Source organism: Patella vulgata, chromosome 7, assembly GCF_932274485.2.
Source record: "Patella vulgata chromosome 7, xgPatVulg1.2, whole genome shotgun sequence".
NCBI lineage: Eukaryota > Metazoa > Mollusca > Gastropoda > Patellidae > Patella > Patella vulgata.
In genome coordinates this window covers 20,476,112-20,590,092 of record NC_065885.2, presented here as the reverse complement: position 1 = coordinate 20,590,092, position 113,981 = coordinate 20,476,112, and the positions used below count along the sequence as shown (strand labels likewise).

Here is a 113,981-nt window from a genome sequence, read left to right as displayed (position 1 = left end):
AAACAAGATCCATTCTTTTATATTAAACGCTGTGTCTTGGTTAAAACCTCCATTATGCATCTAGATGAATTAATGATTGACATAGGTGACTTGGGTTGGTACCAAATCGTCATCGTGTCCTGTTTCCTGTCAACGAAGATTCCAGTAGCTTTTACCATGTTGGAGATGGCGTTTACTGGCTTTATTCCAGATTGGTGGTGTGATTCGATGCCAACATCGGATCTTGTAAGCAATGGCAACAACCATACCACCTACTTAGTTACCAATGGCAACATGAGTAGTCATAGTATTAGTTTAAACCAATGTTATGGCACTGGCAACGCAACAGTTTGTAAACGAGAATTTGATATGAGCAAACGGACCATCGTGAATGAGGTAAACGTACATTTGATTATTTTTTTCATCGCCATCACATTTCATGGAACGTTTAAATTTTCAGAGGCACTAGATTCAATAAATTTACGGAGAACCTCACGCGGTTAGGAAGGTAACCCTTGTCCATGTCAGACATAATCCTGGGCTTTAAATCAGACCACACCCACGTGCACACCCTCGCTCATTAAGCAGGGTTCTGAATACATTCTCAAATTAACCGGCCACTGGTAACTGATGGTCGTTTTTTTTCAACAACACGTACCTTTGTTTATGCCATATTTGTTGTCTCTGCCATTTCTACTGAACTTGTGAACACAAGACGTTTTCGTAGACAATTATTGTTTCTGTAAGTTGTATGACTACCTTGCATTCTGTTTGTATTACAGTGGGACCTTGTCTGTGAAAACAGGTGGATAAGCTTTACAATTACATCCGTTCAGATGTCAGGGGCGTTAGTTGGAGCTACTATTGTCAGTTACACCGGAGACAAATTTGGTAGACGCATAACACTTTATGTCGTACAGTTGCTCCATCTCATCTTCCTTGGTATTTGTGCTGCGTCACAGTCTTGGCATTTGTTCACAGCTATGAGATTTGGTATCGGGTTGTCAGCTGGTGCCACGATTGTGGTGTGTTTTCCGGCTTCCATTGAGTTTGTGGGAAAGAAATGGCGAGCGTTGCTTGGTGCATTTCCAGTCTGGTCTACAGCAGCACCATTTTTTCCATTAATCACATGGCTCTTCCCATATTGGCGCCATTTCGAAATCATCGTTTGCATCATCAATTTTCCTATTTGCTTAGGTTTTTTGTAAGTTAATTTCTTTATTTGGTTAATATTTAAGTCAAATCTTTAATAGAACTTTATCTACCCCAATGGGGATTTAGAGCTTAGACCTAATAGGCTACGTTCTGTAATGAATTTGATGTTCATTTCGTCTTATTGAAAGCTTTTTCGTGGATAGTGTCTAAAGATATAACACATTTGACATGACAAAGTTAAGTTTCAACATTCATGTTTATATCACTACGATCCTGGAATCGGTTGCATACACTTGGAAATCTTCTTGTTCTTGTTCTTGGGCTTCCCCAATCCATGGACGATCGACGTGAAACTTTGACAAATGAGCATCAATTGAAGGTCTTCACTTATTGATATAAAACCATAATTCCAAGATGGCTGCAATAGCAGCAGGCTTGGTTTGTGGTTCATACAGACTCTCCAACTTGTTATTTAAAGATTATTAAAATTATTAATAATTTATAACTTATTACAATTTTTGAATTAGTTCTCCGGGGTATCTAACACAACTTTTTTTATTTGGTTTACTGCGACTTTAAGGTGTTTTTTTTAATTTATTTTATAAAGTATTGTACCAGAAAGTATCAGATGGTTAACTGTAAAAGGGAAGTTAAAGGAAGCAGCGGCAGTAGCATGTAAAATTGCCAGCAAAAACAAAAAGCCAGAACCTAATACTGACATCCTGAAACTGGTAGCAGAAGACGAAAAAGGGATCAACAAAACGTTTTCAAGTTATACTCATTTGGATTTATTTCGTGACAAACGAATGACTCTGATAACTTTACGTGTCTGGTATTCCTGGTAAGTAGGACATTCCTCTTGCAAAGTTAACATAGTAAGTTTGAAAACAAACCTCAAAAACTCTGACCCGTAGAAAGTTTCTGCATCAGAGGCAATAAATCTGCTGTAAATAACCATTTCTCTTGGGACTATCTGAACAATAGTAAGTTTCAAAGCAAACTCTAACCCGTAGAGTGTTTAAAAGGTTTTGCTGACAGGGGTTAATAACTAAAACTCATACAAGATTCTGAATTTCGATGGGGTTTCTTTTTATGAATAGCTGAACATTCTCAGCAAGTTTAAAAAAAACGAACCTCAAAAACTCAGAGCATTTAAATGTGATCATATTAAAAGATTTTTCTATGCAGTCCCATATCAAGGTACCATTATTAGGTCTTAAGGGAATATATATTTAATTGACTGATTTATTATGAAATTGCAATGTTTCCTTTTAGCGTTAACATGGAATTCGAAAACTTCTGTAGCTTTTGTATATTGAAGACATCTTTGCTAGCGTAGACTCGGTTAACCAGTCACTCATTGATGAGCACACAATGGGTCCGAGTTTGACAACTTGTACCCAAATATATAAATAATTATTATAGCATGCACATAGCAGTGAGTACAACTTTTAGGCTCACTTCTAAGATTTAGAGAAACACCCTGTATGTATAATACAAGTTTACTTGAGAAAATGAAGCAAGAGATATCCCGAAAACTGCTTATTTTATACTTAAATTATTTTTTTTCATCATTAATGGCTTCTTAATTTGAAAATATTTGTCTTCATTTTGACAAACCATAACATCCTTATTTCTAATACTTTCTGACCTCCTATGTACTAAATCCGCTTAAATTTATGAGGCCCATCACGACTGGTGTAAAAGCATTTCTCATTGATGTTCCTTACAGCAGGTACTTCTGGTGCAGTAACCCGTTCCATTGGAGCTCCATACAATCAGTTCCCACGGATTCCCACAGATTTTCTTTGATATTGGTCCTTGTGGTGGTGGTGATCCCTACTGTGCAAAGGTGCCTTGTATGCCTTAATAGTGCTATATGGTGTTTTTTACTTGTGAAAGTCAGCAGGCATTTCCGGCTTGGTCCCCCCCTTGTCAGTTGTGTCCTAGAAAGGGACAACACAAAGTCGTTCGGACGGGTGGAAAAACTGAGGTCCCGTGTACACATTATCGTGCACATTAAAGCAGCCTTGACAGTTGTTGTCCGAGCAAATGTTCAAAATTACCCCCATAGCCCATTTCGCGGCCATCTTGGTGCAAAAAAAATAAAACATTTCCTTTCATTTCATATAATTGTATTCCATTTCCGTAAAGGAATTGCCCTATGATAAATCTAACCATTACTTAAACGTTTAAAATAAAATAAGTTTTATTAAATTTCTTCCAGATCCCAAACGCGTGTCTCTTTAATTCCAACCTATTTACAGTGAAATGTTTGATATATAAATTGTATCTTATATTTGAAATCAAAAGGTTTACCTCCGCTGTTTGTTATTGGTGCCTTATCCTTGGAGTACAAAATATGTCAGGGAATTTTTATCTCAACTTCTTTCTAGTATCTATCGTGGAGATTCCAGCATCCTTACTAATTCTACTCTTTGTTAACAGGTAAGACACTTTCCTTTTACTGACTCATTTGTAAAAGCTGGTTTTCATATAGTTCGCGAGTGTTTACCGCTACATGTGATAGTCTTGTGACTCAAATCAAATATTATAATCATGATAATGCAGTCACATGCAGTAACACTTGAGGAGACCAAATCTTCCAACTGTGTAATGCTTTGTGATAGTTACTGTTACAAATGTTGACCAGTTACAATCAGAAATATAGGCCTTTTTTGTTGAGAGGTCGGGGGAGGGGGTTTCTATTTTTTCAAAGGTTCCGTAGCAACCCTGCACATAATGAAAAAGCTCAAATATCTTACTATTTAATCCTACCATGCTTACATGCCTGGGATTTGTGTGCCAAAATCTTTATCTTAAAGCTTATAACTATATGGAAACTCGTATTTACAAGATTTATGTTGTTACCATGATCTGACCGATCAGATTGAGATCTGGCGTGGACCATTAGTTCCTTCCGATGAACATTTCTTTGCTAATCGTAGTTTTAAGTAACATGTGGACATAATAATCCCAGGGCAGCGCGTATCGGTTAGTACTACACTAGAACCACTGATAGTGACAGATTTGTTAACATTTGAATAGAAGCACAACATCAGTGGACCAGCACCCGGCTAGAACCAAAAGCCAAATTGGATCATCCAGACATGCTGACAGAACATTAGATAACATCATCCAGGCGGGCTGACAGTACGGTAGATGCCACCAACAAGACAGGCTGACAGAACAGCGGATAGCATCATCCAAAGTTCCTGACAGAACAGCAAATATCATCATCCAGACTGTCCGACGGAACAGCAGATAGCACCATCCAAATAGGCTGACACAACAGGGGGATATCATCAGCCAGACAGTGGACATCTGGTGTCATTCAGACGGTCTGACATTCAGCTAAAGCATCAGACAGCACCCACCCCCACCCTTAATACACTAACACTTGCTTAGAATTCAAAATGTCATCCCGCGAATGGCGCTCTTCTCAAACTCCAGATAGAATCCTAGAGATGTAGGAGGGGTATATTATTATTTACTATTATAAAACTGCCACAACATGAGTTTTTCCCGGTTCATGATATTGATTAGCGGTGTAGAGAGCAACCCTGGTCCAACAAATACCAGACAAGGCACCCTCAGTAAGACTAGAGAAGTTGTTTATCAAGAGAAGAAAAATATCGGACACGGCCTAATGGCTATGTTTCAGTTTCTCAAAAATGATATTACCGAACTTATAAACCAGGTAAATAATTAAATATAAAAAAGAACTTAGAGAAATTAAAAAAGATGTGAAAGAGTTTAAGACAGAGAATGAAAAATTGAACCAAAGAATATATAACTTTTGTCATCTTTGTTGCCAAAGAGTGAGGATTTATCTATTGTAGAACCACTGTCTACTAAAAATCTTTGTTACGAACAAAATGCTTATACCACCATAACCATGATGAGTTCGGATAATACTTGCCAGAAAATAAATATTGACTTTCCCATAGGATTTTTATCATGTTGGTTTCATTTCTACTGTATATACACTTTTACCCCGCTGACAATGTAGTGAAAGCGATCTTTAACAATGTAATTTTTTCGTTCTTTTCATGGAATTAATTTTAGATAGATAATACCTGGGGGTAATTTAATTGAACTTAGATTGACATGGGATCATTTAATAACATCCACCAGCAGATGGAATGGTGAGGGAATATCATCAACAATACGAATGTTTTCAAGACGAACTCATTTATTCGAGGCCCGCCCTTATTAAAAGAAATTGCCAGAATTAAATTTATTTATCTGTATTTTTTTATTTTCATTTAGAAAACGTTTTGGAAGAAGATGGTCAACAGCCATGTCAAATATTGGTGTAGCTTTAGGGGCCCTTGGGGCTATTATAGCGTCTTTGACGGGTAGGTAGATAAATCTACAATTTCTGCTGTACTTTTACATTTGATTCAGTCAGTGTCCTCTGCCAGCGTTATTTGCAGCCTTTGAAAATATCGGGGAAGACAGGAGGAAAGTTTCTTTTAATCACGTCCTTTAGATGATCAAACGTTGTGGCGAATCCCATTGTTGGGGGATTTAGTGCCCATACGCAATCGGTTGCTCCCCACCCCACCCACACCTCCCTACCTCTGGTGTCAATTGCTCTTTAATATGAATCTCAAGGAACATCTTTTTGAAAAGTGGGGGTTGGGTTTTCTCACTCTTTTTAGAACACCTGATTCCACTTCTCATTTAATTTATCTATTTGAGAGGTGCACAGAACTAACAATTAATGATGTACTTTTGTATGTAATATGGGTCACCATTCTCATTTAAGTTGAAAATATTCCAGGTAAAAAAAAATTGTTTAAATTATACAAAACAATTTATTATGACTATTTAAGATGTAATTTGTTCAACATTCTACATATTTTATTTAAAATTTGAAAAATCCTAGCTGACATATATTTGTAAATATAAAAGTTTTTAAACCTTGAATCATGAGGTCGAGTGTATCCAGTCTGAAACGCAATGAAAGAGCATACCCGTGTAGTATGCCTGTTGCACTTTTACAATGTGGTGGATTAATCTGTATTAATCTGTTAGATCTCTCTATATATATTCAATAATTTGCGCCATAGAGCCGCGCCTTAGCGCGTTAAAAAAAGCTTTTTCTTGGAGCTCTAACTCATACGTGTCCATCTCCGAACGAAGTTAGGGAAGGATATTAAAATAGCTCCGTCCGTCACTCTGTCTGTCCTGGTTTTGTTTCTGGAATATATCCCAGGAGCCACATCACTTTATTAAATTAGTTCTGCCTTTTGCATTAAACTTATTAATATGAAATTTCATCACATTTACATCATAATCTTCCGACTTAAAGTCCTTTGAAAACTGCTTCATATTGAAACACGTCCGCATTGGGTATTTGGTCGCAAAACCTTAAATTATTTGGTCAGTATCCACATCTCCCCGATGTGCCGCCTCTGGATAGCTAATGGGTACTTAAATATGGCTAGGCGACGTTTGCGTCCAGGCAGTGTTGCGCTGTTATTGCAATGGCTTCATTCTATATATTTAACTACTTCCTGTTTATTTCTAGCATCCATTAATTGTCAGCTGCTCTAGGTATCTCCTCTTCCGATTCCTACATTTGTATATACTTGGGAAGAACGCTAGTCCATTAGTGAGTAAGCAGCATAGGTTGGTAAGGAGGTCTATGATTCAGTTGTTTCAAGGGGGGCAACAAACCAGGTCCTGTTCACACATTGATGACTTGCACGCTCGTAAAAGAACCATTGGCAGTTGGAATGCGAGTAGACGGATAGGCCACTGTATGGGCAAAATTTCCCCCATAGCATACTGCATAGCGTACGCCCGACTTCCTCATCCTGTTAAATTCTGCTATAGCATGCTGTACTATATTTAGCTCAGATTAGCAAGATTTTTTTTCAAATAATATGACAATTTTTAGTATTATCCCATTTGTAAAATGTATTTCTAAATGTCTTTACACGTGGAAACCATTAATTTGACTGGATTTATTGTGTTTTAAGAGTAAATTCTCTAAACGTTTATAATTTCATCGCAGCTCGTCCATTTCACTGCCAGTCGGTCAAGATAAATATGACTGAAACGAGAGCCCAGGTATCATGGAATTAAATTTAATTATTTCATTACTTTTTTCAACTTCAGCTCCGCCAGAACATAAAGCATATTACGTCAGTATCTGTGCCATGATATCCCAGTTTTGCACGACATGCAGTTGGGCATGTATGTCCACATTTACTGCTGAATTATACCCCACAGTAATCAGGTTAGTAGACTCGATTATTTCCATAAACCGAAGAAACCTGGTTAATATACCGTATAATAACTGAAGGGTAAGTAGACTCGATTTTCAAGGTTGGTGTGAATTTATGTAAAATATTATGTTAAGACAGCTGTAACATGTCTCTTTTGACTTTAAAACTAATTTCGTTATTTAAAAGAATGTAATTTTCATACCCCTGTGTTGAATTTGTTTCACGGAATCATGGATATGGGATGCATTCTTAACTATAACATTGAGTCTTTCTATTATTAGATAATGACAAGTCACTGGGTTTGGGGATTTTTTAGGGGCTATATTGTCATTATCAGCGCGCTTAGTTTTATCAATATCATATAAGCTTATTGTTCACAGAAGCTGTTGCAGTCAAACAGAATGTGCAATCTAGCTACTCCTGGTTCTTGAAAGGGAGATAAATCAATTTTGTTCCTTATTTCTGTTTGGATGGACTTGGTGGCTTTCATGTTTTACAAGAATGATGATAACAAGTTTAAGTGGAATTTATTTTATTGACATACATGTTTTGTCATCTAGTGTACACCTGTTTTAAAGGGCATTAGATAAAGTACCAATAGTTCCAAGTGTCTGGACGAAACACAAACTCCATTACTTCACCATTAAATACTAAAGCCTTCTGGTAGATTAGATCAGTATACTGGAATATAATTTTTTTTAAATTTTGATTACTCTACCAAGTGACAACTTCTCCCCTCTAATATCTAAATTAGTTTATTTATGACAACATTGTTTTATTGTAGAAATCTTGGTTATGGATGTGCTGGAACTATTTCAAGGGTCGGGGGAGTTTTCGCGTCACAAGTCATATCATTGGTGAGTAGACGATGGGGAAGGGGTGGGGCTTTAATGTTGGCAACTCATTATTACCACCAAATATTGTGAAATTGTACACTAACCTCATCAATGAAAATACCTGATATGGTTGTTTTGTGGCTGTTAACTTCTGAATTGTTTCCATATTTCTCAAATTCATAGTTTAGATTGTTTAGCTTTGATGGGCTACTTTTTATGACCTTTAACAATTTGCGGATAAATGAACAATTAATCATCAGTACCATTTACTAAATATTATAAATTAGATATTGATCTTGTTTTATTATAACAATATAATATTAGTGTCCACTTTTTTGATTATGTGAGGGTTTGTTACAGATTTTGAAAAGCGTGTTTGGGATATGAGATTGAGAATCCGGACGAACCCAAATTTTGATTATTTTTTTTTTATAAATTAGCTTATGTTCAAAATGGGCATTTTCTGCTCAAATTAATTCAAAACTGTCATTTCCTGCTTAAATTAATCAGAATTATAAGTAATTTGATTGGCAAATGCTTTATAATGATAAATGTGCTAGTAATTAATAGTGTGTCATCTATTTATTTTCGGATTAAGGCCAGCGTCATCAACGGCACCCAGCCTTACTCTGACTGTCAACTAGCGTGTGTCAATTTTGACACGGGCATTACTGCTGGCTTTGAAATCCAATCAATAACTGATCTCGATGTAATATATGTGTTTGAAATTTATAGCTGTACTCTTCCCGGTGTTTACAGGAGTAGTGCACGCCCTTCCCCTCCTCCTTTAGAGCGTGACCTCACTAATCCATTGTCAGTAGGTCTCTATAATATAATCTGAATTACTTTGTCACATTTTGAGCAGACTATATGTATATATGTATTAATACATCATTTCTGTTTTATTACAGGCTGTTAAAGGTGGTTATGTGCCATATGTTATAATCTGTATATTAATGGCGGTAGACACATGTTCCGTTCTAACATTACCGGAAACTTGTGGCGAGGCGCTCGAAGATACCCTTAATACAGAGAAAAAAATTAATCTCCCGTTGTCAGAGTATAAAGAAGTACTACAACACGTGAAAGAGCCTGAAAAACAAAATGTCTAAAATTATATATTTTATATGCACATGAAATTATTTTAATCATTTTACTATGAATGTATTCTACATTATTTTTTTACTGTTATCTTTCTATTAGACTTTTTCTTACTATTTTAATATAAATATTTATACCATATTATATTTATATCACCATATCCCAGGGATATTAATATTATCTCTCAATCATCATTAAGCGAAATAAATTAGCTTATTGCAGTTCATTTATCTGACTTCAAATTTTATATAAATTATTATTTAGACATCTATTCACATCATAACCTATACTCAACTCTCTGGGTCATCGGGTAGCCTATATATAGGTTTGATAATGCCCGCCATATCTGCGCTAAACGCTAGTATTGCCGGCAAATGCATGACGTCAATCACGGAGACTACGGATAAAAGGCCTAACAATATACATGTAGTTCTATACCTTTCTATTCTTATTAAAAATCTTATTTGGATCAAAAGTAATAAAAAGTAATACAAATACAAATTGAATTGCATTCGCTATATGAAACCCGGCAAAATAGCCATTCATAACTTCACTGATAATAAAATAATTTGACTGACATTTTCAATGTATTCATTTCTAATTATCTATTTTTGAACTATTATAGCAAGAGCGGTCAGCTCTTTTTTCTAAATCTGACATAATGGATCTTTAACCATTGCATCACTTTCTATAGTGAAGTGGTGTTTCTGGTCAGTTATCTTCAGCTGGATTCGGTTTTGGAAGTAAAATACTACAGGATAATGTTATCAATTAATGTCTCGGCAATGACGTAATCCAACTGAAATATCTCCAATTTTACACAGGGTTACCAATTAAACGACTGTATTTTATAATGGATTTATAATGAGTGTTTTATAAGTGTGCTATAACCACTTTTTAACATCACAATCAAATAATCTATTGACTTCAGTCCCGAAATGACCTAGTTTCTGTCAAGTGGACGTTGAACGTCCCCTCTCTTTTAAGACGTGTAAAAATAACCGATGGGTCCCGAGCAATTCTGGTCAATTATTAAGATAAACGGCCCACACCGACATACATTAGCCGAAGTAAAACACATGACCATAGGCATGTTTTAAATGTATAAATAGTGTCAAGCCAGGTGTGTAACTGTTTGTTAAATTCATCAATGGATGATCCTAGAATTATTCAAACATACGAACACTCACAATGAAATAATTTTTAATGTCCTACGGTTCAACACCAACTGGGCTACTCTTATTCAACTGTCCATAGTTATTGCACCGTACACTGGACGTCGGTTTTTCGTATTATCCGCTTTCCAAGCCCCCGTCCTGCATTACTGAAACTGGTAAACCACCCTGAGATTTCTCGACCAACACAGACCAGTGCCTTATCCAATGAGCCACCGGGGCTCCAACTAACACTAAGTCAGAATTATTCCTCTGTTGATCACTGACTGATCCTACTATATATTTTGCTGTTGTCACGCGTTCGGTTATTCATTTTACTGGGCATACTTTTTTCAAATATCTTTTCAAATGATAATAAAATCTAATCCATTACTGTGTAATCATAACATACATTTGATCAGTAATCAGGTCCGTTGGAACGAAATTCACTCCACCGGTTCCGACGGCGCTGGAAACAGACACGGTTGTCTTAAAGATCGTTGTAGCCACGACCAGAAAATGGCCGCGTTTAAGGTTTCCAATTGAAGACATCACAGTTGCCCCCAACAGGCGCAAAATTATTTCGGGTGGCGGTATAATCGAAGAAAAGCAGAAAATTCACCAAGCATGAAATGCTACTTGACTGTGATCTTCAAAAGATGCCATCCCACTCTTATTATACACATAACAGTCTCGTAGATATCAGGCACCATTCCAGGTTCGGGATTTCTCATCAGAAAGAAATCGATGACGAAGAAAGATTCTCCATCCCCACCCCAGAAACACACATGATAAAATATGAAAGATAAAATTAATAAAACACATACAAAACCCGTACATCATTTTTTACTGGGGGTCACCGGTGTTGTTTTTATATAGAGCCTACTATATTTACAGTGTAACGAAAATAACATCTAAGTTATATAAATTCATGACGGGATAATGCCCATAACTGCTAATAAGACATGACATTTAATAAAGATGAAAAAATAGTTTCATAACATATTAAAGGTGCTGTACCGAAATGAAACATTACTTTTAAAAAAGAGAATGCATGTCAATGTAAAGACAAAAAAAACCCTTTAGTTTTGTTACATAATTATTAAAGGTGGTATACCGAAATGAAATATTATTTTAAAGGGCGCATGGCTCTATTCTTTGGAACTTTAAAATAGAATAACAACAAAACACATACTTATGGAAAACAGCTACTAGTGTATTTAAGGCGACGTTTCGTAGAGTATTCTCTCAACGTTATCAAGCTAATACAGTAAAATAGGTATGAGGCAAATATATATAGACAAAATACAACAACATAACCGAAACCATACATAGCAACAACATGATCAAAGGCCTAAAATAGAAGAAAATGGGTTTAAGAGCACATATTGATGTAATATGAATGTATGTAACGTGATTTATATTCATTTTTTAAAAATAAATATTATAATTTATAATCAATTATGTCCGGTGAAATACGTGAACAGTCCAAACTAAACGACAGTACTTTACTCCAGCTTTTAAAAGCCATTCTACACGTTATTATTTTGTCGTCAGTGAACAAGCCATTACAAATTACTCCCGCATTGTCTTGTGGGGTGTGCTTTCTTTGTTCATTACAAATGGTGCTCGAAACCACAGAAAATCATTAATTAGACATTGATTTACTTGCCAAGCCCATAATCAACCCTCTAGGCTATCGGATGGGTTTGATTTACGATTGCCAGTCAATAATTAAAAATGGATAATCGAGACTTTGTTTGTTATCGTAAGAACGATATCAATAACAATCGAAGCTATGATGTTCTTCAAATGAACATAATTCCGCTCGGGATTAAGTAATTTGACTGAAATTTTCAACATATTCCCTTTCCATTATCCATCTTTTAACTATTATAACGAGAACTGTCAGTTCTTTATCTAATTCTGGTATAGTGCATTTCGAATATTATGGAAAATATTGAGTTAGAGTTTTAGCCACTTTAAAAACGAGAATGCATTTAAATGCTAATCAGACACGACATCAAAAACAGATAGAAAAAAATAGTAACATATTAAAATATTTTTTTTTTTAAGAAAAGAGAATGTCTGTACACGCTGATAAGACAAGACTTGGAGAGTGGGGGGGGAATTTCGTAACATATTAAAGGTACTGTACCGAAATGAAACATTTTTCTTAAAAAAAAAGAAAAAGAAAATGCCTACAAATGCTTATCGCAAAAAATTAAATGAAGTGGGGTTTAACGTCCTATTGTTCTACTTCAACCGGGCTAATGAAGACGGACATACGCCGTACAGTGTGCTATGAGGAAAATTTTGCCCGGACAGCGGCGCTACGGCCAACGCATATATCGAATTCGAACTGCCATTGGGTCTTTTACGTGCACGCCAATGTGTACACAGGAATCGTTTTTTTCGTCCCATCCGAACGACTAGACAGTAGTTCTTGTCAGACCCTCCGTCCCGCACCACTGACAAGGGGATCCCACGCCGGAAACATTCTAGGCCATCACATTTTTAAAAGAGAATTTCCGAAATGAAAAGACATCAAGTACACACGCAAAAATAGTTTCGTAACATAATAAAGGTACTGTACCGAAATGAAATTACATTCTTATTGTAATAATAGAGGCAAATTATTAGAGGGGTTTGACATAGGCTATGCCTCTTCCTCAATCCCGTTCAGACAACCTGAATAAAATATTGTTTAAAAAAGATATTAGAGACTATCATATACTCTCCAGAGTCCGTATTCAAAGGTTTTCTAACTTATGAAATATCCCCACTGCCAAAAGTCACAGATCTAGCTGTCACTCATTTGTAGGTAACGACTTCGAAATAGTATGACTACAAATTATGATAGTTATTATTCTACCTGAAAAAATACTACCGATTAATACGCAATAAGTAACACAACAAATTAATTGCAAAACATTTGGTGACACGCTTCGGTCAGCAGCCACCATCATTAATTTTGTAAATTGATATACAATATTACTACCAATCCCCAGCTAACTTCAAATATGTATATGGGAATGAAGTTTTAGATATAAAACATACATGTACTTGCTTCTCATGGTAGTGTAAATGTTTGTCGAAATCTATAATGGATTGTCATCACAATGTCAAATTTTACAAATAGATTTAACGCATCAAACTTTATTATATGACATTTGTTAAAAACATGAATAAGCAATACGAACATGATAAAAAAAAATGATATAGGAAAATATATATATATTTTTGGCCATCTCGGTGGCAGTACCCCTATAAACTATTATGGCGCTACATCAAAGCTGATGATGAAAGAAAGGGTTTGAGGCCAGCTACGCTATCTGATATAGTCTTTGTTTTAATTTCAACGCCTATTCTTTTAAAACCGCCATTACGATCCCGCAACTACATTGTGTACTCCGTTTTTTAAAAAAAGTTATAATCTCACTTATCTTTTTAAAATAAGGTGAGATTATAAAGGTACCTGTCATAGGCCCGCACATTCCCCTGTTTTTATTCATTCTACACTTAATAAAAGAAAACAGTCAATGCTTTTTATAAATTGTCAGATGTCCTTTCACAGTCTCATATAACAACTTCTCCTCGTCAACCGAATTATCACTGGTTACATCAGTTAGTTATATGGAAAGCTAAATCGTGTTTTCCTTTTGCTTTCGTCACTCCCGTTTCTTCAAATCTTCGTTACGCATCGATCGCAGCAATGATCTGTGTTACAATTATATTTGGAACGTGTTTAACCAGTTCTATCACATATGTTTTAATGGCTGACACAAATATTATCCTTTAAACTGGCCTTTGAATACCACTTAAAGACCAAACACGTATAGTTAAGTTAACTTAATTTTAAGGGGAAGTTTGACGTTTAACATTGCCTTTGAATACCCCTTACCCTTAACTTACATTAGGTTATGCATATTTAAGTGTCTAACTTATACTTTATCTTTCCTTTAAATACGGATCCCCGGGTATCTAATATGTTTGGCACGCTGTTTTAAATAGTTTGCTCGGCTTGTATGGTTTATTTCACAGCCAGGTGATGTCGATAAGTTTCGCTTTGGCTAACTTAATGAATGATATAAATTAAGCGTATTGGTGCGAGAAATTAAGTAGTGTTTAAACAGCCAATCATTCTACGTATACAATTTCACACACTGTCTTGTTTATATTATAATTGGCATACTTTTTCAACAAGGACGTAACTTACATAATATACGGCGTTAAAGCTGAACTCCGATTACGCAGAAAAGTATTTGGTGTTTCTACCCTGTTGTGCAAAACATGTCACGAAATAAGAAAGAATTTATTGGTTAGTGCTGGTAGATTTGTTATTGCTTGGGGTAGGGCAGTTTATTTTAGAGCAAAAGTCATCGTGGTTGATTTATTTCGTCTAATTAGTAAAATAAAATGTACCTGATCAGACATAATAATTTGTGTAGCAATAATATTTTCTGTGAGCTGATAGTGAAAAAACTTCAATCAGTCAAGAGGTAATTGTTAGTTGACAGGTAACCGGATGTGGATACCTTGCTTGATACGGCGTGTGGCCTGTCTATGTGTTTGTTTGCCCAAAGCGATCGTCATTGTTGTTCTACAAATTGAAAACAAGTATGGCGGTCGTTTAGGGCGTTACCTTTTTTATATTTAATTATTTCTGTAGTTTTGTAATCGGAGTTCAGCTTTAAGGAGCATAAAAGGTCTGACTATTCATTTTATTCCTGTAAACCAGTGAGATGTTACAATAGTTACGTAGAAATAGAAGATGTTAATACAACCGTCTTAACGTTAGGTTCCCACTATCACGATTCGCGCCGTCATACTTCCAAAATTTTCTCCCTTTTTTGGGGGGTGGGGCTTTTCCTACACGGCAAGGGATCAAAAACGGGACTACCAGGTGGGCGGTGAAAAATTCCCTTCATTTGCATAACAAGCAGAACAAATATGGTTACCTGAAGGCGGTGTTCAGTCAGCGAGTGGAACACGGCCTATACAGTCCTACACTCAAGTCCCGTTATGCTAGCATCTCCCTGCCGTTTGCTACAGCAAAGCCGTATTCAGTCTTCGATGCACATGAATGGAGCTATATAGGTCATTATTGTAGTTACGTAAAACGATATCAAACTTATGTAACTTGTGAAAAGTGATATTTTTGAGGTAAGTTTCTATTTTACCTTCAGTATATTTGAAAGTGTTGTTTTATTTTCAGATGAAGATTTTAATTTTTTACAGTATTTGGTTTAAGTTTATGACTGACCCATCACGCATGTTTGGCTATATTAATATATGAATTTTAAACATTGCATCACAGTAGTTCATATACCCGTTTGAAGCAATTAGCTCAGTATGGGATTTCTGTAATGGCTCGAAATTTATATGCCTACATTGGAATATGGTTGTATTTATTGTCGTCACCCATGACATTCCGTCTGTCTGTTTGGCCGTGGGCTTGGAACCACGGTTGCTCGGATTCTCCAGCGTGGTTTCCCTTTGTGAACGGCCCAGGTTCAAGAGCCTTGCAAGGGACAGTCTCTATATTTAGGGACCAGGGAACTTGCTGTTCCAGAATTATGCCTACTTTACGAAAATTGTATTTTTTTTTCAAATTTGGTGTGAATCAATAGGGTTCGTGAGAGGATGAATCCAACAATAATCAGTGTTCTGTGATATTCCATTCAGGAGCCCCCCCCCCATACACACCCCCCCCCCCCCACACACACACACACACACGCCTGTCGAAATCCATGTGAACGCAATAAAGACTATAGTTTTAAACAAATCTATTTCAAATTTCGTGGGAAGTATAAGGGTCACGAGAGGATAAACCCTATCAGCATTCTGCGATCTGCCGTTCTAGAGGTACCCCCCCCCCCCCCCCGCTTTCGAAAACCTTGTGAACGCTAAAGGAGCTATAGTTTTTAACATATCTATTTCAAATTTGGGGATAAGCAATCGGGCCGTGGATGCGTTGACCTCACATCTTCTGTTCCGGAGTTACAGCCACCCCTTTTGCCGAAAAGCTCTCCAACGGGATAGTAATTAACTGATTTATTTCAAATTTGGTGCGAAGCATTGGGATCATGAAAGGGCAAACTCTATCGATATTCAGCAATCTAGCTACTGTTGTGGATTTTCAGTGGATGTGTTGACCCTACACCTTCTGTTCCGGAGTTACAGCCACCCCTTTTGCCGAAAACCTCTCCAACGGGATAGTAATTAACTGATTTATTTCAAATTTGGTGCGAAGCATTGGGATCATGAAAGGACAAACTCTATCGATATTCAGCAACCTAGTCACTGTTGTGGATTTATACTCTCTTTTCTGAATGTGAGCTGCTACTTTTTAACTGAATTCTTTTATTTGTTGTATTAAAGTTAAAAAACCCAATCAATCATATCTAAATGCTGTAAATCTGTTTAACACAGAGCACGTAGAGGGGACAGTTGATTGCATTTGGTATTGACGATATGTAGAAGAGTGTTTAAATCTGGCTGATTTACAGGGGCATGGAGTATGATCCAAACATTAGCTACCATTGAGTTCTGACGTGTGTCGATACTATTGTGCACCTGGTAATTTATGTCACATTATAAGCCCACATATGATCATCTATTGCGTCTTCCAGTTCCACATTCCGTTGTGAACACTCTGAAAACTACATTTTATCATCTAATCTGTATTGTTCAGATTGGTCAGACAATGAACACAATCTAATTTCAACAATTTCTGTTAACCGTATATATTCTAAAGAATAGCCTCATAAAGTCTGCTTTGTCAGCTGTGTTGTTAAGTGGTGAAATCACGTTCAAGCATTTAATAAATGAAATGAAATAAAATGGGGTTTAACGTCATACTGTTCTGCTCCGACTGGGCTAATGAAGACGGGCATACGCCATACAGTGTGCTATGACGGACATTTTGCCCGGGCAGCGGCACTATGGCCTACTCTTATATCGAATTCCAAGTGTCAAGGGATCTTTTACGTACATGCCAATGTATACACGGAACCTCGGTTTTCCCATCCGAACGACTAGACAGCTGTCCTTGTCAGGCACCGCTGACAAAACGAAACCGCGTCGGAAAATCCTGATGAACTTTCTCAGACAATGCAGGGATCGAACACACGACCTCCAGGCTAGCGAGACAGCGCCTTACCCACTTAGCCACCTCGCTACTAATAAACCCGGTACGAATATATAAATTACCTTATAATAGCCGTCTAGTCTTTTGTTAAAAAGATTTCAGATCTAACAAAGAGGTATTGAAATTTTTTTTATGTATTTTACCAAATATGACAATACTCAATAGCTGCTACTGAATCTACACGATGTTTAAATTTTTTTTAAAAAAAGGCTATTCATTTCATGTCAGTAGGCGTATCCTAGCAAAGACCTAAAATTGTTAGTCTCCAATAGGAAATATTTAATATATTCAATATTCAGAAAAAAACATTAACAGGTATGGCAAATATGTTACAATTTCTAGATATATGCATGTGATCGAATATGTAAATAGCATTCAAATTGTGACGAATATTTGAATAGTAAAATCAGCATTCAATATATTTTGGGATCAATAAGAATTGGAACAATTCATCTTAAGTTAATAAATAAATGAGTAAATGTGTCATGAATAAGGTATTAAGATTTCCGTGTTTGTTTTCTACAAAATACTCCTTCAGCTGTATACAATACAGATCAACCACGCTTCAGTTGTTCGTATATGGTCTACTGAACACAGTCATTGTTTATATGAATCTCTCTGATAAGCAATCTACTAAGAAAAAATAATAGCTATAGTACATATGTATATAAGATATTTAAGAAATAACCAAATATTGTCATGATTTGACCTTTCTTGGCCTTTCTTGAAACTATGACAAAAGAAAGTCAATGCTACAATTCAGAAATACTTTATGGAAGGATAATAATATCATTATAAATTTGCATAGAAATTACCTACACATATATTCCCTTTCTTTTGACATCACAGAAATGGTAAGTAAACAATAAAGATAAAATTTCAGACATTCTTGCCTCCTTAGTGGTAAAGGGTGTTGTGTGAGGACAAAGAATATATATTAAAATTAAGTTCTTTGAAATTATCACTGTTAACTTTATTGTTAAGGTATCACAAGCTGACGGAATGTGGATCTAATGTTGTGCCTGTAATAACCCAAAAGTTTAAAATCTCCGCAATATAAAATAACCCCATTTGCTAAAAGGAAATTAGCTAAGAAACATACATTCTCTGCATTTCCTTTTGGGAAATGATTTATGTTATATTTTATTGACATTCCCTTTATATTTCATCATTTCAGGCTTTGAATGTAGATCAGCTATTGGTTTTCAAGACCCGGTGATACATTTTTTATATTAAACGCTGTGCCTTGGTTAAAACCTCCATTATGCATTTAGATGAATTGATGATTGACATAGGTGACTTTGGTTGGTACCAAATCGTCATCGTGTCCTGTTTGCTGTCAACGATGATTCCGGTAGCTTTTACCATGTTGGAGATGGCGTTTACTGGCTTTATTCCAGATTGGTGGTGCGATTCCATGCCAACATCGGATCTTGTCAGCAATGACAACAACCATACCACCTACTTAGTTACCAATAGCAACATTAGTAGTCATAGTATTAGTTTAAACCAATGCTATGGCACCGGCAACGCAACAGTTTGTAAACGAGAATTTGATATGAGCAAACGGACCATCGTGAACGAGGTAAACGTACATTTGATTATTTTTTTCATCGCCATCACATTTCATGGAACATTTAAATTTTCAGTCAGAGGCACTAAATCAACAAATTTAGAGAGAAACTCAAGGGGTAAGGAAGGTAATCCCTGTCTATGTTAGACATAATCCTGGTATTTAGACAAATAGGTAACAGATCACACCCACATGCAACCTCTCGCACATAAAGCAGGGTTCTTAATACATTCTCAAATTAACCGGACACTGCTAACGGATAGTCGTTTTTTCAACGACATGCATGGGTTTTTTTTATGGCATACTCTATTCGCAACAATAATTGCATAAAGTTAGAGTGGCCAAACATAATCAGTTTCTACTGCCAACCTTGTACTGTGTTTGTATTACAGTGGGACCTAGTCTGTGAAAACAGATGGATAAGCTTTACAATTACAACCGTTCAGATGTCAGGGGCGTTAGTTGGAGCTACTATTGTCAGTTACACCGGAGATAGATTTGGTAGACGCAGAACACTCTATGTCATACAGTTGCTGCATCTCATCTTCCTTGGTATTTGTGCGGCGTCACAGTCTTGGCATTTGTTCACAGCTATGAGATTTGGTATCGGATTGTCAGCTGGTGCCACGATTGTTGTGTGTTTTCCTGCTTCCATTGAGTTCGTGGGAAAGAAATGGCGTGCGTTGCTTGGTGCATTTCCAGTCTGGGCTGGAGCAGCACCTTTTCTTCCATTAATCACATGGCTGTTCCCATATTGGCGCCATTTTGAAATCATCGTCTGCATCATCAGTTTTCCTATTTGTTTAGGTTTCTTGTAAGTTAATTTCTTTATTTGGTTAATATTTAATTCAAATCTTTAATAGAACTTTATCTAGACCTATGAAGGTATAGAACTTAGCTCTAATAGGCTATACGTTCTGTAACGAATTTGACGTTTATTTCGTCTTATTGAAAGCTTTTTCGTGGATACTGTTCAAAGAATGCTAAGATATAACACATTTGACATGACAAATAAAATATAATTAATGGTATTTGTGGAAAGCCGTATCACAATCATAGACGGTGTGTCTGACTTTAAGAAGTAATCCTCAGTAATGGCTGTATCTTAAATGGACACAATATAGATTTAAGATTTCTTGATTTATATGGTTTTATGTCCCTATAAAGGTTGCCAAACAACAAGCATGAAACGAGTTGATTTAAATTATCCTATTATTCAATTTAGGAGACACATAATCAAATTAAAACAAATACAACAACCAAGTGTGCCACATGATGTATCTGTTGTAACATTTGAATTCATGTTTACATCACTATGCCTCTATATATTTAACCAGGGATCGGTTGCATTTACTTGGTAATCTTTTTCTTGTTCTTGTTCTTGGGCGACGCTCTTCAAACAAAAAACCAAAGATTCCGCCAATCCATGAACGATCGACGTGAAACTTGGATAATTGAGCGTCAATTGAATGAAGGTCTTCACTGTTTGATATAAAGCCATAATTTCAAGATGATAGCAATGACGACCTGCTTGGTTTGTGGTTTACACAAGACTTGCGTACTTGTTGTTTAAAGATTATTTACATTAAAAGCAATTTATAACTTTTGAGGGAGGGAGGGAAATGGGGTTTAACGTCCACTTGACACACACAAGGTTTTTTCGGGACTAACATACTTTTCAATTTTATTTCAATCATTCGCTTGCACGTAGGGGTCTTTAGCAGTGGGAGGAAATTGGGGGACCTGAAAAAAACCCACGAGGTTGGACAGGCGACCCTACTCCTTGTCAAGTACAACCGGGGAATGGTACAGCGCGCACGTGCTAACCATTCGGCCATCCAACCCGCCTATAACTTTTGAAATATTTATCATAATTCTGTGAATTATTTGTCCAAGGTAGGTAACTAGCACGACAACTTCTTTATTTGGTTTACTGAGATTTTAAAGTGTTTTTTATTGTTTATTTTATAAAGTATTGTACCAGAAAGTATCAGATGGTTAACTGTAAAAGGGAAGTTAAAGGAAGCAGCGGCAGTAGCATGTAAAATTGCCAGCAAAAACAAAAAGCCAGAACCTAATACCGATATTTTAGAATTGGTAGCAGAAGACGAAAGACAGATCAACAAAACGTATTCAAGATATACTCATTTGGATTTATTTCGTGACAAACGAATGGCACTGATAACTTTACGTGTCTGGTATTCCTGGTAAGTAGGACATTCCTCTAGCAAAGTTAGCGTGGCTCTCCACTTCGATTGGTTCGAAAACAAAACTTGATTGTATGTTATGTATATAATTTTTAGGTCCATAGATAGACAATTTTAAGATATACTTGGTTTTAGTTTGTGTTCAACAAGCAACCGCTAAAATACCCCTCCTCGTTGACTTGGGTTACAAATATCTCTACAGCAGTTGTGAACGGAAAGACTGGGGTCCAACATAAAATGTGGTCATATATTAAAATATGTTTCCGTGCAGTCCCAGATAACATCATGACGCTACATTTACGTACACTTTACGTTTAGATTTTATATATTGAAGACATATCTACTAACGTAGACTCTGTCAATCAGTCTGTCTTTGATTAGCAAACAATGGATCTGATTTTAAAAATTTGTACTCAGATATATAAATAATTATTATAGCATGCACATAGCAGTGAGTACAACTTTTAGTGACAAGATCAATTTTGATGAAGTTTGTTCGTGCATGTCATCAAATGAGGAGAAGTCATTTTGTCTAGTTTGAATCCTGTTTATATATAGCTGATGCTCCTTTACATTGGTTCATGTGGTGTAAAAGCTGGTACTTTTGGTGCAATAACCCGTTATATTGGAGCTCACTACAATCAGTTCTCACAGATTCCCACAGATTTACTATAATATTGACCCTTATGGTGGTGATCCTTACTGTTTGCTCTTGAAATGCTGTATCTTTGCTCAGTAATAAGGCTTGTCGCAGTTGCTTCAGTTTATACTTTTTTGACGATCCTTATACCATCCGTTCTTGTGTTTTAGTAGCCTTGCCCATTGATGATCCTTACACCATCTGTTTTTGTAGTGTCGTATCATCTCCCGTCTATGTACTTACAATTAATAAATGAATTGATTTTTCACCAGGCATGACCAACCCTTTGTGTTTTAGGATTTATTAGTACAATAGTGTCAAGATCCCAACGGCGTATCTCTGATATGTAAATTGTATGTTTGATATCTAAATTGTATCTTATATTTGAAATCAAAAGGTTTACCTCTGCTGTTTGTTATTGGTGCCTTATCCTTGGAGTACAAAGTATGTCAGGGAATTTTTATCTCAACTTCTTTCTAGTATCTATCGTGGATATTCCAGCATCCTTACTGGTTCTACTCTTTGTTAACAGGTAAGACACTTTTCTTTTACTGACTCGTTTGTAAAAGCTGGTTTTCATATAGTTCGGGAGTATTTACTACAACATGTGATATTCTTGTGACTCAAATATTATAATCATGATAATGCAGTCACATGCAGTAACACTTGAGTAGACTAAATCTCCCAACTGTGTCATATTCTGCGATAGCTACTGTTACAGATGTTGACTAGTTACAGTCAAAAATGTAAACCTTTCGTTGTTGGGAGGGGAGAGGGCCTTCTATTCTTCCAAAGGTTCCGTAGCAACCCAGCACAAAATGACAGGTCAACACCATTTTGCTAATCGTGATTTTTTAAGTAACATGTGGACATAATAATACAAGAACAGCCCATATCAGATAATACTTCAAGGAACCACTGATAGTTGCAGATTGGGTTACATTTGATTGGAAGCACAAAATCATCATCCTGACAGTGAACCAAAATCCTAGATAGCATGTGCTAATACTTGGCTAGAACCAAAAATAACATCATCTGGACTGGAACTCCAGATAATATTCTCTAGACGAGCTAGCATTAGTCTAGAACCACAAATATTATTACCCGGACTATCAGCTAGAACCTGGATAAAATCCTAGATAGTTGCCTCAACATCATAATAAAGTCCAGATTACACTCAATGAATAACCTCAATAGCCCTAATACCTCTAAAATTGAGTTGGTACCCCCCCCCCCCCCCCAGATGCAATTATCCAAGCCGGCTAACCTGTGACCCAACTCTGGACCCCAATAGTATCTTCCGAACTAGGTATAACAGTAACTAGAACCAATTGCATCCTCCAGAGCACCCAAATTACATCATCCAGACAGGCTGACAGAGCATTAGACAGCATCATCCAGGCGGGCTGACAGTACGTTAAATGCCATAAACAAGATAGACTGACAGAACAGCAAATAACATCATCCAAACAGACTGACACAACAGTAGATATCATCAGCCAGACGGTGGATAGCAGGTGCCATCATTTAGACAGTCTGGCATTCAGCAGCAGACAGCACCCACTTAACACACTGACACTTACTTATAATCCAAAATATCATACCCCGAATGACACTCTTCTCGAACTCCAGATAGAATCCCAGAAATGTAGGAGGGGTATATTATTACTTTTTAAAAGTAATTAATTCATGTCAGACAGAAAGTTGACGTGATGTTTATTTTCAATTATCTTGTAATGTGAATACTACCCTCTTTTTACCAAGAGTAGACTGATGGCAAGATGTAACTATCAAGATATCTCATACCGATTTGTCCGTGAACTTTTACATTTTCAGCATTTTGTCTAAAATCGCTTTCCTCCAAAATTGGTAGGTATATTGCTTGTTGGAAGTTGCTCGTCAACCTGCGTGTATGCTGTGTGTGTGTGTGTGTGGGGGGGGGGGGGGTACCTTTAATGAGAAAATCTGGAGATTGCTCATTAACCATGTTTGGTAAGTATGTGTCATGACTAAGATCGTTGGTGAGGTAGGGCGCTTATAAGAGAGAAGAACGGCTGCCTGAAACGTAACACCAAATCTGTGAATAATTGGTATGCACCGTCATAAAACTGCCACAATACAAAGTTTGTCCGTGTTCAAAGCCTTACAATCTCAATGATTATGGTCCTGTCGCTTCTTGTGATATTGGGTGATGATGTAGGGAGCAACCCTAGACCAACAAATACCAGACAAGGCACCCTCAGTAAGACTGATGAAATTGTTTATCCAGAGAAAGAAAATGTCGGACACGGTCTAATGGCTATGTTTCAGTTTCTCAAAAATGATATTGCCGAACTTATAAACCTGGTCAATAATTAAATATAAAAGAAGAAGTTATAGAAATTTAAAAAGATGTGAACTAGTTGAAGAGAAAGAAGGAAAAATTGAACCAAAGTAGTGGGTGATTTATCTACTGTAGAACCACTGTCCAATTAGGATCCTTGATCTACTAAATATCTTTGTTTCTAACACAATGCTTATACCCCCATAACCATGATGAGTTAAGAAAAAGCTTTGCCAGAAAATAAATAGTGACTTCCCCATAGACTTTTTTGGTCAATAATTAAATATAAAAGAAGAAGTTATAGAAATTTAAAAAGATGTGAACTAGTTGAAGAGAAAGAAGGAAAAATTGAACCAAAGTAGTGGGTGATTTATCTACTGTAGAACCACTGTCCAATTAGGATCCTTGATCTACTAAATATCTTTGTTTCTAACACAATGCTTATACCCCCATAACCATGATGAGTTAAGAAAAAGCTTTGCCAGAAAATAAATATTGACTTCCCCATAGACTTTTTTTATCATGTTGGTTTCATCTCTGCTGTATAAATTTTACCACGCTGAAAATGTTATGGGCAACAAAAACATATCTTTCAGTTTGTATCTAAAGTGACAGCAAAGGTCAGATGCTTAAAGTGCAATCGAACTTGTTAGGCTACAAAATCATCTGTTTTAGTTTGTTTCTAAAATGACAGGAAAGGACTCTACTCCAAATCACATCTGCAGTGATGTAATTCTCAAAATATTCTAGGGGACCCCTGGTTCTTCATCTGCCCCTTGGTGATCTTCTACCTAATTTATTTGAGAACCACCCCTTTAAAAAAAGATTTCCGGTAAAATTATTAACAAGTTTATCTTTAATTTATTTATCTGTATTTTTTAATTTTTATTTAGAAAACGCTTTGGAAGAAGATGGTCAATAGCCATGGGTAATATGGGTGTAGCATTAGGAGCCCTTGGGGCTATAATAGCGTCTTTAACTGGTAGGTACATGAATCTACAATTTTGCCATACTTTTGTATTTTATTCCGCATGTGGCTTCTGCCAGCGTTATTTGCAGCCTTTGAAAATATCGGAGGAGCCATTTCGTTCGTTTCTAGAGTTTTACGTCCACTTCCACCCAAGGTGATATCGTAGACAAGGCGCCAGGAGGAAATTTTCTTTTAATCAAGCCCTTTAGATGCTCAAAAGGTGTGGCGAATCCCACTGTTAGAGGATTTAGTGCCTATACGCAATCGAATGCTCCCATCCCACCCAAACCCTCCCTACCTCTGGTATCGATTGCTTTTTAATTCAAAAGTGGGGGTTGGGGATCCAGTTATTAGCATTGGTGAAGACATACATGTCAACAACAAGATCAAAGTCCTATGACACAATTGGGTTATATTTAAGTTGAAAATCTGCCAAGTAAAAAAGAATATTGTTTAAATTATACAAACTAATATGTTATGACAATTTAAGATGTAACTTGTTTAACATTCTGCATATTTATTTACAATTAAAAGCCTAGCTGAAATATATTTCTAAATATTACACTATTTAAACCTTGAAACATGTGGTGGATTAATTTGTTTCTGAAACATGATTTGTTTTATATATATATTCAATAATTTGCGCCTTAAAGTGTTAAAAATTGTCTTGGAGTTCAAACTCATATTTGTCATCTCCGCGAACAATGTTATATGAGAAGGGTATTAAATTGGGCTCCGTCCGTCCATCCATGTGTCCTGGTTTTATTTCTGTAAAATATCACAGGAGCCACATCACTCTATTAGACTAGTTCTGCCTTTTGCATTAAACTCATTAATGTGATGAAATTTCATCACATTTGCATCATTATCTTCGGAGTTAAAGTGTTTTGAAAACTGCTTCATTTTGAACACGTCCGCCTTGGGTATTTGGCCGCAAGCCAATGAATTATTTGTTCAGTGTCCACAACCCAACACCCACTGTGTCGCCTCTGGGTGGCTAAGGAGTACACAAATAAAGCTGCATCCAGGGAAGATTGCGCTGTTATAGATTTAACTACTTCCTATTTATTTCCTTATATCCATAATCAACTGCTTTAGGTATCTCCACTTCTGATCCCTACATTTGTATGTACATTTGTATGAGGTCCATGACTCGGTTATCACCTAGTTGTTTGAACGGGACAAACTAACCAGGTTCTGTTCACACATTGATGACTGCCATGCTCGTAAAAGAACCGTTGGCAGTTGGAATTCGAGTAGACGAAAATGCCACTGTACGGCAAGATTTCGCCCATAACATACTGCATGGCGTACGTCCGACTTCATCAGCCTGGTTAGAACAGGCAGTAGAATGTATGTTGTTAAATTATGTACACTTGTGTAGAGAAATTAAACCTGCTATAGCTTGCTGTACTATATTTAGCTTAGATTAGCAAGATTGTTTCAAATAATATGACAATTTTTAGTATCATCCAAATTTTTCAAATATATTTCTTAATGATTTTACACATGGAAACCATTAATCTGACTGTATTTATTGTATTTTCAGGGTAAATTCTTTAAACTTATATAATGTCATGTTCCATTTCACTGTCAGTCTGTCAATTTGTCTGCCAGTCGGTCAAGGCCAATATGACTGAATGGTGATCCCAGGTATAACGGATTTAAATTTAATTATTTCATTACTTTTTCCTACTTCAGCCCCACCAGAACATAAAGCTTATTATGTCAGTATCTGTGCCATGATATCACAATTTTGCACGGCATGTGGTTGGTCAAGTATGTGCGTATTTACTGCCGAATTATATCCCACAGTAATAAGGTTAGTAGACTCGATTATTTCCATAAACTGAAGAAACCTGGTTAATATACCGTATAATAACTGAAGGGTAAGTAGACTCGATTATTAAGGTTGGTGTCAATTTATGTAAAACATTATATTAAAACAATTCTATCATGCCTCTATTGACATTAAAACTAATTTAGTTAAACATACATCATGCAAGAGCTAAATCTGTCTATTGCAGGTTTTTCTTTAGGCCTAAAATGTTATCTAAATTATTAAATAGACATTAATTAACCCATCCAGACCATAATCAACTCTAGCTGGCATCGCAAAACTGCGATCGTTAGTGGATTATGAGCCGATTTATTGCATAACTTTACTTCACGACTTAATGATTAAATGGATAATTGAGACTATGATGTTTATCGTACTGACTTTAGTAATGATGATCGAGGCTAGGCGGAAATTTCATTAGCTTAGTTCTCGGTTCATAGTGGATCAATTTGAATGAAATTTTAAGCAAATTTCCTTTACATTATTTAGTTATAGTGAGAACTGCCAACTCGTTATCGAATCTCCCATAATGTATCTTTAATTAAAAGAATGTAATTCCAGTGCGCTTAGTTTTATCATGTAAGCTTATTTTTGACACTGAAGCTGTTGCAGTCAAATAGAATGTGCAATCTAGCTACTCCTGGTTCTTGAAAGGGAGATAAATAAATTTTGTTCTTTATTTCTGCCATGGATGAACTTGATTGTTTTACGTTATACAAGAATGATGATAACAAGTATTAGGGGATTTTATTTTATTGACATATATGCTTTGGGATGTGTAAGCTAGTGTATCCATGGCACATTACTTTCAAGCAATGTCTTGTTTTAATAACTGATAAATTACTCCCGTTTTAAAGGGAATCAATTTTAAGTGGAATTTATTTTATTGATATATATATTTGGGATGTATAAGCTAGTGTATCCATGGCACATTACTTTCAAGCAATGCCTTGTTTTAATAACTGATAAATTACTTCTGTTTTAAAGGGGGTCAATTTCATTACGTTACTTTACCATTAACTACTAACCTTGTGGTATATTAGATCGGTAGACTGTAATAGAAGTTGGTTTATTTAATCTTAATTAATCTAGCAAGTGACTGCAAACAGACTCTGGTATTTTAGCTCTACAGTACCAACTTCTCCCCTCTAATATCTAAATTAGTTTATTTATGATAACATCGTTTTATTGTAGAAATCTTGGTTATGGTAGTGCCGGAACTAGTTCAAGGATTGGAGGAGTTTTCGCGTCACAAGTCATATCATTGGTGAGTAGACAATGATGAGGATGGGGAAGGGTTGGGACTTTGATGTTGGCAACTCATTATTACCGCCAAATTATGTGGAATTGTACACTACCATCATCAATGAAAATACCTGATATGGTTGTTTAGTGGGTGATCGGTAAAAATGTCTGACGGGCAAATTTTTGAAAAGGAAACCCTGGACTGCCATCGTCCTAAAAGAGACAAAGGGGTGGCAAGGTCGTTTAGTGGTTGATCGGTAAAAATGTCTGAGGGGCAATTTTTTGAAAAGGAAACCCTGGACTGCCATAATCCAAAAAGAGACAAAGGTGTGGTAAGGTCGTTTAGTGGTTGATCGGTAAAAATGTCTGACGGGCAAATTTTTGAAAAGGAAACCCTGGACTGCCATCGTCCAAAGAGAGACATGGGGGTGGTAAGGTCCACTCAGCAAAAGCTAAATAAATATTTTTGACTAGATATTGTTATCTTAATAGATCACTGGTACACAATCTTCAGTTAGATAACAATCTTCTATAGTACTTTGGATCTGAAGCCATGCAATCAAACGTCAGGGTTGACCATAACTCAGTACAACAATTTGCTACTAATGGTGGGTAACATTGTAGACAGACAGGTAGACTAAAAGGCAGAACATGAGCAATGGTGTATTTTTAGTATTCAGAATAGGATATAGACTAAGGCAGTTGAACTAAAAACAATAGAAGACACATATTAAATCCAATCCATTAATATGTATATTTTTCTAAATATGAAAAAAGCATTTCTTTCTAATAATGTTAATGTTAAGTTGTTTCCCTATTTTTCATGTTCATAGTTTAGATTGCTTAGCTTCGATGGACTACTTTCGTGGATAAAGTAACAATTAATCATCAGCACCATTTACTAAATGTTATAATTAAATATTGGTCTTGTTTTATTATAATATTTTTTTATTATTATTATAAACTCATCCTATGTTCAAAATGGGCATTTTGCCCTCAAATTAATTCAAAATGGGCATTTTCTGTTTAAATTGATCAGAATGTTCAGTAATTTGATTGGTCAATGCTTTATAATGATAAATGTGCAAGTAATTAATGGTGTGTCATCTATTTATTTTCTGATTAAGGCGAGCGACACCAGCCTTACTCTTGCTGTTAGAGTGTGTTAAATTTGACACGGGCATTACTCTTGGCTTGTTTTTAATTTGAAATCCAATCAATAACCGATCTCGATGTACTATAATTGTGTGTTGAAATTTAAAGCTATACTCTTCCAGGTGTCTACGGGGGCAGTCGACACCCTTCACCTCCTCCTTTAGAGCGAGACCTCACTAATCCATTGTTAGTAGGTCTCTATACTATAATCTGAATAACTTTCTTCGTCACATTTTGAGCAGACTATATATATATATCTATTAATGCATCATTTCTGTTTTATTACAGGCTGTTAAAGGTGGTTATGTGCCGTATGTTATAATCTGTATATTAATGGCGATAGACACATGTTCCATTCTAACATTACCGGAAACGCGTGGCGAGGCGCTCGAAGATACCCTGAATATAGAGAAAAAATTTAACCTCCGGTTGTCAGAGTGTAAAGAAGTATTACAACCCGTGAAGGAGTCTGAAAATCAAAATGTCTAAAATTATATATTTTATATATACTTTAATCATCTTACCATGAATATATTCAACATTATTTTTTTACTGTTATCTTTCTATTAGACTTGTTCTAACTATTTTAATATAAATATTTATATGATTTTATATTTATACTCTAGTAGTTATATCACCATATCCCTCAACCATCTCATTAAAGATGCATTGTGCGAGAGCTAAATTTGTCTATTGCAGGTCGTTTATCTGACTTCAAATGTTGTACAAATTATTACATGAAAAACCCATTTTCAACTCTGGGTCATCGGGTGGTTTATATATTGAGTGGGTTTGGTAATGCCCTCCATATCTGTGTTAAACTTTTATATGGCCGACCAAGGGGAAATTTTCCGAAAATGCATGACGTCACGGACGGAGACTTCCGAGAAAAGGCCTAAAAATATAGTTCTACACAGCTTTCTATTCTTATTAAAAAATCTTATTTGGATTAAAAGTAATACAAAGTAATACAAATTTAATACAAATTGAATTTCACTTGACAAAATAGCCATTTATAATAGAATGATTTAACTGGAATTTTCAATATATTCATTTTCATTATCTATTTTTGAACTATTTTAGCAAAAGTGGTCAGCTCTTTGTCTAAATTTTACATAATGTATCTTTAACCATTGCTGTAGTGCAACAGGATACTGTTATCATTAATGTAAGCATGTTTTTAATCTCGGACTTACTATTTAAAGCAAAGACTAAATGTTATACATGATTTACAATAAGTGCTTTTTTATAATTTTACTCATAAGGGGGGAACAATGGACCCATTCTCGTCACTTGATAAAATCCTCTAGTGCTTATCACATTTTATTATTCAGTAAATCACTGAATAGTATCCTCTGTTAACGGTATAGTCCCGACTTGACATAGTTTGTGTCGAGTGGACGTTAAACGCCATCTCTCTCTCTCTCCCCCTCCCTCTCTCTCTCTCCTCCCCTCTCCCCCTCTCTCTCTCTCTCTCTCTCTCTCTTCTGTTGACGACTATGTATGTTATTTATTTTATAACACAATCGTGGGTTCACATCTTGTTTTTGCACCGGTGCACTAATCAGTAAAATCAGTTAAATTTTATAGTTATGCGATCATAGCTCTGTTTGAAAGTGGGGTTGGAAAATAATGCTAGTTGTGTCAAGGCAGGTGTGTAAATTCATTTATGGTTGATATTTGAATTATTCAAACATACGAACACTTAAAATGAAATGAGGTTTAACGTCCTACGGTTCTGCACCAACCGGACTACTTTAATTTCCAAATTGCCCAGTGTTACTTTTTGTACACGTCAACGTTGACACGGGATATCGATTTTTTTTTTCGTCTTTTTTGCTTCCAGGCCCTCCATCCTGCACACCTGAAAAGGGGAAAGCTTCTTCTACGATCCCTACTATTCGGTACTTTTAGCGACCAACTCTGGTGAGCGGCTTACCCACAGAGCCACTGGGACTCACACTAACAGTAAATTCGAACCAATTCTGTATTGATCACTCCTTGATTTACTATTGTACTTTTCAAATGTACCGCAAATATAGCGCACACCTTTGGGAATTCGCAACAGGATTTCACTGATTGATATAGGGTAAAGGGAAACACTTAGTAACTTTTGTCCCCGCATTAGGAAGAAAGCAGGGGAGTATTAAACTGGACTCGCATGTCTGACCGGCACAATGTTTAGCACACAATAACTCTGCTTCTAATTGAACTTAGCGTGTAACACTATCCTGGCCACGGATCTCCAGGTAAAGGGACTTTCACGGTGTGTACTTTTTTATAGATAAATAAATTCTGGAACACTGTGTTTTTATAACTATGTTTGTATATGAAGTACGGGAAACTACAGCAACTATGATAGTAAGTTATGAGTTATTATAATATCTACAGTCTAGGTTTAACAAGCCTAGAACTCAGACTTAACAAGTAAAACACTACATGTTGTCTTTATCCCGGCCTTTAACTCCAAATGATGTCTGAATCCCGACCTCTAAGTCGAAGAAGCAAAACGTCCATCTAGGACCGCTCTATGATGTCTCTCTACGCTCTCTGAATGATGTCTTCCCTACGCTCTCTGAATGATGTCTTCTCTGCGCTCTCTGACTGGTGTCTAAAAAAAATTAAACCCAAATCTTTCTTATAAGGATAAGTGTTCGAGTCATAGACTGGCCCCCGGGAAATTGGCCAGGTACTTCCTTTATCTGATTAGTCAGCTGCTCAGAAGCTACCCTGGATTTAAACACAGTGTTCTAATATGGTCATATTCGGATTAACAGACTATAATGTCATTGCCCGTTTTTAATCTACAATGTATATCTAATAAGCCCCGTTCTCGTTGTCACTTGTACTAACTAACGACTTCAACACATTAACCATAGCATCATTTAGAGAACTTAAATAACCTCTACAGTATACATAGTATTACAGGTGAAGGTATTTTTAAGGAGAATGACTTGTTGTAGTTCGATGATTAGTACCTCCGGGTTAGCGAGCTAACGTCTTACTCACTGAGACACCGTGACTCCCTATTGGAAACCTTGTATACAAAGAAATATATGGAGAGAGGCGGGTATATATAACAAAAACACAAAATGTGTAAATACATTTACTGATTATAGCATTACATAAATAGTTTACAGAAACCAGGATCGTATTTAACCTATCACAATATATTGGGGGGGGGGTGCACAAAACATGACAGTTTTAATTGTCTATACTGGTTATCCAGGCAATTACATTGTGTGAAATTTGTAGACTTTTGTTGGTACATTTGCAAAAAAATCTGAGCTTCACATACTTTCACAGGACAATGATATAAGTGTTTGTAAGAGTCTCTCGTCCTGATTTTTTCCAGTTTTATTCCCTAAAAAAGGCTTTCAACTGCTCCTAAATTAACAATTAATTTGGATAAATGCTGAATAATGATGACAAATTGTCCCAACTTAAATAAACAGTGAACACGTAGATACTTAATCTGTAGACGATGCACACAGTATTAAAAACTATAACATAGTGATATTTGTCGCATTGCAGTTATTGTCAGTAGATTCAATGCATTAATGAATATTAGTGGCTTTTCCACGAGCAACGATGCCAGTGTTTTCTGGAAAATATGTAAAACATGCACATATTATAAGATCGGCTGACAGAGTATACTGATATTTCTAAACGAATTTGTGGCGCTCTGAATAGCATCTTCTCTACTGGTGTTAGGCTTAGAGTTTTAAACAATGTCGAAAATACTATTATTGATACAAAATTTTGTTTTTGGTAGTTTTTCAAATGCCAAAGCGCCACAAACATGTATAATATATTTTAGGCAATGACTTTAGAAGTAGCCGAAAATCGGATTAACCGACTTAGACAGGCGGCCAGGATGGAATCTATGACTTATAATGATAACAGTTCTTACGATCTAGAGCGCACGCTTTAGACCATTAGACAACAACTTCGTAGGTGTTTTTTCCAGACCTTACTGAAGCAATACTAAATTTTACCTGGGATAGATGCACGTTTCGTTAATCCGTCTCCGTCATCTGTTCCATTGTCGTAGTCGGAGAGTTCATCCCCGGAATGAGAAGAAGTACTCGTACTGGTGTTGTGTATCCTGCTGTCATGGTTTATCAACCAGTAAGTGTGTAAATATCCCTTTAATATCATCATTAACTCTCTATCTTGCTGAAAACACAAATAATACATCGAAGTTAAAGGGGCTTAAGGCCATGGCTCTATACGCTCTAAATAGAATAATCAAATATCAATTGTACTGGAAATTCAAACAATACTTCCGGGATTAAACATACTCATGTTGTGAAATTGAATTAAAATTTTAAAATATATAATGAATCGAGAGTGTTCATATGTGATTATTCATGAATCCAAAAGGGCGGCCAATATACAATAGCATCATCAAATATCATCTGTACCAATCTGTTTCACAGATGATTACGAAAGTCTTCTAATGTCTCTGTAAAAGATGACTACCTTTAACACGTGACGTCTCATCAAGCGGCGTCAATTATTGGCTCAGTGGCGCGTGCATTGCAGAATGGAGACTTTTACTCATTTTAATACCCATTTGCACTAAATAGGAAATAATTTTTACCTACAAATACGTCAAACGCCTTTATTTATTTTTCTAATACATAAAAAAAAATGTTTTAGAATTTAATTTGTCGCAGGAAAAAGGTTAATATTTCCGGCTCATTAAGTCGCATCGATGTCATCCTTATCAGTGATTGTAGCGTCCTAGCGAAAATTCACTGCTGATCAGTGTGCAGTTGTATTGGAAATTCAAACAATACTTCCGGTGTTAACCATACTCGGGTTGTGAAACTGAATTAAAATTTTAAAATATATAATGAATCGAGAGTGTGCATATGCGATTATTAATGAATCCAAATGGACGGCCAATATACAATCATTTGTCAGGTAGTATTTATATGTAACTGTTGTTCGTTCAGTGGGAACACGGCGGATTTCAACCTCACCATCGTTACACATCCAGAGATTTTATTGTCTGTGTCGTAATTTTCGGGATGTAAGCCCCTAAACACTCTGTACTCAGCTCATCCGTACTGTGTTATATTATCAATCAAAAAAACTAACCTGGATTATTAAATCCTTTCTTTCGTCAAATGTAAAACCTCCCAAATTTAAAAGTATATCATGGGTTGTCTCGCTAATATGTATCCGTCCAGCTAAAATTTTAAAAACAAAATTAAAAACTTGGACATTTTATTCTAGGTTTTATGCTAATATGTATCTGTCCAGCTAAAATTTTAAAAAATGTAAATACTTGGACATTTTATGCTAGGTTTCCACTATCACGATTTGCGCTGCGATTGAAATCGTGGTTTTAATCGCGGAGTAATCGTGGTGATCTTATCAAGTCTTATAACATATTGAGATCAGTCGTAGCAATCGTGTTGATCGTATAAAAACGTGTCCGAACGTATCTCAGATCGTGGGCTCAATAGGAACAATCCTTTCGTAACGCATCGTACGACATGAGAGCCTAGCATTAAAAATAACGGATAATATGGAGGCTGATAAAGATAGAAACGACACTCGTCCAGAATTTACCATAGCAAGAAAAACATAAATTTCATTACATTGTAGCAGATAAGGAAAGATAAAAATAAAATGAAATAGGGTTTAACGTCCTAATTATTACAAAACAAATGGAATATATTATATGCAAATGTTATTTAACACCTTCCATCCATGAAATTGATTAAACGTCCTTATCATGTTATGGCCCACAGATAGTTAGTTACTACCCCTGGCCTGATTATGTAATGTCCTTTGTCTTGTAAAGCAATCTGTACTGAACGTTTACTCTAGTATATGATGCAATATAGCCAACTGCGTAACCTCTTCGACAACCCTTTGTCTAGAAAGGGGTTATAAGCAGGAATCAGAAGGAGATTATTTAGTGTACAGGCTATGGGCGTCTTTGGTTTAATGTCTGAACAAGGCTCGTGTAAGTTGGTTGGAATGGAGACGGCGCCGGTCTCGAATCCACTCCAGAGAGACGAGCTGGAAACAAGGCTATTACAAGACAAGGAACCTGGTAACTAAGTATAATTTAAGAAGTCTCGTACATGATATGTTTAAAGTAAAATAAAAGTATTATATGAAGTTTAAACCAGTGTTGTCGTCCAGAACCAATTTAAAGAACTAAAAGTGTAACATATTGTTCTGCTCCTATTGGGCTAATGAAGACGGGCAAACGCCATACAGTGTGCTATTTCTTTTTGAACAGACAAGTGATCTTTTACGTACACGGGACCTCTGATTTTGTCCCATTTGAACATCAATACAATGTTGCTTGACAGGCTCTCTGTCGCGCACCACTGACAAGGGGGAACTACACCGGAAAATTCCGATGAACTTTCTCGGCCAACGTAGGGATCGAACATGGAACTTCCAGACTAGCGAGCCAACGTTTTACTCACTGAGCCACCGCTGCTCCTTTATGTCGTGTGACATGTATTCACACGAAAAGACCCATAATCAACTCTCTAGATCATCGGATACTCGTGAGTTTTAATGGATTGAAACACAATCGCCATAAAAACAGTATATAGTTAAGTAATTTTAATGAGCTCTAACTTACGTTTTCCGAGTGATTCCATTTTAGCAGCTATACTAACACTTTCACCGAATAGACAATATCTGGGCATCTTGGTGCCCACTATACCCGCTACTACAGATCCTGTTTTCAATAAATATACCAATAATATTTCTAAATTGTTATTTATGTAATTTGGTCAGATTGTTTTATGGTTTATAGTTGCGTTCTTTGTAACCTGATTTGTGCGCTAGACCATTTCAGGCTTGGGATCGAAACCACTTGACTTAATGACATAACTTATGAACTAATCTGCTCGGACCAAACTCCACGACTCACTGACATAGATTATGATGTCAAACGCAAGCGTTAAACCACTCGAATACTCCATCCCACCCCAAAATAAACAGACTTTGGTTGTTCCCACCACCAGAATGACCTGACACACTTTACTTGTGAGCCCGCCAAGTGTTTCGCCTGACTAATGAGGACAATAATTGGAAAATCAGTTTTCGCCGGGATCAGAACTTCAGAAATTTGGGTTAAAGAGAAGAGACCGGCGACTTACCACTGTGTATTCCAATTCTAAGTTTTAGTTTGGTGCCAGGTAGGTGGGGTATCTTTAATAAGCTGATGTGATCTAATAAATCAAGAGCCATAATACTTATTTCTGCTGCGTGTTGTATACCATTCTTCATCGGTAGACCTGTAAGTAAAACATGACACTTTTTATGGGTTGGGATAGAAAGAGCATTCCATTGTACGCACAATCTTATTCAATTTAGCTAAGATTCTGGAAAATAAATGTAACTGTCATCTGATTTAATCCGCTTACGTTTGTACGAAATCGCGGTTTATGCTGCAGTCACAACGCCTAGACAGATAATTATATGCCTGTCTCACAGAGTTTACCAGCAGTGGTTATGGGTTGGTGGTGGTGGGGGTGGGGGATGTATCGTAGTTCCTCGGGTTTTGTCAACCGGGTCAACCGAAATATATGTGCCCCTAATTACAAGACTTTTTAATTAATTCAACATACCAGAAACAACCATGTAGGCATCGCCGATTGTCTCCACCTTGTAAACATCATAGAGGGCGATGCGACCATCAAAACACGTGTATAGACTGTTCAGCATCTCTACCACTTGTATCGGTGAACTACGAGCAGATAAATGTGTAAAGCCTTGAATATCTGAGAAAAAGAGCGTTGCTTCATCAAAATTCTCCGCATCCACCACCTCGTTACAAGTTAAAGCAGTCGCAACGGATTGTGGTAACATCTGATGTAGAAGGGCTTCAGTCCGCTTCTTCTCTTTGTTTAAAGCCTTCGTCCTGAAAATAATTACTACGATTAATCTAGAGTTAGATGAAGAGATACAAGCACTGGTATGTTTGCGATCACTGAATACAATTCTTATTCTTGAACTCACTCGAATATCATACAGACCAGATCGTTGTATTAGATAATATTAGATAATATTCTGAATAGTAGTTTGGGAAACTTGACAATCTTGACTACACATACCATATCGGACACTGCTCACATTATGCATCATTATGCACGATGTAAACTTGGATTAGATTCACCCGCATAGTCTGCGACCACATTCAATTTTTAAATAGCCTTAACTCCCGGGTAATCGTTGATGTCCTCTGTCACTTAATACACCTAATTCACGCAGCAATTGGGGTCGAGTATGACAATTCCTGAGGGTTTGTATTAATTCGCGCAGCTATTGGAACCCAGTATGGCAATTCCCGGGAGTTTGTCTTTAATTCATGCAGCAATATGAACCCTGGATATTCCAATATTCTAATCAAACGACCACTGTAGTCTTTAATATTTGTTTTGTTCGTTATTGTTAAGTGTAACATTAAATTGCTGTACCCGAATACAATTTTTCTTTTTACAAGAGCAGAAAATGTTTTGCTTTGTCGAGAATCAGCGATATAGTTTTTTTTTTATTTATTTAAACATCTGAAATAATACTCACCGATTGGTTAGATTAATAGAATATTTCTGTATTTCATTGGTCAGTTTATAAGCAGCGTAGATGATTATTGGACAAATGACGAAGACACAGACGAAAACAACTGAAATAGCAATGAGTTTTTGCAGGTTGATTTTTTGTCGTTCGTCCAATAATCCTGTAATTTCCTGGGCGAGTTCTGATTGTGTTTCGAGTAGAAGATCCATATACACGGTCATATTGTTATACCACCATTCCGCCATCTTTATAGATCCTAAACCATTGAGCTCATTTCGTCTAATCTCTGCCCTCATACTTGTTAAAACACTCAATGTTGTTTCATTGCCCTGATATAAAATCATATGTTTTAACGGCACATAAATTATTTAAACAAAATAAAATTACACTATTTATAGATCCTAAACCATTGAGCTCATTTCGTCTAATCTCTGCCCTCACACTTGTTAAAACACTCAATGTTGTTTCATTGCCCTGATTTAAAATCATATGTTTTAAAGGCACAGAAATTATTTAAACAAAATAAAATTACACTATTTTCTTTCGGCCCAAATTTAACCATTTTAAACGGTTTCATTAGCATTGATTAATTGATTTAAACGATATTGTGTTTATTTGGTGAGGATTGAACAACAGGCACGGCCAATATAAGTTCTTTTCTATTGATTAATTGAAAGTGATATACAATTTATGTCTGTTGCTGGGCGACCTTTTGACTAAGACCCGTCTTAAACAAAAGCAATCATTATTTTTAGTGTCATTTAGCATAGGTATACGAAATCTCTGTATATGCTTAGGGAGATTTGGAATTCTGGCCCGAATTTATCAATTTATATTGTCTGGAAGTAGTTCCCTTGACCAAAAAATTTGATTGCTTTTCAAAATGTTTGCATGAAAACCTGGGGGCGATGTACAGTACGGGTAACTGTTACCCACATAACTGTGTCTCCTGGCACGGATGTGTATCCTGATTCTCGAGCTGCCCATGTTTCCTTTTTGTTCTTGTTTTCCAAACAATTAATTTGTCCTCATGATAATGCACAAAACACAATGGATTACAATAATTACTGGGCACCTTTTCGACTGGACTCCATTAAACATGCATTATGCAAGAACTAAATATGTCTCTTGCATGGCTTTCTTTAGTCCTGAAATGTTATCTAAATTATTAATTAGACATTAATTAACCTATCCAGACCATAATCAATTCTCGATGTCAACGCTAGTCTGCAATATTTACTGGATCGGGATCCCTTTTGCTGCTCAACTTTCATTTATGATTTAATCATAAAATGGATAATCGAGACTATGTTTTTTATCGTACCGACTTTATTAATGATGGTCGAGGCTAGGGCGAAAATTCAATCGCTGAAACCTAGGTTTAGAGTGGATAAATTTGACTGAAATTTTCAGCAAATTCCCTTTACAATATCTAGTTTTTAACTATTATGGTGAGAACTGTCAGCTCTTTATCTGATCTCCCATAATGTATCTTTAAGCAAACTCTCAGTAATAATCAGTATTGTATTCCACTGTGTCCCATGCAAAATCCCACTGGCAAACAGTTTCAGTTCTAGAGAATTAGTTTCAATGGCATTTAATAATTAAACAACACCCACTTCTATGGAATTCAATTGCTGTTTATTACTTTTCGACTAGGGTTCTCTAGTCTTCACAAAGCAAACGCTCAGTAATAACAGTAATTGTATTTCATAGCACAGGGTTCTGTGTATTTCCAGTTCGATTACTAAATGACATTGAAACTAATTCTCCGTTGCGTTATGGTTGTGAAAGAATGCGTTCGCATAAATTAGTTACTAAATGCGTGCTAGCTGACAATTTAGCTTGAAATTTTGGATTTTATTCCGGTGGCATGTGGCTTCTATGTCATAGAAAAACTGTATGCTAGTCAACAAAATGAAATTTACCTTGATATTCTTGTTATAAAGAGTAGCTACCAGATCAGAATAACGTCTAGCTGATAAAAACGTGGCATTCGACACATCCTGACTCTCAGAGAACCAGAGATAAACATTACGTGAGGGGAACCGCCCTTTAGCATAGAATACCATGCCTAAAGCTCGCTCTAGACCCATGTACTCTTTGACTATTATAACTTCTAGATAGGCCACAAGACTTCTCCAGATGAACCCTGACTCTTCCTCTGTCATCGTATCGTACAACCATTTGATAAATACACGAATTAATGTCGTGTACATCTCCAGCTCTTTAGTTACTGTTTGATTCAATGTATCAAGTTCATACCTAGAAGAAAGTGGTGGTGGATTTAATATCAAGTCAGTTTGGGGCATTTTAAGGTATTCAGACGAGAACGGAGTGGGATTTCATATCCAAAAATCGTGAGTATTTCGGGCCCAACGTTTGTAATTCTTTATGTATGCGAATGACTCTTTGGCATGTCGGTGGAAACTGGGGATATCTCCGTTTTACGTATAATAGCGAGATATTAGAGACTTTTGGCAAGCGAAAATTTCTGGTCCGTATCGCGTATCCGTATGGATTTTGCGTGTGACGTAATCAATGTGTGTGTATTTCTCATACGTGATACGGCACACGGATACGGCAGCACGTATCGAACAGCTTTCATACGGAAAAGGTCCGTATAACATTGTCGTGTCCCTTTACCGTCTTTTTTACTACCTTTAGACGCTGAAATGTTGTATCGTAGCGTTTTCATGGATCTTTGTGTATTCTAGAACACGAAGGTATATATTTGATGTGATTTTAACCATGATGGTTGATCTACTTGCTAAATTTAGGGAGGCGGAACCTTGCAAATCTGTAAATGATTTTATTCTGTGGTATTCTGTGGTATAAACTTTCTGAAATGATACATTAGTGAAACCAAAAATTGCAGTCGAGTCGAAGTCGAAGATTTTTAATAAGATTCGACATTAATTTTTTTTAATAGCTCAGTGACTGTCGAGCGACTTCATTGCCTCCGGGAAATTGTTGGCTATAATAGGCACTTGAGTAGTACTGATGGTGATCTTGGTAGATATCTGCCATCATGCTGTAATAGAACTAAGCTCAGCTGATCGACGCATACGTACGCGACGCGAAAATCTGCCAAAACTCTAAAACTACATTGACGCAACGTATCACGTATACGATACGGATACGTGATACGTATGGGTAAATTCCGCTTGCCAATAGTCTTTAATAGCAGCACTGCTCGTATGCTCACCACAAATTATTACTCCATTGATGTTCAGTATGTGGTTTTTACGCCGTTGAGTTCGAACTGGGCTTTTTTTACTGATTGATTCGAATCAATTAGAAAATCAAAATGGTATAGTTAAAACAACCTGACCAATGACTAAATCTGGTTTTCAAATTTCAGAAATGTATCCATTTAAGATGCCAATAGGTTTGAGTGCGGTTTTTGTTTCATTTTAATTACGATTGACTTACCTATGCCTGTTAAGATAGGACAGAAACTTGTCTTTTGACTGAAATTCCAAGCGGGATAAAGTCGTCCAGAATGTAAGTTTCTCAATAGATCTATCCGTCTCTGGATATCGTTGTAATAGAAAGGATTTAGATACTGGACTGATTTTACTGATATACAGAGCACTCATATCTCTCTCCTTTTGTAAACTGTGGACGACTTGACCCAGTTCCACAGAGTACAAGATGGTGTTCCTAATACCAGACGACATGTAGCTCGTGAACGTGTTCACAAACGTATTGGCTGTAAGACCGGTTAGAACAGCAACTGGAATCATCACTATGGAGACCATCTTCACGAGTTGGGTTTTCTTACCAGTTGATGTTATTGGGTTGTCTGTAAATCAAATGGAAAATAAAAAAAAACGCACGGGGTTGTATTTAATCTTAAATTGTCGGCCTAAAATACGTGCATGAGTGGAACGAGAGTTTTCATAAACGATTGCAATCACCAAATGGTTGACTATGTAAGGATGGCTTGAATAAAAACCGCAAGGGTTTATACTCATCCGACACCATATGGATACAAAGCCACATTCGTAATTTCATTGAAGCTGGTTGAAAAATAAAGACAACTACTGCATATTTTCAATGACGAACCTTCCGAAACCTCATGTACATGCAAAAGCAATTAGCATGTTTCCTGCAGACTACATCGCGTTTTTATAATTTTGGTTAAGTATGAAACGATTTTGAACAAAGTTTAGATTTCATCAACTATGGAATTAGACACATGAAACTATATCCCGAGTGCGAGACGTTTATTAAGTCGCACTGACAAGGAAAGTTTGTCTATATGTTTCAGTACAAAAACACGGCGGACCCGTGTTGAACCTAATTGTCAAATTGCCGAAGCTTTGGTCAAAAGCTCAACAGCTATTGCCACGCTTGATAAAGTAGTGTTTCGAATTAGCTACCTTCCCAGTGAATCTTAGAGGTAGACTTAGCACAAAAACATACTATGACTAGGAACCGGGTCCTTTGTTAAAATCGTCTCAGGATTGAATCCTATCTCTAAATTTCACTGCTACGGTCACTCAGGGTGAAATGAACTAGATATCTATGAATGACTTAATCGTCGTCCGTTTGAATGATGCCTAAACACATATAAGAATTAACCGCAAAACACCTTGTTCTTAGTGCTTATTACCATTGCTTTTGGACCAATGGTAAACCATTAACATGATGAAGATAATATTACCTCTACATATTGATTCACATCGTAGAACATTAGATCTCTCTGTCCTCTTTAACACGTCATTTATAGCCCGGTCCAGTTCAGACGGTGATAATGATGAAACAGAATCGTTTCTCTCGTGTTCTTTAATTTTATTTGGATGAACCCGAGTCTTCGTCTTATTAGATAATGACCACGACATCGTCTTTTCTGGCTAAAGCCTGTAGCAATAAAAACAATAACAATTTTTTTACCCATGATGTTCTTGAAATATACTATTTATTTTGTATGATCACGTAGCTAATTACGTGTATTAGAATGGGCGATTCTATTGGTACATTAAAACATTTGTTTCCACACATAATCGGGCTATTTGGGGGAGATGCGGCAATCAAAAGTGGATGTTGAAGTAACATGTACAAAAGAAAGTATTGGTGCTGTTTTGAATTGAATATTTAACTTTAATCCAAAGTAACAAGTGGTATAGAAGGCCTGACATGTCAAAGTACTTTTATTAAAGAAACATTTTGCTCCACAAATTCTTCACTTCAGTCAATTTTAACTTAAACATGCATTATGCAAGAGCAAAATCTGCTTATTACAAGTCTTTCTTTAGGCCTGAAATGTTATCTAAATTATCAATTAGACATTAATTAACTTATCCAGACCATAATAAACTCTCGATGTCAAGGCTAGCCTTCGATGTTGGCTGGATTTGATTCCTATATGCCGCTAACGGCTATTGATAATTAAATCAATAAAAGTGGATAATCGAGACTATGCTGTTTATATTAATGATTTTAGTAATGATGACCGAGACTATGCAAAAATTTCACCAGCTTCTTTCTCGGCTCAAATTGGATCAATTTGACTGAAATTTTCAGCAAATTACCTTTACACTATCTAGTTTTTAACTATTATAGCGAGAACTGCCATCTCTTTATCTTATCTCCCATAATGTATCTTTAAGTTTATATTCATTCTACACTGTACTATTCATTTCCTACAGGCCATCCCATTCTACTTGACGGTCTTGTTATACACAAAGAAAACAAGTCTTTGCTTTAAAATAGTACATTGTTATTTCATGGCAGCACCATAGGAAATCAATTTAAATCAAATAGGGTTTAACGTCATGCAGTGTGCTGTAAGGAAAATTTTGCCCGTACAGTGGTGCTATGGACTACTCAAATTTCGAATTCCAACTGTCAAGGGTTCTTTTACGTGCATGCCAATGTGTACACGGGACCTCGGTTTTCCGTCTCATCCGAACAAATATATGTTATTCCTTTGGCTTAAACTATCGTCATTTAAACACATATTCGGTTATATCTCAATATCTCAATATCAAAACAACGAATTACACTGATTATTAAATTGACGATTTTATTTTATTATTCAAATGTAAGAGACCGTGCCATATTCATATAACAAAAATAATTCAAACGAACACAAGGCACAGTTCAGGGCTTACACTGAAATGATAATAAACTACTCAAATAGCGTCGGAGTGGGGTGGGGCCATATGTTATCACGTTACAGTAGGAACGCCTCTCGGGATTAACATTCTTTACAATGTCTTTTGATATGCTTTCGCTAAAGTGTGAACGTCTCTATGGATTAACACTATTTACGATAGTATCACCATTACACTTTAACAAATTATTCTTGACTGTCGCAACAGTGAGATTGTTTTCTGGTTTACTGGAGCTTTAGTAAAACTAAACCAGCGGCTGCCAGGCAGGATACGCCCATATTTTCGAGAGATGGATAGAGAACAAGCTAAAAAGAAAGTGATTTTTCCTACAATCAAGGGCCATAATTCAGAAAATTACAATTCGATATGCGCGAATATCGAAAGGAACCGAGATCTTTGGGTTATAAACTTACATTTCAAGTTTCAACAAAACCGAATAAAAAATGGGGCCTCTATAGGGTCCACAACCTTGATATACCATATTTTTACGCTATTTGAGAACGAAGGGCGGCCATTTTGTCTGTCAGTTTTGGGCCGATTTTCACGAAATTCGAACTCAGTCGTCCTTAGGGTGTAACGGTGATATAATAATACATTTTTTTTAAATCGGATAACAATTATGACCTCTATAGGGTCCACAAGCTAAGAACGCGATTTTTCGTACAATCAGGGGCCATAATTCAGGAAGTTACCTTCCGATATGCGCGAATATCGAAAGGAACCAAGATCTTTGGGTTATAAGCATACATTTCAAGTTTAAACCAAATCGGATAAAAATTGTGACCTCTACAGTGTTCACAAGCTAAAACGTGATTTTTCGTACAATCAGGGGCCATAATCCATGAAGTTACAGTCCGATACATGCCAATATCGCAAGGAATCGAGATCTTAGGGTGATAAACCTATATTTCAAGTTTCACTGAAATCGGATAAAAATTGTGACCTGTAGACTGTTCACAAACAATTGTGGACGAACGGACGGACGGACGGACGGACAGGGGCGACGACAATACACGTCCAAATGAAAATGTGGGCGTATAAAAAGACACAACATATAAACATACAATGCAATCAAAGATGTTTAGTTGTCTTGAATATATTATCTTTGTTCGACCTGTTGGGACACGGGAAATATGCAATTTTCGTACTATTGGGCTGTCAATATATCGTATAAAATGAACGTTATAAAACCCAAAGGTACAGTCAGTATATCTTTTATTATGTATCGAGCTCCCTTGGTATGTATCCAACTTCATCAGCTAGTCTAAAATAAATTTTGTATCCGCCCTTTAAAAGAAATGGAAATAAAATTCAACTATACTCTTACCTGTCTAAATCATGTACGGTTTTCAGGTAGAATGAGACAGTCCTTAACAGATAAAAAGTGTCATCATTTTAAGGATGTTTTTAACACATTCTACAGAGCAGAGGTAAAAACTCCAATGTCACCATGGCAATAAAACCTGATAATTAACATAACATACTTTTCCCCTTTTAGCCAGTCGTATTATCATTTTCACCTGTAAATGCCTTAATGAAATTGGCATGTTTCAGTATCATTTTATATAGTTTAGAAGATTATCACTCGAACGCTATAGTATTTGATACGTGAATAAAAGCTGTTTGATACGTGAATATGCAAATAAGGTATTTTCGAATAAACATGTACAATATGATACACGCAACAGTCCTATAGAAATTCATAATTAACAAAATACATAAGTATATTTGTTTAAATATATTATCTGGTATTTATTTATTTTATTTTTTTATTTTTTTTTTTTTTATTTTTTTTTTTTACATATTCATATTCAACATGCATGCAAAGTCGCTGTAGTGAAGAATTCGTCATAATGTGGCATACAAGGCATGTTGCTTAAATCATGTTCGTGCAGATTTTCTCATATAAACTCTTAGCACAGGGCAGAAGCACATTTAACGGCCAAGTTAATATTTGCTCAGGAAATGATGTTACTGGTCGGTATCAATGTTTCGGATGACGGGCACTTGGAAATAATTACTTTTTTCAGTATTATAGACCTATACTACCATATCTATTAACGAAACATTCGACACAAATTGAATGGTGGTAGGGTTACTAAATCCTAGATCCAATTTTAAGCATCTATAGCACTAAATTCGTCTGTAAGTCCCCCATCTGCTTTTCTCGCGACCTACTGTTTGCCTCTACCCAGGTAAATATCCCATAAAAGAAAATGTGTATAATACGCGATGATAACTGTCCGTGAAATTGTTTATGGACTAAGAATAACGTTTGTTTATTTATAGTAATTCTCTCTCTTTGGCGTTATAAAGATTAAGATCGTCGGAATGTTCAAAATAATTGTTATAGACCAAGAAAGGGTAGGCATTTGTGTGATGTTTATAGGAAGAGAATTAGTAGTCTTTGACCTGATAATGTATTATGAGAGTAATCCCTTTGATAGGGGGAGCTGTACCTTTACAACGGATGTAAACAATAAAAACAGGTGCTTGTTACAAAATGTAGTATTTACTTATTTATTTGTCACTTTTAATATAGACATTATATTTGCTGAAATTTCAGATGTTTATTTCACAATAGACTGTTTTTTATAGCAAATTTGTCAAAATTGACACAGGTCGTGACAGGAAAAGGCAAAAACCAACGGTTTTTATGCACAGGGCCGACAGGGCCTACACATTTTATGCCATAAATTCATAATGACATTGCAGACATGGTATGGTGAATAGTGATTGCAGCTAAGTGAGTAAGACGCTGGCTCGCTAGCCTGAAGGTCGTGTGTTCACTCCCAGTGTTACTGGCAGAGATAGTTCATTAGGATTCGATATAAAGAGTAGGGCGTAGTGCCACTGTCTGGGCAAAATTTCCCTCATCATAGCACAATGTATGGCGTATGCCCATCATCATTAGCCCAGTCGTAGAACAGTAGGACATTAAACCCCATTTCATGTCATATATACTTTCAGAGGATAATAGACATCACTTTGATGATATTATTTATAGTTAGCTTCGAGAAGTTGAAAACATTGAGATATCAATTTAATTTATTAATGCCTGTAACTTCTTTGAAAAATAATGTTACACTATTAGTATTATGATTGACTAAACATACCCAGCTCAGTGTATAGCAACACAACTTTAGCATATTATATTGCATACATTTTCGATTAAATTAATCAAGCAGTCTTCACTGACTTTCAACATTTCATTCATACTATTTACGATGTATCATGTGTGCACACAACTGTGATTCATAGCAGCAAAGCGGCTATATATTGAGAACATAGAGTCGAGAGATGAGGTAAATTATCTAATCGATGTTATCTTTAATAGACAGATCACTGTAATAGTAACAATATGATGCACTTTCTCCTTCATAATAGGTACTACTTTTATTAGCCTCAATAACACTGTTTCAGTATATTGCCATTGTTTCTATTGAAAAATGTCTTCCTTTCAGATATGAACACGTATTAAAAAACAAGAATGTGGCAGTATTTATGGGCTCACATTATCTACCATCTGGTAAGATGGTTTCCTAGAAATAACAGGCTTAAAATGTAAGTTTAAATTATGGTACATGTGTTTATGTATCTAATTCCTTTAAGTATGCCACGTCTCATGATACTGGGATCAATTTTAGACTTGGTCAGGTGCATTTGTGGGTGTCTTTCATTCAGATCTTTACCAATTTTGTACTTTTATTTTTAAGGCATATTTTGGGGCAAAAAAGTCCAAGTAATTACCATATTTTAATAGGATATATATGACTTCTTTAAATTTCCTAAAATAAATTATCTGTTTCTTTCAAAATATAAGACTAACATGGAATACTTATCTAGTCTGTTAAGATAGGTACTATACTATCCGCCTGTTTTCATGTCGTAGGCTACTATAAATTAACAGTCTGTCTCCCTTTTTTTTTGTCAGATTTCTTTTGGTGATGATATTATCTGTGGCATTCCTGGTTCCTCAACTACTGGTTTTATACCTTGATCATTCTAAAAGATGGTGTGGGCAACCTTTGTTTGAATTCCTCATCGTCTCCATTATATTGACTTTAATTATGATTGGTTGGTAATAAAACATTTTTATTTAACTTCTAATTTATGAAATCATTTCTGTGGTTCATGTTTTCGTTAGAAAATTAAAAACATTTGTTACCACTTCTCAATTATTTAATATATTCAAATGACTAGTAATCTAGTCATAATCATGGACGTACATATTATTTTAGGACACGTGAAACAATTTACAAATGACTTGATTGCCTTGAGCCAAAAGAGTTTTACAAAGGAAATCATAACTTAGGCTAATAAAGCCATTATTATAAATTGTGAAATGGAGATGAAGAATATACATTCTATCATCTTTGGTGACTTTAAAAACTCTAGTCAATTCTGCCTCATTCATAACAGTGTAGAGGTAAGCTGGATAATTTTTAATTTGGCTGATTTTTAAGCAGAAAGGGGTATTGCCAAGCATAGGTCCTCGGGTAGTGGGCCCTTGTCCCAGATACCACCCCTCCCCCTCACAAATAGCACAATTGTCCTGATGGTAATATTAGTGAAAGTGTACAAGTACATCACTTTAATCAAGAATGCAACGTTTTATTCTTGATAGACCAGTGTATAAATTAAACAATATTCTTTGTTTGCCTTTACTGCATACCTACCACTACACATTTAAACATTATATTTTTGATAGCTTTATTTTTGTTTGTAATTAAATCCTAGGTGTATCCAATGCATTGTTTTAGACTCGCAGGACTGTAGTATTATTATTATTATTATTATTATTGTTCGATTTATATAGCGCTTCATTACACGTGAAGTGTTTCTAAGCGCATATCACAAACATATACTTCAAACACACAGAAACAATCAAAATCAGGAGAACATAATTAAACACAGCTGCCTGTTAGGCGCTATTATTCAAAGATTTATATCCAACAAATCAACCGGCTAATCTCTATATTGAACTCAGTCGAGGTATTACCTGATGAACTCCTACACCAAGTAGAGTTCAAAAAATAAAAACGAAATTTAAAAGAATCAACTTCATTAACAAAAATTAAACAATCAAAAACTAAACAGTTGAATCAATTAACAAAAATTAAACATTCAAAAACTAAACAGATAAATCAAATTCAAACGAAACAAATAAAACAAAGAAAATGAAAAGAGCAGTTCATTACCATTCTACATTAACAAAATAAAGGAAATCAACTTGTGAAAAAAAATTTCAAAAAAAAATAAGAGCAAAGTAACACTAATGTTAATACTTTTTTAACGACCCTGGTTCGTCTCAAGATCTTAAACTCTGTGTATCAATCTGAAGTCAATCGGATATATTATTATTATTATTATATATTCACAATTTCACATTACATTATTATATGCGTTGCGACCCATTTCTAGGTGCCAAGAATAGCGATTTAGCCCATTAAATAGTTTTAGTTTCAAATAGATCATAATTATTATTAAGATCACCACTTGCAGTAACTGTAGCCTACCAGTGGCAGTGTCTAAATTTACTCTGGATTTCACCGATAGGCTTGCTTGCTTTTGGAGGCGTGTAAATGAGTGTCAGTCATGCTAACGTTAACGTCAGACAGTATGACAGATTCAGGCGTGGGTCTGTTATGGTGTAGGGAGGAATCACCATGACTGGCAAAATGGACTTGCATATTGCCCAAGGAAGGGTCACTGGTGTGTACTACTGTGACCACATCCTGTCACCGATAGTTCTGCCCTTTGCTCAACGTGCAGGTAGACGTTTCATCTTTCAAGATAATAATGCCCGTGCCTACCACGCTCATGTCGTGAATGACTACCTCCAGCATCATCAGATTGTCGATATGCCTTGGTCAGCCATGAGTCCTGACCCATGGATAAAAAAAAACAGTAGAGCCAATCATTTACTGGCTACATTTCTTATGAATTTGCTACCAATATTTATAGGTTGGGTGAGCTAGGTTCCTTCTCTGTGTAGCCGCATTCATATATATTATCACCAAAGAATTCACTAGATTGTAAATTGCAATATATACGACCAACAGTGTGAACACTGGATTGTTACCCCACGTACATAATCCAAAATAAATGTAGTCCTACCTAATATTTTTTTATTTTCTGCAGGATTTACCTTTCTGTTTATGGTAATGGTACCTGTACCAGGATTAGTGAAGATTATATTTCATGTATTTGGTGTGTTGGGTTTAATCACTGGTCTTTCTTATATTATTCTAACATCTAAAGCTACAGATTGTGTAAGTTTCATATTACATTTCTATACAATGTTGTGATTATAGCCAAATATGGTAGATTTTGTGAAGTGGTCTGAAGCCTTTGTACAGCAAATCGTAGGCCTGTCATTATTAGGGTTACAAGATTATTCACAGTAGAAACCAGGACATTTGTCGTTATCGAAAGATCTGAGCCTGACGTTAATGCCCGAAGGTTGTGACTTATTGAGCGTCGAACAAAAGTGCAATAAATTGTTATCTAGAGGGGTTTGGGACGCCTAGGAATTTTTTATTTCTTGAAGCTAAGAGATGCATTCTCTGCCATTTTATGGCAGTAGTGCGATTGTTACACGCAATAAACTCATTTATTTCACCACGCTACGACTGTCTGACCATGTGCAAACATTGTTACAATGTATGAAACTCTCCCTATTGATATTGAATTGTAAGTTACAATCGATCTTCGTGAAACGTATAAAATTTAAAATTTCCTTTTGATTTTAGTTAAAATCTGTTTTTGTGAAACAGGTCCCTGGACGATAAAAAGTGCCCCCTAAAAACAGTATCAGTAAAACTGGGACATATGGCAACTCTAGTCATGATGTGTCATTTCCATCATGTACAGTTCCATGCTAGTATTGCTCAAGAAGCTGCATGTGGGGTTTTCAACTGTATACTGCCCACTAAGTGTGCTGTGCAAAGGGAATAATGATGATATATACCACCTTAGAAACAAATATAATAGTGATATACCACCATAGAAATTAATGACCTATTTGGGTTGTATGGAATTTAAGAGGGAGAAAAGTAATTTCCCCAAATGCCTCTGAAGAATTTTATTTTTCCCAATAAATATGGGCTTTTTTCATAGAAAAGTATGATTTTGGCATTATTTATAGTATATAATATTTTTCTCACTTATGCAATTATAAAGAATCTCTGTTCTGGAATGTACACATGTTTAACTAAGTACACTGTTATAAAATACCAGTATTAATTCTTACAAAATCTGTTATTACCCTAATATTAACTGTTTTATTACAGAAAAACACCACTGAAGCTCTATACACATTGTCTGTGATATTAGCATCTATTACTGGGATTAGTATAGGTAAGATTTACGTTACATTTGTTATCATTCCTGTCCATTCTCCCATGATTCACGTATCGAATCGTGAGACACTGAATCAATTTTTCGTGATTCTGTTTTTGTCACATCAGTAATTAACCTGTCACTCTTAATTATCCACATCGCACATTATCCATAAGTACACAAACACTCTTAAATTGTTTTGGTCCTTATTTCAATCCATATAAAACAGTCTTATTTCATCGAGATCGGCACAAATAAATATATCAATCATTCATTTATCCTGTTGTTTTCTCGGTAAATAATGACCTGATTATGAATCGTGACACGAATCGTATCATCCTGAATGGCATATTGTGACTGCAGTGGCAATACATTAAGGATGATTGACAATTTCACTCCAAATTGTAGGTGCATCGCTCAGATAGTGTTAACATAGTACTGTTTTAAAAAAAAGAATGTCAAATTATGTTTTACTGGACAGAGAAGTGACATTACCTTCACCTCAGTTTACACAAATAAAAGATGAACTAAGCACCTTTTCCACCTATAAATTGAATTTGCACAAGAACATGTCTCTTAAGAGTGGTATAATGACATTACATATATCAAAAATTTATTATTCATTCAATTCAATTCAATTATTTTAATTTTTATAATTTCAGGTTTTTATGTGCTCATGCTTCCTTTTTGGTTGATCAATACATTTTGGCCGAAATCGGTTCTAGATCCTCCAGCTAGGACAGGAATTTGCTACGAACCTGTAAAATGCTGTTCATGTCTTTGGCACATTTGAAAGTCGGTCAATCAAAACCTTGTTCTTTTTATATTTTTGGATTCTGCTTTAAAAAGTGCAATGTTTACAGGATGTCTGGTACAACCTCAACAAGTCATTTCTTCTGTCATCTAAATACAAATTATGTTCCACATTTTTTGATGACAAAATGTTAAAACTTCCCAAGATTGCTCTGCTTCAAACAAAATTACAAATCAGTAAAAGCAAAAGCAGAAATCTGTAAATGCCTATAAATAATCAAAACTTGAATAATTGAATAATAAACAATTAATTTAACTCAGGATTTTTTAAAATAATTTTATTATAATTGTAATATAATATGTGTGTATTTATTTTAATATATATATTACAATACCAGGCAATATTTTATCTTATATTTATCTGTATGATTAGTTTTATTTTTATACACCTACATTTAAATGTCCTCATGTATGTCGTCACTCAATCATTCAAATTACTTCTTAGTCCAGTAGAGGTTACAATAATTCATAGATCTTTTTAACCCTTTGGCACTAGGAATGCCTGAAACTAACTACAGTACCCCAAACTGTCACCATGATTCACATGCATAGTAGTGTCATTTCCAAGTCAGGGTTCCCGCGGCTTCGTCAAACATTTTTTCAAGGATATTCAAGGATAAATATACGTCAAATTCAAGGATTTTCAAGGACATTTTTTAGCCTAAAGTTACAATTTTTCATCTTAAAAATAAAGAAAACATTACCAACTATCGTTATAAAACTTCTAATCTAAACGGGATTTTCATATCAACTTACTATTATTACCAATTTGAAACAAAATTAAGGATCTCAACTGAAATTCAAGGATATTTTCCTATTTCCGCGAAATTCAAGGATATTCAAGACCTTGAAAATGAAATTTTAAATTTAAGGATATTCAAGGATTTTCAAGGACCGCGGGAACCCTGCAAGTACTTTGCAGAGGGCTTGATCAATGTTTTAAAAAAAATCTGTGGGATTGTTAATTAGTGTGTAAAAATAGTCCTTATTGAATTTCAAAATTTTCAGATAATCACCTCCAGGGTTTTGCCCCTTTATTATGGAATCTTCTTTGGTTAAAACTGGTAACCTATAGATAACAATCTTTCTGAAATTTATATTGCAGTTATGTCATTTATTGTCGTCTACACCGAATTATCTTCATTAGAAGGCTTGATCTCGCTTTATCACCGTACACCTTATCAAGGCCTCCGCGTAATACTCCACATTTTTCATTACTAATTTCGATTGGTCTAGGACCCAGCTCAAGACCTTTCAGATTCCTTGATAGAAAATATTGTGAATACCAACTGAACTGTCTAGCTGTTATAATCAAGTTGCAAAGTTTTAGGTTCAATCAATGTCAAGGTTGCTGGAACTTTTTTTTACTATGAAAATGGTACAAGCCTTTCTAATATACTTCTGTTTTTCCATGATGCTAGTAAGATTACTTTTCAACTAAAAAAAGCATTCAGCAGCTGTGTAAATGAATCTATTCCTTCATGGCAGTGATTCTCAACCAGTGTGCCGTGAAATTGTGAACAGCACACTAAGAAAATTTCTCACATAAGCCAGCTTTTGATGAAATTCAAAACACTGCAAAAAAGTAAGTTTGGGTCGTTCTATGTGTCTATGACTAGTCTGTGCCTACGGTTGTGTGCCGGTCTATGACTTGCCATGTTTTTATTTTGCAAAATTCAAATATTTTCATATATATTTAGCTAGGTGTGCCGCTATTTCCAAGGTGTTCCGTTGGCAAAACAAGGTTGAGAACCACTGTTTCTGGGTTTGTATTGTAAAGGGAGACAACGTACCTTAACGTTTGGGTATTTTGAGACTAATCTAGCATCTGGTCCAAGTTCAAACCTAATGTGATTATAATATATACTATTCAAAAAAAGTAGGGAATATTTGATTTTTAAGTGTTATTAAATAAGTCACCTAATGAAACTGACGAAGAAACAAATGACAAAATGAAATGAAGTTCACATTCATCGATTTATTCCAAATGATCGTTAGACTAAGTAAGGCACAGACTGACCATTATAAGGGTAAAATGATACCCGGGGTCAAACAGCAAAGTTACCACAGCATCACAACCAAGTCAGTAACGGGTAAATCCTCCTCTGTTTGCCAAACAAGCATTGATCCGACGTGGCATACTCCTAATGAGACGTCTAAGGTCATTTTGGTCCAGATTGTCCCATTCCTGTTGCAACGCATCAGCAAGTTCTTGGACATTGACAGGACGTTGTTGACGTTGACGTAACCTCTGTCCAAGCATGTCCCAGACATGCTCGATGGGGGAGAGGTCGGGACTCAGTGCTGGCCAACATGTAAAGCCGTTCTTCCAGCAACAGTGATGCCTCCCCACACCATAACAGAACCACCCCCAAATCGATCATGTCTGATGACGTTAACGTCTTGGAAGCGCTCGTTTCGACGACGCCACACCCTCCTACGTCTGTCCAAAAAATCAACAGTGAACCTTGACTCATCTGAAAACATCACATTGCTCCAGCGTCGATTATCCCAGTGTTGACGATCCCTACACCAACGACGTCTTGCCTGAATGTGATGATCTCTCAAACAAGGGATCACGCGAGGACGTCGGGCGCGAAGGTGACCCCTATGCAGTCGATTCCGAATCGTCTGGCCACTCACTCTCACACCAGTGTCTGTTTGAAGGCGAGCGCTGATCTGATTTGCTGTGATGACACGATTTCTCAAGGCCAAGCTACGGATAAATCGATCCTGGGCTTGAGTTGTCGCCCTGGTCGACCTGAGCGTGGTCTGTCCTGTACAGATTGTGTATCACGGTATCTGGACCATAGCCTGCTTATGACAGACTGAGAAACATTCATCGTCCGCGCCACAACCGCCTGTGTTGTGCCGATCTGTAGCATGCTAAGGGCACGTAACCTTTCATTTTGGGTAAGCCGACGCATATCAAAATTTGTTTTCTGGTCACTAAAACAATTAAACTGATGTTTCCACCCTGGAATTCAATGCCACAATGACTGTAACATTCAAAGTCAGAGTCGTGCAAATCTTGGGTTGGACCCCCATGATGATCCCAAGCATCACCTGCATTCCATGCGGTAGCTATTGGTGCGTTTGGGCGTCACATGTAACTGGAAATGTTTCTTCTGTTAGGTTCTATAGTGACTTTTTTCGTAGTCATTTGCATATTTTAGTATTATGCCCCCAAAATCAAATATCCCGTACTTTTTTTGAATAGTATAAAAACTTGCAATGTACCCGACCTGTAAGAACAAAGCTAATTGAACATATACAGGTTTTATTCATGCTTCTACAGACAATACAGTAGGTCGATTTCCATTACAAAATGGGCTTTCAGATCAGTTCTTTTTTTACCTGAAGAAATCACAAAGCTACTGATGGGGCGGATGTATTATTGCCTGACAGCTTATGTTTGTATACAGCCAATACGTAAATTTCTAATCACAATATTTTTGACAAGATGGGATACGATTATTTTCACCATCCATGTAACTCACATAATTTATTTGATTTTCAAGGTTTATTATACCTTCCTTGATATAGATTCACAGACAACTATTGAGTTTTCACCAGTAAGTGAAATGGGGTTTAACATCCAGCACCAAAGTGATAAAGAAGGGCGTGTATTGTGTTAGAATGAAATACAAGCGCCATGGACCAAATTTCCTGCCGATATCAAGATGCAGTATTTCTGTGTACCTTAGCTAATTTCTAAGGAGCAATTCAGAAATTGTACATTCAGTTGCCTCCAAGCAGAAAACTCGCTAACAAGATCCATTAGTAAATTTTGTTAATTATAGTCTTTGATGCTTTTGATCCATGTGTATATCAATATGTCTTTAACATGGGCACACTTGACTATGCCATATCTGGAAACCTGGCTTGAATAATCTAACTTTCTCGGCACAATTCAAGTGTCCAACAAAGTAACCCCCTTTCTCACATAAACTAATGAAATAACTCAGAACACAGCTTTATTGGCATGGGTTTTATTTATGCACATTTTCTTTTTCACAAAAAGCCTTGGAAAAATAAAGGTTGGAAAACTTCCAAAAATCAAAAATTTGCTACTTCAAAAATTAATTAATAGCTTGGATGGATGAAACCCCCAGTTCATTCAACTAGTTCTTTAAATAACTTCATTGATTCCATGTGAAAATGCACAAAAATAAAATTTTGTCTTTTTCGGTTTTTTTTTTTAAGTTTTGTTCTATGGAACAACCAGGCCTATTGCACTTCAATAGGTCTCTTTAGTTTACAATATGAAAGATGATCGAAGTATAAAATTATGAAAAAAAAGTTGGCAGTATATAGTCATACATAGTATCTTTGCATAGTTGAACAACGGGTTGTGATCCATCATTTATAATTAGTTCTTGTTTTTATTTTGTCTCTGCACAGATAGTATGTATATTATACTAAAGCGTTAGTTTATTCACTACAAGTTATCCCCCTTTTTTCACACCTACTAGTATGGTAGGTAAAAGAAACCTTGAAGCTGGTATCAATTAAAGAAAGATGATTTGATTAAATTAAGCAGTTTCTTCACCCTCGGCTTTGCTTTCAGCCTGGGTATCTCTATCTCCTCCGTCAGTTGACTTTTCACCCTGCTCACCATCTTCATCCTGAAAGTAAATGTAGAAATATAATCAAATGCATCAATGTTTATTTTCTTATGACTTGAGCACAAAGCCAGGTGGAATTCTGCCCAGGATCCAGTTTTCACAAAGTCTAGTATATTTGTAATAGCACATTTTACTATTCAACTCTACTGAAAATCTGCTTTATATCTCTAGACTTTCATAGTGTTGTCAAGAGTCTCTTGTTCAGGGACTCTTGAAAAATCTGATGATGCTCGAGTTGGTATACAGAAAACTCAATGCAAGTTTTCAATATATTTGGAAAAACACTCTTGGTTGGTTAATAGTGTATTTAAATGAAATAAATTACCTTGTTTTTTTGTGGGCGTCGTCGTCTCCTGGGTGGGCCTCGTGGAGGACCTTGATAATATCCTCTTCTGGGTGCCTGGTCGTAATATCGACGAGGTGGTTGGTAAAATCTTCTATAGAATGGACGACGTCTCATCTGTCCGTCATCGCCATCATCTTGATATTCCTGGCGATTGTTATATCCTCTGGGTGGACCACCACGTCTAGGACCATTATAATATCGTCTGTTGGCCCAATAGGGACGGCGCCTTGAAGGCCCTCGATATTGTGGGCGATTGCCTTCCTCTTCTTCTCCCTCCACTTCTTCATCATCTTCATGCTGAGACTGTAAATTAAACAAATTTTTGTTGCAAAAGCTGGGTCTAATCAAATAACTGGCTACAGTTTACCATGGCTTCAGAGAAGTAGTCGAGCAACAACACAAAAATATCTATTAACCTGTGTGGTTAAAGGGAGGTAATAAGAGTTTTTTTTACATTAGTCACTGGTTTGTTACACATGAATAACCACTTTATTACAACAAGTTAAATGTAATGCTATTCAATATGAGGATTTTTGCCAAGACAACCTTGACACAGACCAATATTTTGCATGTAGAGTTCATTTAAACAAAGGACATAATGAAAATTCAAGTCAATACATGCTAAAAACCTGTTAAGACTTGACAATGCTAAAGAACTATAAAAGCCTAGTACGAAAGGTTAGTTTGACAAAACTTAACCCATATCAAGTTAAATTAATATGAAAAGTTACCAGGAAGTATGCTATGGTTAACAATTTGAGTTTCAGAATCTGTCCTTATAACAGTATAAGCTTACACTAAACTCACTACACATGCAAATAGTTTATAACTTGATAACCAAATCAAATTGGGTTGTCCAATAAACGTACCCTAGGTCGACCACCACCACCACGTCCCCTACCACCTCGATATCTTGGATACCACCCACCACGTTGATAACGACGACGATCGGCAGCATATTTACTACCTTGTACTGCTGCTCCTTCTGGACCAGTGACATTTGCCGCTTCAAAGCCCTAAAATATAAATAGTAACAAAGCCAGTTCTTGGATAAATAATTGAGTCTAGGGTTATTTTGAATATGATACGATACATAAAATAAATTACACTTATTTTCTTGTTGAAAGTGATAACATTATGACAATAGACCTACCATATATGCAAGAATAATTTTGTTCTTTTTTTTTTAAGGCAAACTTATGGGAAGTATAAAGATAGGTCGCCAGGCAACAAAACATTTGCCCACAACAGCTAAATTGTCCGGGCAGTGAACAAGAGTTGTCGCATATTTTTACTTTTGTCGGTAACAAAACATTTATAATACACTAAAATCTGATTAAGAGTAACAACGTATTAAGTAATTATCAGAAAATCATTAGAATTTTTGGACCCGTTCTAACATTTAGTATACAGAACATTTAATATCATGGATTTAGCTGTTCAAGTTATCATAAATAATTGAAAATCAATACACCTGTTCGTCCCAAGACCTTAAAATCTCTGTATCAAACTAAAGTCAATCGTAATGATATACATGTATAGGCATAAACACAGCGTATAAATATAAAATCAATCAGATGATAACTATGGTCGCATCCACAAGATTTTTCGAAGTGATCAAGGGCCATAAATCTGGCAGTAATTATCGGAAATTGTTAAAAATCAATAGGATTCTTCGTCTGATGACCTCAACCACTGTATAAATTTAAAGTCAATTGGATATTAAGTTTAGCCTCTATAGAGTATCAACATGCTTTTTCAAAGTGATCAACGGCCATATCTCTGGCAATAATTATCAGAAATTGTTTAAAATCAATAGGCTTCTGCGTCTGATGACCTTAAACACTTAATAAATTTAAAGTCAGTCAAATATTAACTTTAGCCTCTAGCACGTCCACAAGATTTTTCAAAGTGATCAAGGGCCAGAACTCTGGCAGTAATTATTGGAAAATCGTTGAAAATCTATAGGTTTCTTCGTCTCAAGACCTTAAACACTGTATAAATTTAAAGTCAAAGTGATCAAGGGCCATAACTCTGGCAGTAATTATCGGAAATTGGTGAAAATCAATAGGCTTCTTCATCTCATGACCTTAAACACTGTAAATTTAAAGTCAATCAGATATTAACTTTAGTCCTTAGAGCGTCCACAAGCAATTGTGGACGCCGGACCGACAGATGGAGAAAACAATATACGACCACATTTCAATGTGGGCATATAAATAGTATTTGAAATGACCCGTTTTATTTCAAAAATATAAACACCCACCTTTTCCCCTTCTACTACATCAAATTCTACTTGTTCACCATCACCAACACTTCGTAGGTATTTTCTGGGATTGTTCTTTTTAATTGCAGTCTGTAAAACATTTCATTAACATATAATAAACTCTTTAAAAACTTAATACCGGTACTTTCTGTATTTCATACTTCCCTATTTCTTGTCTGACAGACACTGCTGCTAAAACCGGGAATTCCAGAACGGATGAGGGGAGGGGAGGTCTTTAATCATTAAAACCGGTAATACTAGCCAATGATGCAATTATCAGGCCACTGGCAATACATCAAAGAGAAAAAAAAAACCATTAAAATTATCATGCAAAATCCGGCATTTGAACTCCCAATAAATATCTTGAGGCATGTTTTTCTTTACTCTTTGATATCTGTTTCAACAAGTTTTCATTCTCTATTTAATAATAAACAGGAATAGCGACAAATTGATTTACTGTAGCACATGATTATAAAATCCTCTTCAATATACAATATTACAAGGATGTCAGAATGTGCAAATTTCTTCTGATGTTAGAAACCTGATCAACTGACGGTAAGTTCTGAAAGCTACTTTTACTTCAATAAGCATGTTCAATAAATGTTTTTGAAATAAAACCCATTTTACCTGATGGACAAAAACATCTTCCTTGGTGTCATCTCTGAAAATAAAATTATAAATTTGTTTTATTTTTTATCTTGCAAAAATCAAATCCAGAAAACCCACGAGGTTGGACAGGCGACCCTACTCCTTATCACGTACAACCGGGGAATCTAAACCAGATCAGTTGACTCAATGACAGACCTTATGATACAACACGCACACGCTAACCATTCGACCATCAAACCCACCCATCAGGAACAGATTAGCATATTTGGCTAAATACAGTCTCAGAGGTCTCATAATTCTATTGGAATTAATATACAGACAAATCCATTTTTTGACAAAGCAAAGACATTCTTAGTCACCATCAGGTTTAAAATAATGGATTGCCCATTGCAATGATATCTCCTGCTATAAAACTTACAATAAAACCTCAGTAAAGATGAGTTTTGCAGTTTTTTTTTTATAGTTAAAATATTATCTACAAAGCATGTATGGGCAATAATTTGCCGTCAAAATATTAACACCCGATCTAGGGGATGATTTTTCACGGAATTCAGCACTCAAAAGGAATTTGAAATCTGATACAGAAAAAACGGAAAAGCCGATATTTGCTGATATTAAACTAAATCTCAAAACAATTTTGTATTTATCTAAGTATTTCATCTTTTTGTGCATAAAAATTGAACTTATTTTAGTATTTAGTATAGGCTACTTTCATTTCATCATTTTGGTAGGATGACCCGTGCACTTTACAGAAAGTTGGTCTCGACACGGCTAAATGTGCACGCTTCAGTTGCGTGTCTCGAACTGATTTCTGACTACCCCGCACTCGCTTTGAGTCGATAAATAGCCATGGCACGTGCAATTCTCTACAAATATATCAACTATTACAGCCTAAAAAATCTATTGTTGATGATTTTGAATAGCAGTAAAATTTAGCTTCTTGGTTATTACAGCAGCTTTAGTAATTACGTTTGTTTTATTTTTTAAATTGCTTTATCATTAACTGTACCGTTAAGAGCGGCATCTTTTGGTTTAGTACAAATACTATCTCTGAATCACTTTCTTCAGCAGGAACATGATACTAGCAGTAGTTTCATTTTACTTTTACAAGTTTCTTAAAACAATTGGTGAGTTGTCTAAAGTGCTTATTTCTAAATTCAATTTCTTGTTCTAGCTTTCTGTTATGTTTCGTAAAAAAGTAGTCTTGATTATCCCGACCTGTCAATCAGACGTAGAATGGTCGATAGACTGGTTAAGCGAGACTAATTTCAAAACAAGGGCACGTAACCTATCTTTTACTCAAAAGTGTCTGGATGTTATGGACGCAACTTGGAACCAGTTTTCAGTCTAGTATTTATAGATGATTAATGGTCATAGCTTATTAAGTACAACATGATCGTTTATTTAGTGACTATAATTGTGTGAAACTGATTTGAGGCTTGGCATATATATAAATATTGTGGCGTAATTGTCGAGATATTTGGAGATATTTATTTATGGTGGGTCACCCTAATTTTGGAATCATAAATGTACTGTAAACGAAAACCTGTCTTCCATTTATTCCTATACAGAATTACTCTGTAGTGGAATTTAATATTGTAAGTATAACGTACATGTATATCTATGTCTTCAAAACTTTCGTTATTTTATAACAGTGAATATTGTTTCATTTACTTCTTTTTAATGTCTGACATGTGTTTAGCTGCTTTCATGTGACATCACAAATATGCTGTAGTCTTGTGAATCCAGATTTTATTCCTGTTGAAACGCTAACTACAAGAGTTTTTCTGGATAAATCGCAACTATAACCAGCAGTCAAGAAAAATGGATGTCTGCTAAATAGATGAAACCAGATCACAGGGTGTAATTTTTGTTATTTAATTTGGGAAACCGGTTTGAAGACTAACTAGTCATTGAACATTAAAAGTCATTCACAATTTAATATTTGTTATCACTGGTTTAAAATGATCAGTTTTGTAATGCAAGGCATTTTACGCTGTTTTATTCAATTTAGACACTTATTCATAAAATAGCATTTTAAAGTAGCTAAGTCTCTAACTCAAAATCATCCAAAGTCTTGCACGTTGAAAATACAAATTATTTGTCAATTCAAATCAACATTGATGTTGTGATCTTACCAGGAAAAGGTAGGCTTCTGATATCCAATATTTAAGACAAAATAAACAGTGCGTTTCAGCTTCAGCGTCATTTGTAACAAGTGACCAGAAAGAACGAGGCTAGACATATTCCACAGCTCCTGTCAGTGTCAAACGGTGAAGTAGTTGTGATCTTACCAGGAAAAGGTAGGCTTCTGATATCCAATATTTAAGACAAAATAAACAGTGCGTTTCAGCTTCAGCGTCATTTGTAACAAGTGACCAGAAAGAACGAGGCTAGACATATTCCACAGCTCCTGTCAGTGTCAAACGGTGACGTATCTTATCTGAAGAGCATGCGCAATCGACTGGAATAACCAGACGCTAGAAATTGCTATTCGGTTGAGATTCATGCCGTATTTCGCTGGCCATAACTGATTTGAAATTAAGAGTCCAAACAGAAACGATTGAATGTAAATTAGTTTATATACAATCAGATTACATTATTATATGCGTTGCTACCCATTTGGGTCAATTTCTAGGTCCCAAATATTAGTGATTTAGCTCCTTTAATATAATTTTATCTGGAAAAATGGAATAATATCAGCTCTGAAACGGAAAATAATGGAATCCAAAATACTTTAAAATGAATTTGCCATTCTCTGAAACAGAAAATCATCACCCCTACAGGACAGGTCAATTTCCAAACCTTAGTGGGCGTGTCTGTCTTGGATCGTTGCCAATAATAGTTAGCCTAATACTTTACCACGTGTTTTGATTATGTTTTTATAAATACAAATTATAACCGCTCGTGTTTATCATTTCGGGTTCGTTCCATTACAATAGTGAGGTCATACCCCCAGACGTTAGACGCCTCGTTACTTTTACATCAGGAAGAAGAAAACAGCTATGTCTAGGACGAGTTCACATGCACGCGGTCTACGCGAGCTGGGTCGAAACGAAACAGGCACCGACAAGGCGGCGTGCGTGTTTTCTTACCTGTTAATAAAGCCATATCCACTTTTCACGTTAAACCATTTCACAGTTCCAGTTATTCTTGATGCTGTAAAAAGTATAATACAATGTTTGTTGAAGTTTGAGAAAGAACATGAGGCGATAATTTACCGTCAGCCTACTTATACACCACGGGGTCCGTTCGTAAACTCGCGTGTTTTGAGACCACGAGGTTTCTACTCGCTCCGATTTATTGCTAATTTTACCCAAAATTTTCTTTTCTGACACCTCAACCTGCTCTTCCTGGCTATCCTCCTGCTGTTTCTCGGAGTCGGACATGGCCCCTGGTGTTATTTGAGGTGTTTCAGATGTCCCGATGGTAAATTGGACTCAGTCTCTTTTTCTTTGTTCCTATCTCTAAGATGGCCTCCACATGCCTGTTCGGCAAACGCTGTAATACGAAAATCTGATTGGTGTAATATCTATGACGTAGTAGCTATGTCTCAACGATCATTGGCGGATTCCGGGAATATACCCTATTCCCTGAAATGCATGATTCATCTTGCATGGAAAGAAATATTTGTGCAAAGTATCGTGGAAAGAAAGAAACAAAGAAAATCGTATTCTAATAATAGAACAGACACACAGTAGCGTATCAAATTATCTTGTTGAGATATTTACTAAATTCAAACAAAGCTTCATTTGAAAAATATTACATTAAGAATAAGATACCGGTACTTATTTTTAAAATGACGATGAAATTGGACATGTGAGCAATTTCAACTAAGGCGCATACCAATAAGGCTCGGATTTAGAGGGAGCTGGGAGGGGAGGGGAGGGGGTGCTCCTGTCAAACTAAGACAAACTAAGCGCCTCTAATTAATCAGTGAGTGGCGTAGCGAGTGTGAGTGTGTGTGTGTGTGAGGGGGGGGGGGGCACACAAAAAAGAATAACCATTTCCGCCGTTTTTGTCTCACCCCACTGTACACTGCTAAAATGATAAGGTAATTTACACCAATTATTGGTTGCCACTTAAAACAGGGTAACGTTCCCCAAACCTTTAGTGGTGTAAACTGATAGCACTATATTCGGGGAGTGTTACACTCAATAGTTATAACATAGTGCCTCCACGCTGTAAAGCAACCATTTGCCCAATATACTTTTAAAAATATATTACCTAAAACAAATACTCTAACATTTGTTAAAAAAGAAACCTGTCAACTACTAAACGGACAATCGATGTTCACCCATTCTCTTATGCTTTACACTAAATTTGAACAGCATATAGCCTACTTCCAAACTCTATAACAGAAAAAAATATTGAGAGACGGATATGGATGGACAATTGAATAGACGGCCACTGATAAAAATCAGTAGATACAATCCACCTGCTTCATACCAAAACTGAAAAAAAAATGTATTTTCCATATGAAGTCTGCAAGAAACTGTAAAATTCATGGACAGGCAAACTCCTAAACCGACAGAAAATGATTAAAATTGATAGGGTTCATCGAATGGCCCCAATGTTTCACATCAAATTTGAGAATTAAAACCATATCGCGTTAGCAATACCTTTGTATGTGTGCACTGTAAAAATATCAATTTTTTATGTGGCCGAATTCCGTAGTTTAACACCCTTTTTTTTTCTGTTAATCGATCGCTTTTTTGGAGAAACCTTATTAAAAGTGTGAATTCTTTCTTCAAATTACGTGTTTTATGTATTTCTATGGAATATTCAGTATTAAACAGGAAATTTCCGTGAAATTTAGGGATAAAATGTTTTATTCTTTTCTATAATGATGAACTTAATTCTGTTATTTAACGGAATAAACGGTGGAATGACTCGGAATTTTCGTAAAATTTACGAAATGAAAATGTTTTATTCCATTCTATAATGGACTTAATTCTGTTACGGTATAAACGGTGGGTTGACCCGGAATTTACGGATTATTTCTATTTGCAAATGCAACGATAAGTAATCGTATACATATATAATCATTCCTATAATAATTATCATGTTATAGTATTCATTTCAATCTATTAACCATAATATGAAGAATCATATTTTGTAAACTTTGGTATATTACACGTCATGTATATCTAATTTGCATTATTTATAAGATCTATAAAGTTTATTGTAATATTCATCATACGTTAATCAGATTGTAAGCAGGTTTGTCTTCATGGAAGAGTTTACATACCTGCAAATTGATATAGTAACGCAAGCTTATATCTGAAAGCCTCACCCGTCCAATCACTGACGGGTATCGGTTTGTTTTATGATCATTAGGGTATTCCACATTCTTATATTAGCGGAAAAGGGTTGCGTATAAAGATTGTCTGCGATATCACTTTGGTGGAAGCGGACGTAAAATAAAGCTATTTCACACGCGTAAGTCAATGGTTAATTCAGTGAAATTTTTATCACTTTCATGTCTAGGAAACAAAAATTACCAGGATTTTATTCTGTATTTGAAAATGGAATTTATGTTAATTGAAGGAATTTCTGTAAATTACAGGGAAAACAAATACGGATGAAATTTTCCTGGTAATGTTTTTGTTTCCAGAATTTTTTACGTTTTTTCACGGATTTGTTTGTTACTAGTGTGACCGAAGTTTTATTGAAAACGTCATGTATGGTTTTCAGACCATATTTAGAATAAGCTAGGCCAGTGGTGATTCGAGGGGCAAAGCTGGGGCAAAGTCAAAGGTTAAGGGGGCAAAGGCACGAGCTTCAACTAGCGGTAGGGGGCCTCCCCCAGAAAGTTTTGAAAAACAGGTTGCCGGAAATGCAGCCTGGCAGTATTTCAGGCACTGATCGATGAGGTAAAGTGTCAAACGAACGGACTTGCGAATCACGACGAAGCCCACTCACGAGCGTCAAAGTAGGGAGTCCTCCTCCAAAAATTTTGAAAAATAGACTGCCGGAAATGCTGTCTTACAGTAGCCTATTCTGTCAGGCACCGATCGTCGAGATAAATAGATCTGCCCAGATACCGTTCGTCGCCTGATCACTAGTTTATCCGACTAGAGAACAAAATGTCAAACGAACGGACTTGCGAACCTGAACGAATTCCCCTTGTGAGCGCAAAAGTAGCGAGTCCATTGGGGACCTCGCCAAGAAAATTTTGAAAAATAGACTGTCGGAAATGCTCTACAACATGCAAGTTTATGACTGAGTGGGGATGTGGGATTTATTCACCGTAGAAGGTATTGATTACCGAAACGTATCACAATGCCCCCCCCCCCCTGGCGCCTCCACTGAGCTGGCATAAGGTTTATTGTCTTGTGGCCCAAATGCTTCACGGTAGATTATAAAACAAAACTCTTGGAAAACTCTCGCATCTATCGCGTTTACAAGGTTTACGGGGAAATAGGAATAATGCTATAACGAAAACGAAAATCTGGGAACGCGCAAATCTCTACATGCAACAATCCTTCCAAAAATCTAGCGTCTATCCGTTCATAAGGATGAAGCTCATGCTTTGTACGAAATTTTGAAAGATACGCACGCAAAGTGTGGAAATACGCCCACACAGCATCGTGCTTGTTCGGACAATAAATAATATATCTCTGTAACAGAAAATCTAACATTCCTGAAAATCAATAGGGGTCATCCTTGTTACGGAACACCGAATATCGAAAATGTGTTAAAAACGTTTAGTCTCTATCGCGATAGCAAGGTTTCCAGAGAATGGAACTGAAGATCGCCGAGCACTAAATATCATAACCCCAATGCTTCACACAAAATTTCAAAGAAATGCTTTAAAAAGTGAAGTCTCTATGACGTTAACAAGGATGTTGGAGATAGGGGTAGGATTAAGGAACAGAATGTCACAGAATGCTGAATATCGATATAGGTTTCGTCCTCTCATCGTCCCATATTCGAAAAAAATACGGACAAAGAGGGTAACTCTGGAACAGAAGTTTGCGGGGTACTGAAAATCGAAAGGCCCCAGTGATTTACACCACATTTGAAAAACAAAATCAGTTAACAACTTTAGCCTCGTTTGCATTACCGGTAACAAGGATTTCGGAAAAGTGGAGATCACTGTAAATCGATAGATGCCGTCCTCTCATGACCCCAAATTTGAAACACATCCGTTAAAACCCGTAAGCTCTATCGCGCTAATAACTTTTTAAGTTATCAGTTTACACACAATTTGATGTAAACTAACACAAGGTACAATTTTATGGATACACAATTACTGAGTTTAATACTAAGCGACGTTTCGACGAGGATACTTGAAATGAATGAAATGAAATAGGGTTTAACGTCCTACTGTTCTGCTCTTAAACTGGGCTAATGAAGACGGGCATACGCCATACAGTGTGCTATGAGTGAAATTTTGCCCGGGCAGCGGCGATACGGCCTACTCTTATATCGAATTCCAACTGCCAAGGGATCTTTTACGAGCACGCCAATATGTACCCAGACCTCGGTTTTTCGTCCCATCAGACCTCCATCACTGACAAGGGGAAACCACGCCGGAAAATCTGGATGAACTTTCTCGGCCAATGCAGGGATCGAACACCCGACCTCCAGGCTAGTGAGCCAGCGTCTAACCCACTTAGCCATGCGATCCCCACTCTCGTCTTTATCAAGCAAATGATACAGGTATGTGAATAGTAGGCAAATATATACAGAATATGCAACACAGATAAGAATCTAAACCTACACAACGGAAACTACACTGTAAGCCTTTTCTGTAATTTTTACAGACTTGTTTCTGTAAAACGCCTACAGCGCAGGTCTGTTATCCTGATTACAGACACGAGTCTGTTAATATTTAAGAAATACAGAATTTCGTCCGTAAATATGACATACGGGTGTTTAAATTAAAGTGACGTCATCGGTCTTCCTGGGCGCCATTACTGCGAAGACCGTTAGTTAGCGGCAAAGAGGAATCCCTCAACATCGAGCACAATAGTTGAACACTACAGTCAATACCAAACATTGCAGTTTTAGGTAAGTATACAGTAGGGACACATCTTTGTTTGACATAGATTGATTCTTAGCATTCGTAAAAATGTACGGTAACTGATTTATGAAATAGTAGGAACAGACTCTTCTACTTCTAGACAAATGGACATACATGATACTCACATACACTGTCACAGTGTTAGTGTTAGCACAGAGTAAAAATACACTCTGGTGTTAGTGCTAGGCCTAATATTTTTTCGCATTGTTTTTGGAGGCTTCAGTTCTAGTTGAGGCTACTCGGATGACATAATAATAACATTGATATAGAAAAAAAATATATGAACTATGAAGGGCTAACATTTCTGGGCTTCATTAAGTTCATAGTCTCAGGTCTGTAGGCTAGGCCTACCACTGAAAACCATTATTAAGAATTTATTGAATTGTCAAAGCATTGTCTGGATAATGATCTTTAATTTTTTATTTTACTAATTTTTTTAGGCACAGCTTATTGCATCCTTGAGTGCCATTCCTGTCATCTATAGAGTGGGCTACCCAGCCTTTCTCTGGGTTAGTAAAATTTTTTCAAACGTAGGCCCTATCGGTAAAGAAAAATTATAAGATTGAACTTACTGAAGATAATAATTTTGGGAGTTGAGCGCATTGTTAATGAAAACCAACACTTCCTGCCCTCTGCTTGGACCTTGAAATTTGAGGGGTGGTTGGACGAATGGTCTAACCATGGAGCTTATATAAGATCCATGGTCTAACATGGGCCTTAGTTAGGTCAGAATGAAGCCTATGTCTTTGAGTCAAGTGGCGTTGAAAGGAGTAAGATTGCCTGACTAACCGTGTTCATTTTTTCTGGGTCGTTCGTTTTCCTCCCACTGTTTATAAAAGACCTACGGTTAAAGCGATTATTGAAATAAAATTCTATGTTTATTAGTCCAAAAATGACCTAGTTCGTGTTGTGTGTGGATGTTAAATCCCATTTCTCTCTCCCAGCTTGAACCTTGGGGTAGGTCTTATTAGCAATAGGTGAATCCTATTTTAGTCTGCTTTTAGATTTACCTGTCATAGGTGCAGAGTCGCCACTGGTTAGTCCAAAAATCTGATCAGAAACCCAAGATGCGGTAACGATAGAAGAAAGCATGGGTTTTAACCCGGAAAGCAATGGGTGTTACGTTAGTTACAGCTACTACCAATATGAATCATGATCAGAAAAGTTCAACCTAACTTAAAGGAGCTAAATCTGTATTCTTTGGCCCCGAGAAATGAACACAATGGGTTGCAACGATAATAATCTATTATGAATGTCTATAAACTGATTTACATTCAGTCGTTTCTGTTTTTAGTGTAATTTGTAATCAGTTATGCTCGGCGAAATATGTCCAAATTGAATGGCAGTCTGGTTATTCCAGTATACACTGATAGTATTTGTGATATGTTTAGTCTCCTGGGGGGGTTGGATGGCTGAATGGTTAGCACGTGCGCGCGGTACCATAAAGTCTGTCATTGAGTCAACTGGCGTGGTTTCGAATCCCCGGTTGTACGTGGCAAGGAGTAGGGTCGCCTGTCCAACCTCGTGGGTTTTTCTCCGGGTCCTCCGGTTTCCTCCCACTGCTAAAGACCCCTACGCGCAAGCGAATTATTGAAATAAAATTAAAACCATATGTTAGTCCTGAAATGACCTAGTTTGTGTCGAGTGGACGTTAAACCCCATTTCTCTCTCTCTCTCTTTAGTCTCCTGTTTGTGGACATGAAACTTCATTTTCTCGCACATTTAGCTCCCTTTTCCTTAATTAAAATGTGTTCTTTTGAAATGGATGTCATAAGAAACAACCTGATTGAGAATATTTGTTTTGCAGGTGCATTTTTGAAATTAACCCAGATAACGCACAGAAATCATGAAAAAGAGGAAGACTCGAGTGTGCCAAAAAGTGGTATAACTAATCACTAAACTGTCAAACTTTAAATGGATGAAGTACAGTTACAACAATAGCAACAATATACCGGTACTGTGAGAAGGTATACGACGGTATAGATGCCACATTTTGGTTCAAGGTGCTTTTAATTCTGTACCACGGTTTGGTTAACATGGTACAGATATTTTAACTGTCCATTTTCATCCGATGCAGAATACTCCCCTGTAGTTCATGTGACAAGAAGGAGAAAAGATGGCTTTCGGCAATGAAACATGTGTCCCGCTGAAAGTACATTCCCCTCCGGCGAACCACAAATCACGGATATAGGAACATTTTGAATCAAAAACGTCAGATGGAAAAGCAGTGGCTAGGGAGCTGGAAACACGTCCAAGAAGAAATACTGTGATATGTATCGTTGCAACCTATGATGCAATAATGTTCATGCATGCAAACTTTAGGGATAGGCCTATTGAGTTTATGGTTAGTTTTTATACACCAGCACATAGTGTGTATAAAATAGGTGATAAGGGACCGAGCCACAACCCTTTTATGAGTGATACTTCGTAAATGAGACTTTAAACGCACTGCAAGAAATCTTTTTAATGAATCTTCTTAATTAAACTTGATCTTCTTATTGTACTTTTGATAAGATGTCCGTTTACTTTAATGGAAAAATCTTTTGGTCATTTAATTTGTCCATCAACAATTTGGTACATTTGTAAAATTATCCTCAGTTCATTTTGTCTCTAAATATGCGGCCGTGTTGCATAAACATTAAAATTGTGTAACTCTCATCTACACATTTCATTTTGGGACTGGTTCATTAACTTTGTCAGTAGTTGAGTTCCATCTAAATTTTTATCTACGAGACTGAATCAATTTATGCCATTCTCACTAAGGAATGTACATGCTTAGGCAGAGTTATTGTGGAAAATTTAATGATATACATTTTCAAACAGAGATTAAGCTAATCATTGAAACAAGCTGTACATTTAAGGTGGAATAATAGGAATTCTGCATTGATGCTGTTCTTGTTTTAAAGTCATGATACTTTTGGGGTTCAATAATTGTTAGATTTTAAATTGTTCATTTAAACATTTAGAATGCAAATTCATTAATTCCAAAAATTTGAATGATTTCATTATTTCATTAGATCATGTTTTACTGTTATAATTTACTATCATGTTGTTGATGTTTTAAATAATAGATTTGAGGTAAATATTACAACACCTTGGTTAAGATTTTAGAAAAAGATTATTCTATTGTAACACACTGATTATATATTTGTAGAATAGATTCAGAATGTTGTTGTTCTACTATAAAAAAAATTCATTTGAATATTATAATGTAAATGTTACATGTACAAGAATTTGAATGGATAATTTCATTATTGTTAAATTTATATTTTGTTGCTACCCATTATTTGATACATCCATGGAAATTTTCACATACATTTTTTAATTGCTGGGAATTTTTGTTTGCTTGTCTTGTGAGAACTTGATAAATATTTTGGAGAGTTATTTCCCTTGTTAATAGGGCAACAAATTCTCTTTTTTTTTTTAAAGTCGTCACTATTCCATGTACAAATGTTCATTATTATTAATGAAGAATTATGAAAGGAGCTTTGTTTTTGTTGAAATATACCACCAAACTGCTTGACAGCCAAAGAATATGTTAGATCTCTAAACATTCTCCATATTGTAATATCAAATCTGCTCTTGATCAAATGTGTTAAAAATATGAATTTGTGGTGGACAGGTTTTTTTTTTTTTAAGGCAGTTGTTAGCTTTACTTACTGACAGTAATCTCCAATTTCCAGTATTTTCAGGTCTTTTATTATATCTTAAACTATCATGTAAAAGCATTTTTGAGGAATTAATTGTATCTTATATTGTTTTGAATAATTAAATTCTGTTTTAAATCTTAAGTAAATGTCTTTTTGATGCTTATCATACCATAAGTTTTTTACGGCTGTAAAACATTTTCCGTAAAATTTACGAACAAATGGCTGGCAGCTAGGTTGCCAATCTTTGGACGTAATTTTTACGACATGTTCGTAAAAATATATTTACGGTGTGTCGTAATTTTTACGTACATTGGTTGGCAACCTAGCTGCCAGCCATTTGTCCGTAAATTTTACGGAAAAAGTTTTACAGTGTAAAGACCACTTAAGATCAAAAATCTAAATTTCATGTATGTATAGCCCATGGTTACTATATCAACTTTACGGCAAGTTCACACCAATCTGATTAAAATTAAGTCCGCTGTTAACGTTTAAGTATCCGACACGCCAAAACGCTTTTCGATTTTTTAATTACGACCTTAATCCGGTTGATTGGCTGGTGACGTCACAGGCACTACACATAGGATATACATTATCTATACAATATTTACCGTATGTACAATATAGCACACGGCAACTGGGCAAGCGTCTATTGACGGTCCAATTACCACGTGACTGGCCTAATCATAATCACCGAATTATCGTCTTTCATTGGTATAGATTAGACATTTGTGATTGGAATATTTTAGAGTGAATTTAAAATGCCGTATCATGCCGTAGATCAATTTAAGCTGCCTTTGTTTAAATAGGCCACGTGTCAAATGAAGATGACTCAAGAAATTAGCGCATTTACCGGTAATTTGGATAACCCCGTAATACTTGATATCCCAAACTTAAGTACAGAAATACAAATGGTGCCAGTCATTTGTCGATATATTCATTATTAGCTATATATAATAATAATAACCATTTCTATACATAAAGAACAACTACAGTGAATATGGAATTTTCCGATGACTATGCATAACATGTACAATAGATCGCACTCATTTCTCTGCCAATCAACGCTTGGTATCTTATTATCATGTACCGTTCCATGTACTACGGGTGTAGTAAATGAGGTTAAACTTCGCCGCGAAAATTGCACGGGATCATTCGTGGAGTTCCTGGTGCCGTTTGGTGAGTGATTAAACTGTCTATGCTGCTGTTGTTGTTGTTGTTTATTACAAATTTAACGTCCAATACATAATGCATGATATTATGGACAGGTTGATTTGATTAAGTTATTTACTTAAATAAAAAATAGAAGTTAGGTAAAAACACTAAATAATAAAAAGTTCTTGTATATCTAAACGTCACTTTAAAACAGATTTAAAATAATTAAAAGTTCTTGTATATCTAAAAATCACTTTAAAACACGGTTGTCGTGGGAAGAGCGGGCTGGTCATCTTCTCACTTTGTCATAATGAAAGTTAAAATAGGAGATGCAATTGTAAAATACTTTTATAATAAAGAAGATAACCCATGTTAGACATTATAACCTAATCGTATCAAAAACGTTAATCCATCCATCAATTAAATGTTGTTTAAACGCCAATCAACAAACAATACGAGGCTACTTGATTACAAAAACACCGGTGAGCAATAATTATTGGGTATATAGTAATTTTAAACAACTTAATTTATTTTATACAATTAATGTGTGTGTGTATGATTCTACCATTAGTTCGTTCGTGAGGTATTACGCACACGTTCCACTGAGAGTGATGTCTTTGATCTGGCCGGCGTAAAAAAAGATAATTACCTAATCAACATTCTTAATCCCACTAACACTCACTGCTAACACCAACTTGAAATTAATTTATGACCCATGCCTGTATAACTTTTATAGTCGGATTGATTAATTAATGACAGATATTAACGACACTACACTTTATGTGGAAAAGCGAAGTGCTCGCAGTAAAAACCACATAACTGGACCCGTATATTTTTTACATATTAAAAGTGTTCGTCCAATAAGTTCCATATTGTAAAAAATTAATTAAGAGTTCAGGACTTCAAAGTTTAAAAGTTGTAGGCACTCTAAATTGGATCTTAAATTAAAATGAATTACAAAACAAATTATTCCGTAGTCAATTGTTTTATTTAATTAGGGGGATTATATAGGTAATTAAGGAATAAACATTCCGAAAGCTGTGACACGTCACTGTGACGTCACTGGCGTCTGAGGGGATTAAGAGTGTTTTCGATAATTGGCAAAGCCGTTTTTACGGAAGGCCTATTTTTACGACTTTGAATGAAGATAACTGAATTAATTTCAACCAGATTGGCGTGAACTTGCCGTAAAGTGGATATAGTAACCATTGGCTACACGTATCTCAAATCTACCGGGACCCTCTTATGTGCACTTTAACCGGATTAAAAGGAGTTAATGGGAAAACAATTAACCTGAGTTATAGACAAACAATAATATAAACAGTAGTGAAGAATTTGTTATCAGATTTAGTCACTAAGACATCAAGAAATGGGAGACTGTCACCCGTTTCTGTTTCCATTGTGAATTTTATCCTCGTTTTTCGACTGTTCAGATGTTGGAGTAACTTTTCTGGGTTGTCGTTTTGATTGAGGACCACAAATGCATCATCCACTCTGCGATACCAACAAAGGGGTTTGACGGAGGAAGTCTGTAATGCATCCGTTTCAAAACTGGTCATGAATACTTCAGACAGTAGTGGTTTACCCATAGGCAGGCCATGTATTTGTTGATAATATTCATCACCCCATCTAAAGTAAGTTGCAGTTATACAGAGACGTAGCAGTTGAATGTTATTATCAGTGGTTAGGTTGGTGTCCAGTGGGGTCTCTAAGTCATTGATTTTATTTTTAAGTATTTGGAGTGTCTGAGCTGTGGGGATATTAGTGAACAATTCTACTACATCGTAGGAAAGAATGGTGCCGGTTGATGGGACTGTTGCCAGTTTATGGCAAAAATCGCTGGAGTAGCAATGAAAGACGCAGCTGATTTCGGGAACAAACCAATAAGCGAGCCTTGACCGGGTTCTTGTGAATCTTAATGGTGGCACGTGCATATGGTGATCTGGGGTGAGAGGGATTCTGATTATAGTAGAGTGCTGCTGTGATCTGCTGTTTGTCTTTCAATAAGGTGAGAAGTTTTCGCAGCTTGGTTTCATGGATGACTGTGGGATCTTTCCTGATTCTTTGATAGGTTTTGGTGTCTTGAAGTAAGTTGTTCACGGTATGGTGTCCATAGATTTACCTTTGTCAGCATGGATGATAATGATGTTAGAGTCTGCTTTCAATTCTTTTAGTGCTGGCTGCTGGGATTTGGATAGGTTATTGGTCTGAGGTTTGGTTTTCAAAAGTATATTCGTGATCTGATGCCTGAGGTAATCCACCTTGCCACCTGGTGCCAGTTGACGTAACCCCTACTGAGCGCCATTGAAAACACATCACTTAGTTTTTCGTATAACAAAATGATCCTGTAAACATATCTTATTTATTTTGCTTCTTATTGTGAACAATATTCAAATGGGAACACATCAATAACAACACATTTGTACACTTATGGATGTTTAATCTGTAATCAAGGGTACAAAGTCAGAGGGGTCAAAACCAAAAGTACGACACAGATGTCAGTAGCGCGTGTGTCCTCCACGGGCCATCATCACGGTAGGCTACAGCATTAACGCGACCCCTGCAAATATGTAGGGCGGTCCGGTGATGAAATGTGAAGCCTCCCCACACCATTACACTTCCCCACCCCATCCGTTTCGAAGACGCAGCAGTCTGCAAGACATTCCCCAAGACGTCTTCACACACGTTGACGGCCATCAGCGTGATAAAGATGAAAGGGACTCTCATCACTGAAAAGCACACTTTGCCAGTCTACTCTTCTCCATGTCTGGTGTCCTTGAGCCCATATCAAACGCCGCTGACGGTGATGATACCTGAGGATAGCTCCAACATAAGGTCGTCGTGCACGGAGTCCTATTCTCTTAGACGACGTCTTACGGTGTTGGCACTTACTGGTCCTTGTCTTCCGACGACTGCTGCACCTGTTCGAGTCGCTGGGCGGAATCTGTCACGCAGATGAGTGACCCGGATGTAGCGGTCTTGAGCCTGAGTTGTAACGCGTTGTGGATCAGGACGTTGACGGTCACGTGTTGATCCAGTAACTCGAACACGTTCCACCAACCTTACAATAGTGGACTGATGACAATTGAAGTGTCATAACGGCCAAACAGTTTAGTCATAACCGCCCCTTATTTTTAACAGTGTATAGATTAACAATACATTGATATATTGCTATCGGGTATTTCATTTGGTTGTGCAATCACTAAGTATAGATCTTACTAATATAAATTAATTGCAGGTCATATAATATGATGACTAAAGACCCTATTGATTTCAATTCAATCTAGAAAAAAAATGAAATAAAATTGAAATAAAACTGGGTTATCTACTGTTCTCCATCTCTACTAGGCATGTGCGATGCAACGGGCTACGAGGGAAATTTTGTCCGGACAGCGGCGCTTCGGCAACTAGTTTCCACCTGAATTTGTGTAATGTTCTACACTAGTTGGGTACTATGAGTTTACATGCACCCCACTAACGGCTAGCAGTTACCCCTATTTAGGTGGCAACTAGTTTCCACCCTAATTGGTGTAAACTACCTTATTATTTTTTAACCGTGTAAGCTATTCAGTTTAACGTGTGATAATTTCACCACGGTTGTGAAATATCTTATTCGAGGCCTATACGTGCCTAGATTTCCCGAAATAGCAACGTACGTTGTCTAAAGTGTTCCGTCGTATAAAAGCACCGCATCTGCGAAAACTTTTAGAAAACTCTCAAGCGTCAAACATGCGGTGTCTATTTCTTTTGGGACCAAGGCGCTAAACATTTGAAATCATTTTTGATTTCTACCATACGTATAAAGGGTCGAGGCATTGAAAAGGGTAAGAAATACCAACAGACTGATTTGAGAACTCGGGAAAAATAATATTTCAGCTGAAGGAATCTATGAAGAAGGGGTAAGAACCAACCAACTATTGTTTTTATATGTATATATTGTCGCGATATATTTTATATTTGCTTTTTATTGTAGGATATGTTTTCTTTGTTCGTTACAAATGGAGTGCGAAACCATAGAAATAAACGACTCGTGTGATGATTTTGAAATGTTCATTAGGGCCTATGTCTTAAATGTTGGATAAGATACAATTTTTTCACGGCAAGATAACAACATCAATATTGATTGAAATGGAGCATTATTGAATTTTATTGCGGGTTTTAATTTCAAATTTTATTGAAAATATTGAGTAAGACGTTTAGCCCCTTTAAAGTTTAGCGTGCAGCTGCCATTTTATACTCGGGGTTGTTTCTGCCACTCGGGTTAGATGATCCGCCACTTCACTAATAATATATAATTACTATAAAATGGGGACAAAAAAAAAAAAAAAAAAGAAACTGTACTGATAATACTCTGTTCGTTTTGCTTTTATTTCTGTGTGTTAAAAAAAATCTAACCGATACCAGTGTGAAATATGTGTCAGTTTCTAACTCAAAATTATTAGTTAAATCTTTCGCGCAGACTAAGTAAAACATTGTTTTATTAAATTCATATTGGTTTATGGGTTGGGTGGGGTTGTTTGTTTGTTTGGGGGTTGTTTTTTTTGGGTGGAGGGGTTGGGTACAAAATGAATGCAAAATATATAGGAAAAACATTAATTGCAAGTTGTCCATTTATTTCCCGCCATAAATATCAGTTTTGTTTATTGAAGGATCTAAAAAATTAATTATTTACCGGTTGCTAAAATAAAAATCTTATTCATTGGGGGGGGGGGCGGAACGGTGGCTCCTTGGGTGTTCGATCCCTACATAATATTGCCCGAAAAAGTTCATCGGGATTTTCCGGAGTGGTTCCCACGTCAGTGGTGCAGGACAGAGGGTCTGGCAAGGGACACCGTATAGTTCAATTAGTGAAAACCAAGGCCCGTGTACAGTCCAGGCCCGTAGCAAGAGGGGGGCAAGCCCCCCCCCCCCCGAAAAAAAAATTGCTGACCATAGCTCTAAAATACCTACTAGCGTAGACTGTGCCGGGTGTGCCCCCCCCCCCTAAAAACTTCCCTGCCCCTCCGAAGCTAGCAAGCTGGCTACGGACCTGGTGTAGGTAGGCCACACATTGCGGGCGTGCACGTAAAAGATCCCTTGATTGATTGGAATTCGTTAAAATTATAAATAGGAGTAGGATAGTGCCGCAGTCCGGGCAAAATTTCCCTCATAGCTCACTGTCCATATGAAGTATGTCCGTACATTAGCCCAGTTGGAGCAGAGCAATAGGACGTTAAACCCCATTCCATTTCATTTCCTATTCAGGGGGTTTTGTTTATTAACCTTAAATAGCAACAAGGGGATTTAACTGCGCGAGATTCCTGTAATGGCGCTACCTGTCCCAATACTTATCACTGATTGGTCATATCGCGTTGAGCATGCTCAGACATCCTTTTAGGCACCAGAGCGGAGGATAGTGACACGTTAGTAAGTTGGTCTTTATTAAAGATCTTTAAACCCATTAATTTTTTAATTGAAGCTTGGAATTAGGCACATGAAATATTCGTCAATTTTCACAGGTCTCGCGAAACTATAAAAGATTTTTCGAACCGTGTGTTTGACTTAATAAATAACTAGTATAATTTTTGTTTCGCCATTTTGTAAAATGGAAGACGAATAAACTAACCCACGTGTTGTAAAAATGTATGTGATTAAATTTTGTTTGCATAGTCCAGTTTTTCACTTGTAATTCATTTTACAACCATACATTGCAGCTTTTAAATATCGATTCCCTTTCACATTGAAACTTCAACGATATATCGCTCGATATCAAATTCATATTTCTGCCATACAGGTATTATTTTAGGCAATAAATAAGTGGGAGTGGGGGGAGATTTCTAAAATTATTTTTACAGCAGATATATATTTTCTAGTGCATGTTCCAATGTTGATAAATGATACTTTAATGCTTTAACCTGTGGCTGTGACATGATCATGCCTCAAAACAATCCATTATTATATGTGCCAGATGGACAGATTTGGTTTAAAGTCTCTAACTCAATATCATTCAAAATCTTCAACATTGAAAACACAAATTATTTGTCAATTTAAATCAACATTGATGCTGTGATCTTACCGGAAAGAGATGGGCTTCTGATATCCAATATTTAAGACAAAATAAACATTTTGCCATTGGTACACGAATAGTGTACCATAATGCGTTTCAGCTAGACATATTGCACCAAACCAAACGGCGTATGTAGACTGGAATAACCAGGCCGAGAAATTTGCATTCGATTGAGACTTCGGGCTTATTTCGCGGAACATAACTGATTTGAAACCATTGAATGTATATCAGTTTATATACATTCATATTACAGTATTATGAGTTGCGACCCACTTGTGTCAATTTCTAGGTCCCAAATGTTAGCGATTAGCTCCTTTAAGTGAGATGAAGATTCTCCTCCCAATACCACATATGTGTGCTTCAGTTTTATTTGTGTGCCAGTTATTTTAGGTCATCCACAACCTTTGGTTAAGTCACCCACAGGATATTGTTTATGTTGTGTTGCCTAGTTAAAGGAGCTAAATCGCTAATATTTGGGACCTAGAAAGTGACCCAAATGGGTCGCAACGCATATAATAATGTTATCTGATTGTATATAAACAGATTTACATTCAATTGTTTCCATTTTGACTAATTTCAAATCAGTTATGTCCAGTGAAATTTGGCATGAGTCTCAACCAAATGGTAATTTCTAGCGTCTGGTTATTCCCGTCTATTGGGCATGCTCTCCAGATAAGATATGGCGTAACAGTTTGACATGAGTTGTAGAATATGTCTAGCCTCGTTCTTTCTGGTCACATGTTACAAATGGCGCTGAAATGCACTATGGTACACGATTCGTTACCAATGGTAAAATGTTTTTGTCATAAGCCTACCTTTTCCCGGTAAGATCACAACATCAATGTTGATTTGAATTGACAAATAATTTACAAGTGTTTTCAACGTGTAAGACTTTGGATGATATTGACTTAGAGACTTAGCTACTTTAACCTAATAATTGTTCCATTTACCCAATAATCAACAATCTTGATTGACTGACTGAACATTGCTGATGTTAGGTCACTGAGGATTTTGTAATAAAGTCGTCTCGTAATGTTACTAAGAGGGAAGGGATGATGAACCGAATTCATAAAACTGTGATGAGCATTAATCAGCGGTGCACAATTCCCATCCCCCGACGCCCGGGACAGGTTAATTTTTTTGTTGGACAGCTGAAATTTCGCATTCCGTCCGCCCGGGGACAGACAGATTTTCTCTGACAGAAATTCTTTGTGATCGAACAATACTTTGATTATTTAAAGCATTTTAGTTCCAGTCCACGCAATAATAATAGCCGAATAGACTAACTTCTGTCAGAATAATTTACTAAGCACACGATAGTTCTACCGGTAATACATAGCTTCCGGTACTAAAAATTACTTCTAAAATTAACGAGTATTATCGAATGACAACATTCCTTACCGAAGATACCGCAATTTTTTTTTCTGTGTATTTTGTGAAAATATGTCTTTTATTGTCATTCACGGCTTTTTATTGTTTAATGATAAATAAACAGCAATAAATACTGTTATTAACTCCCAAGTGTTCATTTCGCCAAGATTGGAAACGCCGTAATAATACGGCGTTTTTACATCAAATGTCTTCTCGCTCACTTTTCCACACAACCGGTGGTACTGTTAGAATAATCCCTGTTTCACGAATTATGTATGCCCTCACTTTGATTTTCCAAAGGAATCATTGATTTTCTGATTAAAATATACTTTGTAGGCAGAAATGTGAAAAATGCTAACTATATTGAGAGGTACCGGTAGACTGAATGACATTGTGTCATAGTGGTCCATAAATCGCATGATCCGAAAAAACACTATTTATTTGACATAGTTAATGGGCATTTTTTGAGACAGCACTCATATGTATTGTATAGTTTAATTGAGTATTCTTGTAATGTTTCCATACGACATATACGCTTGAATGAGAAAAAAACGAGTTTGCAAGGGTAAATTGAACCTGTAGCTATAAAAACGACCGATAGAACACAAACTTTTTTTGATATTTTTTCCTTTTTATCCCTCCGTTTATGGTTGTTGCTGTCTATTACAATTATAACATCCAATGCATTATTGCTGATAATATCGATAGGTGGAAACAGTATTGAAACATTTGGATGCTTAAATATTTGTTACTTTTGTTATTATTTTTATGTTTAGTCATTAAAATAAATTAAAAAAAAAACAACCTTATTTTTATATTCAGGGCAGGTGTATTTTTCTGTAGGGCTAGCAAATTTTGTCATGATACCTGTCCATGGGCTAGTGGTTCAAAAGTGAAATTGTGCACCCCTGCATTAATTTGAATTTAAAGCTGACAGCTGGCGTAATAAATTTCAAGCTATTTCCAACAATTCTATAAACATAAGCAATCATTCAATGATTTTCTTGCTGCAGGTCTGATACGCCTGAAAAGTTGACACAGTAGAGACTAGAAGTTGATGTCCGCAATCAGCATGCCTTGCATCATAAATTTTAATCTTATGTTTGCTTCGTCTTGAATAATTTGGGATACCTACCTGTATTGAAAATTCAGTGTATGTCAGTCACAACTATTCGATGTTGAAAGAAATTTGCACATTCTGACATCCTTGTAATATTGTATGTTGAAGAGGATTTTATAATCATGTGCTACAGTAAATCAATTTGTCGCTATTCCTGTTTATTATTAAATAGAGAATGAAAACTTGTTGAAACAAATTTGTATAAAAAAAATTTCTGGGATTAAGTACCGGTAAGTTTGTATAGCAATTCTTCTAAAGAGGTTGGGAAATCAAATTCAAATATTGTGACAATGAGAATTTGTCACTATTGATATCAGTTACATATTGTACAGTGGAAGTAAAATGGAATACTTAGTCAAAATATTAACTTATTCAAAAGATTGACAACAAAAATTAATTACTGAAATCTTAAAACAGATTATAGAGCTGTCATTAGATATGAAAGCATGGAAATAAATTATACAGCTGCCTTAAATATAAAACAAAGTTACATGCGGGGGACAACATATAGACGTTCAGATGGGATGAAAACTGAGGTCATGTGTGCATGTTCACGTAAAAGAACCCTCAAGGGGCCGTAGTGTCCCAGTCTGGACAAATATATCATAGGTGAACATATGTCGTAACTGGTAAACCACTTCTCTGCTTTTAATTTTGATGGCATAAGAGAGAGAAATGGGGTTTGACGTCCACTTGACACAACTAGGTCATTTCGGGACTAACATGGTTTAATTTTATTTCAATAATTCGCTTGTGCATAGGGGTCTTTAGCAGTGGGAGGAAACCGGAGGACCCAGAGAAGACCCACCAGGTTGGACAGACGACCCTACTCCTTGTCATGGCCTCGAAATGTTCATACCTGTCGCTTCAGTAAATAACCTGTCGCTCTCAATTATCAAACTCAAAGACTAATCACATCACACATATCCATACATGTAGGTAGACACACACATTTGTTTAGGTCTCGACATATATTGCTCCATATAAATATTGTAATATGAAACCTTTTTATTATACGCCCACGACAGGTTGCTTTTCTTCATACCTGTCACTCTCAATTATCAAACTCAAAGACTGATCACATCACACATACATATCCATACATGTAGGTAGACACAAACATTTGTTTAGGTCTCGACATATATTGCTCCATATAAATATTGTAATATGAAACCTTTTTATTATACGCCCACATAGAAATGTGGACGTATATTGCTGTCGCCCCATCCGTCCGTCGTCCACAATTTCTTGTGAATGCTCTAACGCCAAAAGTTATTATCCAGTTATTAAAATTGATATATGTTGTTTACATTAGTGAGATGAAGAAGCCTATTTAATTTCAATAATTTTCGTTGATAACGTCTAGAGTTATGGCCCCTGTTTCACTTTGTTGAACCTTGTGAACGCTCTAATGCCAAAAGTTAACATTCGATCTTTGTGAAATTTATATGCAATATTTAAATAAGGGAAACAAAATAGCCTATTGAATTTCAGCAATTTCCGTTTATTACTTCTAGAGTTATGGCCCTTGTTTCACCTTGTTTAACCTTGTGAAAGCTCTAACCCCAAAAGTTGTCATCCTATCTTTCTGAAATTTATATGCATTATTTAATTAGTGAAACAAAGAAGCCTATTTAATTTCAATAATTTCCGTTTATATTGTCTAGAGTCATGGCCCTTGTTTTACTTTGTTGAACCTTGTGAATGCTCTAATGCCAAAAGTTAACATCCAATCAAATTTATATGCAATATTTAAATTAGGGAAACGAAGAATCCTATTGAATTTCAGTAATTTCCGTTTATTACTTCTAGAGTTATGGCCCTTGTTTCACTTTGTTTAATTTAAGAACGCTTTAACCCCAAAAGTTATCCTATCTTTCTGAAATTTATATACATTATTTAAATTAATGAAACGAAGAAGCCTATTGAATTTCAGCAATTTCTGTGTATTACATCTAGAGTTCTGGCCCTTATTTCACTTTATTGAACCTTGTGAACGCTCTAATGCCAAAATTTATCATCCGATCTTTCTGAAGTTTATATGCATTATTTAAATAAGTGAAACAAAGAAGCTTATTGAATTTTTAGCAATTTCTGTTTATTAGTCTAGAGTTATGGCCCTTGTTTCACTTTATTTAACTTAGTGAATGCTCTAACGCTTATTGAATTTTAGCAATTTCTGTTTATTAGTCTAGAGTTGTGGCCCTTGTTTCACTTTATTGAACTTTGTGAATGCTCTAACATCAAAAGTTATATGCCGATCTCTATGAAATTTACATGCGTAATTTAAATTAGTAAAGAGAAGAATCCTATTGAATTTCAGCAATTTCCATTTATTACTTCTAGAGTTATGGCCCTTGTTTCAATTTGTTCAACATTGTTAATGCTCGATTGATGAAAGTTATCATCCGATATGTATGAAATTTATATGCATCATTTAAATTTGTGAAACGAAAATTCCTCCCACTGCTAAAAAGACCCCTCCGCGTAAGCGAATTATTGAAATAAAATTGAACCATGTGTTAGTCACGAAATGACCTAGTTTGTGTCGAGTGGATGTTAAATCCCATCTCTCAATCTCTCTCTCTCTCTCTCTGTGAAATGTCAAATTCCAACAATTTCTGTAGATTATTTCCAGAGTGGAGACCCTTGTTTCAATTTGTAGAACCTTGTGAACCCTCAAACGGCAAAAATTATAATCTGATCTGTATGGAACTGTCTTGTAAAGGTCCCCAATTACCTACAAAGGAATAAATATGTGACAACCCTTGTCGACCGCTCAGACGATTTAGCTGCTGTGGGCGTATGTTTCGTTACCTGGCAACCAGTGTCCGAAACAAACAAACGTGTGACACGTGATCATGTGGGTCCTTCAGGTGACACGCAGGCCTAACCAATAATAATAATATTTATAGTTTCCAAGCGAAGCGCAGAACGATCAGAATAAAGGAAGTACATATACACCACAGAAGGACTAAGGGTTTAGTAACTTAATTTCATTTCAATTTAATGGAAACAAATCTATTCATGGCTACATAATTAACGGTTTTTCTCATCAAACTAGGTCAACTTCAAACGGTTACACAAAAAAACCTTGACGTCTGGCGATAACGTTGAGGAATGGCATAAACTCGCTTATTTCGCCCTAGATTGTTAGCACAATAGCCCAGAATTGAGTCAAATGAGGTCCCGTAGGAAATGGTTTTAAAATTATAAGCTTCCATTACCTTTATAATAGTAGGCCTACAGCTACACCGTTCGGAAAATTTTCGTGTCAGTAATATTCCTGAATAAATTACTGTCTTCGTTTTTTGGATGGATTTAAAATGATACAGTACGGGGGTATTTTTCATAACACAATTTGTAGTTTTTGTCTATCACATAACTTGCAAATATGTTTTTTTTTTCATTCGTCCATGAGAGACACACGGCACAGTGATCACGTGACAGCCATAATTGAAATTACTTTAAAATAAAATATTCCGTACGACTGCCATATAGTTTTCAATAATAATAACGACAATATGTTTAAAATTTAGCCTCTGCCAGCATGTGTATCAAATAAAAAATCATAACGGTAAGCGTTATCTAAAACTAAATCTAGCATCGCTGGCTTATTGGCCTAGAAATTCCAACTGATGTCACGTGTCATCGACGGATTTGGCATCAAAGATTTTGTCGGAAAAATATATTATTAATGACTTCTGAGGATTATATTCAACTAAGATTTGAATTTCTGTAACAACTGGTCAGCCGAACCATTAAATGCATGCAGGAGTCCTCCGATAAATCAGTCGGCCTCGGGCCTACGGACCGACGTTTGTGTCGAACACTGCTGGCAACCTATCTTTTCTTCGATATCGGAATGCCTAAAAGTTCTTGAAAGTCGGCGAATCTGCTTTGGCTCAGCGACTTGTACAATTCTATCATCCGTATCCACGTGAATTCCGCACATTAAAATGGTACCACACTTCCATATTAAATCGAATACTTCGCCGTTTAGTTGTAGAATTCAGATTTAAAATTATCCGTAATAAATTGAATATCAAAACATAAATCACACCTGTGCATGGCACCGTATTTACATGTACCGCATGCGAAGGACAGACAACGCCACCTGGAATTCCCTTTTCACATATCCAGACTATATTTACGCTACAAATTATATTTATAAATATATGAAATATTTTTCCGACCTGATTATTTGATTTTGTCAAATTGTCTTATAAATTATTCATGGCCTTTATTTATGGAAATTGTTTAAAAGTAAATACACCAAGCAACGAGCCGTGTGCATTTCCATTCCAACCACCACTATATTTACTGTGGTGTCGTTACGGTAGAATTATTTCTGGTGACTTGGGGGTGTGTTTTAATTTATTTAAATATAATACACCACAATGCTATAAACTAGTGTGGTGAAGCAGATGAAAACAAGCGTAGATGGGGTGAAATTCATTGTTATAAAATTGTGTACTTCCAAACTGTGTGAGTAACTGTAGCCTACAACAGAGCGAAATGTCAACAGTGCAAATGGCGACTTTTCGCGGTATTTCCATGCTTAATTCTTGCATTTAGAAATGAATTATTAAATGTAAGTGACATGGACGTGAGTATTGTGGTCAGTTTAATAAACATCAAGTAAAATTTAGTCCACCTGTCGCAAGCGACGGGTAGTTTTATTTGCTACCTGTCAGACGAACATTTCGAGCCATGTGTACAACCGGGGATTCGAAACCACGTCGGTTGACTCAATGACAGACTTTATGATATAGCGCGCACGGTAACCATTCAGCCATCCAACCACCCCTGATGGCACAAGAAAAGGTAAAATTAAGTTAAATGTACCCACAATAGTTTTCATCCTTCAATGAGTTTACCAGTTAGGATCACTTATTGGAGTACATGTCCTATCTGACCGGACGATGTCCGCTGATCGACCCTATCCATCCCTATATAATAGCTGCAGTATGAAAATGACACTCTTCCCCACCTCTGTTCTAAGGCTATTTTGGAATCCTTGCGGTCTATTTTTCGCCAAAAAGAATCATTTGTATTTGTATTTCAGACATTTCATCATGGGAGATGCTGCTGATGTAACGTTTGAAAAGGCTGAATCCGGTGCATCTTTGACTTTTCCCAAGCAATGCTCTGCTCTTCGTAAAAATGAATATTGCCTCATCAAAGGAAAACCCGTTAAGATTGTTGAAATGACCACCTCGAAAACAGGAAAACACGGACATGCTAAGGTTGGTACACATTAGAGATGGATCAATATAGGTGTTATCAGTAAAACTGATATCAGTTACTTTAAGTGACATTATCAGCTTGTGCAAGTACCGATAATTTGTACAATATAGTTAAATATAATGTAAGAGCTAAATTTGCCTATTACAGATTGTTATTTTGTCTTATCTAGAGTATTTAAACATTTATTCACAGGGCTAGCGCTTTTGTCAACTCTCTTGACAATCGGATGGCACAGATGTAAACCAGGACCCGCTCTGGGAAAACATGTCCATTAGCCAAATGTACAAAGTGTTGGCCAAATATCAAGCATATGCCTATTACCCCAAAAATATAATGCAATTATTGCAAGGTTCACACCCTCCTTGAAAATTCTGGAAAAATGAACATGTGATTTCATTCTGGCAATACAAGATTACTCCTTGAAACTCCTAGAAAATTAACATTTGTGGTTTTTGCTATATATTTTAAGATATACAGTACCTCTCAAATTTTTCAGACCAGAATTGCGCGAACACCACGAAAAAAAACCAGTAAGAAATCGCTAAGATTTCACAGTGAATCTCCGTCCGCTCAAGGTTTTCCCTCTTTCCTATTTTCCGATAGCCGTGAATTTTCTTCATTTACGGCATTTGTAAGTTTTACTTTCCTACATACAAAGGAGACAACTTAAAACATTCCACTGAATAAATGCATATCAAATAAGTCCCCTAATGTGTAGAATATATATTACATGTGACATGGTAATCCCTTGGGCCTCGATGACATTGAAACTGTTCAATGGAGTTTGTGCTGACCGTTAATTTAAAAGCTATAATACTAACAGTTTAGACCTGTCACAAAGTCCTCCTGTATAAAAATTTATCAAAAGTGAATAAATTTGTTAATAAGGTAACTGATATTTCTATTGGCGTAACCAGGAAATCGGTCGCATGTTTCTGTGCTGGTGCGACCGCACATAACCGATTGTTATCTTTAGCGTGAAATTTTGTGGCCTGCTTACTTGCTTCTCGATAAAATTGTTAAAATTTTAGCCAAGTTGGATTTCTGTTGGCCAGATGTATGGAATTTTCGCGAGTGGCCAGAGCAGCTCCTTGTAAACAATTCTGTCGGATAGCAAATCAGTTCGCACCCTCTCATTAGCCGTTAGCGAATAAAAGCACAGACTAATCATTCTTGGCATCAGCATTAGCGAACAACAGGATAAGATCAATCAAATGTTAGGCCACGGTTAATTGTCTGTTTCTCATGATCCTGAGTTTTTGAAAGCTACACCTACTTATGGAGAGTGTTGAATCTTGAGTTTGACTACCAGGTGCTATAGACTAAGTATAGATACATGTAATCAGTTTGATTGCTTGATACATTTCAAAAAGATGAATGTGTACCGGTAATCTATTTTGGGATTGCCACGAGGGACATCAGCCTCACTGTTGGCTTGTTCCTCTCTTGACATAAAGTCAACAGGTTTTGTGATGGAACGATCGGGTAAGATGAAGATGAAGCCTATTGATTTTCAGCACATATCATGAGAGGACAAATTTTAACAAATGTTTTTGAAATCTGGTGTGAATCATTTGTTTCATCAAAGGTTAAAATCCTGTGATATTCAGAATGTAATTAGTATATTTTATTTTTAGGTTCATCTAACAGGGATTGATGTATTTACTAATAAAAAGTATGAAGATATTTGTCCTTCTACCCATAATGTTGAAGTACCAAATGTAAAACGAACTGAATACCAGGTGAGACTAGTGGATGGGTTGTCAAAAATTGGTGTTTGAAAAAAGCTTTTGAAGTGCATTTTGTAGATTGTCTGTCATCATTGCTTGTGGACAATCTAAGTGGTTGAACCTATCGTTGGATTCTTGTGAGAGTTATACAAGTGTTTATGTTCATGAAATGCTAAAGGTATAATCAATTTATGGGGGGGGGGGGGTGTTGGATGGCCGAACCACGGTTTAAAAGTATTTGGTCGTCATTGTTAACTACACTATTGTGAAAATGAAATCATTAAAGAGCATATCTGCCCAAAAATGGTCCACTTCTCTTCAGTATTTAAAAACATATGATGAATTGAAAACAATTTGTCAACATTCGACGTCTTCTACATACGGAGGGTGGGGGGTGGATGGCCGAATGGTTAGCACGTGCTAAGTTATCATCCAATTGTGTTAAAATTGATATATGTTGTTTACATTAGTGAGATGAAGAAGCCTATTGAATTTCAATAATTTCTGTATATTATGTCTAGAGTTATGGCCCTTGTTTCACTTTGTTGAACCTTGTGAACGTTCTAATGCCAAAAGTTAACATACGATCTTTGTGAAATTTATATGCAATATTTAAGTTAGTGAAACGAAGAAGCCTATTGAATTTCAACAATTTCTGTTTATTACGTCTAGAGTTATGGCCCTTGTTTCACTTTATTGAACCTTGTGAACGCTCTAACTCCAAAAGTTATCGTCCGATCTTTCTGAGATTTACATGCATTATTTAAATTAGTGAAACGAAGAAGCCTATTGAATTTCAGCAATTTCTGTTTATTACGTTTAGAGTTATGGTCCTTGTTTCACTTTATTGAACCTTGTGAACGCTCTAACGCCAAAAGTTATCATCCGATCTTTCTGAAATTTATATGCATTATTTAGATTACTGAAACAAAGAATCCTATTGAATTTCGGCAATTTACGTTTATATTGTCTAGAGTTATGGCCCTTGTTTCACTTTATTGATCCTTGTGAAGGCTCTCACGTCAAAAGTTATCATCCGATCTTTCTGAAATTTATATGCATTATTTAGGTTACTGAAACGAAGAAGCCTATTGAATTTCAACAATTTCCGTTTATTATGTCTAGAGTTACAGTACGGAGATCGTGAAAGTTTGACCAAACACGATATTACCGTGTCTTCTATCGTGGAATTCCATGATTTACCGAGTGAATATCGAGTGACACGATAGCACTGCCTCAGTGTGCTTTAATTAAAACATGCCTCTCGTCGTTTATTTTACGTGAAATACATGTAGCACTTTAATTATTATAGATCAGTTACTACGTTGGCATTTTTCCATTAATCCTGAATATTTGACGGCTAGTTCGAAATCGGAACAGGAATAAACACATTTTTCGGGAAACCCTGGGTCGGGTACTATGCCTAAAGATACCAATACGTTATTATTTCATTAATATGTTCCATATTTTTTAATACTTGCGTCAATCGACTATTACAAATTCATTCATATTACGGAAAAATGATAAAATGCGCACAAATCGTTTTGGTCTTACCGGAGTGTAGTTTTATCCATCCAAATAGTAATTCACATAATACTGACAAATAAGTCACACGGTGCATACATTATTGGTAAATCACACCTCAACTAATATATCTTTTCTGGATTAAATCACAAATGAATTAAAAGTCTTCGTCACCTCATATGAAGCATGTTTTCATAACCGCACCAATGAGTCTGGGGAATGCATACTGTCAATCAAGGATTCGTAAGAAACCAGCTGACAGAAAATAGACGCCCATTTTACAACAAATTGTTACCCTGTTGTAGTCGTCTTGACAGTACGACTTGCATTGTTAATTGTCAGTAGTAAAAATTACCAAAAAAGGTTTGACATCTTTATTAAAAAACCCAATCACAATTGTTAATATGATTCTGATATGCAAATGGTTGGCATTCAAGAAGGGTCACAATGGTTTATTCTGTGCATGTCAATCAATTTGGGCGTTTCGGTTAAAATTAAACGTAAGGAAATTTTCAACAATTAGCAGAATGTTAAAATAAAGAAAACAACCTAACACTTACAATATGACTAAGTACGAAGTTATTCGTCGACGTTTCACAGGGTTGTTTGTATTTGGCTGGACACCCCTGCCCCATCCCTCCATTTAATACTAATATGTAACTAGAAATTGTGATTACTGTTTTACGTTGAAAATCGATAATTATGGTCTATTGCATGAATACGGTCAGCTGTTTGTTTGTCGCATTCATATATTGAACGGTTGTCAGTAAACTAGTCAACAAGCAAACACGTTCGCGGTTAAGTCGTCTACAGGGGGGGGGGGGGGTATTGGTTATGTCGTCCACATCTAATATTTAATAATTTTATTGTATGGAGTAAATCAGTTGTTTATATTGTTTTATTTACCCAATTATCAATTATCTTGAATGTCAACTGCGAATATGATGATTAAGTATTCTTTTCACACAGTGCATACGCCAACCTTTCTGTACCGATTCAAAAATTGAATTATCTCTTATATCCACATTTTTTAAATCTGGAGTTTTATCGTAAAAAAATCAATAGAATCCTTTGTAACCTACTGGTAATACATGATGTATATTTTAGGGGGTGGGGTGTGCTATCATAGTAGTCCGTTCGTAATATACCCATGACAACAGCATCTATTTTGTGTGAAAATCCAGATTGGTCGCGTCCCAATTGTAATTGTTCATTAATAATGAGGTCAACTATTTTGGATAATGATTACTTACCGTACTGACAATTCAGAATAAAAATATTGTCTACAAGAATACGACATGGTAACAATTTGTTGTTAAAGGGGCTTCTATTTTAGTCAATTATCAATTCCTTTTGATGGCACGTGTGAATTCACGTAATTAATTAGGAATCTTACCTGACAGTATGCATTGACTCGGACTCTTTGGTGCCGAAATGAAAAGGCATGTGTAAATACAACTCAACTCTCGCGTCATGTTTTTATTACTAATCCATAACAATTAATTGCGTGTTTATTTAATAATTAACAATAAAGTACATGGTTATTTAACAATAAGTACTGTTTAACAGTTTATTCGACAATAAGTACAACTCAGTTAATTAACTGCAACATGTATTATAATAACAAGGGGGATGAAACAGCCCAATAGAAAATTAGGTTGGGATGAAACAGCCTGACATGTGTTCAGCAAGGTTGACGGTGAATTCTGGCTATGTGTGCTTAAAACAGGACATGAAGGCATTTAATTCATTTGTGATTTAAACCCGAAGATATATTACTTGTTCAGGTGTGATTTATCAATTTAAAATGCATTGTGTGACTTATTTGTCAGAATGGAAATGGCTATTTTGATGGACAAAACATTCGCCTATGTTAAGACCAGCATCTATGTGTGTAAATTTTGAAATTTTCGTAACTTGAATGAGTTTAAAATAGTCGATAGTCTTAAAAATGTCGAACATATTGATGAAGTAATGTATCGGTACAGCCATAATTCTGTTTATTTTATTATTTAAAAGCCTGTTTGATTGTAACATCGTGGTAGTATATCTTTTTGACATCAATTGTTTATGACTGATAAATATCGTTAATTTTAGATATCAAATTACACGGAAGCCTATCGTGTCACGCGTCTATCTGGACTATCGTGGTACACGATAGCGACTGCTACACCGAGTTATTTATCGTGGCAATTTTCAACAAAAATCGACACAATAATCGTGTTTGGTCACGATCTCCGTACTGTATGGCCCTTGTTACACTTAATTGATCCTTGTGAACGCTCTAACATCAAAAGGTATCATTCGATCTTTCTGAAAATTATATGCATAATTTAAATTAGTGAGACAAAGAATCCTATTGAATTTCAGCAATTTCCGTTTATTACGTCTAGAGTTATGGCCCTTGTGAACGCTATAACTCCAAAAGTTATCATCCAATCTTTCTGAAATTTACATGCATTATTTAAATAGGTGAAACAAAGAAGCCTATTGAATTTCAGCAATTTCCGTTTATTATGTCTAGAGTTATACTTACTTCTAGAGTTATTGCCCTTGTTGCACTTTGTTAAACCTTGTTAATGCTCGATTGATGATAGTTATCATCCGATATGTATGAAATTTATATGCATCATTTAAATTTGTGAAACAGATTGATGAATTTCAGCAATTTTGCAATAATTTCTAGAGTTATGGCGATTGTGAACATTTGAATGACAAAAGTAATCATGTGATCTGTATGAAATTTATATGCATTATTTAAATTAGTCAAACGAAAAAGCCTGTCAAATTTCAACAATTTCTGTAGATTACTACCAGAGTTTCAGTTTGTAGAACCTTGTAAACCCTCAAACGACAAAATTTATAATCTGATCTGTATGGAACTGTCTTGTAAAGGCCCCCAATTTTATGTAATTGGCACTCAGTTGTATGTAAAAAAAATTGCAAAAGCAATTAAATTAAAATCCATCGAAAAATGAAATAGACACAATTTATGTTTATATAATGACATGCAAAGCGGGGCGATGCGAACAACTTCCGGACCACCACAATTTGTGGCCCTATCTTGCCTGGCACCACTTGTGTATTTTCTCCTGGTTAATCAGTGGTTCATCTTGTTATTTTGGGATTGAGAACATATACTGTAAAGTAGACAATTTATTTTCCAGTTAGTTGATATCATGGATGAAAATTTTGTATCCCTGATGGACGATAGTGGTGAACTTCATGAAAATCTTAAACTACCAGATGGAGAGCTTGGCCAAGCTATTCAAAAATCTTTCGATCAAGGGGAAAATCTTATGGTAAGTATAAACTAGACATTAACTCACTATACTTGTATTCAAATACAAATCTTGAATATATTTCAACTTCTAGTTGGCTATCAACATTGGCATTATAGGATTGAAATGACAGTTCATTAAAGATACTGCTTTTGATTTTCAATTAATGACTGTACATATACCTAATCTATCAGAGCACCACATGTTTTGGAGATAACTCACAGTATAGCTTACATATCAATTTGTTAAATTCAAAATGTTGGAAAGTGATTTGAACAAGGACATTACCAGGGACATCCAGATTTGTTATCCTGCCAGAACTAAGTTCAGGATCAATGTCCGGATTTTATTTCTGGAGCATAAGAAACTTTGTACATGCATCAACCTTATATAGTACATATGTAGTTGTGCCTTTGGCTAATTAGAAATATCTTGGTTGACATGTGAGTACAAGAATGATTGACACTGTGCGAGGAGGTTATAAAAAAAATTATGAATATCCAAACTTTACAGTTTCGGACGATAATATTTTTCTTTAATGTTTCAGGTCACTGTATTGTCAGCTATGGGAGAAGACATGATATGCAGTCACAAGAAAGTTGCTGATTAATTAATTTAGTATTTTTATTAATTAATCAGTCTGCTTTCCACCATCTTAATAAATAATCTTTGTAAAATATTTAAAGATACCCTAGAGAGAGAAAGATAATATTCGGTGATTGACAAACTTTTTAATTTCCAAATCGTTTATAAATTGTTATCGATCGTGTTGTGCTAATTGGAAAAAAAATGAAGATCCATGAGAATGAATTGCAAAATGTAAAATATTATTTTAAAAAATGCTTCATTTGGTGTTAAAACCATTCAGTGCTGTTATAAAGACATTATGTATGACTATTGGTGTCATTCTTGTACCATTGAAGGGTTGCATATTAAAATGCATATTGATATAAAAGAATTAATTTGCTACATGGCATGTTAATTGATTAAAAATATTAAAAAAAAAAATATTCCATATGTGTCAGGATTTCTCTTAAACAACCTACGTACATAAACTTTTACAACTGTTGTCTGTATTTTTATGAAGTTGAAATCGTGTACATATATTCGGTTTTGAAGATGCACCAGGATTTCCACTATTTGTCACACGCTATAAATAAGAGTTCATGTGCATGGCATGATTTCATTAACTCTTAGAAATAGATCTTTGTATATATATATATAACCGTCTATTCACAGCTCTCAATTCAAAATTTTCTGAACTTGCTTGTAATAGGCTCCATAAAAATAACTAAAATGTATGACACTCCTCGTCCTCGGTTCAAAAAAAACATTCATTTGAAATCCTAATATTTCTGACATATAAATTGACTGATCATTTATTTTCTTGATTGGTCATTTTTGTTGTCAGTGAGTTACTCATGACTGTAAGATGTTGACTTAAATGAGAGCTGTAATTCGATCTATACAAATTCTAAATGTTTAAAGTGCTGTTGATCTTTAAAAGTGTTTTATTGTTTTATTCAACTTTATATGTTATGAATACTTGTTTTGAGTTTTTCTTACGGTTATATGGACATTTATTTTTCTGTTCGGTTCAGGTTTCTATTTGGAATGGTATTGTGCAAAATGTTTATTTCGCTCATAGTAATTGCATAGTTTTATAATTTATCGGAAAATTTAAATACTCTCTTTATTTTATATACAGTTGTAGCTCGAATCTGATTATTAATTTCATTTGATTATCATGCATACTGCTCAGTTCTACATATGGAATAAACTATAGGAAGTTTTCTTTTTTTAAATTCAAATATTACAATATTTTGGAAAAGTTGCTCGAATTTTAACTTTGGCAATATTTTTGGATCAATCTTCTCAAATTTTAATATTCTAATAATTTGGAATTAACTGTGATCAGTTTAAGTTCAAATATTATGAAATTAATTAGAAGTTAAATTTCAAATGTATTGTAATTTTTGAAGTTAATTCTGTAAAGTTTTCTGATATATAAATATTTGAAATGACTTGATATATTCAATTATTGCTAGTTTTTGCTTTCAGACCATTGTATTCATATTTCTGTATCTTCTAGTGTTCTGTTTAAATATCATGCTGAATAATATACAACCAGATTACACATCAAATATGGTGGTGTTTATTTCTGTTCCGCTCCTTTCGAAGAGAGCAGGGGACTGTTAAAATGGATTCATCTGTCTTGCCCATATTTTGGGAAACAAAAACTTTGCTTCTAATGGAGTTAGTGTCAATTAAGGAGTATGGAACTTGATTGGTTGAGGCTTTGGGACACAATAGCCTTGACTAATTGAGGGTAGTGTAGTTTCTCAACATCTGTACTTTGACTGAATACTGAGTGAAAATATCTTGAAAATTTAAGTCTAGGAGCTAGCAAAGATTTAATCAACATCCAAAAATGAAACTATTAGTGATGCGTTTGGTTAAACCACAAGGGGTGCACTGTTAAAATTGGGGCCAATTTTGGTTTTATAGCGGTTCTCCTCAAGAACTTTCGCAACACCTACATGTATCAAAATGTTCTATATATTATAAATCCTGAGTGTCCCATATGCAATACAGAGGCATGCCCAGTGTCAAATGAGGTCAAAGGCCACCATTGGTCAGCCATGCCCAATCCACCTTAAGCCAAATCCACCTTAAACGCACATCTCAGTACATTCTCAAAAAAATGGGACCTGCTGTGGCAATAGGAATCCTTCAGGATTAACCGCTTCTGAGAGGTCACCATTGATTCGCCAGACACAATCGACCTGCAATGATCCTCTCAACTGTTCCTGGGGACTCTATCTATGTGAATCCTTTGGGGGTGTCAATTTACATGATTACACACCTGGTTAGTCAAAGATCGTCTTGGTTCAAAACAGTCCAATCCAATTTAAAAACCGTCTTCATTAGCCCAGTTCGGAGCAAAACAGGACGTTAAACCCCATTTCATTTCCAATTTGAAAATATAAATCCGGAGTGATCAGTTAAGTACATGCGACATCATCCCGATATTGTGAATATGGTATGAATGCAAGTCCTGAGTTCTCGGCACACGGCTTCGCCAACCGTAATGGGTTTGTTTTCGGGCATCTCCTTTCCCTCTTACTCTCACACTGATCATAAGTGAATACTGTATTCGCTAGGCCGCTACAGTCACTAAGAGGGATGGCATCGATGCGGCTTAATGAACTCGCGGTATTAATTTCTTTTTTTTTCCATCTGAAAATTAAATTCTAAAACATTTTTTTATACGCCCACATTGAAATGTGGTCGTATATTGTTGTCGGTCCGTGGTCCACAATTGCTTGTGGACGCTCTAGAGGCTAAAGTTAATATCTGATTGACTTTAAATTTATACACAGTGTTTAAGGTCTTGAGACGAAGAAGCCTATTGATTTTCAGCGATTTCCGATAATTATTGCCAGAGTTATGGCCCTTGATCACTTTTAAAAGTCGTGCGGACGCTCTAGAGGCCAAAGTTAATATCCAATTGACCTTAAATTTATGCACAGTGTTTGAGGTCACGAGACGAAGAAGCCTATTGATTTTCAACGATTTCCGATAATTACTGCCAGAGTTATGGCCCTTGATCACTTCAAAAAATCTTGTGATGCTCTAAAGGCTAAAGTTATAATCCGATTGACTTCAGATTGATACACAGAGTTTAAGATCTTGAGACGAACAAGTATATTGATTTTCAATGAGTTTTTATGACTTAAACAGTTAAATCCATGATATTAAAAGCTTTGCATACAAAACGTTAGCATGGGGCAGAACTTTATAAAAACCAAACAAATTCTAATAGTTTTCTGATAATTACTTCGTGAGTTGTTGCTCTTAATCAGATTTTAGTGTATTATAAATGTTTCATTATCGAAAAAAGTAAAAATATGCGACAGCCCTTGTTGACTGCCCGGACGATTTAGTTGCTGTGGGCGTATGTTTCGTTGCCTGGCAACCTATCTTTTTGAAGTATTAGAAAATAAAGGTGTTTGTAGTGTATATCTAGATAAAAATATTTCCTATTTAGTGTAAATGGGTATATATAAGGCGTGAAAGCCACCATTCTGTCCGGATCTTATGTAAACAAAGCACGAACCATAAAAGAATGTAGTTGTCCATTAGGCGAATGCCTTGATGGAGTTCGAAGATGAGAATTTTCTGCTTGGGGTAAGCAGAGATAAGCAATATGATTGGTTGATGCTTTGGGACACGATAACTTTAGTTCTAATTAAAGGACAATATTGGTGCCAGTCATTATCACATATATGATGGAGCTGGTTAAACACATTCCAAATATAATTTTTAACACAGAGATCTTTGCTACGATAGCTGAGTAATACAGGTTTCCTGAATCGGAAGTGACGACCACCAAAGGAAAACACGAGTCATACCTCTATATAACTGACTGATGTGACGAGTGATTTAACAGATACACGGCCGAATTTCTGCTCACTAATAATTCCTTCCAAGACCAAAAATTGTGTGTGAGACTGTGAGAGGATATCTGACAATTCATAAAAAGAATTGACTGCCACTAGATAAGAACACGAAAGAAAAACAGAAAAAGTCCGTGCATTACCATGTTTTTATAAGGTATAGAATGAATATAAACAAGGGAATGTACGGACTATTTCTATTTTTCTCGTGTTCTCTTATCTAATGACATTCAATTACTTTATTTAATTGTCAGTGATGTGACGAGTGATTTAACAGATACACGGCCGAATTTCTGCTCACTAATAATTCCTTCCAAGACCAAAAGTTGTTCTGTGAGAGGATATCTGACAATTCATAAAAAGAATTGACTGCCACTAGATAAGAACACGAAAGAAAAACAGAAAAAGTCCGTGCATTACCATGTTTTTATAAGGTATAGAATGAATATAAACAAGGGAATGTACGGACTATTTCTATTTTTCTCGTGTTCTCTTATCTAATGACATTCAATTACTTTATTTAATTGTCAGGTATCCTCTTACAGTCCCATATAACAACTGTTCAACGCCGGATTAACCATGGGGCCCCCACAAAAATCACAGTTGCGCGCCTCGAGCATGGTCGGACCGAGGACTCCAACGGCCGGTGACCTAGTGACGGAAGTCCCTGGGACCACATTCCCCAACGTTGAAGCAATATTGAGAATATATCTGTGTATGATGATATCTAATTGTTCTGGGGAGAGATCTTTCTCCAAATTCAAAATTATCTCCGGTCTACGATGGGTCAGGATAGGCTAGTGTATTTGGTTCGGCTGGCCTCTGAAAGCGATATCCTGCGCACCATCAATGCCGAAAAAAAGAGGAGTGTTCATCCATTGATCATTATCATTCAGCTCTAACTCTGCGTAACTTGACCCCGTATAACGCGAATTATCGCTAACTCGAACAAAATTCGTTGAACGAATATTTTCTTTCGTTTTCCTTTTATAAAACATCGAATAACTCGGAAACTGTAACTCGAATTATCGTATAGCTCGAACCAAATTTCCGGTACAATCCTTATCAAAGTCTTATATTTACATCGCCTAACTCGAACTGTAAATAATGGATCTTGCGGGCGAGTGTGCTGAGCGACTTCAAAATTAGGTTTGATGTAGCTCTGCTCACTTACAGTGGAGGATTTAACGGGCTCAATGGGCTCCAGCCCCCTCCTCTAGAAATTCCATCATTTCATAGTACTCGCTAATTTTGTGGCAGAATTTTATTTTTTTCTGGGGGAGGTACTTCTAAATGGCTCCGACACAAGTGCCTGAAATGCCAGGAAATCACGTTTCCGGCCTCCAATTTCTGAAAATTTCAAAGGGGGGGAGAACCCCCCCCCCCGACCCCCCTTGCGGGGCTTCGCGTCTTCGGCGCTCGCGGTGGCCGTTTTTGCCGGCCACAGTTCCGCGGTCGGTGATCAGGGGCCCCCCACATGTTCCAGGCCCCAGGGCCCCCACCATGGTTAATCCAGCGTTTCAACTGTTGGTCTTGGAAGGAATTATTAGGGAGCAGAAATTCGGCCGTGTATCTGTTATCACCCGTCACATCAGTCAGTTATATATAGAGATGGCTCGTGTTTTCCTTTGGCGTTCGTCACTTCCGATTCAGGAAACCTGTATTACTCAGCTATCGTAGCAATGATCTCTGTGTTAAAATTATATTTGGAATGTGTTTAACCAGCTCTATCACATATGTGATAATGACTGGCACCAATATTGTCTTTTAAGTGAGAGTGATGAAACTTGGTGTATAGTTTCATTAAACCAATGAAGTTCGATAATGAGCATTTTCTGCTCAGTGTAAGCCGAGCGATAAGCAATTTGATTGATCGAGACTTTGGAACACAATAACTCTCATTCTAATTGAGTTAGAATGTTCACACTTGGTGTAGGTGTCTATTAGGCGAATGCCTTGATAGAGTTCGAAGATGAGAATTTTCTGCTTAGGGTAAGTGGAAATAAGCAATTTGATTGGTTGATGCTTTGGGACACGATAACTTTAGTTCTAATTAAGTGAGAGTGGTGAGACGTGGTGTATAGTTTCATTACATCAATACCTTGACTAAGTTCGATAATGAACATTTTCTGCTCAGGGTAAGCAGAGCGATAAGAAATTTGATTGACCGAGACTTTTAACACAATAACTCTCCTTCTAATTGAGGTAGAATGTTCAAACTCTGTGTAGGCGTTCATTAGGTGAATGCCCTGAATCTAAGCAGAGCTAATCAATTTCATTGGTCGATGTTTTGGGACAAGATAATCTTGATTCTATCTGATAGAGTCATGAAAATCAGTGTATAGTTTGATTGCTCGATACTTTTGAAAAAAATAAATGTGCGATTAATTAATATGTGTCATCTATTATATTTATTTTGGGATTTCGACGGGGGACATGAGCCTTACTGCTGGCTTGTTTAGTTTGAGTCCCTTTATGTGCCTATGACTAGTCTGTGTCTACGGTTGTATGCCGTCTATCCATGTTCTTTCCGGCAAATGCTTACTAGCCCGCGTGTGCACTAGTCCGTGGGTTTACTAAGCCAGGTTCACTAGTCCGCCGGTGTCTAATATTGTCAATTTTACGATTGATGATTACATGTAAATGCACACCTGTAACGAACTCTGACAATAATACTAACGCATCCACCCTACCAATGAAATGTAACGCACCCACGCTCACAATGAAATAACGCACCAACCCTGACAATGACATAATGTACATATCCTGACATAACGCCCCCAACCTAACAATGAAATGTAACGCACCCACCCTGACAATGACAGACCGCACCCACCCTGGCCCTTACCAAGCCCAAAAATGTTGTGGGGGGGGGGGCTTGGGCAAAGGATTCTGGGGGCGCCGATGGGGCTTCTCGAGGCGCCGATGTACCTAGGGTGCTCTCCCACCAGAAATTTTTGGATAATAGGGTTTGCACCTGAGGAGAGGAACTATGAAAGTACTTTTGATGTCCCCAGCTATTTCTCAAAACAGTGTGATCATGATATAGGCTACAGTTTTCAACGGATTTTTAAAAACAATATTAGTGTGAAGCATGGGGGTCATGAGAGGACGAACCCTCTCCATATCCAGCATTATGCGACCTTTCGATCTGGACACTTTTTTTCAATTTTGGCGTTAAGCATTATGACTGAGAGGATGAACTCATTGATTCTCAGAAGCAGTCATGTGACCACAGATCACTAATTATTTTCCCATTGACTTTAATAATGTTAATTCTCGTCTCTTAGACCGGCTCTAACTTTTTCCCAAATTTTCGTTGGGTAGAATGCATTCTGCCACAGATGGAGCAACATGTGGCAAACTCTTGCCCAAAAGCATGTGTGAGGTTCATCATGAAAAACTTGAGATACACAAGCTGGAAGTAGAGACAAGTAAACATGCAATTTCCGGCCCTACATTTCAACGTAACCAACCTCACAACTCTTGTATCCTTCCGCCTCAAAATCATGAATATTCACCAAAATCTGGCAGAAAATATTTTCAAACCCTTTTTTTCGATTCTACACCAAAAAGTCAGCAAAAATCGCCATGCAAAAGGGGGAAAAGGGAAAGGGAGAGAGAGACTAAAAATAACTTTGGCGTAGAAATATAGAAATATTTGGTGATCTGTGTCCATGTTACAGGAAGGCGAAAAGGAGAGTTTCCTCCCTTTAATTATTTCGGGCTAGCTGACTTTACATTTATTTCATCTACTTGGCAAAATAAAGTGCCCGAAATCTAATAAAACACTAATTTTACGGACTGGAATAGCAGGAAAACTCATTCGCGGTCGTCAAATATTCCAAAATTTTCTCGGCTGGGGGGGTCGGCGGCTGATGGCATCCAAGGTCAGCTCCGATTTTTCGCATCTCGAAGAAAACCGGCGCCGCTGTCTGTAAACCTGAAATTTTTTCGGGTATTTCTGGTTCTGCCCCCCTAACAGTCATCGAGCCCGTACGCCTATGTCCAATTCCCCGGGATTTTCCACCTATGTGTCTTGTTGTCAATGGGCAGCTCCCGTTAATTAGGATGTGAGTAACAACCAGGATCCAGTGTACACGTAAAATAACCCTTAGCAGTTGTAATTGATGGAGAGTAGGTGGAAACTCCTCTGTCCGGAAAAATGTTCATCATCATAGCGCCCTGCATGGGGTTTGGTCGTCTTAATTTTTTTCAGTTTGACTCCCTAAATCCTGAATCCCGTCTTCATTTGCCCAGTTCGGAGCAAAATATTAGGACGTTAAACCCCATTTCATTTCATTTCTGCTCCGAACTGGGGTAATAAAGACGGGCATACGCCATACAGTGTGATATGAGGGAAATTTTGCCCGGACAGCGGCACTACGGCCTACTCTTATATCGAATTCCAACTGTCAAGGGATCTTTTACGTGCACGCCATTGTGTACACGGGACCTCGGTTTTCCGTCCCATCCGAACGACTAGACAGCTGTCCTTGTCAGGCCCTCCGTCCTGCATCACTGGCGAGGGAGAATCACGCTGGAAAATCTGGGTGAACTTTCTCGGCCAATGCAGGGAGACTCGCTTGAAAACATACTGCACTTCTGAGTCTCCCATCAATTATATACGAAACCCCTCACCCTACAAAATCTTGCACAGCCCCCCCCCTCCCTCCCCCCAATATCTGCGATCGTTCCACGGCGCCATTTGGGGTCTACTGCGAACCCTTTCTATATTGTCTTGTAAGTATGTTTTGTGGGGTTGGATGGCCGAATGGTTAGCATACCATAAAGTCTGTCATTGAGTCAGCTGGCGTGGTTTCGATTCAGTGGTTGTACGTGACAAGGAGTAGGGTCGCCTGTCCAACCTCGTGGGTTTTCTCCGGGTCCTACGGTTTCCTCCCACTGCTGAAGACCGCTACGCGCAAGCGAATTATTTAAATAAAAAAATTAAACCATATGTTAGTCCCGAAATGACCTAGTTTGTGTCAAGTGGACGTTAAACCCCATTTCTCTCTCTTTCTGTAAGTATGTTTAATGTTCAAAGTATCTTGTCTATTGATAATGTAAAATTCTTGTTTTTGCTTTGATATTATTCTAAGATTCCGATAAGCTGTGCACTGTTGAATAGAACATTGATCACGAGATTAGTACATTACAACAGTAAACCGATTGGGAAGGAAATACATTGTTATTTCATTTATATTATAATAAAAGCAATACTGTATTAAAACAATTGTAGCATGTAGAATAAGTTGGTTTTAAACCGGGAGCGTTATTGATAGAATCGGAAAACAAATAAAAAAACCCAAAGATTAATAAATTGATAACACATCTATTATTAATGGAATAAATAAATATTTAATCTGCTGTGGTGTTGATGATTGATTTATCAATGTGTTTTGTTTAAAATATACAGAGACACAATGAATATTCACCTTTTATAATTAGATGATTATAAATCAGAACGATGAATTCCCGAGTATGATGTTTTCTCGAACGCGTAAACGCCACACAAATCGTTTCTCTCACGTACATAGAAGTAAATTCGACATATTGGGAATTTCTGTACATGTATAAATCTTGACCATTTAAAAAGTTGGCCCAGTACAACTCCTATTGATCTGTGAAACAATATGTCATGGTTGACAAGTGAACGCCACTGTGCTTAAAGGACAATATTTGTGTCAGTCATAATTACATATGTGATAGAACTGGTTAAATACATTCCAAATATAATTTTAAGACAGAGATCATTGCTACGGGAGATGTGTAACAAGCACGTGAAGAAACGGGAAGTGACGCCAAACTCGAGTTATCCTTCTATGTATCTGACTGATGTAACGAGCGATAACAGACAAACGATCGAATTTCATTTCACTGATAATTCCGTTAGAGTTGAAAAGTTATTATATGGGACGATGAGAGGGTATCTCACAATTCAAAAATAGAATTGGCTGTCACTAGATAAGGAAAAACAAGAAAAATAGAAAAATCCCGTGCATTCCCCCGTTTTTATTCATTCTGTTCTTACTAAAAACATGGTTATCTTTTATCTAATGACAGCCAATTCTTTTTTTTTGAATTGTCAGATATCCTCTCACCGTCTCATATAATAGCTTTTCATCTTCAACTATATTATCAGTGAAATGAAATTCGATCGCGTGTCTGTTATCGCTCGTTGCTTCAATCAGTTATATAGTAGAATAACCCGTGTTTGTCATGTTTGTCGTCACTTCCCGTTTCTTCACGTGCTTGTTACACATCTCCCGTATATAGCAATGATCTCTGTGTTAAAGTTATATTTGGGATGTATTTAACCAGTTATATCACATATTTTATAATGACTGACACCAATATTGTCCTTTAATCATGAAGGATTGAGTACTAGATCTATTGGAAACAACGCTGAGAGTGGAGATGGATCACACATGCAGATATTCATAGATTTATCTCCTCCAGCCTTAGATTTGGAGAAATTCACAGATATATTTATTCTTATGATTATATTATTCATTACATACCTTTCGCATATTGCAGATTGTGGAGCTGCTAATAAAGGTCACCTTTTATAATGGATGTTAACGGTGGTATAATTATTGGATTGGAAATCGGAAATACTCTTCGAAGAGTAGCTAAATGGAAGTAATGGATAGAGTCCGAAAATTGTCTATTGTTTGAGACGAAGGAATCGGCACGCCACAGTTAATTCGTTTCACATACAGTTAGGGGGTCTCTTAATCATACTTAAAGCACTGTACCGTTCTGCCATGATGTTTAAACACATTTTAAAAATACTCATTCCTTTCTCTGTTGCTTATTTCAATACAGTTTAAAGATACATTATGGGAGATTCGATAACGAGTTGGCAGTTCTCACTATAATAGTTAAAAACTAGATAATGTAAAGGCAATTTGCTGAAAATTTCATTCAAATTTGATCCACTATGAACCGAGAACAAAGCGATTGAATTTCCGCCTAGCCTTGATCATCATTACTAAAGTCAGTACGATAAACAGAATAGTCTCGATTATCCATTTAATCGTTAAATCGTGAAGGGAAGTTATGCAGTAAATCGGCTCACAATCCACTAAAGATCGCAGGCTAGCGATGCCATCTAGAGTTGATTATGGTCTGGATAGATTAATTAATGTCTAATAATTTAGATAACATTTCAGGCCTAAAGAAAGAACTGGAATAAACAGATTTAGCTCTTGCATAATGTATGTTTAATTCAGTTCTCTATCAATGCCTAAAGCTACCCATCACATCTAGAAAATGATGATTAGTTAACCTGTGAGATGTTTTGAATACTCCACCTTTTCACTTCTAGCCAAACTGGTCAGGTAGACATGTACTATATTAGCAATATTTTAGATTTCTGCTATTTTAAGAGAGCATTTAGACATAGAGGAGAGGACATTCTCGGATATGGCTGCAGGCATAGAACCAGCAAAGACAGAGCCGGAGTGTCATAATTTAGTGTGCAACTAGACAAACCAGATTTAGATGATACACAGTTTAAAAGGCAATATATAAAATAATTTTAGATCAAAACAATGTTGGCTGTAAGACTATATAATTCATGGAAGAAGGAAGGAAATATGTCTTCATCAACAAATTAGTGTTCTACCGAGAAGATGTGGAAATAAAACGAGTTGACTTATAACAGGTACCATTGGCCCATGAACTCAGACATTCGTGTAATCGAATAATTGAAAGAAGTTGTTTTCGAGCACGTGACATGTAAATTGTCACATTATATCGGATACTCGGTTGTGGAATTGGTTGACTAGCATATATAATCAAGCTGGTTTCATGCACATAACTATTTTATGTAATCATTTTATGTGCTTTTAATTTTTCATGCTAAACTGATATCCAGAAATGAAACTTTAAAACATGTTTTAATCAAGTCGTATCCGCTATGCTGTCTTTGGTATTTAAATATGATTACATAAAGGACGATTAATATAAAATTACATCCCTTTGAAATGATTCTTGAAGTCTTTATCTTACTAGAAGGCAGTTAAAGAACTCGAAGAGATTAAATACCATTAAACCATGTCTAATGTTGTGTAAAATAAATCATTGGCTATTCTACAGCTTACTACATCCGTAGACATCCCACGTGATCTCAAATTAATGTTTGAAACCCCCACGTTTATAACAAAGGTTAAACTGACAGAATTTATAAATTAATATGAATATTTCTAACAATTACTATGATTAAAGGCTGACTAATTACAGCATACGTTTTTCCCTCACTTTAATTCTCAATTTAAAGGAGTTAAATCGCTAATATTTGGGACCTAGAAATTAACACAAATGGGTCGCATCGCGTATAATAATGTAATATGAATGTATATAAAGTGATTAGAGACTTAGCGACTTTAATACTTTATATAAAACTAGCAGGATACCCGGCTTCGCTCGGGGGTCATAACTCCGAAACCGGAAGTGGTAGACTAACGCCACCTAGCCTATGTTACTCCCCGGTCCGAGCTACCCCTATACCCCAAATTTCAGACTCGGGGTAGACCTAGTGTAGCCGCCAACCCCGAACAGACCGGCTTCGCTCGGGGGTCATAACTCCGAAACCGGAAGTGGTAGACTAATACCACCTGACCTATGTTACTCCCCGGTCCGAGCTACCCCTATACCCCAAATTTCAGACTCGGGGCAGACCTAGTGTAGCCGCCAACCCCGAACAGACAGACTTCGCTCAGGGGTCATAACTCCGGAAGTGGTAGACTAACCCCACTTGGCCTATGTTACTCCTCGGCCCGAGCTACTCCTATACCTCAAATTTCAGACTCGGGGCAGATGTAGCCGCTAACCCCGAACAGACAGACTTCGCTCGGGGGTCATAACTCCGAAACCGGAAGTGGTAGACTAACGCCACCTGGCCTATGTTACTCCCCGGTCCGAGCTACCCCTATACCCCAAATTTCAGACTCGGGGCAGGCCTAGTGTAGCCGCCAACCCCGAACAGACAGACTTCCCTCGGGGGTCATAACTCCGAAACCGGAAGTGGTAGACTAACGCCACCTGGCCTATGTTACTCCCCGGTCCGAGCTACCCCTATACCCCAAATTTCAGACTCGGGGCAGACCTAGTGTAGCCGCCAACCCCGAACAGACAGACAGACAGACAGACAAACGACAGTCACAAATATATATATATAGACGATATATTAATATAAGGGCTTAGTCAACCATACAAATGCTCAGGAAATGGATAATTATTTTCTGAACGAATGAATGCAATGGGTTTAATGTCTTACTTTCCTGCACCAACAGGGATAATTAAGACGAGCATAAGTATTTATAAAAATAGCGAGCAAGTATCTGAATTGTCTACAATGCCTATATATTTTTATGATTTAAGAGAAAATGTAATTGAAAATAGAAGCTTTTTTAAAGTGGACGTGGGCATACGTTTCAATAATAGAATGGTTGCTTTGAAACATTAACGTATTTATCGCGGTTGCTAGGAAGAATATTGGCAATAGCTTTTGTTAAATGATGTGTGTACATTAGGGGGAACAGAGACAATAACCGTGGCAAGAAGGATCTTGGAATTTCTTGTATTGCAGAACTTTTAATTGTGTGCCTCGGACTGACGATAAAATAATAATTATATCCGTATAGCAACGGAATCTTTAGAAATCCTAAACAACACTGTCACTAGTCCGTTGTACTGTTCAAGCTTTAGAAGGACATCAGATAGTTATAACGAGAACCTTCGAAATATCTTATTGTTAAATGAATGTAATCGGGAGTTGCTAATATTGAGGTTGATGTATACCTATTCCAAGATGTTGAAGAACAATAACCCTACGGTTTGGATGTTTGTGTTGGAATTCCTTTTTGTTTTTGGTGTTGGTTCCGAAAACGGGCAAGGAAACTCATGGTGCAAGGTATGTGATCACAGTGCCAGCAAGCCTAGTCAATATACACCATTTTTAAAATATTATTCGGAAACAGATATACCAACTGTCAAGCAAGAATTCAATCCCATATCCAGAGCTGTAATACCACTGCTGGTCTCTAAGCGAACAGGTCCAAGGAATACGAAACTTGTCAGAAAAATAAGAAGCGTAAATGTGATTAATGTAAACTTAAACAACAAATCTGGGAACGAGACAAGTTCAAAAGCAATTATTGGATACAACCCCCAAAAGCGGTACAGCATAAATGTAATGGCTGCTAATTATATTCTAGAGGTAAACGATAATGATAGGAGATTCAATCGGCAGACTGCTTCTCGATCAAAAAGGAATATGGACATAGATTCTCAGGAGATTAGTAATTCCCCAGTTGGAATCACTTCCCAACGGGCAATGGATAATGGTCCAAAGTTATTACAGGAAGTGTTCAAAGCCAAGAACATTTCTAGGGCATCAGTCAAGATTTCCCAGTATATCAAGACGGACCTAGATACACAAAATATTGACAGGGATCTTTTAGTAAGTTATAGATATGATCTGGGTGTCGGGACTGAAATTTCATCTATATATGAAGAACCACAGCCCGGACTTGCAAGTTTTGATGTTCATAATACCATTAGAAGACGCGTATTACAGTCTATAAACACCAAACATCTAATGTTTGAAGTTATTCAAGACACCAAGTCTGCAGGGGCTGAACTTCAGAAGCGCAAACCTAGATCTTCGGGAGGCAATCAGGTTACATCGACGCCCCATTTGTCAGAAATTGGGAACTATTCCACCACAAACACGACGATGCTTTCTGATTCTGAATTAATAAAGCAAACTGCACAGAGCCAGAACCAATCTAACAGTAGTCAAACATCACATGGTATTGTTTCTGTAGACGTGTACAACCAGTCATCCATTATATTGGGTTATGTAATGTATGTGGTTTTAGTACTAACATTATTTTTTAATATTTTTAATATTATTGTATATTGCAAACGTATTATGCGTTGTGCAGCTGGCATCTACCTCGTAGCTATTAGTATATCTGACGTCATTTCCGCTTTGCTCGAATTAACACTTCAGATCATAACGGACATATATGGTGTTGACGCTCCTACATCACAGGTTTATCTTATTTTTGGAATATATATTTCAAATTTTATTACTGCCTCTTTCCGACGAGCAATATATACCCTGACCGCTTTGATATCTTTTGAGCGTCTCATGGCTGTCGCAAGACCAATTTCTGGACGTTTTATGCGTGTGGCTAAAAATCCATTTATTATTATTTTGGGTACGATGTTTGTTCTTCTACTATTTCACTCGCAGGGGTTATTTCGTTTCAACGTCGTTCAAATGGTTTCGACTAGCAGTAATATATCCGTTTACGGCATAAGCCCGTCCGTTTACCAAAAGTCAAGCGGCGTGGCGTTTAATATATTGAGCATGGTTTGTAAGATTTTGTTTGTATATTTACCACTTTTAGCTATATCCATTTTCAATGTTATTACACTGTGTTACATGCGTTACCACCGAGCAGTACGGAAACAACTCCAAACACGGTCTTCCGTTAGACCAAATACGACCTCTTCAACTGAAATCCAAACAACATTAGCTATAGTCGTTTCTACAACGTTATTCGTTATATTAGCCCTGCCGCATTCTACATTCAGTTTCGTGGCTCAGATATCCACGGAATTTGCCATAAATGGACGGGAAAGATATCTGTATCTACTGCTGAACCGAATTGGCGCGATTTGCGAAATTACGGGCACTGCTTTAGATTTTATTGTTTATCTAATTATTTGTAAAAAATATCGGTCAACATTTTTAAATCTCTTCAAATGTCGCCATAGACAACATTCAGATGCATCACGGGAATTATCAGGTTCTTCGTCATCCAGAGTTACGTCAACCAGAAGCACTTTCTATTCACTGGAACCGCTTCACGCTTCCGTTCCCGTAACCTAAGAACGATTGAAATTGCTCTGCTAAGTCCACATCCAAAGCGCCAAAAAATTAGATTTGATTAAAAAGCACCCTTCATCAGCTTTCAGAAAATGTATATCTGGGGTCGAGTTTTAAATTCTTCACGGGGTTTTTCTATCTGGTAAATATCAATATTACTTTGTGCCTCCTGGACAGAGGTACAAAGAAAAATAATAATTACGTATTGCAAAAATGATAGTGAACTCGTCATCAATAACAGATTGACTTCTACGGTATGTTACAAAAATTATGGAATGACTCATAGATGTGTCAGTTTTTTTCTGGCTTATGAAGCTGTACTGATTTATCTGATAGAAAATAGTGAAACTCGTTATATTGTTAGCCGCTTTAAGTCCGAAATAAAATTGAAATGAAATTAAAACAAATGAAATATTCATATGTAAATCTGTAATATTTATAGACTTAAAAATAGAATACAAATTTTCCGTAAGGATGATACAAAACTAAGTGAACCAGGAACCAAGCATCACGCCATCACCAACTACTTGGAATTGTCAAAAATCGAAGCGCAGTTAAGCATGCCAAGTTTCATGTCGATCGTATTATGGATTGACTGAGCATTGGGACTATTTGTTTTCCCGCATGTTTACGCTTTTGATTGAATTGATATTTACAAACAGTATGCTAAACGCTGTATTTAATTCGTTGATTAAATATTAATCTTATAAACTTTATTATCAATGCCTTGATTTTCATATTTATAAATGTATTCTAACCTTCATGTCTGTGTTGTTTTTTAACTTTATATTTGAAAACTGTATTCTAAACGCTATGTTTGATTCGCTGATTAAATTAATAGTTATAAAAGTAATTTAAATATCAGGTATGTGTTCCAAATAGCTGTCTTGTTATCCTTTATTATCCCTCTCGTGTGTATGTTGTCGATAAATTAATATTTAAAACTGTATTACCCCCTCCCCCCTCCAGCATTTGTATCATGTTGATTAGATTTATATTCATAAACTGTATTATCACCCACGAGTGTATGTTGTTGATAAATTAATATTTTAATATGAATTCTCTGTGTTCTTTATATTTTGAATAAATTAATATTGTGTTCTTAATCGTCTGTCTATGTTATGATTGGAATTCTTCCGCATCAAACATTTTCTTTTCCCATGGAACCTATCGATTTCATCTATTACTTTCAGAAGCTACTGTCCATGCGAGTTTAACGGTGTTTCATTGCAAGCTTCTACTCCAAGTCTTGTCTTTTGGATGGTAATCTAATGCGTAATGGCAAGCTAAGTGATATTCATTACTGATGTGTTAATAAAACCCTTTAAAAAAATTTCGCAATTATTTCCGAACGGCTCAATATTCCGAGTTTAAACCTTTTTGACAAAGTAAAGAGGCTATCTATTCGCATTTTGACCTTTGATTTGCATAATTAAACCCATTTTCATTTTCAATTTCATCTGAATAACGTTGATGCAATCTTTTATTGATAAATGCATTCTTAAATACTTCCAAATCCTTTAACGAGTGCGATTTAATTTAATTTCAATGATACTTTCTCTTTTCTAGATATTGGTACCTACCGCTACGTCACTACACCCCCCCCCCACACACACACACACACATTCGGACATCATATCATATTGATCATAATCTTTAAGTTGCAGTTAGCGATTGGGAAACCCATTAACAATGCACAATTTTTATGGGAAACATCACAGGTTTATTTCTAAAAACACGAAGTTTCCACAAGTATCCCTGAAGGATAATTGTCGAAACGTCGTGGTTTTAGAATAAAACTAGTGATTGCCCGATAAAGAAACCCTATGTGTTCTGTTAATCATGTTGATCGATTGACAAATGAATAATAAAGTATACATTTACAAAATACTTAATTTATACATTAACAAAATTAGGATTTTGAAATAGGTTCTAATTTAAAGGTGTTTTACTTTGTTAATCCCGATAATCAGTCATTATTATTTGCATTGAACTGAATAAATTCAATACTATTTACCCTTTTTAACCGAATTTAATAACAACATAAAATATGAGACGAATTACACTTATATTAAAATAAACGCCTTATAAACATTCAAATTGCAACCAATTAAAATGGCTGTTACTAAACGGGGTCAATTGATGGGGTGATTGTCTGCCATGAAATGAAAAAGGAAGTTTTTAACAATATTGTGTATAAATCTACATTTATTTCCGTTAAATGCGTCTATTCCACTTCTTGATGACCTCAAATTACAAAACAATTAAATTAACTTCCACATCAGCTCGCCAGTCTTATTCAGTTGAATCTCACGTGATATAGTCTACCACTTCCGATTTCGGAGTTATGACCCCCGAGCGAAGCCGGTCTGTTTGGGGTTGGCGGCTACAGTAGGTCTGCCCCGAGTCTGAAATTTGGGGTATGGGGTAGCTCGGACCGGGGAGTAACATAGGCCAGATGGCGCTAGTCTACCACTTCCGGTTTCGGAGTTATGACCCCCGAGCGAAGCCGGGTATCCTGCTAGTCCTCTAATAAAACCACCCACACCCACGTCTTTAGTTTGTTTAAAATAGTGACAATCCGATTAAAGAATAGTTTCTCGATGAATAATGCAGGAAGTAGCAAAAATAGCACAAATATAGGCCTATACATCCCCACCATGTGTTTAAATCATGCTCACACATAAAGATTACTCAATGTTTATTAGTTTTTGAACTAGAACAAAAAGAATGGGACAAACGTTACGAAAACGACGTAAAATGCAGGGGCTCAGCTACATTAAAACATTTTTGTAAAACAACACTTTTATGAGAAAAGTGTCACGGTCGTGTGCTTTATCCTTTATCATCAGATGGTGGGGTTGGATGGGCATTCATACCGCGATAACGATATATTATGTGATATCACAATTAATCTTTGCATCAATGAAATTGAATCACTATGTGATTCTATTAATTCATAATAAAAATTGACGTCAAACGGGGTGTTGGACATTTCTGTCTATATGCCTGTGTAATTTGGAGACGATGAGAGCATCATGCATTGGCCACTATCAAATTTCTTTAACCGGAATCTGGCTAACCCCCTCCTGCAAAAATTCCTGGATCCGCCCCTGAAATACTTAATGTTAATCTTATGAAAACAAACCTTTATCTGTACACATTTATAAAGAATTCCAACAAATGTTTGGATATCGTATTTATGTCGCCTTTGCGATTAAAGTGTCACAGATTATTAAGAATAAAGGCAAAAAACCCAGGTAGACAGATTATTATTATATCATTGGAAACACCATTTGTAGAATTGAAGGTGACAAAGTCATATAAGGGTCTCGGTAGTTCATTTATTTTTCATTATCAAATAAATCACATTCCAAGAAAACATGGTCAGCAATTTCTAGTGTTTCACCACAAGAAGATTTTGGACAGGTGCAGTGCGAACACCGGCATTTCCAACTGTCCAGGCTTCTTTTAATGGTGAGCCAGTATGTTCCTTGTCACCCTCCCACGACCCACCTATGACTGGGGATATTCTTGACGAGAATCCAGTGCTCGCCTACTATTAGATGTATTATACTGCTGCGTTCACAGAGTGTGTTAAAACTACATTCATAATGAAATGAGGTTTAACGTTCTATTTTCTTACATGAAAACGCGCGTTCTGAACAATGTGTTTCTCTGCCATACTATACTTGGAAGACCAATGACTATTTTCGCCGTCTACAATTGGGTTTTATTTTCTGATGAAAACAGCAATCAAAGACTTCACGCACATGTTAACTCATGATTTAAAATAAGAATTTGGAAAGACGCGGTTTCGCTAAAACTGAACGAAAACATCTCGCAATGTCTCTGGGATACGACGGGGTTCTGTACTAGGTCTGTTGCTGTTTTTTGTTTATATAAACGAATTTCAGGGCGAATTGGAAACTACTGCGAATCTCTTTACCATCGACACAGTAATTGGGTGCAACAAAATAAACATACACCGGACCTCTAAAATGCATTAAATTCCCATCTGAGACAAACTCTCTGATTGGTCAAAAAATTCATAAATTGATTTCACATTAGAACATTACTCTCTACATACAGGTATCGCGATTAATACTCAATGATTATTTTCAATAACTTGTTGACTTTTCTTAGGGCAATGCTCGTATCCATCATCCTTACTTCCGTGTTTTG

General features: G+C 36.3%; 6 protein-coding genes and 1 long non-coding RNA gene across 12 annotated transcripts; 5 read left to right on the top strand and 2 right to left on the bottom strand.

Moving 5' to 3' along the window:
• Positions 1-348: 348 nt before the first annotated feature.
• On the top strand, positions 349-9,435 carry LOC126828053 (organic cation/carnitine transporter 2-like). The gene is made up of 7 exons (XM_056102259.1): positions 349-375; positions 762-849; positions 3,489-3,582; positions 7,337-7,387; positions 8,161-8,221; positions 9,124-9,160; positions 9,416-9,435. The coding sequence occupies exons 1-7, from the start codon at positions 349-351 to the stop codon at positions 9,433-9,435; spliced, it is 378 nt and encodes a 125-aa protein (XP_055958234.1).
• A 6,034-nt stretch (positions 9,436-15,469) lies between these two features.
• Positions 15,470-30,117, top strand: LOC126828610 (solute carrier family 22 member 21). 2 transcript variants are annotated; one of them, XM_050558487.2, is made up of 9 exons: positions 15,472-15,633; positions 18,798-19,205; positions 19,586-20,007; positions 21,167-21,400; positions 22,438-22,572; positions 25,257-25,345; positions 27,035-27,155; positions 28,368-28,440; positions 29,862-30,117. In XM_050558487.2, exons 2-9 carry the CDS (start codon positions 18,885-18,887, stop codon positions 30,060-30,062), a joined length of 1,596 nt encoding a protein of 531 aa, XP_050414444.1. In that variant the 5' UTR covers positions 15,472-15,633; positions 18,798-18,884; the 3' UTR covers positions 30,063-30,117. The 2 variants fall into 2 exon arrangements, with proteins under 2 accessions (XP_055958416.1, XP_050414444.1); XM_056102441.1 differs by lacking the exons at positions 28,368-28,440; positions 29,862-30,117 and having other exon boundaries at positions 15,470-15,633; positions 27,035-28,327.
• Positions 30,118-34,664: 4,547 nt separating this feature from the next.
• Positions 34,665-42,988, bottom strand: LOC126828054 (uncharacterized). Its single transcript, XM_050557635.2, has 8 exons — positions 42,811-42,988; positions 41,574-41,946; positions 40,067-40,403; positions 38,145-38,467; positions 37,190-37,482; positions 36,719-36,856; positions 36,196-36,294; positions 34,665-34,774 (listed from the first exon to the last, which is right to left on the bottom strand). The coding sequence occupies exons 1-8, from the start codon at positions 42,986-42,988 to the stop codon at positions 34,665-34,667; spliced, it is 1,851 nt and encodes a 616-aa protein (XP_050413592.2).
• A 3,720-nt stretch (positions 42,989-46,708) lies between these two features.
• Positions 46,709-52,757, top strand: LOC126828612 (uncharacterized). Of its 3 annotated transcripts, none has more exons than XM_050558491.1 (6): positions 46,709-46,752; positions 47,728-47,827; positions 48,198-48,340; positions 50,408-50,538; positions 51,559-51,625; positions 52,270-52,757. In XM_050558491.1, exons 2-6 carry the CDS (start codon positions 47,754-47,756, stop codon positions 52,398-52,400), a joined length of 546 nt encoding a protein of 181 aa, XP_050414448.1. In that variant the 5' UTR covers positions 46,709-46,752; positions 47,728-47,753; the 3' UTR covers positions 52,401-52,757. The 3 variants fall into 3 exon arrangements, with proteins under 3 accessions (XP_050414448.1, XP_055958572.1, XP_050414447.1); XM_056102597.1 differs by lacking the exon at positions 46,709-46,752 and adding an exon at positions 46,758-46,768; XM_050558490.2 differs by lacking the exon at positions 46,709-46,752 and adding an exon at positions 46,779-47,009.
• Positions 52,758-56,396: 3,639 nt separating this feature from the next.
• On the bottom strand, positions 56,397-63,783 carry LOC126828611 (Y-box factor homolog). Its single transcript, XM_050558489.1, has 7 exons — positions 63,586-63,783; positions 63,365-63,428; positions 60,288-60,321; positions 59,661-59,750; positions 58,264-58,410; positions 57,374-57,697; positions 56,397-57,048 (listed from the first exon to the last, which is right to left on the bottom strand). Exons 1-7 carry the CDS (start codon positions 63,656-63,658, stop codon positions 56,956-56,958), a joined length of 825 nt encoding a protein of 274 aa, XP_050414446.1. The 5' UTR covers positions 63,659-63,783; the 3' UTR covers positions 56,397-56,955.
• A 4,237-nt stretch (positions 63,784-68,020) lies between these two features.
• On the top strand, positions 68,021-72,097 carry LOC126828613 (uncharacterized). The gene is made up of 3 exons (XR_007683174.2): positions 68,021-68,288; positions 68,742-68,810; positions 70,109-72,097. It is a non-coding gene; the product is annotated as an uncharacterized LOC126828613 (long non-coding RNA).
• Positions 72,098-76,833: 4,736 nt separating this feature from the next.
• On the top strand, positions 76,834-95,569 carry LOC126827166 (eukaryotic translation initiation factor 5A-1). 3 transcript variants are annotated; one of them, XM_050556398.2, is made up of 5 exons: positions 76,834-77,002; positions 86,709-86,889; positions 88,528-88,632; positions 93,312-93,446; positions 93,973-95,569. In XM_050556398.2, the coding sequence occupies exons 1-5, from the start codon at positions 76,992-76,994 to the stop codon at positions 94,033-94,035; spliced, it is 495 nt and encodes a 164-aa protein (XP_050412355.1). In that variant the 5' UTR covers positions 76,834-76,991; the 3' UTR covers positions 94,036-95,569. The 3 variants fall into 3 exon arrangements, with proteins under 3 accessions (XP_050412355.1, XP_050412357.1, XP_050412356.1); XM_050556400.2 differs by lacking the exon at positions 76,834-77,002 and adding an exon at positions 78,420-78,505; XM_050556399.2 differs by lacking the exon at positions 76,834-77,002 and adding an exon at positions 78,420-78,509.
• The last annotated feature ends 18,412 nt before the right edge of the window (positions 95,570-113,981 follow it).

Excerpts from the sequence above, each read along its gene's own strand:
- LOC126828610 (XM_050558487.2), top strand. The coding sequence starts at position 18,885 with ATGCATTTAGATGAATTGATGATTGACATAGGTGACTTTGGTTGGTAC. Across the intron at positions 21,401-22,437 it reads TTACGTGTCTGGTATTCCTG|GTTTACCTCTGCTGTTTGTT; the intron begins GTAAGTAGGACA and ends TGAAATCAAAAG. Across the intron at positions 25,346-27,034 it reads TATAATAGCGTCTTTAACTG|CCCCACCAGAACATAAAGCT; the intron begins GTAGGTACATGA and ends TTCCTACTTCAG.
- LOC126827166 (XM_050556398.2), top strand. Across the intron at positions 88,633-93,311 it reads TAAAACGAACTGAATACCAG|TTAGTTGATATCATGGATGA; the intron begins GTGAGACTAGTG and ends TTTATTTTCCAG. Across the intron at positions 93,447-93,972 it reads ATCAAGGGGAAAATCTTATG|GTCACTGTATTGTCAGCTAT; the intron begins GTAAGTATAAAC and ends TTAATGTTTCAG.
- LOC126828611 (XM_050558489.1), bottom strand. The coding sequence starts at position 63,658 with ATGTCCGACTCCGAGAAACAGCAGGAGGATAGCCAGGAAGAGCAGGTT. Across the intron at positions 60,322-63,364 it reads GGATATGGCTTTATTAACAG|AGATGACACCAAGGAAGATG; the intron begins GTAAGAAAACAC and ends TTTTATTTTCAG. Across the intron at positions 57,698-58,263 it reads GTGGTGGTGGTCGACCTAGG|TCTCAGCATGAAGATGATGA; the intron begins GTACGTTTATTG and ends TTTAATTTACAG.
- LOC126828053 (XM_056102259.1), top strand. The coding sequence starts at position 349 with ATGAGCAAACGGACCATCGTGAATGAG. Across the intron at positions 3,583-7,336 it reads ATTCTACTCTTTGTTAACAG|TTGGGCATGTATGTCCACAT; the intron begins GTAAGACACTTT and ends CACGACATGCAG. Across the intron at positions 8,222-9,123 it reads GGGGAGTTTTCGCGTCACAA|GCTGTTAAAGGTGGTTATGT; the intron begins GTCATATCATTG and ends GTTTTATTACAG.
- LOC126828612 (XM_050558491.1), top strand. The coding sequence starts at position 47,754 with ATGTGGCAGTATTTATGGGCTCACATTATCTACCATCTGGTAAGATGG. Across the intron at positions 47,828-48,197 it reads AGAAATAACAGGCTTAAAAT|ATTTCTTTTGGTGATGATAT; the intron begins GTAAGTTTAAAT and ends TTTTTTTGTCAG. Across the intron at positions 51,626-52,269 it reads TATTACTGGGATTAGTATAG|GTTTTTATGTGCTCATGCTT; the intron begins GTAAGATTTACG and ends TTATAATTTCAG.
- LOC126828054 (XM_050557635.2), bottom strand. The coding sequence starts at position 42,988 with ATGTCGTGGTCATTATCTAATAAGACGAAGACTCGGGTTCATCCAAAT. Across the intron at positions 41,947-42,810 it reads ATGTGAATCAATATGTAGAG|ACAACCCAATAACATCAACT; the intron begins GTAATATTATCT and ends TTTGATTTACAG. Across the intron at positions 36,857-37,189 it reads TGCCTACATGGTTGTTTCTG|GTCTACCGATGAAGAATGGT; the intron begins GTATGTTGAATT and ends TTTTACTTACAG.